This window comes from Staurois parvus, unplaced genomic scaffold, assembly GCF_062004578.1.
Source record: "Staurois parvus isolate SC_StPar_1 unplaced genomic scaffold, SC_StPar_1.0 ptg000582l, whole genome shotgun sequence".
NCBI lineage: Eukaryota > Metazoa > Chordata > Amphibia > Anura > Ranidae > Staurois > Staurois parvus.
This window is the reverse complement of record NW_028318378.1, coordinates 63,886-208,064: the sequence shown is the minus strand read 5'-3', so window position 1 is coordinate 208,064 and position 144,179 is coordinate 63,886. Positions and strand designations below refer to the sequence as shown.

Here is a 144,179-nt window from a genome sequence, read left to right as displayed (position 1 = left end):
GGATTCTAGCTTGGGAGGTAGTCTGAGGAATATCAGAAGTCTGTGGTGATTGCTAGACTTCCCCCAACCCTGCGAATACACCAGATTGTATGTGAGATTTGTATCTGTCTATGTGTGGCCAGCCAGATTGATCTGGGTGACATCTCCCTATAGTGGTGGCCAGAGGTACTGCAGGCTGTGAATACTATATCACAGCTGGGTTGTCCTACCGAAACCAAGTTCTGCCTTCATTTCCTACTACACCAAACAAGGTCCGTGCCTTGGGTAGCTAGGCTTGTGTCCTTGACACCTGGTGGTAGCCATGGGATATTAGAGTGTGCATGCTATTGTACTGCTGTTACCCGTGTTCTGACCAGGGAACATGGGGTTCTAGCAACAATCTACTGATTGCCAAGGACACATAATGGAGGACAACACCTTGGGTAGCTAGGCTTGTGTCCTTGACACCTGGTGGTAGCCATAGGATATTAGAGTGTGCATGCTGTTGTACTGCTGTTACCCGTGTTCTGACCGGGGAACATGGGGTTCTAGCAACAATCTACTGATTGCCAAGGACACATAATGGAGGACAACACCTTGGGTAGCTGGGCTTGTGTCCTTGACACCTGGTGGTAGCCATGGGATATTAGAGTGTGCATGCTGTTGTACTGCTGTTACCCATGTTCTGACCGGGGAACATGGGGGGGTTCTAGCAACAATCTACTGATTGCCAAGGACACATAATAGAGGACAAGACCTTGGGTGTCAGCTGGCCTCCTTCTTACCCGAATCTTTGGCACCCCCATTCATGACACACTCATAATAAGGATTCTTCCATTTCTCTTGGATAATCTCACCAAATCTCAGGGAACTATACCAGGTCACAAAGGGAACCCCTACATTCCTTCTAACACTCTGTCCTTTATTTCTGATTTGTGTCTATAGTTTACAGAGTGAGGTTCAATCATTCTGATGGAAATCCTCTCCATTGGAAGGTGTTCTTCATCACATCCAATCTCTCCTGTTTTCTCCTGTGATCTGTGACCAGACCATCTACAAGAAGATGAAGAGTCCCACTCCGGAATCAGCCCATTCTTCATATTTGATTCTGCATTTCACCCCATTCGGATTGCTCACAAGGATAGAGTAGCCCAAACACAACTCAATGTGCTATACAGACGAGGAAAACGAGGGCGACCAGCCTAGTACAATACCAAAAATCACAGCTTTATTGTATCCAAGGAAATATATACTCACAGACCACTGCCATAGCCGGATCATCTCCACATCACCAGAGGACCCTCAAATGGCTGACCTGTTTGGAGGAGCGGTCTCCTCTTCCTCAGACTACTCTATGTGTAGAAGCCCATTATGGTGGAACGTGTTCAGGGAGGGAGGTTTGGGTGGAGACTATATGTATGCAGTTACTTCATCATCAACAGAATAAAATATGAAGAATGAGTTGATTGCAGAGTGTGACTCTCCATCTTCCTATATTTTCATGCTGGAGAGGAGACGGACTACAGGTGCTGTCATCTGATTGGTCCATGGTCATTAGGAGGTGCAGGTTGGAGCGGTGCCATGGATTTGGGTTCTTACTATACAGTCTACACTCTTCATCTGTGATCTAGGGATCCCTCATACAATGTCTTCAGATGGAAACTTTGATATCTACAAATGGAGTATATCTGCAATATTCTCACAACTAAATCCCTCTTCACGATATCATCGTCTTGTATTTATCTCACATAGATATATATTTCTGTATCACTACAGTGTGAACTAAGCTTTGTAGATGAGGATCTCTCATGTCACCTCCAGGTCCAGCCATGGCCCCAGGCAGACAATAATATCAATAGTTTGTTATACTGTGTGAGATGTAATCCTCGGGACATTGCTGCTGAGTTATGGAGGATTTTATATGCTGATTGACATCCTATGGATTAGCTTGGATAACCCAGGTCTGTAACTTCCCCACAAAGGATATATAAAGGGCAAATATGACAAGAGAACAGTCAGAATGCTGAACACATAGAACAAGGCCGGGGTCACACTACCAGATGATTCTCAGGGCTGCAGTTCCTCTGAGCTCCACAAGGGGAGGATCTCACTTCTACCCAGACAGGAAGTCTCTATGGAAGACAGACAGGAAGTGATGTCAGGTACAGACAGGAAGTAGAGAGGAGATGTTGGTGGAAGTGGCAGCAGAGGAGGTAATAAGATTTTATTTCCTATTTACACCCAGTAACCCCCCGTCATGTCCATCCTCTTCCTCCATAGTCATGTCCGTCCTCTTCCTCCATAGTCATGTCCGTCCTCTTCCTCCATAGTCACTGTGACGTCTTTTATCTCCAGCAGATGATACACACATATATAATGTGGGAACCCAGATTAACCCCTTCAGGGGCAGAACATTCCCCCACTTCCGGGGCCGGAACATTTTTTTGACTATGGGGGGGGACTCCTCCGCTCTCAGAATACACAGATCAGCACTGAAGCTATTGGCTGCAGCCGCTGGGGGAGTGGCTTTTATCCGGCAGTGGCCACACATGGATGGAAATGTGAGCGATCCCTGCTGAACCAGCTGAATTTCCATGGATCTATGGTCACCTTCAGTGACTTCCTCCCCTCCCCCTCATCTCCTTCATGATGGAAGTCATGCTGAGATCATCTCCCATTGGCTGAGCAATATTCTCATTTGTCTCTCAGCTCCTTCTTGCTATTCCTCGTCCTGCCTGTTGTTTCCTTGGATTGATTTTCTGTGTAGTGACCCTGGCTTGGTCTCTTGGATGCGCTCGTCTGTTGCTTGCCCTGACCTTTCTCCTGATTCCTGGATCTCCTCCTCATCTCTCCTCCATATCCTCTTACACAGCTTTTCTCCACACCTGCAGTGACCCTGGGGGGAGGAAACTTGGCACCAGCACGCCGCCAAATCCATCCCCACCACCCAATGTCCCTCCATCCAGAGTCAGAGAATCCTATGACATCACACTGACCTCACAGCTCCTCCCAATGTCCCTCCATCCAGAGTCAGAGAATCCTATGACATCACACTGACCTCACAGCTCCTCCCAATGTCCCTCCATCCAGAGTCAGAGAATCCTATGACATCACACTGACCTCACAGCTCCTCCCAATGTCCCTCCCTCTGCCTTTCTTTCTGATTCTCTTAGGATGTGGGGGCCCCTTGGTATCCTCACTAGCAGAGTTGGACAGTTGGTCCCGTGTTGTATGTAATGACATCAGAATTGCTTGCTTTGACATGTAATCTATGGAGTGGGAGGCCCTGTGTGGGTAAATGATACCTCAGCCTGAAGTGCAGTTTTAATAACTTCCTGTCCATCCATTGCCTATAAATGGCGATCGGGAAGCCGTGCCAATGTGGGATCATGTACCTGTATGTCAGCCTACATTAGTGGTTCCTGTGCAGCTCACAGAGCGTGCTCCCGAGAGCCTTCTGATCGCTATGTTACCTGGACACAGAGGATCACAAGGTGTTTTACCATGTGATTGTTGTATCCAATCACCGCAATCACATAGTAAACAATAGAAACTGAAAGTAAGTATCGGTTCTTTCTGCTGTCACTGTGAGAACACAGAGAATCGATGCTGCAGCCTGTGAATGTACAGAAGCCTGTCAGGATACAAGCACACTCACAGACTGCAGTGCCAGCCACCCCAGTGTCCATGATCACTGGCCCATTGTCCATGATCACTGCCATAGTGTAGTCCTAGTATAACTGCAGCCACCACCTGTCACCTTTCCCAGAGCGCACAAAAACAACACCATACCAGAATCCTGATCACCACCATACACCATACCAATGTCCTGATCACCATTATACACCATACCAATGTCCTGATCACCACCATACACCATACCAATGTCCTTATCACCACCATACACCATACCAATGTCCTGATCACCACCATACCAGAGTCCTAATCCCTGCCATATGCCATACTAGCATCCTGATCACCACCATACACCATACTAATGTCCTGATCACCGTCATAACAGCGTCCTGATCACCACCATGCCCCATACCAGCATCCTGATCACCACCATACCAATGTCCTTATCACCGCCATACCAGAGTCCAGATCACTGCCATACACCATACCAGCATCCTCTATACCCCATACCAGCAATCTGATCACCGCCATACACCATACCAGCATCCTGATCACCATACCCCATACCAGCATCCTGATCACCGCCATACCCCATACCAGCATCTTGATTGCCGCCATACACCATACCGGCGTCCTGATCACCCCCATACACCATACCAGCATCCTGAACATTGTCATACCTCATACCAACGTCCTCATCACTGCTATACGTCATACCAGCATCTGGCATTTTAGGGTCTCAACTGATCAATTTTCAGACATATATCCCATAGTTTGTAGACTCTATAACTTTCTCACAGACTAAATAATATAGACTGTTTTGGATTATTTTTACCCCCAGAATGTACCAGCAAACATTTTGGCCTAAATGTATGAAGAAAGATTATTTCATTGCAAAATTTTATAACAAAAACAAAGAGAGCAAATGTTTTTTTTCCCAATTTTTTTTTTGTATTTTTTTATTTATATAGCAAACAAAAAACAAAAACAGTGATAATCAAATACCTTAAAAAAAATCTCTATCTATCTCAAAAAATATAAAAAACATTCATACGTGTAGTATTGCATGACCGCACAATTGTCATTCAAAGTGCAACAGTGCTGAAAGATGAAAATTTGCCTTAACTGGGAGGGGGTGAAAGTGCCCGATATTGAAGTGGATAATAGATAGACATGACTGGAGAGGTGAGGAGGATTCTGGGAATATCATTTGATGTGACTATTTGTGTTCAGATGTAGAGTTTTCCTCCTGTGAAGTCTGGAGATCATATGACATCACATTGCCTCCACCTCCCTCCCTGATAGAAGAGAGAAAGAAGAAGAAGATTCTAGAAGTCACCAGAGAGATCACTGAGCTGCTGACAGGAGAGGTGAGCGGTGCCGGGAATTCTGGGACATTCTCCAGTAACAGACAAGGGATGTGTCTGGATGGTGACTGTATCATTGTGTGTGTCAGGTTCCTATAAGGTGTCAGGGTGTCACTGTCTATTTCTCCATGGAGGAGTGGGAGTATTTAGAAGGACACAAGGATCTCTACAAGGACGTCATGATGGACAATCAGCCGCCCCTCACATCACCGGGTAAGAGGAGACTTTATTGTAAAGGAGAGAGCAGTACGGAGGATCCACTTAGATCCCCCATCATCTGATAAACACATAGAAACAATGGATTCAGTCAGTGTGTGTGTTTCCTACAGATGGATCCAGTCATGGGAACCCACCAGAGAGATGTCCCCGTCCTCTGTATTCCCGGGATTCCACACAGGAAGGTCACACCATCCCTCACCATCATCAGGTAGATGAGGAACAATCACTGATAGTATCATTAGGATCTGTACATTATCTGCATTGTTACCATTGATGGCATTTTATTATATATTCAGAGTGGAAACCTGAGAGATCCTAAAGTTGAGGTTAAAGAAGAGATAAAAGAGGATGAGGATGGGGGGATGGAGGAGTCAGAGCTTCTAAAAGAACACAAAGATCTGTACCAGGACACCATGGTGGAGTCATCCAGCTACAGGAACCCACCAGAGAGATGTCCCCGCCCTCTGTATTCCCAGGATTCCACACAGGAAGGTCACACCATCCCTCACCATCATCAGGTAGATGATGACAATTATTGGTAGTTGTGATTTATACACAGCATGTTTGTTACAATGAATGTTTTATTATATCTTTCAGAGTGGAATCCTCGGGGATGATAATATTGATGTTAAAGAAGAGTATAAAGAGGAGGATGAGGAGTATGGAGTGATGGAGGAGTTTTCAGAAGGACACAAGGATATGATGGAGCCACCTAATACCAGGAACCCACCAGAGAGATGTCCCCGTCCTCTGTATTCCCGGGATTCCACACAGGAAGGTCACACCATCCCTCACCATTACAAGGTTGGTTGGATAGAGCATCTAGAACATGGACTCATGGAGACAATGTGTGGATATTTTTATGTGACCTTACATTTTACAGATGACATTCTTTATCATTTTCTTGATTTAGAGTGGAGATCCAATCGATATAGAATTTGAGGTGAAAGCAGAAGAAGAAGAGGCGTATGTGAGGGATGATCAGCAGTCTATGGAGGAGGATGGAATAACGGGGACATTTATAGAGGAGGACACTCCTACAGAGATCAGCACAGGTGGGTCATGAACACTAAATCCATTCCTCCACCCATACTGCTCACTGATTGGTCCAGAGTAGGGCGGGGACTGGGTGATATCAGCCTGTAATCCCCTGGTCACTTTCCTGAGCTGTGTTCCCCGTCCTGTATTCCTGGATTTCTCTCGGATAATCTTCCTTCTCTGTGCTGCAGACACAATTTATGTCTCTAGACTGGATTTATGGAGGTTCTGGGGTTCGGCTGGCAGCAAAATGTTGATTTTTACTCTAAGCATTGCATAATGTAGCACCCAGGACATGTGACTGGGGTCTCCTGCCTTGTGCCTGACTCCTCCAGGGGACCTTCTCTTTTATCTGCTGGCTGTGCCGGGTGGAGGGATATGTCTGTAGTGTCTCAGACCCAAGTCACTGAGTGCAGTCTCAGGAGATGGGAGGCAGCGGTGTGGGATCTACATAGTTACATAGTTAGTCTGGCTGAAAAAAGACATTCCATCTAGTTGTACCAATAAAAATAAAAGTTATAATCCGACACCCACAGCTGATCCACCAGAAGGCAAAAACCCAGCAAAGCACGATCCAATCTGCTCCTGCAGGGGAAAAAAATTCCTTCCTGATCCCCCGAGAGGCAATCGGATATTCCCTGGATCAACTTTCCCTATAAATGTTATATCCAGTTATATTCTGTGTATCCAAGAAAGAATCCAGGACTTTCCTACAGCAATCCCCCCTTATGTATTATACATGGAGATCATATCCCCCCCTTATGTATTATACATGGAGATCATATCCCCCCTTATGTATTATACATGGAGATCATATCCCCCTTATGTATTATACATGGAGATCATACCCCCCCTTATGTATTATACATGGAGATCATATCCCCCTTATGTATTATACATGGAGATCATACCCCCCCTTATGTATTATACATGGTGATCATATCCCCCCCTTATGTATTATACATGGAGATCATATCCCCCCTTATGTATTATACATGGAGATCATATCCCCCTTATGTATTATACATGGAGATCATATCCCCCTTATGTATTATACATGGAGATCATATCCCCCCTTATGTATTATACATGGAGATCATATCCCCCTTATGTATTATACATGGAGATCATATCCCCCCCTTATGTATTATACATGGAGATCATATCCCCCTTATGTATTATACATGGAGATCATATCCCCCCTTATGTATTATACATGGAGATCATATCCCCCCTTATGTATTATACATGGAGATCATATCCCCCCCCTTATGTATTTTACGTGGAGATCATATCCCCCCTTATGTATTATACATGGAAATCATATCCCCCTTATGTATTATACATGGAGATCATATCCCCCCTTATGTATTATACATGGAGGTCATATCCCCCCCTTATGTATTATACATGGAGATCATATCCCCCCTTATGTATTATACATGGAGATCATATCCCCCCCTTATGTATTATACATGGAGATCATATCCCCCCCTTATGTATTATACATGGAGATCATATCCCCCTTATGTATTATACATGGAGATCATATCCCCCTTATGTATTATACATGGAGATCATATCCACCCTTATGTATTATACATGGTGATCATATCCCCCCTTATGTATTATACATGAAGATCATATCCCCCTTATGTATTATACATAAAGATCATATCCCCCCTTATGTATTATACATGGAGATCATATCCCCCCTTATGTATTATACATGGAGATCATATCCCCCCTTATGTATTATACATGGAGATCATATCCCCCTTATGTATTATACATGGAGATCATATCCCCCTTATGTATTATACATGGAGATCATATCCCCCCTTATGTATTATACATGGAGATCATATCCCCCCTTATGTATTATACATGGAGATCATATCCCCCTTATGTATTATACATGGAGATCATATCCCCCCTTATGTATTATACATGGAGATCATATCCCCCCTTATGTATTATACATGGAGATCATATCTTCCTTATGTATTATTAAGGAGATCATATCCCTCCTCATGTATTATACATGGAGATCATATCCCCCCTTATGTATTATACATGGAGATCATATCCCCCCTTATGTATTATACATTGTGATCATATCCCCCCCTTATGTATTATACATGGAGATCATATCCCCCCTTATGTATTATACATGGAGATCATATCCCCCCTTATGTATTATACATGGAGATCATACCCCCTCTTATGTATTATACATGGAGATCATATCCTCCCTTATGTATTATACATGGAGATCATATCCCCCCTTATGTATTATACATGGAGTTCATATCCCCCTTATGTATTATACATGGAGATCATATCCCCTCTTATGTATTATACATGGAGATCATATCCCCCTTATGTATTATACATGGAGATCATATCCCCCCTTATGTATTATACATGGAGATCATATCCCCCCCTTATGTATTATACATGGAGATCATATCCCCCCTTATGTATTATACATGGAGATCATATCCCCCCTTATGTATTATACATGGAGATCATATCCCCCTTATGTAGTATACATGGTGATCATATCCCCCTTATGTATTATACATGGAGATCATATCCCCCTTATGTATTATACATGGAGATCATATCCCCCTTATGTATTATACATGGAGATCATATCCCCCCTTATGTATTATACATGGAGATCATATCCCCCCTTATGTATTATACATGGTGATCACATCCTCCCTTATGTATTATACATGGAGATCATATCCCCCCCCCTTTATGTATTATACATGGAGATCATACCCCCCCTTATGTATTATACATGGAGATCATATCCCCCCTTATGTATTATACATGGAGATCGTATCCCCCCCTTATGTATTATACATGGAGATCATATCCCCCCTCATGTATTATACATGGAGATCATTTCCCCCCTTATGTATTATACATGGAGATCATATCACCCCTTATGTATTATACATGGAGTTCATATCCCCCTTATGTATTATACATGGAGATCATACCCCCCCTTATGTATTATACATGGAGATCATATCCCCCTTATGTATTATACATGGAGATCATATCCCCCCTTATGTATTATACATGGAGATCATATCCCCCCTTATGTATTATACATGGAGATCATATCCTCCCCCTTATGTATTATACATGGAGATCATATCCTCCCTTATGTATTATACATGGTGATCATATCCCCCCTTATGTATTATACATGGAGATCATATCCCCCCCTTATGTATTATACATGGAGATCATATCCCCCCTTATGTATTATACATGGAGATCATATCCCCCCTTATGTATTATACATGGAGATCATATCCCCCTTATGTATTATACATGGAGATCATATCCCCCCTTATGTATTATACATGGAGATCATATCCCCCTTATGTATTATACATGGAGATCATATCCCCCCTTATGTATTATACATGGAGATCATATCCCCCCTTATGTATTATACATGGTGATCATATCCCCCCTTATGTATTATACTTGGAGATCATATCCCCCTTATGCATTATACATGGAGATCATATCCCCCCTTATGTATTATACATGGTGATCATATCCCCCTTATGTATTATACATGGAGATCATATCCCCCCCTTATGTATTATACATAGAGATCATATCCCCCCTTATGTATTATACATGGAGATCATATCCCCCCTTATGTATTATACATGGAGATCATATCCCCCCTTATGTATTATACATGGAGATCATATCCCCCTTATGTATTATACATGGAGATCATATCCCCCCTTATGTATTATACATGGAGATCATATCCCCCTTATGTATTATACATGGAGATCATATCCCCCCTTATGTATTATACATGGTGATCATATCCCCCCTTATGTATTATACATGGAGATCATATCCCCCCTTATGTATTATACATGGAGATCATATCCCCCCCTTATGTATTATACATGGAGATCATATCCCCCCTTATGTATTATACATGGAGATCATATCCCCCCTTATGTATTATACATGGAGATCATATCCCCCCTTATGTATTATACATGGAGATCATATCCCCCTTATGTATTATACATGGAGATCATATCCCCCCTTATGTATTATTCATGGAGATCATATCCCCCTTATGTATTATACATGGAGATCATATCCCCCCTTATGTATTATACATGGAGATCATATCCCCCCTTATGTATTATACATGGAGATCATATCCCCCTTATGTATTATACATGGAGATCATATCCCCCTTATGTATTATACATGGAGATCATATCCCCCCCTCTTATGTATTATACATGGTGATCATATCCCCCTTATGTATTATACATGGAGATCATATCCCCCCTTATGTATTATACATGGAGATCATATCCCCCCTTATGTATTATACATGGTGATCATATCCCCCCTTATGTATTATACATGGAGATCATATCCCCCCTTATGTATTATACATGGAGTTCATATCCCCCCTTATGTATTATACATGGAGATCATATCCCCCTTATGTATTATACATGGTGATCATATCCCCCTTATGTATTATACATGGAGATCATATCCCCCCTTATGTATTATACATGGAGGTCATATCCCCCTTATGTATTATACATGGAGATCATATCCCCCCTTATGTATTACACATGGAGATCATACCTCCCCCTTATGTATTATACATGGAGATCATATCCCCCCTTATGTATTATACATGGAGATCATATCCCCCTTATGTATTATACATGGAGATCATATCCCCCCTTATGTATTATACATGGAGATCATATCCCCCCTTATGTATTATACATGGAGATCATATCCCCCTTATGTATTATACATGGAGATCATATCCCCCCTTATGTATTATACATGGAGATCATATCCCCCCTTATGTATTATACATGGAGATCATATCCCCCCTTATGTATTATACATGGAGATCATATCCCCCTTATGTATTATACATGGAGATCATATCCCCCCTTATGTATTATACATGGAGATCATATCCCCCCTTATGTATTATACATGGAGATCATATCCCCCTTATGTATTATACATGGAGATCATATCCCCCCTTATGTATTATACATGGAGATCTTATCCCCCTTATGTATTATACATGGAGATCATATCCCCCCTTATGTATTATACATGGAGATCATATCCCCCCTTATGTATTATACATGGAGATCATATCCCCCCCCCCTTATGTATTATACATGGAGATCATATCCCCCCTTATGTATTATACATGGAGATCATATCCCCCCCCCCTTATGTATTATACATGGAGATCATATCCCCCTTATGTATTATACATGGAGATCATATCCCCCCTTATGTATTATACATGGAGATCATATCCCCCCTTATGTATTATACATGGAGATCATATCCCCCCCTTATGTATTATACATGGAGATCATATCCCCCCTTATGTATTATACATGGAGATCATATCCCCCCCTTATGTATTATACATGGAGATCATATCCCCCCTTATGTATTATACATAGAGATCATATCCCCCCTTATGTATTTTACATGGAGATCATATCCCCCCTTATGTATTATACATGGAGATCATATCCCCCTTAATCTCCTCTTCTCAGTAGAGAATACATTCAGTTCCTCTAATCTCTCCTCATAGCTGATCTCCTCCATGCCTCGTTTCAGTTTGGTTGCCCTTCTCTGTACTTTCTCCAGTTCCCCAATGTTCTTTTTGTGAATTGGTGTCCAAAACTGAACTGCATATTCCAGATGAGGTATTACTAATGATTTGTACCCGGGGGAGGGGGGGTGATATCTCTCTCTGGAGTCTATAACTCTCCTAATACAAGAGAGGATTTTGCTCGCTTTAGAACCCGCAGCTTTGCATTGCATGCCATTATTAAGCTTGTGATCTACAAGAACCCCAGATCCTTGTCCACCATTGACCCCCCTAGATACTTCTCCACCATTGACCCCCTTCAGATCCATCTTCACCACTGACCTCTACCCCTCCAGATCTTTTTCCACAGTTTCCCTCCAGATCCTTCTCCACCATTGACCCCCTGATCTTTCTCCACCATTGACCCCTCTGATCTTTCTTCACCATTCTCCCCCTGATCTTTCTCCACCTTTGACCCCTACAGATCCTTCTCCACCATTGGCCCCCCAGATCCTTCACCATTGACCCCCCCAGATCCTTCTCCACAATTGCCCTCCAGATCCTTCTCCACCAATGTCCCTCAGATCCTTTTCCACCATTGACCTCCCCTGATCTTTCTCCACCATTGTCCCCCTGACCTTTCTCCACCATTGTCCCCCACAGATCCTTCTCCACCATTGTCCGCCACAGATCCTTCTCCACCATTGTCCCCCACAGATCCTTCTCCACCATTGACTCCTCCAGATCCTTCTCCACAATTGACCCCCTCAGATCCTTCTCCACCTTTGACCCCCCCAGTTGTCCCTCCCTAGTATGTATGATGCATATTCTTAGCCCCCAAGTGCAGAGCCTTACATTTATCAACATTAAACCTCATTGGCCCCATAATACCCCAATTACACAGAGCATTGAGGTCGGTTTGTAAGTTGGAGACATCCTGTAAGGACGTTATTCCCCAGCACATCTTGGTGTCATCTGCAAAGACTGGAATGGGATTTATAATCTCACACCCCATATTGTTTATATATATATTAAAAATAAGGGTCCCAACACTGAACCTTGGGGTATCCCACTAATAATACTGAACCCTGGGGTACCCAATTAATCACATAGAACCTTGGGGTACCCCACTAATAACACTGAACCTTGATGTACCCCACTAATAACACTGAATCTCGGGGTACACCACTAATAACATTGAACCTTGAGGTACACCACTGATGACACTGAGCCTTATTATTATACAGGATTTATGGCGCCAACAGTTTGCTCAGCGCTTTACAATATAACGGGAGACAATACAGCAACAATACAGTTCAATACAAGAGGGTTAGGAGGGCCCTGCTCCTTGGAGCTTACAATCTAGGAAGGAGGGGCTAGTGGTACAAAAGGTAGTAACTGTGGGGGATGGATTGGTTGGAAGAGTTGAAGATTCCAGTATTAGCTGAGGGCAGGATAGGCTTCCCTGAAGAGATTAGTTTTCAGAGATCGACTAAAAGTGAGCAGAGTAGGTGATAGTCTGAAAAATTGGGGTAGAGAGTTCCAGAGGATGGGGGAAGTACTGGAGATGAGCATGTTAAGAGGAGACAAATGAGCTATAGTGTAGGAGGTCTTTTGAGGAGCGGAGAGTATGGTTTGGGTGATATTTAGAGACAAGATCGGTGATGTAATTTGGGGCGGAGTTATAAATGGCTTTATATGTTATTGTTAGTGTTTTGAATTTTATCCATTGGATCCGTTGGATGGGAAGCCAGTGGAAGGATTGGCATAGAGGGGTGGAGGACACTGAATGGAGGCCAGTGGAAGGATTGGCATAGAGGGGTGGAGGACACTGAATGGAGGCCAGTGGAAGGATTGGCATAGAGGGGTGGAGGACACTGAATGGAGGCCAGTAGAGGGATTGTCAGAGAGGGGTGGAGGACACTGAATGGAGGCCAGTGGAAGGATTGGCAGAGAGGGGTGGAGGACACTGAATGGAGGCCAGTGGAGGGATTGTCAGAGAGGGGTTGTGACATAAATGTACAGAATTGAGTAGATAAGATGTGACCTGTAGCAATATGTAATTGTAAATGTAGTTAATTTCTTGTCATTAAAGAAATATTCAGCCATTGGTACTCAGAGGCAGATGGTCAGCCATTAGCATTTGAAAAGAGACAGAGCTTCCTCAGGCTAGAAGTGGCACCTGGGTGCTAATAAGATTTGTCACCTTCTGGGGAAACATGGAAGGAAACGGCTGGAGACGGGTTGGCTTCATGACAGCGGAAGACCAGAGCTTTGAAGTATATCAGGAGATCAAAGGAGTATGTAAAAGCTAAAATTGCAGTTGCAGAGAGATGAAAATACTTCCTTCTGATGGGGAATTCTGTAGGCTACATAAGCATATAAAACTATATTTGTGACCTATGTAGAACCCCAGAAAAATGCAGGAAATGGTTATGTGGCGTGCGATAGCGGAACAGTGATTGGTACTGTCGCAATCGGACTGATGCGCTGGTGTTGGAAATTCAATACCTGATTTGGTGATTCAAGCCGTTCCTGGTCCAGTTGACTTTGGGCAGGTCAGCACCCAGAACATCCTGTGGGCGGGTACAGGAACACCCCCCAGAGTCAATTGGCCAAGAACTAATGTCCAGCCTACGTCCATATTCCCATAAATTGAGGACCCAGAGATATAGACAGGGTGATTCGTATGGAGCCAGTTCTATTTGACTAACAGATTGCTGACTTTCTCTGACTTGCTCCAGTAGCAGGATAGATCTCGGTAAAAGTTTTATTTCTGTTATTTATTCCCTTTTATTTTATAGTGAATAGTCATTTGAGTGTCTTCTTGTATGTTTTGTATTTTCTGTAACTTTGTATACTTTGTACATATTTTATGCACTCCCCACTTTCAGGATATTAAATCTTAAAATTAATAAGTGACTTCTGTGTATTTTAGCACGGGCTCATATCTCCGGAGAGATTTGATTGGAGAGATTAGATTGTATTGTATTTTAGTGCCTTTATATGCTCGGTCAAGCTCATTGCCAATCTATATGCAATTCCACTGCATGTTGGCAGATTGTGTGCAGATTGTAAAGTCAACGGATCTGCCAGACGGAGATCTGTGTGTGTGGGGTGTCCCAACAGACCGTTCTGCGGATAAACTGTTGTGTGGTGGCAAGCTACCGTTTGTGGTGTGTCTGGTGTGGGGGTGTGTGGACAGTGGAAAAGTGATTCACACCGGGTTCCTAGCTGTAGGATAGCTAGAGGGATCCTAAAAGGGTGTGTGATTGCTGGGCTGCTCCTCAACTCTAATCAGTGCACCAGATTGTATATAGGATTTGTATCTGCCAGTGTGTGGTCGGCTAGCTGGATTGGAGTGGAGTCTCCCTTCTGGTGGTGGCCAAGAGGTAGTGCGTGTTGTGAAAGTGTATCACGGCTGGTCTTATATACGTAGATATATTATAAGTTAAGTCCTCCTTCTTCCCTCTTACCCCAAGTCATGTCCGCACGTGCGTGCCTCGGTTAGCTAGTCGCTGTGGGCGTGGCATTTGGGTGAACGGTGACAGGGGTGGAGGACACTGAGTGGAGGCCAGTGGAGGGATTGGCAGAGAGGGGTGGAGGACACTGAGTGGAGGCCAGTGGAGAGATTGGCAGAAAGGGGTGGAGGACACTGAATGGAGACCAGTGGAGGGATTGGCAGAGAGGGGTGGAGGACACTGAGTGGAGGCCAGTGGAGGGATTGGCATAGAGGGGTGGAGGACACTGAATGGAGGCCAGTGGAGGGATTGGCAGAGAGGGGTGGAGGACACTGAGTGGAGGCCAGTGGAGGGATTGGCAGAGAGGGGTGGAGGACACTGAATGGAGGCCAGTGGAGGGATTGGCAGAGAGGGGTGGAGGACACTGAGTGGAGGCCAGTGGAGGGATTGGCAGAGAGGGGTGGAGGACACTGAGTGGAGGCCAGTGGAGGGATTGGCAGAGAGGGGTGGAGGACACTGAGTGGAGGCCAGTGGAGGGATTGGCAGAGAGGGGTGGAGGACACTGAGTGGAGGCCAGTGGAGGGATTGGCAGAGAGGGGTGGCAGATACAGAATGGTTAGTAAGGTGGATGAGTCTGGCAGCAGCATTCATGATAAACTGAAGAGGGGATAGCCTGCGATGAGGTCGGACAATGAGGAGAGAGTTACAATAGTCAAGGCAAGATATAACAAGGGAGTGAATAAGTTGCTTAGTGGTTTCCGAGGTTAGAAACAAGATTTGGGGTATCCCACTAATAACACTGAACCTTGGGGTACCCCACTAATAACACTGAACCTTGGGGTACACCACTAAGACTGAACCTTGGGGTACCCCACTAATAACACTGAACCTTGGAGTACCCCACTGATAACACTGAACCTTGGTGTACCCCACTGATAACACTGAACCTTGGGGTACCTCACTGATAACACTGAACCTTGGGGTACCCCACTAATCACACTGAACCTTGGGGTACCCCACTAATCACACTGAACCTTGGTGTACCCCACTAATCACACTGAACCTTGGGGTACCCCTCTAATAACATTGAACCTTGGCATCCCCCACTAATAACATTGAACCTTGGGGTATCCTGTGATGATTGTGACGTCAGATCCCCAGCCCTTCTCACCAAACTCGTGACCGAAGGACTAGCCAATCTAAAACCGCAATGTAACAGTGCCACTCCCAGCTGCACCCTGCACAAAGGTTTTCCAGCTAATGGACCACAATCTGTGTACCTGCAGCCTGAGAGTGATTGTTACTGGGTCAGGTTAATTGCGCAATTAACCCTTCACACTGCCACCACCTCCTTTTTGTACAGAGAAGGAGAAAACTCGCCAATATCAGCAATAACACTATGATGTTGAATAATCGTCTGTATACCACTGTCACTGCAGGCAGAGATATATAGAGGTTTAAAAACACACAGTAGCGCTCTTCATAGACAGGGATTCTTAGTTTGCATTAAAGAGCTTTAGAAACAGTTCAACACTTTCAGAAAGTAAGATTTATTACTAAAACATCAAAAGGGTGCAATAAAAATATTTACAGAAAAAGATGTAGAAAAATTATATAAATACAGAGCACAATAACACAGCAAAGAGATAACAGAAGTTTAGAGAGGTAGAGTACTTGTCAAAAGTCCTGGGTTATGCAGATTCAAGGGTCCTGAGCCAAAAGGGTGCCTTATCTCCCAAAGTTATTTCTGATGTTAAAAGGGAGGATTCTTCAACTTCAACACGACCTACTCAACTTAACTTTCTGCTCCAAGCATAAAAGTATTTTCCTGGAACTCAGCAGGGTGTCTCCTTGAAGCAGAGAACCAATCGCCTCATTTGGGGAGGGTGTTGCAGGCGGAGACCCAAGCTAGAACCAAAATCCCTCGCAGTTTATATCATGATTCATAATTTACCCTCGGTGCATGTAGCAGCCTAGCCACTAGTAGATTAATATACAGAATGATCTGCCGAACGTCTAGATATTAAATATGACATACCTGCTTGGGACGGTTAAGGAGATATAATTTTCTGCTCTCCTGTAGAGTTCAGCTAGGTGGGTGTAAGGTATCAGACGACTTGTATTAAAATGACCGATCTGAATATATTCCTGGTTTTATGTAAGTCTTTCATCTCTCCAGATATCAAATTATATGGAAAAGGGGATTTTTAAATGTGAGTCTGTTTTATACCTAGCTGGAATGTCTTTAAAGCTCAGTGAAGGACTGGTTTATGGTTTTACGATATCTCAGATTGAGAAGCTAACAGACATCCAGGCACAAGCTAGGTTGGGATTTATAACCATGAGCTGTCCCACTGTGCCTGTGATCTCTGGTATCATACAGACCACATTCCTGAGGGAGGGGGGAAATTGGAGGGAAGCTGATTGGGAATAGAAGTGATACAAGATGGAGGATCTTTAGCAAGATGGATGACCGCGTCCATCTCTTTATGCTCACTTGCTACATACCCCACTAACAACACTGAACCTTGGGGTACCCCACTAATAACACTGAATCCTGGGGTACCTCACTAATAACACTGAACCTTGGGGTACCCCACTAATAACACTGAACCTTGGGGTACCCCACTGACACCCCTAGACCATGCAGAGTATGAATTAGTTACCCCTACTCTCTGAATATGATCTTTTAGCCAGTTTTCTATCCATTTACATTCAGATTTTTCCAGCCTATATACTTTACCTTACACATTAGCCGTGTGTGGGGAACTGTGTCCAAGTATACCACGCCCACCGCCACCCCTCTGTCCAAGTATACCACGTCCACCACCACCCCTCTGTCCAAGTATACCTTGTCCATTGCCACCCCTCTGTCTAAGTATACCACGTCCACCGCCACCCCTCTGTCCAAGCATACCATGTCCACTGTCACCCCTCTGTCCAAGTATACCACATCCACTGCCACCCCTCTGTCCAAGTATACCACGTCCACCGCCACCCCTCTGTCCAAGTATACCACGTCCACCACCACCCCTCTGTCCAAGTATACCACATCTACCGCCACCCCTCTGTCCAAGTATACCACGTCCACTGACGCCCCTCCAAGTATTATTATTATTCAGGATTTATATAGTGCCAACAGTTTGCTCAGTTCTTTACAATATAACGGGAGACAATTGTCAAGGTCCTACCTTTCCTCAGAGCTTGCTGCTCCATGTGCTGGCATCCATCTTAGGTTTCTGCAAAGCAAGGTGGGAGCCTTTATGCTTTCAGGCCTCTGTGTCTCCTCCTCCAGGAGGGTGTGGCTGATCACATTTAAGCCTGCTGTCTGCAGCTGCTCTTTGCATTTGTGTCCTGTATGTTTCATTGCCGCAAGCTCTTGTTCAGCTCTCGTTGCTCTACTGGATACCGACCCGTGACCTGAGTATTCTTGCCTACTGTCTTGTACTGTCTGTCCCGCCGTTATTGACCCGGCCTGTCCGACCACGCTATATGTCTTCCCATCTGGCTCCCACCAGCTATACGCCATTGGCGGCAGCCGTTACCGCAGCTGAGGTTACTTGGGGGTCGCTACCTGGTCTCAGGCTGCGTCAAGTCCATCCCCACCATCAGGGGCCCTGGTGAAAGGCAGCCTGGGGCCTAGACTCCGTGCCCTGAGGGACTCCAGCCTGTGGGTGGTTGCTGTCGTCAGTCGGTGCGTGACCTTACCATAAGGCCTGCCTGTTTATTCCCCCACTCCAGCCCTGACAACAATACAGCAACAATAAAGTTCAATACAAGAGGAAAAGGAGGGCCCTGCTCCTTGGAGCTTTTAATCTAGGAGGGAGGGGCTAGTGGTACAAAAGGTAGTAACTGTGGGGGGTTGTACTGGTTGGAAGAGCAGAAGATTCCAGTATTAGCTGAGGGCATGCTAGGCTTCCCTGAAGAAAGAGGATGAGGGGAATTCCTGGAGACGAGCATGGGAGGAGGAAACAAGGGAGTTAGAGAGCAGGAGGAGTCCTTGCAAGGAGTGGAGAGTACGGTTGGGTGATATTTAGAGACAAGATCGGAGATGTAATTTGGGGCGGAGTTATAAATGGCTTTATACGTTATTGTTAGTGTTTTGAATTTTATCTGTTGGGCAATGGGAAGCCAGTGGAGGGATTGGCAGAGAGGGGTGGAGGATAGTGAATGGAAGCCAATGGAGGGATTGGCAGAGAGGGGTGGAGGATAGTGAATGGAGGCCAAGGGAGGGATTGGCAGAGAGGGGTGGAGGCCAATGGAGGGATTGGCAGAGAGGGGTGGAGGATAGTGAATGGAGGCCAATGGAGGGATTGGCAGAGAGGGGTAGAGGCCAGTGGAGGGATTGGCAGAGAGGGGTGGAGGATACTGAATGAAGGCCAGCGGAGGGATTGGCAGAGAGGGGTGGAGGCCAGTGGAGGGATTGGCAGAGAGGGGTGGAGGATACTAAATGGAGGCCAGTGGAGGGATTGGCAGAGAGGGGTGAAGGACACTGAATGGAGGCCAGTGGAGGGATTGGCAGAGAGGGGTGGCAGATATAGAACTGTTAGTAAGATGGATGAATCTGGCAGCAGCATTCATGATAGACTGAAGAGGGGATGGCCTGCGATGAGGACGGCCAACGAGGAGGGAGTTACAATAGTCAAGGCGAGATATAACAAGGGACTGAATAAGTTGCTTAGTGGTTTCCGAGGTTAGGAACGGGCGTATCTTGGAGATGTTGTGGAGGTGAAGTCTACAATATTAGAACAGCCATTGGATTTGGGGGTGAAAGGACAGATGGGAGTCTAGGAATACACCTAGTACCCTGACATGGGGGAGGGACTGATGATTGTGTTATTGATCTTGATGGAGAAGTCAGGGGAGGGGGCACGGGCTGGGGGGAATACTAAGAGCCCAGTTTTGGAAAGATTGAGCTTGAGGAAGTGGAGTGACATCCATGCCGATATGTTGCTTAGTAGGTTAGAAATGTGAGAGGAGACTGAAGGGGTGAGGTGAGGGGTAGAAAGATAGATTTGTGTGTCATCAGCATAGAGATGGTACTTAAAGCCATGGGAGTTTATCAAGTGACCAAGGGAGGAGGTGTAGATAGAATAGTGAAGGGTCCAAGAACAGAACCTTGAGGGATCCCTACAGAAAGAGGGAGTGAAGAGGAGGAGGTAGCATTATAGGTAATGCTGAAGGAGTGCTGCAAAAGGTAGGAGGAGAACCAGGAGAGAGCAGAGTCTCTGAGGCCAAGAGAGTGGGGTTTTTTGAGGAGGAGGAGATGGTCAACTGTATCAAAAGCCACAGAGAGGTCAAGCAGTAAGAGTACAGAGTAATGACCATTAGTTGGGATGAGTAGAGAGTAGTGGCCATTGGTTGGGATGAGTACGGCGTAGTGGCCATTGGTTGGGATGAGTACGGTGTAGTGGCCATTGGTTGGGATGAGTACGGAGTAGTGACCATTGGTTGGGATGAGTACGGAGTAGTGACCATTGGTTGGGATGAGTACGGAGTAGTGACCATTGGTTGGGATGAGTACGGAGTAGTGGTCATTGGTTGGGATGAGTACGGAGTAATGGCCATTGGTTGGGATGAGTACGAAGTAGTGACCATTGGTTGGGATGAGTATGAAGTAGTAACCATTGGTTGGGATGAGTACAGAGTACTGGCCATTGGTTGGGATGAGTACGGAGTAGTCGCCATTGGTTGGGATGAGTACGGAGTAGTGGCCATTGGTTGGGATGAGTACGGAGTAGTGGCCATTGGTTGGGATGAGTACGGAGTAGTGACCCATTGGTTGGGATGAGTACGGAGTAGTGGCCATTGGTTGGGATGAGTACGGAGTAGTGGCCATTGGTTGGGATGAGTACAGAGTAGTGGCCATTGGTTTTAGCAGTTAGTAGATCATTAGTGAGTTTTAGTAGGGCAGTTTCAGTGGAGTGTAGTGAGTGAAAGCCAGACTGTAAAGGGTGAAGAAGGTTGTTGTCGGTGAGGTGGGAGCTCAGGGGATTGTAGACTAAGCGTTCTAGGAGTTTAGAGGTAAATGGCAGCAGGGAGATGGGTCTTAAGTTGTTCAGGTTGGTGGGGTCCAGGGAGGGCTTTTTAAGTATGGGAGTGATGTGTGCATGCTTTAGAGGAGTGGGGAAGGCACCGTTAGAGAGGGATAGGTTGAAGATGTGAGTGAGGGAGCATAGGATGGAAGAAGAGGGTGACCATAGTAGTTGTGAGGGGACAGGATCCAGGGTACACGTGGTGAGATGGGCTTCTGAGAAAACCTTAGTGACCTCTTCAGTAGTAGCGAGGTCAAAAGAGGAAAGTGTTGAGGGAGGTTTAGTATAAGGTATGGTAAGTGGGATGGATGTCTGTGCAGTGGCGATGCCCCTACGAATTGCATCAATCTTGTTTTTGAAGTGATTTGCAATCTTGTGAGCAGTGAGTGAGGTACTGGGTGGAGGTGGAGAAAGTAGAGAGTTAAAAGTAGAGAAGAGATGATGAGGACTGGATGACAAGCTATTGATGAGAGTGACAAAGTAGGCTTGTTTGGCAGCATGAAGAGAGGAATTGTATGTGAAGAAAGCAGATTTATATCTGATGAACGCCTGGTGGCATTTGGTTTTACACCACAATCACTCCAGCGCACGACCATGTCATTTAAGATGTCTGGTGTGGTCAGTCTGCCACGGATGTAATGGTCGGGGCCTGATGCTTCGTGTGGTTAGAGGAGCAAGTGAGTCTAATGTGGATGAAAGTGAACTGTTGTAGACAGCAGTGGCCAGGTCAGGGCAGGACAGGGGAGAGATTCTGTCTTAGAGTTGGTCAGTTGCAGAGTGGAAAGGAGCCGGGTTCAAGTTGTGAAGGTTTCTGCAGGTAATTGTTTGCTGCTTGGAGGGATAGGTGTTTGAAGACGAGGAGACTGTGAAGGTGATGAGATTGTGATCAGAGAGAGGAAAGGGGGTGTTTGTGAGGTTGTAGGGAGTGCAAAGACGGGAGAAAACAAGGTCCAATGTATTCCCATCAGAGTGAGCGGAGGACTGTATACATTGTGCTAATGTATACCACGTCCACTGCAAACCCTCTGTCCAAGTATACCACGTCCACAGCCACCCCTCTGTCCATATATACCACATCCACCGCCACCCCTCTGTCCAAGTATACCATGTCCACAGCCACCCCCCTGTCCAAGTATACCATGTCCACAGCCACTCCTCTGTCCAAGTATACCACTTCCACAGCCACCCCCCTGTCCAAGTATACCACGTCCACCGTCGCCCCTCTGTCCAAGTATACCACGTTCAACACCACCCCTCTACAGTAAACATTTAAGCTTCCACTGATTACAGAATACTAATTCTGTGAGTACTGACCCTTATACTATATAACTTGTACATTACATACTCCTGGCCCCTGCACTATATACTCTGTTGTACATTACATACTCCTGACCCCTGCACTATATACTCTATGTTGTACATTACATACTCCTGACCCCTGCACTATATACTCTATGTTGTACATTACATACTCCTGACCCCTGCACTATATACTCTGTGTTGTACATTGCATACTCTTGACCCTTGCACTATATACTCTATGTTGTACATTACATCCTCCTAACCCCTGCACTATATACTCTATGTTGTACATTACATACTCCTGATCTCTGCACTAGAAACTCTTTTGTGCATTACATACTCCTGATCCCTGCACTATATACTCTATGTTGTACATTACATAGTCCTGACCCCTGCACTATATACTCTGTTGTACATTACATCCTCCTGACCCCTGCACTATATACTCTGTGTTGTACATTACATACTCCTGACCCCTGCACTATATACTCTTTTGTACATTACATCATGAATTGTATAGTCCTAACATTTGTATAATATATAATAAATTGTAAATTATATAATCCTTCTTTTGCACCCATTTCCTCCCAGCTGGACATTTTATATCGGATGATGTGATTGGAGCACAGACTTTTACATGGTGATAATAATGTGATAACATCCTCCAACTTTGGACCCTTAAACAGAAAGTGATAATGAGGGAGGAGTCAATACCCCAATGATGGTGGTCTTCAGGATCAGTCCAGTCTTCATCTTGGTTGTTCTCCCCCCATCCTCACTCTCTGACCTCTGGTGGGGCTCAGCCCCGCTGTTCTTCATGACTAAATCATGGACTAAATAAGGAAGTGCAGTACTTCTTGTGTAGGGAAGATGGCGATGAGTGATAGAGGGGGTGGGGACCCTCATCCTATAATCCCCTCATCACTGTCCCTCCTATAAAAGACAGTTCTGTTTGTTTCCTCACTCTCTGACTAAGGTCCATGAATAAAGAAATGACCTGGTAGGAGATCAGAGGAGCCATTTCCTAGTTCCCTTGAGGGTGGAATTGTAAGCTCCTCAGAGACCAAGCTGCCTAATGTGGGCGGAGTCTTGGTTTGGGGGAACCAATCAGCTCCTGTCTAGTAATCCTCTTTGTCTTTGTATTTTAGTCCATGGCCGGGAGATGAGGAAAACCTCCGAGGATTGTCTCACTTTGTCTCCAGACTGGAAAGTAGAAGATGAGGACATCACACAGTATAGTCCAGGAGAAAACCCGGCTCCCTCCAATGTCCATCCGGCACCACCCAGTGTAGATGGACCATCAGATTCCTCATATCGTGAGGAACCTCAGACTGTGCGGGACCGGGCCGGCCTTCCAACAGGGAAGAAGTTCTCCTGTACTGAGTGCGGGAAGGGTTTCCATTATAGATCCCGTCTTAATGAGCATAAAAGATCTCACACTGGGGAGAAGCCATATTCCTGTCCAGAGTGTGGGAAATGTTTTTCAGTGAAGTTTCATCTTTACAGACATGAAAGATTTCACATGGGGGAGAAGCCATATTCCTGTACTGAGTGCGGGAAATGTTTCCCCTATAAATCAAATCTTAATGTGCATAAAAGTACTCACACAGGGGAGAAGCTGTATTCCTGTCCTGAGTGTGGGAAATGTTTTGCACAAAAATCAGACCTCGTCAAACATGAAAGGTCTCACACAGGTGAGAAGCCACATTCCTGTCCTGAGTGCGGGAAAAGTTTTTCACAGAAGTCCAATCTTTATAAACATCAGAGATCTCACACAGGGGAGAAACCATATTCCTGTTCTGAGTGTGGAAAATGTTTTTCAGTGAAGTCCAGTCTTTACACACATCAAAGATCTCACGGGGGAGAAGCCATATTCCTGTCTTGAGTGCAGGAAATTATTTCAATGAAGTCCAGTCTTTACCAATATCTGAGATCTCATACAGGTGAGAAGCCGTATTCCTGTCCTGAGTGTGGGAAAAAATTTTCACAGAAGTCCAGTCCTTTCACACATCAGAGATCTCACACAGTGGAGAAGCCATATTCCTATCCTGAGTGCGGGAAATGTTTTTTAGCTAAATTCTGAGGACCCTCTGCACACTGGTATATACCCTTTCAAGCAAACTATGCAACAAATAGGGATATTTGGTTCACACATATTGCAATACATGCTTAAGCTGCCAACTGCGTCAAAGTAATCCCTCTATGGCCAGTCCTATCTCTTGTTTGTTGTATTGTTGGGTCAGTAGCCAGACCTGAACCTTGTAGCTCTCCCCCATGTGTCTTTTCTCCTATGTTAGCATTGTGTCCACAGTAGCACTTGCGTAGGCAGAGCAGAGTAGGACTGGCCATAGAGGGATTACTTTGACGCAGTTGGCAGCTTAAGCATGTATTGCAATATGTGTGAACTAAATATCCCTATTTGTTGCATAGTTTGCTTGAAGGGTATATAGCAGTGTGCAGAGGGGCCTCAGAATTTCTAGAGTTAATGTGGTTACACCCCTTTAGCACCTGATGGATAAATGCATGCACTAGATGTATGGATTTGAGCACATGGATCTCTTGTTTGATGTTTTTTAGTGAAGTCCGATCTTTACAGACATCAGAGATCTCACACAGGGGAGAAGCCGTATTCCTGTCCTGAGTGCAGAAAATGTTTTTCAGTGAAGTCCGATCTTTACAAACATCAGAGATCTCACACGGGGGAGAAGCCGTATTCCTATCCTGAGTGCGAGAAATGTTTTTTTAGAGAAGTCCGATCTTTACAGACATCAGAGATCTCACACGGGAGCGAAGCCGGTTTCCTGTCCTGAGTGTGGGAAAAGTTTTTCAGTGAAGTCCGATCTTTACAGACATCAGAGATCTCACACAGGGGCGAAGCCGGTTTCCTGTCCTGAGTGTGGGAAAAGTTTTTCACAGAAATGCCATCTTATCGCACATCAGAGATGCCACACAGAAGAGAAGCCGTATTCCTGTCCTGAGTGAGGGAAATGTTCCTCACTGAAGTCCTGTCTTCCTGTACATCAGGGGTCCCACACAACCCTGGAGGTGTATTAGTGCCTTGAGTGTGGGAAATGTCTTCTAGATGAATGTTGCTGGACATCCCAGCTCTCATGTGGGGAAGAAGCACACCCTGATATACACCTCAGATATACTCCATGGCTGATCTTCATCATGGAAGAAACAGTTCATAAGGAGATGAGAGGCCCCCAAAGACATGGATGAAGTGCAGTAAATGTCGGGGTGCAGAGTGGTCAGTAGATCCTGGAAATGAAGGACACAACTTCAGCCCTTCTTGGGTGTCGGAGTTGCGTTTCCTGATAATGATATAGCGGGTTACAGAGCTAGAAGCCGGGAGAGCCCAGATCTCGTTATCGGGGAACTTTACACAGACAACAAGAACTTCTGAAGTTGATGTCCTTCATTTCAAGGCTCTACAGAACAGTGGTGACCCCGAAGCGTCTCTCTGTCTTCAGTCCATCCTTCTCCCATCCTCCCCCAACAGGAGGGAAGGAGAACTCCGCCCCAAACTAGGGGGGAACTTTCCTCTCATTATTTCCCTTTGCTTCTGTGTGGGTTTGGGTGGTTGGAGGAGTGCGGCACGAGAGGGAACACAGCTTGTTGTTCTATATCTACATATGGGGTCTGGGTAGAGGGGATCCACCAGAAAATATTTCTACTCTTTGATTTTGTGCAAATCGTTTCTGTTTTCACTTTGAAGGGTGATATTATGTGTGGTTTGTAAAAGGGATTGGCCCAATAGATACCGCCCCACTTAGAGAATAGATGAACTAATATGACCAGCATTCATTCAGCCAAGTCACATGTTGGGATCTTTTCTACAATACTTTGTTATAATAATGGAACACGTTGTGTATTGTATTGTACACCAATAATAATGACTCCGCCCCCACATTCCAGACAAGGGATCTTCCTGACCAATCAGATTCCTTCCTTTGTTATTTCCTGATTCTATGATTACAATCTTGTTAGAAGTAAAACTATAATAAAGAATTTATTGAGTGAAAAGAATTGTGTGTGTCGGGGCCATGATGGGGATCTTTGGGGCCCAAACATTTCTCACAGGGGACACTTTACAAGGGACACTTTACAACTCAGTACAGTACATGTACATGCTTAAATTTACTAAAATAATTGTATTTCCATGTTCTGTGGACTGTGGGAGACCAGATATAGTGAATGCAGGGTCCGGGGAGAGCGGATATAGTGAATGCGGGGTCCGGGGAGAGCGGATATAGTGAATGCGGGGTCCGGGGAGAGCGGATATAGCGAATGTGGGGTCTGGGTGAGCGGATATAGCAAATGCAGGGTCCAGGGAGAGTGGATACAGTGAATGCGGGGTCCGGGGAGAGTGGATATAGTGAATGCGGGTTCCGGGGAGAGCGGATATAGTGAATTCAGGGTACCGGGAGAGCTATATAGTGAATGCAGGGTCTGGGGAGAGCGGATATAGTGAATGCGGGGTCCGGGGAGAGGGGATATAGTGAATGCAGGATAAGGAGAGAGTGGATATAGTGAGTGCGGGGTCCGGGGAGAGCGGATATAGTGAATGCGGGGTCTGGGGAGAGCGGATATAGTGAATGCAGGGTCTGGGGAGAGCGGATATAGTGAATGCGGGGTCTGGGGAGAGCGGATATAGTGAATGCGGGGTCCGGGGAGAGCGGATATAGTGAATGCAGGATAAGGAGAGAGTGGATATAGTGAATGCGGGGTCTGGGGAGAGCGGATATAGTGAATGCGGGGTCTGGGGAGAGCGGATATAGTGAATGCAGGGTCTGGGGAGAGCGGATATAGTGAATGCAGGATAAGGAGAGAGTGGATATAGTGAGTGCGAGGTCCGGGGAGAGCGGATATAGGGAGTGAGGGGTCCAGAGAGAGCAGATAGAGTGAATGCGGGGTCTGGGGAGAGCGGATATAGTGAATGCGGGGTCCGGGGAGACCAGATATAGTGAATGTTGGGTCCGGGGAGAGGGGATATAGTAAATGCAGGGTAAGGAAAGCACAGATATAGGGAGTGAGGGGTCCGGGGAGAGCGGATATAGTGAATGCGGGGTCCGGGAAGAGCGGATATAGGGAGTGAGGGGTCCGGGGAGAGCGGATATAGTGAATGCGGGGTCTGGGGAGAGCGGATATAGTGAATGCAGGGTCCGGGGAGAGCGGATATAGTGAATGCGGAATCCAGGGAGAGGGGATATTGTGAATGCGGGGTCCGGGGAGAGCATTCACTATATCCCCTCACTATATCTGCTCTCCCCGGACCCCGCATTCACTATATCCTCTCTCCCCGGACCCCGCATTCACTATAACTGGTCTCCCCGGACCCTGCATTCACTATATCCGCTCTCCCTGGACCCTGCATTCTCCCTGGACCCCGCATTCACTATATCTGTTCTCCTGGGACCCCGAATTTACTATATCCGCTCTGCCTGGACCCTGCATATACTATATCTGCTCTCCCCAGACCCCTCACTCCCTATATCCACGCTCTCCTTACCCCGCATTCACTATATCCGCTCTCTCCTTACCCCGCATTCACTATATCCCCTCTCCCTGGACCCCACATTCACTATATTCACTATATCCATTCTCCTGGGACCCCGCATTCACTATATCTGTTCTCCTGGGACCCCGCATTCACTATATCCACTCTGCCTGGACCCCACATTCACTATATCCTCTCTCCCCGGACCCCTCACTCCGTATATCCGCTCTCCTTACCCCGCATTCACTATATCCGCTCTCCCTGGATCCCACATTCACTATATCCCCTCTCCCTGGACCCCACATTCACTATATCCGCTCTCCCCGGACCTCGCATTCACTATACCCGCTCTCCCCGGACCCTGCATTCACTATATCCTCTCCCTCCATACCCCTCACTCCGTATATCCATGCTCTCCTTACCCCGCATTCACTATATCCGCTCTCCCTGGATCCCACATTCACTATATCCCCTCTCCCTGGACCCCACATTCACTATATCCGCTCTCCCCGGACCCCACATTCACTATACCCGCTCTCCCCGGACCCCTCACTCCCTATATCCACGCTCTATAATAGAAAGACTTTAAAATGTCCATCATTGTAAATCCGTCAGCCATGTTGTCCAGCAATGCAGATCAGCATCAATCATGATGACAACTCCAGAGAATACATATGATCCATTATTGCACTGACCATGAATGACGACTTCTGGTCCCTATACGCTAAATGTAAAAGAGGGGCGCGGTCTCCAGGGTGATGTCATTATCCAAATATGAGCGTGTGACTCTTTTTGGTTAGTGATGTCATGCTATCTGCGCCCCTTTACTTACATGGTTGGGGACTCCTGACTGGGGCCGGGTGACATCACTGGTAGCCATCCGCTGGTTTCTTACCACCAATGACAGGAAGGAAGGTGCTCTGTCTAGAAGTGGTAGACATACAGCTACTATATATCAGCAAATAGTCCGCCATTTGGACAAAGAACAGAACAGGAAAAGTTCAGTCCGTACTTCGATGCCGGCTGTAGAAGCTGCAGATTGACATTGAATGAAGTCTTGTAGGATGATTGGGAATGGTCTCTCCTCCTGGGAGGATGTTATTCATCATCCCTCTACTCATACACACCATTCGGGTTATGATGACCATACACTGATTGAATGTGGCTGATTGACCAGGAACCAACCCAACTCCTCTCTGCTAATCCCTTCATTGACTGCCACTCTGCCAACAAATTCAATTCAAAATACTAACTTACAAAGCCATCCACAGCTTAGCCCCCACCTACATCACTAACCCAGTCTCAAAATACCAACCAAATTGTTCTCTTTGTTCCTCCCAAGACCTCCTACTCTCTAGCTTCTTTGTCACCTCCTCCCATGCTCATCTCCAGGACTTTTCCCAAGGCTCTCCCATACTATGGAACTCCCTACCCCAATCTGTCTATCTCCTACTCTGTCCACTTTTAGATGATCCCTGAGAACCCTTCTGTGACGGAGGAAAGGCAGGAAAGAACACACAGAGTGGATGGCAGACGCACAAAGCTTTATTGAGACAAACAGACGGCAGTCCTTTAATACGTTGGGTGGCAGAGAGGGTGGATTTGCCACTAAAGGGTAATGAGGGGGCCCCACCCACTTATAGTCCACTAGGAGAGCCAAGGGGGTGTCCCTGTAACAGGGGCAGTCCGACACAGGAAAGGGGTGCGAGGAGTCACCACCGCAAGAGTTCAGGTAACACAGGGGGGAAGCAGGTATTCACGGATCCAACAGGGTGCCTGGTCTCCCAGGGGTAGAAGCAGAACGCAGGTACCTGTGGAGTCCGGATCAGGCGGGTGGCCTCTGGCTCTGGCAGATGGGCTGTGTTAGTCTCTCCCCCTTCTGTGGGGCCTCTGGCAAAAAGCAGGCAGGCTGGGATAGTCTCTCCCCCTTCTGTGGGGTCTCTCACAATCGCAGGTAGGCTTTCTCTGGTTGTCTCTTCCCTCCTGTGGGGTCTCCGTGAAGCTGGGATAGGCTTGCAGAGTCTATTCACAAGGGTCTCGCCGAAGCTTGAGATCCCTTGCAGACTACACACCAGAATGAATAGGAGCTCCCAGCATCCACCTCTTAAACTGCTGCAGGACGCTCCCCGGTCGCCTTGGCAACCGGGAGGGGGAAGGGAACACTAGACCCCAGGGAGAATCAAGCTGGTAACAGGGACATCCTGGGGCCAGGGATGATGTCTGCATAGATGAAAAGCAGGTTGGGAGGTGTGCAGAGAGCTCCCAGCCAGCTGGCCAGGAGGGAGGGGGCCCAGAGTAATTTGATTTGGCCATTTGGCCTAGTGACACAGGGGACAATTGGAACAATACAGAGCAGGACACTGAGGGCATGAGATACAAGGCATTAATAAGGGGATTAATAATTGGCACGCTCCCATACCGTGACACTCCTCCCCCCTCCTTTTCACAAGTGCCGATAAGGGGGACCCACCCGGGTTCCCTGGAAGGCACTTGTGGGGCCTAGCTACTGTGGGTCTGTGCTGGCTTCCCCGCCTGTAACGAATGGTAAAGTTGGAGGGCCAGGCTCCACCTAAGGAGGCGCCCATTGTCCCCAGACACCCGGTTCACCAATGTGAGGGGGTTGTGGTCGGTGACGATGGTGAACTCCCGGCCGTACAGGTAAGGCTGTAGCTTCTTCAGGGCCCAGACTATGGCCAGACACTCCTTCTCCACTGTAGCATAGGCAACTTCCCGGTCCAGTAGTTTGCGGCTGAGGAAGGTAACGGGGTGTTCTTCCCCAGCCTCGTTGACTTGGCTGAGGACAGCCCCTAGGCCATAGGTGGAGGCGTCTGTCTGCACGAGATAGCGTCTGTTGTGGTCAGGGGCTGCCAGGATGGAGTTGCTCGCCAGGACGGATTTGAGGGCATGGAAGGCGGATTCACAGGATGGGTCCATATCACCATCCGGGGACTGTTCTTCCGGGTCAGGTCGGTCAGGGGCTGGGCCATGGAGCTGAAATTAGGTACAAATTTACGATAATAGCCGGCAGTGCCGAGGAATGCCATCACTTGCTTCTTGGTCTGGGGAGTGGGCCAGTCATAAATGGCCTGAACCTTGGCTGGCTCAGGTTTCAGTGTCCCCCCCCCTACTCGGTGCCCGAGGTACTGTACCTCTGCCATTCCCAGCTGGCACTTGTCTGGTCTCACTGTCAGCCCGGCCCTGCAGATGCGGTCTAGGATGGCCCCCACGTGGGCCAGGTGCTCCTCCCACGTGTCGCTAAAGATCGCTATGTCATCTAGGTAAGCGCACGCAAACTCTTGGCATCCCTCCAGTAGCTGGTCCACGACCCGTTGAAAGGTGGCAGGGGCGTTTTTCATGCCGAAGGGCATGACGAGGAATTCATACAGGCTGAACGGGGTAATGAAGGCAGAGCGCTCAACGCCCTCTTTTGTAAGAGTGATTTGCCAGTAGCCCTTGCTGAGGTCTAGGGTGCTAACGTAGCGGGCTCCGGCCAGACGGTTCAGCAGGTTGTCTATGCGGGGCATGGGGTAGGCATCACTGACAGTGTAGTCATTCAACCTCCGGTAATCCACGCAAATGCGGGTGGTCCCATTCTTCTTTGGCACGAGCACCACCGGGGAGGCCCAAGGACTGCGGGAGGGTCGGATGATACCCAGCTGGAGCATCTCGGAGAGTTCTGCCCGAATGGCTGCCTTCACGGATTCGGGGACTCGGTATGGAGCCTGCTGGATGGGTTTCTGACTGTGGGTCTCCACGTGGTGGAGGGCTAACCCAGTGCGGCCTGGGGTGGCTGAGAAGGTGACGGCCCGGTCCGCTATCACGGCCCGCATCTGGGCCATCTGGCGGGGGTTCAGCCGAGCCCCCGTGGGAATCTGATCTAGGGGAGTGGTGACATTGGTGGCTTGCAGGAGATCGGGCAGGGCTCCCTCATCTGCTCCGCCCGTGGAGGCGGGGCAGACAGCGAGCACTGGCAGAGCCCGGTCATGGTACTCTTTCAACATGTTGATGTGGACCGTGCGCTGTTGGCAGTTGCGGGAGTCGAGACCAATGACGTAACTAGTCTCATCTATCTTGCGGAGGACCTTGTAGGGTCCTTCCCAGATGTGCTGGAGTTTGTTCTGAGGGTTGGGGACGATCTTGAGCACCTGCTGCCCTTCAGTGAACTCGCGGCCGCGTGCCTTGCGGTCGTACCAGACCTTCTGACGTGTCTGGGCTGCCTGGAGGTGGCTGTGGGCCATGGTGGCCAGGCGGGTCAGCCTTTCCCGTAGCTCGAGAACATAGGGAATGACGGGGGTACCTGTGTCCTTTATCTGCCCTTCCCAATGTTCCCGGAGCAAGGATAGGGGACCGCGGACCTTCCGCCCGTACAGGAGGTCGAAGGGGGAGAACCCCGTTGACTCTTGCGGTACCTCCCGATATGCAAACAGCAGGTGTGGAAGGAGCTTCTCCCAGTCCACCTCCCCATCAACGAAGGACCTCAGCATGCTCTTCAGTGTGCCATTGAAGCGCTCGCAGAGGCCATTGGTTTGGGGGTGATAGGGAGTGGTCCGGATCGCCCGTACCCCGCACGTGCGCCAGAGGGATTGGACCACCTCGGACATGAACTGGGTACCCTGGTCTGTTAGGATCTCGCTGGGGAAACCCACCCGGGAGAAAACGGTGACTAGGGACTCGGCTACTTTGGGGGCGGAGATGCTGGACAGGGGGACAGCCTCGGGGTAGCGGATGGCATAATCCACTACCGTGAGGATGTACCGCTTGCGGCCTTACTGGGCTGGGCCAGGGGCCCCAGGATGTCTACAGCTACCCGCTGAAAGGGCTCGTCAATGATGGGTAAGGGGCCTTGGGGTGGTCCCCTGGGCGTCCCCTCCTGACAGATGTCACAGGTCTGACAGAAGTGGGCTACGTCCTGGGTAATACCTGGCCAGTAGAAGGCTTGGGTCAGCCGCAGCCCCGTTTTCCTCTTACCCAGGTGGCCAGCTACTGGAATGTCGTGTGCTATCTGGAGTAGCGAGAACCGGAACCGTCTGGGCACTATCAGTTGTGTGGGGCTAGCAGAGGGTTGACCCAGGCGGCTTGGGCCTACTGTGCGGTACAACAACCCCTGCTCCCACCAAAGCTGGCCCCCATCCCCCTCCTGCCGCCTTCCGGCAGCCCGGGTCCTAAACTTAGCCAAGGTTGGGTCTGTGGCTACCTCCCGCTTAAAGGTCTCCCGATCCCAGGTCAGGGGAAGGTCTGCGTCAGGTAGGGGTTCGCTCACCGAGTGCATGCTGGGGAAAGGTCCCATGGTGGCTTCATCTGGAGGAGGACCTCGACCTGCTTGGCACCGGGTCACCGCCCCGACGTACTGGCATCGTAGCTCCCCTAGGTCATTGCCGAGTAGGATATCCCCCGGGAGGCCACCCATGACGCCGATCTGGCACTGTTGCTCCCCGAACCCATAGTCGAGGCGCACGGATGCCCTGGGGATGTGATGTCTGGCTCCTCCCGCCAGCTCGATGGCGAATCCAGGGCCAGGTTGGATGGCTTCCGGCCGGATCACTCGGGGATCAGCGATGGTCAGGAAGGCCCCTGTATCCCGAAAACCGGTTGCCCGTCTACCCGCACGGCCTGCAGGTGGCGTTGTTTCTGGGTGGAGTATGAAGCCCCCGGGGGGGTGGACACTGTAAACCCCCCAGGGTTGGTTGGCGTCTGGGGGGCTCATCCATTCGCTGGGAGGCGGGGGCAGTGGTTCTTCTGCTGGATGGAGTTCCAGGTAGTGAACCGGACGGGTAAAGCGCCGGCTTCGAGAGGTGGGGCAGTTGGCTTGGAGGTGCCCTGGCTGGTTGCATCCGTAGCAGCGGTGCTTCATGGGGGGCCCTGCGAACTGGGCTCTGGGGGATGGCCCTGCGGGATTGGCAGTGGTAGGTGGGGGGCCCATTTTGGCAGAGGTGGTGGGGGGCAGGGCCCTTGACGGCTCAGGGGACTGCCGTTTCCAGTGTGGCTTGATGGCCAGAATCTCATCAGCCAGGGCAGCCGCCTTTGCAAGGGTGGTAGGGGCTTTCTCTCTTACCCATCCGTGCACCTCCGCCGGGCATTGGTTGTAGAATTGCTCCTTCAGAAATGCTTGAATGATTTCTTCTGCGGTGCCACCTCCAACAGGACTGTGACATCTTGTGCGCATACATCCTATAGGACGGTTCCACATGGCAGGGAAGGTCACGGAAGCGCGCCCGGTGCACTTCTGGGGTCACCGCATAATATTCCAACACAGTCTGTTTGACCCGGGCATAATCCCGGCCATCCACATAGTCCAGAGTGCGGTAGGCCGCAGCTGCACCCCCTTCAAGCAGACCCACGAGGTGCCGTATCCAATCCGTGCTTGGCACCTCCATGAGCTGGCACTGCTGCTCAAAGTCCTGAAAGAACCTCTACATCCTCGGCGGCTTTTGTGAAGGGTTTAAAGTCCTTGCGGCTGACCCGGGGAGGGGGGTATCCCGCGGCCCTGGGGCTGGACGGGCAGCTTAGGTCACGGTGGCTCCCTTGGCTCTCTCTTTCATGCGCCCTCCGGATAGCCTCTCGCTTGTCCTCTGCTGTGGCGTCTGACCCCAGGAGGGCCATCTCTTCCTCCACCCGAGTAAGCCAGGGGCTCTTGGGCCCAGGATCCTTGCGTGCTGGGGAGGCTGGGGTTGATCTGCTTTTTCCTGGGGCGTCTTTGGGGTCTGCCTCCTCAATGGCGGTGATCAGATCATCTTTGGCTAGGCCCCTCCAGGAAAGGGCCAGCTCCTCAGCCCTCTCCTGCAGACATGCCACAGTCCACTTCCTGTATTCGCTGGGCCGGGCCTGTTCCTGCATCCGCTGGCTTTCGCTGTCTGCCATCTCCTCAGTGTCCTGATCCCACCGCTGCCAACCAGTATGTAACGGAGGGAAGGCAGGACAGAACACACAGAGTGGATGGCAGACGCACAAAGCTTTATTGAGACAAACAGACGGCAGTCCTTCAATACGTTGGGTGGCAGAGAGGGTGGATTTGCCACTAAAGGGTAACGAGGGGGCCCCACCCACTTTAGTCCACTAGGAGAGCCAAGGGGGTGTCCCTGTAACAGGGGTAGTCCGACACAGGAGAGGGGTGCCTGGAGTCACCACCGCAACAGTTCAGGTAACACAGGGGGAAAGCAGGTACTCACGGATCCAACAGGGTGCCTGGTCTCCCAGGGGTAGAAGCAGAACGCAGGTACCTGTGGAGTCCGGATCAGGCGGGTGGCCTCTGGCTCTGGCAGATGAGCTGTGTTAGTCTCTCCCCCTTCTGTGGGGCCTCTGGCAAAAAGCAGGCAGGCTGGGATAGTATCTCCCCCTTCTGTGGGGTCTCTCACAATCGCAGGTATGCTTTCTCTGGTTGTCTCTTCCCTCCTGTGGAGTCTCCGTGAAGCTGGGGTAGGCTTGCAGAGTCTATTCACAAGGGTCTCGCCGAAGCTTGAGATCCCTTGCAGACTCCACACCAGAATGAATAGGAGCTCCCAGCATCCACCTCTTAAACTGCTGCAGGACGCTCCCCGGTCGCCTTGGCAACCGGGAGGGGGAAGGGAACACTAGACCCCAGGGAGAATCAGGCTGGTGACAGGGACATCCTGGGGCCAGGGATGATGTCTGCATAGATGAAAAGCAGGTTGGGAGGTGTGCAGAGAGCTCCCAGCCAGCTGGCCAGGAGGGAGGGGACCCAGAGTAATTTGATTTGGCCATTTGGCCTAGTGACACAGGGAACAATTGGAACAATACAGAGCAGGACACTGAGGGCATGTGATACAAGGCACTAATAAGGGGATTAATAATTGGCACGCTCCCATACCGTGACACCTTCTCTTCAGAGAAGCCTAGCCTGCACCCACCTAATATCTGTACTTTTATTTTCTCCATCAGCCCATCCCCCCAAACTATTACCTTTTGTATCAGTTGACCCTCCATTTTAGATTGTAAGCTCTAACAAGCCGGCCCCCTGATTCCTCCTGTAATGAATTGTATTGGAATTGTCCTGTCTGCCCTCATATTGTATGTAAAGTGATGAGCAAACTGTTGGCTCTATATACATCCTGTATAATAATAATACATTCCGCTCCATGTGTGGCTGTTCTCCATCAACAAAAGTTGGCTGTTTCTGTCTCAGGGATATGATGGAAAACATTTGTCAATCAGCATCTGCAGCCACCAGTGTATTCCCAGTGGGAGGGATTCCTCCATTCACATTGTTTGTGTGGAAGGAGAAATCTGAACAAAAGAACTAACAGTGTATGGTCAGCTATAGATTGTTCTGTTCTCTGGATCCAATCAACTGTGGAAGGTTTCCCCCATTCATGACCAGGCCATTTTTACTATTCAGCACTGCACTATTTCACCTGGTAATTGCTCGGTCATGCAACGCTTTACCCAAACAACATTTATATCCTTCTTCACACAAATAAAGCTTTATTTTAGTGGTATTTGATCAGCACTGGGTGTGTTCCATATAAATGAAAAAAGACCAACATTACAAAAAAAAATATTTTCTAACTTCTATGTTAGATATGTCTATCTTGTATTCTGCTCCATGTCTCCGGTAAGAAAAAATCCCAGTAAGTGTATATTGATTGCTGTGTGTGAGTGTTGTAGCGTCTACAAACTATGGGATAGATACTGAAATTTACACAGCTTTTACTTTCTGACTACTCATCACATTTCTTGAGGTGCTACAATACCAAAATAGTACAAACACCCCAAATGACCCCTTTTTGGAAAGTAGAAACCAAAAGGAATATTCTGTTGAGTCCATGGAAGATTTTATTTTTTTGTCACAAGTTTTTAAAAATGGCAAAAAAAGTTTTCTTTTTTAAACATAGTTGCCATTGTAATGATTTACTGCTCACACATGCCATGGGTATATGTGGAATTACACCCCAAAATACATTCTGCTACTTCTCCCGAGTATGGGGGCACCACATGTGAGAGATGTTTTGGCAGTCTAGCTACACACAGGACTCCAAAATCCAATAAGCACCTCCAGGCTTTCAGGGTGTATTTTATTATGCTGCTAATGATGTCCCGGTGGCCCCACCCCTTATATATTTAAAAACTGTCAAGCCACCTCAGAAGCAGATGGCTGGAAGCCATCGGTGGGAGCAGAGCCTGTTTTTAAATGATTTTTTCAGATAGCGGCAGCAGCGGCGGTGATGGCGGGCATCATGATTGACGTTGGATCCACTGTGGGGGACATTCTTTTAGTGTTTTAAATAAAGGACTTTTCAGAGACAGACTTCTGTCTTTTTTCACACTACACTTTTTGTTTTTATGTCAATGTGTAGGGGTACCATGTATCCCATACTCATTCAACTGGGGGGCGGGATTTGGGGGCCCCCTTTATAAAGGGGGTTTCCAGATTCTAATAAGCCCCCACGGTTGTGAGGAAGAGGCCCTTGTCCCCATCAACATGGGGACAAGGTACTTTGGGAGGCCCCCCTGCCCCAAAGCACCCCCCCATGTTGAGGGCATGTGGCCAGGTATGGTACAGGGGGGCACTCGCTCATCCCTCCTTCTTTCCTGACCTGCCGGGCTGCATGCTCAGATAAAGGTCTGGTAGGGATTTTGGGAGAGATCCCATGCCATTTTTTTTTTACATTTTGGTGTGGGGCTTCCCCTCTAAATCCATACCAGACCCAAAGGGCTTGGTGTGAATGGGAGGGGGGACCCCACACCATTTTTCTTTTATTACTGACCTTTATTTTTAGATTCAGCTGTCAATAATATATATTATCTAGACCTTCAAAATATGTAAAATCATTACAGAAATAATTATAAAGGATAACAAACAAAATCAGAATAAATAGAACTAAGGAAATCAAATTAGAATACATAAAGATCCGCCTGGCTACAAATGGTGCTGGTTGTCACACACAGGAGACACGACCGAGTGCCGCCTGTCAGAGGAATCCACACACAGGAGACGTGACCGAGTGCCGGCTGTCAGAGGAATCCACACACAGGAGACGCGACCGAGTGCCGCCTGTCAGAGGACTCCACACACAGGAGACGTGACCGAGTGCCGGCTGTCAGAGGAATCCACACACAGGAGACACGACCGAGTGCCAGCTGTCAGAGGACTCCACACACAGGAGACGTGACCGAGTGCCGGCTGTCAGAGGACTCCACACACAGGAGACGTGACCGAGTGCCGCCTGTCAGAGGACTCCACACACAGGAGACGTGACCGAGTGCCGGCTGTCAGAGGAATCCACACACAGGAGACGTGACCGAGTGCCGGCTGTCAGAGGACTCCACACACAGGAGACGTGACCGAGTGCCGGCTGTCAGAGGACTCCACACACAGGAGACACAATCTTTGCCATCTGTCAGAGGACTCCACACACAGGAGACGTGACCGAGTGCCGGCTGTCAGAGGGATCCACACACAGGAGACGCGACCGAGTGCCGGCTGTCAGAGGACTCCACACACAGGAGACGTGACCGAGTGCCAGCTGTCAGAGGAATCCATACAGAGATTTACTATTGAGCAGTGGCTAAAAAGCAAGTGCCCACAGAGGACGTCTAACGTGTTCTGCACATGCGCATTTATATCGGACATAGACGTTGGAAAAGCGTCTAGTTCTTCACTGTCATGACTTGCTTTAAAAAACTACTTTTTACCCATTTAAACTTTTTTTTGGAAATGTCAGATATTGTTTAAAGTGAAGTCCTGATATTTGACAAAGCAAATTTCAATGTGAACATGTCTGCAGTGATTGGTCAGAGTGTTAGACATGCCTTTTACCAAGTCTGCTTTTTTAGACTGATTCCTGGATTGTTAGCCCACGGAAATGCACCTAGACACATTAGTAAATCAGGGCCTTAATGTCATCACTGGATGAATACAATACCACCAATATTCATCACAGCTGGGCCAGCACCGATCACATCTGTCCAATATTGTTGTTTACAAATCACACCTCCAAGTGTTTGTGAAATCTCCTGCCACAAACTGTGTGCAGCCAATGACAGATCAGGACCCCATTTTTATTCTCCTGCTATCAATGGCCAACCCAGTCCCACACTTCATTCATGTCTTTGGCGGCCTCTGATCTCTTTATGAACTGTTTCTTCCATGAGGAAGATCAGCCATGGAGTATGTCTGAGGTGTATATCAGGGTGTGCTTCTTCCCCACATGAGAGCTGGGATGTCCAGCAACATTCATCTAGAAGACATTTCCCGCACTCAAGGCACTAATACACCTCCAGGGCTGTGTGGGACCCCTGATGTACAGGAAGACAGGACTTCAGTGAAGAACATTTCCCTCACTCAGGACAGGAAAGTGGCTTCTCCTCCATGTGAGATCTCTGATGTCTGTAAAGATGGGAGTTCTGTGAAAAACATTTCCCGCACTCAAGGCACTAATACACCTCCAGGGTTGTGTGGAACCCCTGATGTACAGGAAGACAGGACTTCAGTGAGGAACATTTCCCTCACTCAGGACAGGAAAGTGGCTTCTCCCTCGCATGAGATCTCTGATGTTTGGAAAGATGGGACTTCTGCGAAAAACATTTCCCGCACTCAGGACAGGAATATGGTTTCTCCCCCGTATGAGATCTCTGATGTGTGTAAAGACTGGACTTCTGTGAAAAACATTTCCCGCACTCAGGACAGGAATACGGCTTCTCCCCCGTGTGAGATCTCTGATGTGTGTGAAGATGGGACTTACTTGAAAAACATTTCCCGCACTCAGAACAGGAAAGTGGCTTCTCCCCGCTGTGAGATCTCTGATGTCTGTAAAGACTGGCATGCTGTGAAAAACATTTCCCGCACTCAGGACAGGAATACGGCTTCTCCCCCGTGTGAGATCTCTGATGTGCGTGAAGATGGGACTTCCTTGAAAAACATTTCCTGCACTTAGGACAGGAATATGGCTTCTCCCCCGTGTGAGATCTCTGATGTGTGTGAAGATGGGACTTACTTGAAAAACATTTCCCGCATTTAGGACAGGAGTATGGCTTCTCCCCCGTGTGACATCTCTGATGTGTGGAAAGATTGTACTTCTGTGAAAAACATTTTCCGCACTCAGAACAGGAATACGGCTTCTTCCCCGTGTGAGATTTCTGATGTCTGCAAAGACCTGACTTATCTGAAAAACATTTCCCGCACTCAAAACAGGAGTACGGTTTTTCTCCTGTGTGAAGCCTTAGATGTGTAATAAGATGTGATTTCTGTAAACAACATTTCCCGCACTCAGGACAGGAATATTTCTTCTCGTCCATGTGATATGTTCTATGATGTATTTGTAGATGGGATTTTTGTGCAAAACATTTTTTGCACTGAGGGCAGGAAAATGGCTTCTCTCCCGTGTGAGATCTTTTGTGCACATTAAGATTATATTTAAAACTGAAACACTTCCCGCACTCAGGACAGGAATGTGGCTTTTCCTGCATATGGGATTTTTTATGAACATTAAGAAGTGATTTGGAATGGAAACATTTCCTGCACTCATGACAGGAATACGGCTTCTCCCCTGTGTGTGTTCTTTTATGCACATTAAGTTTGGATTTAGAATGGAACCTCTTCCCGCACTCAGTACAGAAGAAGCTCTTCCCTGTTAGAAGGCCGGCCCGGTCCCGCACAGTCTGAGGTTCCTCAGGATACGAGGAATCCGATGGTCCATCTACACTGGGTGGTGCCGGATGGACATTGGAGGGAGCCGGGTTTTCTCCTGGACTATACTGTATGATGTCCTCATCTTCTACTTTCCAGTCTGGAGACAAAGTGAGACAATCCTCGGAGGTTTTCCTCATCTCCCGGCCATGGACTAAAATACAAAGACAAAGAGGATTACTAGACAGGAGCTGATTGGTTCCCCCAAACCAGGACTGGCTGAGTCCCACCAGAGGTCAGAGAGTGAGGATGGGGGGAGAACAACCAAGATGAAGACTGGACTGATCCTGAAGACCACCATCATTGGGGTATTGACTCCTCCCTCATTATCACTTTCTGTTTAAGGGTCCAAAGTTGGAGGATGTTATCACATTATTATCACCATGTAAAATCTGTGCTCCAATCACATCATCCGATATAAAATGTCCAGCTGGGAGGAAATGGGGGGAACAAAAGAGAATCCATATTATGTGTATATATAGCAGTGGGGGGAGGGGGAGAGCAGAAGTCAGGAGTATGTAATGTACAACACAGAATATATAGTGCAGGGGTCAGGAGTATGTAATGTACAACATGGAGTATATAGTGCAGGGGTCAGGAGTATGTAATGTACAACATAGAGTATATAGTGCAGGGGTCAGGAGTATGGAATGTACAATATAGAGTATATAGTGCAGGGGTCAGGAGTATGTAATGTACAACAGAGTATATAGTGCAGGGGTCAGGAGTATGTAATGTACAACATGGAGTATATAGTGCAGGGGTCAGGAGTATGTAATGTACAACATAGAGTATATAGTGCAGGGGTCAGGAGTATGGAATGTACAATATAGAGTATATAGTGCAGGGGTCAGGAGTATGTAATGTACAACAGAGTATATAGTGCAGGGGTCAGGAGTATGTAATGTACAACATGGAGTATATAGTGCAGGGGTCAGGAGTATGTAATGTACAACATAGAGTATATAGTGCAGGGGTCAGGAGTATGTAATGTACAACATAGAGTATATAGTGCAGGGGTCAGGGGGATGTGTACAATATAAATTATACAATGAAATGGTCAGGACTCATAATATTGGTATTCAGCACTCAGTGGTGGCCTAGATGTCCACATGAGACAAGCTGTAGAGGTCCCACACTTCTGCCTCCCATCTCCTGAGACTGAATCCATTGTTTCTATGTGTTTATCAGATGATGGGGGATCTAGGTGGATCCTCCGTACTGCTCTCTCCTTTACAATAAAGTCTCCTCTTACCCGGTGATGTGAGGGGCGGCTGATTGTCCATCATGACGTCCTTGTAGAGATCCTTGTGTCCTTCTAAATACTCCCACTCCTCCATGGAGAAATAGACAGTGACACCCTGACACCTTATAGGAACCTGACACACACAATGATACAGTCACCATCCAGACACATCCCTTGTCTGTTACTGGAGAATGTCCCAGAATTCCCGGCACCGCTCACCTCTCCTGTCAGCAGCTCCATCATCTTCTTGGTGACTTCTAGAATCTTCTGTGTCTTCTGTCTTGTAGGGATCAGGGATGGAGGTGGGGGGATGGTGATGGGATTCTGGATTCTCGAGGATCTTGTGGTCATACGATGAGATCTCCTTCTGGTGTCATTGTCGGTAGATTTCTTCATGACTCCTTTACAGTTCTGTGTGATACAAAGATAAATCTCACTCTCCCATAATCCCTCACTTCTATGGTCAGCTCTAGATTTATTCTCCAGGGATTGGCCACAATGTGCCGACTCAGCAAAGGACAGACATCTCCATCCAATGATATGATGACAATGGGGTCAGATTTATAGCTCCTTCTAGAAGTCATATAATAGAGTCACTAATGGTTTACTAGTAAGGCTCACTGACCCACCAGGAAATGTCACCCATGGATTTAGTGGTCAGTGGGCGTGGCATGCTGGTAATCATGGGTCTCTCTGATTGGACTAAAGCTGAGATTGTTCTCTTCTATAACCGATGCCGCCATCTTGTGCTATAACCAAATCTCATAGAGTCCGGACACTTTATGTATTCATAGTACTTGTGTGGATGTCGTTATTGATTACAGAACATCAGAAGACTTCAAGTGACTCTGAATACCTCCCAGTGTACAGCCGAGTCAGATTTAACCCCTTCATTACACTCACCTCTCCAGTCAGCAGGCTGAGGATCTCCAGGGTGAGGTTCAATATCGTCTCATTCCGGGGAAATTCCTTCCTTACAATCTTCACAAAACCCAAAGTCTGCTGATTGTCCATCATGACGTCCTTGTAGAGGTCCTTGTGTCCTTCTAAATACTCCCACTCCTCCATGGAGAAATAGACAGTGACACCCTGACACCTTATAGGAACCTGACACACACAATGATACAGTCACCATCCAGACACATCCCTTGTCTGTTACTGGAGAATGTCCCAGAATTCCCGGCACCGCTCACCTCTCCTGTCAGCTGATGGACCATCCTGGTGGTCAGTTCCAGAATCTTCTGCTCTTTCTCCCTCTCAGGTATCAGAGAATGAGATGGAGGCACCATGGTGAGGCTCCGGGTTCTGCTCCATCCTCCTGAGATTGGCTCCCCACTAGACTTCTTCTTTACAACATAATCCTACAGATCAGGAGAAAAATAAAACAATATCAACCACCTGACATCATCTAAATGTGTGCAAAAATAAAATGGTCTATTGACCAGAATAGACAAGAGTGATGTCATGTGACCTCCCAGAATCCTCCTCACCTCTCCGGTCAGGTCTGTGTTTATTAATAGAGATGAGAGTGATGTCATGTGACCTCCCAGAATCCTCCTCGCCTCTCCGGTGAGGTCTGTGTTTTATTAATAGAGATGAGAGTGATGTCATGTGACCTCCCAGAATCCTCCTCACCTCTCCGGTCAGGTCTGTGTTTTATTAATAGAGATCAGAGTGATGTCATGTGACCTCCCAGAATCCTCCTCACCTCTCCGGTCAGCAGGTAGATGATCTCCAGGGTGAGGTTTAGTATCTTCTCAGTCATGTGACTCCGGTCCTCCTCCATCCTCATTGGTGCCATCATGTGATCTATACAGGTCTCCTTGTAGACGGATAACTTTGGGAAATGAAAGTAAGAATGATTTGGATGGTATTGGTCACACAATAATAGGATGTGGATGTGAGGGGGGAATAGGAGGGTTGCTGGACATTGAAGAACTACTCCCCCCATGGGAAGACATTTTGTTTGGACTGTTTAGTGTTTACTACAATTTTGGGGTCCGGGGCCCCTTTTCTCTGTTGGGTTTGTTTGGTCTCTGAACTGGTTTTGATGAGTATTAGATCTGCAGACAAGGAATGATAAATCTGATCCTTCCTATGACTAGTTTGCTCTGAGGCAGTGCTGTGAGGTCAATGTCGGCTCATCATGCAGGGATGGTCACTTTACATCACCCGACGCCCGGGATATGTAGTTCTGGGGGCCGGGCAAGTATTGTGTTTAATCTTTATCCCTGCTGAGGGCAAGCCGCAGGGCTCTCCTTTCAGGTGCCAGCCTCTGCCACCCCGTGTGTGTGAACCTCCCCTGTACCTACTATGCTTCCCCGGCTCTGCTTGCCCATCTGTGGGCCCGGGTCAGCGGGTGTCGGAGGGTAGAGGGGATGGAGGAGAGCGGACACATTCACTCCCTTCTTGTCCTGAGCCAGAAGTGACGTTATGACAGATTTCCCGACCATCGAGGCCGGCAAAGAATGTAATGCGGTGCGATGTGCACTACATTACATCCAATGGAGTACAGGGGAGACATTGGGGGTCTTTTAGACCCTGGATGTCTCAATAAAGAGAACCTGTCATCAAAAGTCATCACATAGAGGACTTTGTCCCCTTAAGTAAAAATGTTTTTTTTAAATGCAAAGAATTAAAGTTACACCCAAGTACATAACTCCTCCCCTTAAAACATTTTGAGGCTCCCCCACCCCCACATATATGCACACCCAAACGTAAGAGCACACGCTGGAGGGCCTACACGTGATAACATTGATTGTGATACACGTTACATATCGCCGGTCACACCAGAATGAGAGGATAATTCTAGGAGCAGACCTCCTCCGTACTCTATACTGATGACCTAGAAGGGGCTATAAATGTGTCACCTATAGATAATACCGGGGACTAAAGGTTGTCACCATTTCAGCACACACAACTTAAGGTTTGACATGTTGGATATCTATTTACTCGCTGCAACCTCGGCTTTTATATTTTTACAGATAAATGGGTCATTTATTGCTTTTTGTGCCCTGAAATTAACTTAAGTATATTTTTTAGTGAAATTTGGCATTTCCTAGACTTTGTGATAATATTTTGTGACATAAAAAAATAGAACTGCCGCTATTTTATTCTCTAAAGTCTCTACTTTCAGAAAATCGATATTTTGGGGGTTTTGTGTCATCTTCAGGATAAAATGATTTTTTAAATGTGCAAAAAATGCAAAAATGGCTCTGGGAGTGAAAGGGAAAAAGGATAAGCAGGACACTCCCCTTTCCTGAGGAGCAGCCAATCGGTTCTCATTACACTACAAGGTCTCTCCCCTCCCTGCTAGTCCCCGGGTGCGATGCTGGAGACAGGCGGGGGAGGGGAGGAGGAGATAAACAGCGCAATGTTACACATATTAAATGTTTTAGTCACTAAAAAGCCCCTTTCATTTTTGAAACCCCAGGACATTCCTTAAAGCGCTTTAGATTTATATACATTTTCTGTTACAAAGGAATGTTTCCTTCCTCCTGAGCAGCAATGTAAGGGGCTCTATGCTCCATACTCCTGACCCCGGCACTCCATCATTGTGTTGGCTGCATAGTGTAATGATTGCCCATTGGCTGCCTGTGTAGTGTCATCATTGCCCTTTGTAGGCCATGTATGGTCAGGATGGTCCTTGTCTTGTCTATTTATTGTCAGTGCTGTTTGTTTAGAGGACCATATTACTAGAATTTATCTCCACAATGAGGAGAATGTTCCGGCCCCGGAAGTGGGGGAATGTTCTGCCCCTGAAGGGGGTAATCTGGGTTCCCACACTATATATGTGTGTATCATCATCTGCTGGAGATAAAAGACGTCACAGTGACTATGGAGGAAGAGGACGGACATGACTATGGAGGAAGAGGACGGACGTGACCATGGAGGAAGAGGACAGACGTGACTATGGAGGAAGAGGACGGACGTGACTATGGAGGAAGAGGACGGACGTGACTATGGAGGAAGAGGACGGACGTGACTATGGAGGAAGAGGACGGACACGACTATGGAGGAAGAGGACGGACGTGACTATAAAGGAAGAGGACGGACGTGACCATGGAGGAAGAGGACGGACGTGACCATGGAGGAAGAGGACGGACGTGACCATGGAGGAAGAGGACGGACGTGACCATGGAGGAAGAGGACGGACGTGACCATGGAGGAAGAGGACGGACGTGACTATGGAGGAAGAGGACGGACGTGACTATGGAGGAAGAGGACAGACATGACGGGGGGTTACTAGGTGTAAATAGGAAATAACAACTTATTACCTCCTCTGCTGCCACGTCCACAAATGTCTCCGATTTGCTTTCTCCCAACTCACCTCTCGGAATGTCCTGCCTGTTCCTGACATCACTTCCTGTCTGTATTCCATGGAGACTTCCTGTCTGGGGAGAAATGAGGTCACCATCTTGTGGATTTCATAGGAACTGCAGCCCCAAGAAACATCCCCTAATAACATTCCTGCATTGTATCTACCTTACAGAGATTCCAGGAAAGTTCAAAAAGAACTAAAAAAAGTAAGAAACAATAAACCTAACTCTTATGCAACCAACTGTTTATATAATATATTTCACTACAGATAGAAAAGTCTTAAAGACACAGAACACAAGATAAAAACAAAATACATAATAAAACAGAGACCTCCAAAACAGATCTTTTTGGGTAAAATATGCAAAAATACATCCTAAAGTATAAAGATATCTATCAATCCACTCATAATAAAGATGTCAGACATAAATGACAAGGATGTAATGGTCACAGAGGAATGGTGGTGGAGATCTCTCACAGTAAGAACACTTCCTTGAATGGTTCTATAAATAAAGAATGAATCCTGGAGGGAATAAAGCTGTAAAGCAATAAATAATATATAAACTGGGCCATCCACTTCATCCATAAAGACATTGTGATTGAAGATCTTCTAGATCACATAGAAGGAGGACTCATCCATGATTTCATACATTTGTTTGGAAGGATAGAACAATCCTCAGAAGGGAACATGTAGGATGACAGGAAAGGCTCCTGACTGGTGAGATCCTCCAAACATAATGATGACATCCATGAACTGGAGCGAGCTCGTTGGGGTGATAAAGCCAATCTGGAAACACTGTGTAGACGTTCTCCAAGAACTCAGCACACTCCAGGTGTGGAGAAAGTCTCCAGGTGGGTTTAGCCTGTCATTTATCATAGGTAGAAATGTCCACACATGGACTTCCACAGGGACCCCCAGACTACATATAGAACTTGTACATTGTCCCCAGGTCTCCAGGTGGGTTTAGCCTGTCATTTATCATAGGTAGGAATGTCCTCACATGGACTTCCACAGGGACCCCGAGACTACATATAGAACCTGTACAGTGTCCCCTGTAATGAACTGCTTCCCACCAGGCCTATAGCAGAATGACAGCTGAGCGGGATCTCTCCCATCCTGGGTGGACATCATATGAAGTCCTCCAAGTCTAGTGGCTCTGCTGTATCCTGATATGTCACCTGCTGTGTCCACCAGATGATAGATCATTGTACCAGGCCAGCCCAGTACCATGTGATTGCTATGACCAATCACAGTGATCATATGACAGTTGTATACAATGAATGGCTTTCATTCATAGCCATCCATTGTGTACTATTGTGATGATCTCTGTGATTTGTCTCTGGCTCACTACCTCTACTGGAAATGTATTCCAAGCATCAACTACTCTTTCAGTAAAATAATACTTTCTGAGATTAGTTGTGAACTTTCCTCCAGTTAGTTGGAGGTCATGTCCCGTGTTCTTCATTTTGGTTTCATATTGAAAATCCTGCCCTCCTGAACCTTATTCACTCCCTTGTTGTATGTAAAGGTTTCAGTCATGTCTCCCCTTTCCCTTCTCTCCTCCAGACTGGACATGTTACGTTCCTGAAGTCTCTCCTGATATCACTATTTGTATTCCCCGTCTCTGGACTCGTTCTATCTTATCAATACCTTTATGTAAGTGAGGTCTCCAGAACTGGACACAGTATTCTACATGAGATTGCTGGTGACCCCTCTAGTGATAGATCTATATAGAGGAATCAGGACCTCCTTCATCCTGCCGGTGACCCCTCTAGTGATATAAAGATCTATATAGAGGAATCAGGACCTCCTTCCTCCTGCCGGTGACCCCTCTAGTGATAGGATCTATATAGAGGAATCAGGACCTCCTTCCTCCTGCCGGTGACCCCTCTAGTGATAGAAAGATCTATATAGAGGAATCAGGACCTCCTTCCTCCTGCCGGTGACCCCTCTAGTGATATAAAGATATATATAGAGGAATCAGGACCTCCTTCCTTCCACCGGGGACCCCTCTAGTGATAGGATCTATATAGAGGAATCGGGACCTCCTTCCTCCCACCGGGGACCCCTCTAGTGATAGGATCTATATAGAGGAATCGGGACCTCCTTCCTCCTGCCGGTGACCCCTCTAGTGATATAAAGATCTATATAGAGGAATCGGGACCTCCTTCCTCCTGCCGGGGATCCCTCCAGTGATATATAAATCTATATAGAGGAATCAGGACCTCCTGCCGGTGACCCCTCTAGTGATATGAAGACCTAGATAGGGGAATCGGGACCTCCTTCCTCCTGCCGGTGACCCCTCTAGTGATATAAATATCTAAATAACTACCCCAAATCCTTTTCTTCTGAAGTGCTGTCAAGCAACATAACCCCCATGTTGTATTCTCTCAATGGATTATTTTTCCCTAGGTGCATTATGTTACATTTAGAAACATTGAACTGCAATTTCCACTTCTCTGACCAATCATCCAGCAATGCCAAATCCTGTCCATGTTACAGACACCTCCAGGGATATCCTCCTTATTACACACCTTGTGTGTCATCAGCAAAGAGACATCCCCTTACCCAACAACCACTTACATATAGATTACATAGAACAGCTCCCAGTACAGAACCTTGGGGTACACCACTAGTGACTGCTCTCTGTTCCGAGTGAACCCCATTTACAACCACACTCTGGTATCTCTCCTTTATCCAACTGCACATCCACTGAACCACCCAAGGGCTAAGTCCTAGCTTGTCCAACTTCTGTATTAGATCATTATGTGGACTGTATCACATGCCTTGCTGAAATCAAGATATTCTATGTCCACAGCACCACCCTGGTCCAAATCATTGGTGATATAGTCAAAAAGTCCAATCAGATGAGTCTGCCATGGTCTGCCCTCAGTAAAGCCATGCTGCTTTGGATCCAGCAAGTTGTGTGTTTCTAGATGATCAATGATCCTTCCTTTCAGGAGTGATTCCATTAACTTGACTACCACCGATGTTAGACTCACTGGCCTGTAATTGCCGGCTTCTACCTTGCTGCCCTTCTTGGATGGAACACACTGTGCACTCCATTACATGAACAACATTGGGAGCGCTGCAATCATCATCTGATCAGGATACAAAGGGGTATGAGCCAATCATAGATCAGCAGGTGCCTACAGGTTACCACCCCACAGGGTTATAAGCCATTGTAGATCAGCAGGTGCCTACAGGTTACCACCCCACAGGGTTATGAGCCAATCGTAGATCAGCAGGTGCCTACAGGTTACCACCCCACAGGGTTATAAGCCAATCGTAGATCAGCAGGTGCCTACAGGTTATCACCCCACAGGGTTATGAGCCAATCGTAGATCAGCAGGTGCCTACAGGTTATCACCCCACAGGGTTATGAGCCAATCGTAGATCAGCAGGTGCCTACAGGTTACCACCCCACAGGGATATGAGCCAATCGTAGATTACCAGGTTGGCAGAACTGTTCTGGGCTCACAGAATGAAACAGGAAGGCCTGAACTTATCATCTCTACATGGACATGCTGGAAGCCATTTTGTTCTGTATATTCTATTTCATGGTTTCTGAACACAGATTCTAAGAGCATTCCAAGGTGGTTACAGCTTATGTTCCCAGGTTATAAATCTGGGGGGGGGGGTATGGTGGTATCAGACGGCTACAAGATGAAGACTAGACATGACACCAAGTGGTAAGATAAATGGATGAGTCCATGTCTAGATGGAACAAAGGACACAAGAACTGGTCACAATGATTATTTCCCATGATCCTCTGGAAAGAGTGCATATTATACCTTACATTGTATATGGTGTTATTATTATGTGACAGGAATATCTGATCCAAAAATGTCACTTGTATTATTATTAGTATTACATGAAGTGAATGCTTGCTTACTTATGTCATCCAGGTTTATATTACTAGATTCCATTTCCACATATATATATTTATATGAAATGGTTTAACAATGAATACATATTGATATATTGGGGATATTCTGTTTGTAACATTATAAAGTATCAGTTTGAGTTCATTGTATGACAACGTTGTTATGTTACAGAAGACGTGAGATAAGAAGTCTCAGTATAATGACCTCATCTTTTTGTAGGATATTTAGGTAGATTTATTTTCTCCAGAATCACTTAAGGTGGTTGTAAACCCCAAATATTTAAAAATTGTACTTTTTTTCCATAAATGAATACATTTTAATGTAAACATACATACAGCTGTGAGTGTACCTCAGAAAAATGCTCCTTTAGCTTGTCTCCGCCCTCCAAAATCTGCTGGTCTGTGGGCGTGGCTTAGGACCAGAGAATAGTAGGCGGAGATGTGATGTCACACAATCCCCCAGTTATACCCCCCTCCATCCTCGGCTCAAGAACAATCACTGGTGCTGATGAGTGCTGAGTTGTGGATCTTGTGAAGGCAGAGACCAGCATGGAGAGGACACCCCCTCCCCCACCCCTTGCAGTGTATTACATGGAGGCTCATACTGGTCTCCTCCTCAGCACAGCCTGTCACTCACAGGAGAAGGGGAGTGGTGACACCATATTTCTGCTGGTGTCAGATTTATTCTGCTCAGAAGATCAGGCGGGATTTCTGGAGAAAGGGATTGCTTCAAGATACCAGACTAAGCTGAATGGCTCAGTAAAGGTAAAATCTACCCAACTGCAGGATGAGACTGATTTGTGTTTTTTAGGTTTACAACCACTTTCAGTAATACATTATTAGCAGTGACATGGGTACCAGTCTGTGTGACACCAAACCTGGCAGAAAAGCAGTTCTCTCTAATGTAGTCATGTCCTTACCAGCCGAGGTTAAAGGTCAACCCTTGTCATGTTCCAGAAGACATGTCAGAGAATTCCTCATCCTATACTGCCCCCTTCAGGTCACTGAAATCAATTAGTAGAGAAAATAGCACCTAGTCTGACGTCATTGTGAGGAGAGAGAAGCTTTGCCCGCCTAGGTTTTATTTGGAGGGATAAAAGTAAGAGACGGACAGAGAAGAGGACACACATCACAAAACAAGACCTCACAAGACAGGAGACAAGGGACAACAGACGGACACAGACACCCCCTGAAGTGAGCGCACTGAAAGCTGACATCACTGACACCATACAGTCCATATTGGGAACTAGAACTTTCATTTTCCTCAGATAACTTGTACTCCCCTTATATCTCCAGATACATTGTTTAGTCCGATAACGGTTCTGGTGAGCACAGGAGGGGATGTGACGTCATTTTACCTGCAGTATAAATTATTATCATTTCCCTCCTCTGGGGAAGATTGATTTTACATATCCCTGAAGCTGATTCTGGCTTCTAGTCAATGGTTTATCCGGATGTATACAGTATATATATGACAAGGTAGACTACTTCATGTAACATTACATCTTCATCTCAGATTGTAAGCGGATTGGATTGGCCTGTGTATGGGATTCCAGATCAAGTCATGGCAAGGTACACGTTGAGCGTTGAATATCTGGGTGTAGAGAGATCACGGGGGGGATTTGTATATCTGTTGTCACATGTTGCTGAGTTACTGATTTCTTACACGACATTTCCAGACAGTTGGATGTAATTCATTAATATTTGGAAGTAATTGCTGGCTTGTATTTCTCCCCATTATTGTGGATTAGATCATTGTACTGTTATCTTGTATTGTTTATTATTTATCATCACCTATTATATTTCATCCCCATTTTGTACTGATTTATATTATTAATAAATATATATTTTTGCACATTATTGTGTTTTATTTCGTCTTCCAATTATCACAAATACAGAACTGGGATGTCGGTTACTTTGTGAGAATTAGTAGGGAATCTCCTTCATTCCAGATCCCGCCTGTTTCCATGAATTGTATACGGATTATTTCCTCACAGATAAAGTTCTGACAATTTGTACCGTTCTGGTGTTTTTGATCCTCAGAAATGAGATCTGCCGTCATCAGACATGATGGATTTTCAGACATCTATCCCATAGTTTGTAGACTCTATAACTCTCCTACACACTGAATCATAGACACTGATTGGGGTTATTGTACCCAAGAAATGGCGCAGAATACACCTTTGTCTACATTTATAAGGAAAGACCATTTATTTGTAAAAACAAGAAACAAGCAAAAATGGTAAAAAGTGGTGTTTAAATACCACCAAAATAAATATCTATTTGTGTGAAAAAATTACAAAAATATAATTTGGGTACAATGTTGCATGACTGTGTAATTGTCATTCAAAGTGTGAGAGCGCTGATAGTTACCAGTCAGCCTGGGCAGGAAGGGGGGTGGAAGTGTCCGGTATACAGGAGGTAGAAATATTTATTTTTAAACAGACCTCCAAGTGTTTGTGGAATCTCCCACCACAAAATGTACTCAGCCAATCACAGGGCAGGACGCCATTTTTATTCTTCTCCTGCCATCAATGGTCAATCCCACACTTCATCCATGTCTTTGGGGACCTCTGATCTCCTTATGAACTGTTTCTTCCATGATGAAGATCAGCCATGGAGTATATCTGAGGTGTATATCAGGGTGTGCTTCTTCCCCACATCAGAGCTGGGATGTCCAGCAACATTCATCTAGAAGACATTTCCCGCACTCAAGGAACTAATACACCTCCAGGGTTGTGTGGGATCCCTGATGTACAGGAAGACTGGACTTCAGTGAGGAACATTTCCCTCACTCAGGACAGGAAAGTGGCTTCTCGCCATGTGAGATCTCTGATGTCTGTAAAGATTGGACTTATCTGAAAAACATTTTCCACACTCAGGACAGGAATATGGCTTCTCCCCTGTGTGAGATCTTTGATGTGTGTAAAGACTGCACTTCTCTGAAAAACATTTCCCGCACTCAGGACAGGAATATGGCTTCTCCCCCGTGTGAGATCTCTGGTGTGTGTAAAGATGGGACTTAACTGAAAAACATTTCCCGCACTCAGGACAGGAATAAGGCTTCTCCCCTGTGTGAGATCTCTGATGTGTACAAAGATGGGACTTCTGTAAAAAACATTTCCCGCACTCGGAACAGGAATACGTCTTCTCCCCTGTGTGAGATCTCTGATGTGTGTAAAGATTGGACTTGTCTGAAAAACATTTTCCACACTCAGGACAGGAATACGGCTTCTCCCCTGTGTGAGATCTCTGGTGTGTGTAAAGATGGGACTTCACTGAAAAACATTTCCCGCACTCAGGACAGGAATACAGCTTCTCCCCCGTGTGAGATCTCTGATGTGTGCAAAGATGGGACTTCTGTAAAAAACATTTTCCACACTCAGGACAGGAAAATGGCTTCTCCCCCGTGTGAGATCTCTGATGTCTGTAAAGATTGTACATCTGTGAAAAACATTTCCCACACTCAGGACAGGAATACGGCTTCTCTCCTGTGTGAGTTACTTTATGCTTATTAAGATGCCGTTTCAAACGGAAACATTTCCCACACTCAGGACAGGAATACGGCTTTTCCCCCGTGTGAGTTCTATTATGCACATTAAGATGGTATGTAGAATGGAACCTCTTCCCGCACTCAGAACAGGAGAAGCTCTTCCCTGTTGGAAGGCCAGCCCGATCCCGCACAGTCTGAGGTTCCTCAGGATACGAGGAATACGATGGTCCATCTACACTGGGTGGTGCCGGATGGACATTGGAAGGAGTCGGGTTTTCTCCTGGACTATACTGTGTGATGTCCTCATCTTCTACTTTCCAGTCTGGAGACAAAGTGAGACAATCCTCTGAGGTTTTCCTCATCTCCCGGCCATGGACTAAAATACAAAGACAAAGAGGATTACTAGACAGGAGCTGATTGGTTTCCCCAAACCAGGACTCCGCCCACATCAGGTAGCTTGGTCTCTGAGGAGCTTACAATTCCACCCTCAAGGGAACTAGGAAATGGCTCCTCTGATCTCCTACCAGGTCATTTCTTTATTCATGGACCTTAGTCAGAGAGTGAGGAAACAACCAGAACTGTCTTTTATAGGAGGGACAGTGATGAGGGGATTATAGGACAAGGGTCCCCACCCCCTCTATCACTCATCGCCATCTTCCCAACACAAGAAGTACTGCACTTCCTTATTTAGTCCATGATTTAGTCATGAAGAACAGCGGGGCTGAGCCCCACCAGAGGTCAGAGAGTGAGGATGGGGGGAGAACCACCAAGATGAAGACTGGACTGATCCTGAAGACCACCATCATTGGGGTATTGACTCCTCCCTCATTATCACTTTCTGTTTAGGGTCCAAAGTTGGAGGATGTTATCACATTATTATCACCATGTAAAAGTCTGTGCTCCAATCATATCATCCGATATAAAATGTCCAGCTGGGAGGAAATGGGGGGAATAAAAGAGAATCCATATTATGTGTATATATAGCAGTTGGGGGAGGGGGGAGAGCAGAAGTCAGGACTATGGAATGTACAACATAGAGTATATAGTGCAGGGGTCAGGAGTATGTAATGTACAACATAGAGTATATAGTGCAGGGGTCAGGAGTATGTAATGTACAACATAGAGTATATAGTGCAGGGGTCAGGAGTATGTAATGTACAGCATAGAGTATATAGCGCAGGGGTCAGGAGAATGGAATGTACAACATAGAGTATATAGTGCAGGGGTCAGGAGTATGTAATGTACAACAAAGAGTATATAGTGCAGGGGTCAGGAGTATGTAATGTACAACATAGAGTATATAGTGCAGGGGTCAGGAGTATGTAATGTACAACACAGAGTATATAGTGCAGGGGTCAGGAGGATGTAATGTACAACATAGAGTATATAGTGCAGGGGTCAGGAGTATGTAATGTACAACAAAGAGTATATAGTGCAGGGGTCAGGAGGATGTAATGTACAATATTGATTATATAGTGTAATGGTCAGGACTCATAATATTGGTATTCAGTAATTAAAGGTTCTTAAAGGGTTGCTTGTCTCCCATCTCCTGAGACTGCACTCAGTGACTTGGGTCTGAGACACTACAGACATATCCCTCCACCCGGCACAGCCAGCAGATAACAGAGAAGGTCCCCTGGAAGAGTCAGGCACAAGGCAGGAGACCCCAGTCACATGTCCTGGGTGCCTACATTATGTAATGCTTAGAGTAAAAATCAACATTTTTCTGCCAGCTGAACCCCAGAACCTCCATAAATCCAGTCTAGATACATAAATTGTGTCTGCAGCACAGAGAAGGAAGATTATCCGAGAGAAATCCAGGAATACAGGACGGGGAACACAGCTCAGGAAAGTGACCAGGGGATTACAGGCTGATATCACCCAGTCCCCGCCCTACTCTGGACCAATCAGTGAGCAGTATGGGTGGAGGAATGGATTTAGTGTTCATGACCCACCTGTGCTGATCTCTGTAGGAGTGTCCTCCTCTATAAATGTCCCCGTTATTCCATCCTCCTCCATAGACTGCTGATCATCCCTCACATACGCCTCTTCTTCTTCTGCTTTCACCTCAAATTCTATATCGATTGGATCTCCACTCTAAATCAAGGAAATGAGAGAAAATATCATCTGTAAAATGTAAGGTCACATAAAAGAACTCCACACATTGTCTCCACAGTCCATGTTCTAGATGCTCCGTCCCACCAACCTTGTAATAGTGAGGGATGGTGTGACCTTCCTGTGTGGAATCCCGGGAATACAGAGGACGGGGACATCTCTCTGGTGGGTTCCCATGACTGGATCCATCTGTAGGAAACACACACACTGACTGAATCCATTGTTTCTATGTGTTTATCAGATGATGGGGGATCTAGGTGGATCCTCCGTACTGCTCTCTCCTTTACAATAAAGTCTCCTCTTACCCGGTGATGTGAGGGGCGGCTGATTGTCCATCATGACGTCCTTGTAGAGATCCTTGTGTCCTTCTAAATACTCCCACTCCTCCATGGAGAAATAGACAGTGACACCCTGACACCTTATAGGAACCTGACACACACAATGATACAGTCACCATCCAGACACATCCCTTGTCTGTTACTGGAGAATGTCCCAGAATTCCCGGCACCGCTCACCTCTCCTGTCAGCAGCTCCATCATCTTCTTGGTGACTTCTAGAATCTTCTGCATGTTGTGTCTCTCAGGGTTTAGGGAGTCACATGGAGGCACTGTGATGGTCATATGATCACCTGACTTCAGAAGAGGAAATCTCTGTATTGAGGAACCAATAGGAATATCATGTTAGACTCCCAGAATCCTCCTCACCTCTCCGGTCAGGTCTGTGTGTTACTAACAGAGATAAGAGCGATGTCATGTGACCTCCCAGAATCCTCCTCACCTCTCCGGTCAGGTCTGTGTTTTATTAATAGAGATAAGAGTGATGTCATGTGACCTCCCAGAATCCTCCTCACCTCTCCGGTCAGCAGGTAGATGATCTCCAGGGTGAGGTTTAGTATCTTCTCAGTCATGTGACTCCGGTCCTCCTCCATCCTCATTGGTGCCATCATGTGATCTATACAGGTCTCCTTGTAGACGGATAACTTTGGGAAATGAAAGTAAGAATGATTTGGATGGTATTGGTCACACAATAATAGGATGTGGATGTGAGGGGGGAATAGGAGGGTTGCTGGACATTGAAGAACTACTCCCCCCATGGGAAGACATTTAGTTTGGACTCAGGGATTTACAAATCCTATCTCCTGACTCTCGGGACATGTAGTTCTGGGCGCCGTGCAGGTTGTTTTCTTACATTTCTACCTGTTGCAGGCAAGCAGCAGGGCTTACTGAAGAAAGTGATTGGTAGACTCCGGGGGGGGGGGGGCGGGCTGCAGCTGGGCATGCTCAGTGTCTGTGACACTTGTTCAGACAGCACATTTCCCCCCTCCCTCCCCGCATAGACGGGGAAGGAGTAAGATTCTGTCTTGCTCCGCCTCTTCCCGCCCCTCTGCTCTGTGACTGCCCCGTAGGCGGGAAATTTGAAGATCCATCTGGTTGTACAATTGGTGATGTCTGAGCCTGCAGAGAGCAGCCTGGGGGTGAGCGATCTCTGCTCTACCATGGAGCTTTCCCCACCTCCTCCCCTTCTCTCCTTATCTACCTCCCCCCTCCCTGTTCTTCCAGCATCTTCACACTTCACTATTTCATGTCCAGTTAACAGCTGAGCTCTGACATAAGGGGGGACTCCGCTGAGCTCTGATGTAAGGGGGGTGGACTCCGCTGAGCTCTGACGTAAGGGGGGTGGACTCCGCTGAGCTCTGACGTAAGGGGGGTGGACTCCGCTGAGCTCTGATGTAAGGGGGGCACTCTGCTGAGCTCTGATGTAAGGGGGGGGGCACTCCGCTGAGCTCTGATGTAAGGGGGGGGCACTCCGCTGAGCTCTGACGTAAGGGGGGGCACTCCGCTGAGCTCTGACGTAAGGGGGGGACTCCGCTGAGCTCTGATGTAAGGGGGGGGCACTCCGCTGAGCTCTGATGTAAGGGGGGGCACTCCGCTGAGCTCTGACGTAAGGGGGGGGGGACTCCGCTGAGCTCTGATGTAAGGGGGGGGGACTCCGCTGAGCTCTGATGTAAGGGGGGGGGACTCCGCTGAGCTCTGATGTAAGGGGGGGGGGGACTCCACTGAGCTCTAATGTAAGGGGGTAAAGATGGGGACTTTGATGCAAGGGGGGACTCCGCTGGACACTGACATAAGGGGGACTCCGCTGGACACTGACATTAGGTGGGGCACTCTGCTGGACACTGATGTAAGGGGTAAAGATGGGGACTTTGATGGAAGGGGGGACTCTTATGTGAACATGGTGCTCAGCCTGACTGCTGCACTCTCTATGTTGTGTTTGTACTTACTCCTGGCCCCTGCACTCTCTATGTTGTGTTTTTGTACTTACTCCTGGCCCCTGCACTGTATATGTTGTGTTTGTACTTACTCCTGGCCCCTGCACTCTCTATGTTGTGTTTGTACTTACTCCTGGCCCCTGCACTCTCTATGTTGTGTTTGTACTTACTCCTGGCCCCTGCACTCTATATGTTGTGTTTTGTACTTACTCCTGGCCCCTGCACTCTATATGTTGTGTTTTGTACTTACTCCTGGCCCCTGCACTCTATATGTTGTGTTTTGTACTTACTCCTGGCCCCTGCACTCTCTATGTTGTGTGTTTGTACTTACTCCTGGCCCCTGCACTCTATATGTTGTGTTTTGTACTTACTCCTAGCCCCTGCACTCTATATGTTGTGTTTTGTACTTACTCCTGGCCCCTGCACTCTATATGTTGTGTTTTGTACTTACTCCTGGCCCCTGCACTCTATATGTTGTGTTTTGTACTTACTCCTGGCCCCTGCACTCTATATGTTGTGTTTGTACTTACTCCTGGCCCCTGCACTCTATATGTTGTGTTTTGTACTTACTCCTGGCCCCTGCACTCTCTATGTTGTGTGTTTGTACTTACTCCTGGCCCCTGCACTCTGTATGTTGTGTTTTGTACTTACTCCTGGCCCCTGCACTCTATATGTTGTGTTTTGTACTTACTCCTGGCCCCTGCACTCTATATGTTGTGTTTGTACTTACTCCTGGCCCCTGCACTCTATATGTTGTGTTTGTACTTACTCCTGGCCCCTGCACTCTGTATGTTGTGTTTTGTACTTACTCCTGGCCCCTGCACTCTATATGTTGTGTTTTGTACTTACTCCTGGCCCCTGCACTCTATATGTTGTGTTTGTACTTACTCCTGGCCCCTGCACTCTATATGTTGTGTTTTGTACTTACTCCTGGCCCCTGCACTCTATATGTTGTGTGTTTGTACTTACTCCTGGCCCCTGCACTCTATATGTTGTTTTTGTACTTACTCCTGGCCCCTGCACTCTATACATTATGTTATATGTAGACCTGACTAAGATGTTCATTGTCCCAACAGTTGCTGGTTGGAATGAAATCCTTCTTTAAGGTCGGCTCATTAAGGCAGTCCATACATTACTCATATTGTTCATCCAATCAGTGGGCTGAACAGAAAACAAAATGATCCAATCCTGGAGGACACTGGAGGTTGATTTGTCTGCTCAGCATGTGCTTGTACTGAGCACCCAAGTGCTCCCATGTGCATCAACCTTCATATTCTCCACCCTGGCAAAGTCATTTCATGCTTTAACCACTTCCTGTCCGGACGCTTTCCCCCCCTTCCAGTCCGGACGCTTTCCCCCCCTTCCAGTCCGGACGCTTTCCCCCCCTTCCAGTCCGGACACTTTTACCCCCTTCCTGTCCAGGGCAATTTTCAGCGCTATCACACTTGGAATGACAATTGCGCGGTCATGCAACACTGTACCCATATTAATTTTTTACCATTTTTTTGAGACAGATAAAACTTTATTTTGGTGGTATTTATTCACAGCTGGGATTTTAATTTTTTTGCTATGTAAATTAAAAAGTCCAAAAATTTTGAAAAAAGTGTTTTTCTTATAAGATTTTGCAAATAAATATTTCATCATACATCTTTTTAATAAAAAAAAAAAGACAAATTAGTTTATAACCAAAAATTATAATTTTTAAACTTTTTTTTACATTTTTATTTTATTTTTTTATATTATTATTTATGTTTTTTTTTTTTTTTTTTTAACATACTGTCACCCTAGCAGTACAGTGTCACCATGGTGACACTGTACTACTTGTAGGGGGTGATGAAGATTTTATTTTTTTTACAGTGATTGCTTTTACACCCATATAGGATGCAAAAACAATTTCTCTTTCTCTCTGTCTGCATTCTTGCAGCCATTGAGAACTACTGAGTGAGCTGTGATTGGTCACAGCTTGTCACATGGTACAAGGCTGTTGTGAATGGCCCTGTACCATGTGACCTTGGTGATCATTCACAGATTTCACACTTAGTAAGCAATGATGTCACAAGTGACATCTTGCTTATTACTTTGCATGTGATCACTGATTGGCCAATCAGTGATCACATGATCGGGACCTCGTACAGAGGTCCCATCCGACGATCGGTGTTTCACTGTGTCCAGAGGACACAGCGGGCACAGGATTGCGGTGCTGCGCACTCCCAGGGAGCTAGAAATGGCGGATGCCGTTTATGAACAGCAACCCACCCCTGGAGTGCCACCATCCTGCCATTTTTAAACAGCAGGCAGACAGCAAGTGGTTAAAGGGACATCCATCCATTGACAGTCCTTCGTGATAAAACGTCTCATTCAGTAATAGTAGAACAATAAACACCGGATATAAATATGGTTTGGGTTCAATTATTATTTTTATCAGGACAAGTAGATTGTCATGAGGGACAAGTAGTTTGGGACCCCGATTTAGTCCCTTGGACAAATAGTTTTTTGATAAATTTCCACATCGCTGGGACTGCTTAACGTTTAGTACATTTTCAAGGTCCTGGGTCCTCGGCTTGCTGGATCAGAAATCCCCTTTTCTCTGTTGGGTTTGTTTGGTCTCTGAACTGGTTTTGATGAGTATTAGATCTGCAGACAAGGAATGATAAATCTGATCCTTCCTATGACTAGTTTGCTCTGAGGCAGTGCTGTGAGGTCAATGTCGCCTCATCATGAGGTCCAGGAAGGGGAACTTGATGACTTTTGATTGGAGTTGCTGGATAATCAGGATAATTGCCCGATATCCGGCTGCAAGGCCCCAATCTCCGGCAGCCTGCTGACTGACAGGAGTGATGTCACTGTCACTCTCTTCAGTAAGAGAAGGGATTGGATAGCAGGAGGATGCTGCTGGTGGAGCAGAGAGAGCTTTGGGGGAGGACTGTTCTCCTCCCTCCAATGGCAGCTCAGTGTGGGTAGGAGGGGGACACCAGGGGAAGACCTTTGGTTGCCAAATATACTGTAATATCCAGGACATTGTACATAGTGGTGGTGGGTTCCTGGGGGCTCTGAATTCCAGCACCGGGCACTGCCAGAGCCTGTGTCATGGGAACGTATGGGACTGTCTCCGGAAGATGTATAGCACTGACCCCTGACTACCTGTTAGTCTATGCTGAGCATACAGACCTCCTTTAGAAACAAGTGCCCACCAAGGGGTGAAGAACTGTCCTTCATTCCACTTGGACAATATTATTTGACCAGTGAGATGGTAAGAAGGTGAAGGTTGCCTTCATTTCATGGCTGGAGTTCTGTAAGGAGGTCTGAAAGTAAGTTCAGGTAAGAGGACCATCATAGACCAACAGCCCCCTCCCTAACTCAGCGACTCCCTGAGCCATAGTACCTCCTCTTCTCTCAGAGATCTCCTATCAAGGACCCAAAATCCTTCAGCTACTCTACCCCCTCAGAGAACATGAACTCCACTACCCTCCAAGGAGCCCCAAAGTCCTCCATCCTCTGTACCCCAAAAGAGACCCCTCAGCTCCCCTTCATCCATCAGAACCCTTAGAGGACCATATTACTAGAATGTATCTCCACAATGAGGAGAATGTTCCGGCCTGGAAGTGGGGGATGTTCTGCCCCTGAAGGGGTTCATCTGGGTTCCCACACTATATATGTGTGTATCATCATCTGTTGGAGATAAAAGATGTCACAGTGACTATGGAGGAAGAGGACGGACATGACTATGGAGGAAGAGGACAGACATGACTATGGAGGAAGAGGACGGACATGACTATGGAGGAAAAGGACGGACATGACTATGGAGGAAGAGGACGGACATGACTACAGAGGAAGAGGACGGACATAAAGGGGGTTAATGGGTGTAAATAGGAAATAACATCTTATTACCTCCTCTGCTGCCACTTCCACCGTCTCCTTGCTGTTTCGCATGGTATGGAACTTCCTCTTTGTTTCAGATGACTTCCTGTCTGTACCTGACATCACTTCCTGTCAGTACCTGACATCACTTCCTGTCTGTACCTAACATCACTTCCTGTCTGTACCTTCCTTTGTGTATAAGTGAGATCACCACCTTGTGGATTTCAGAGGAACTGCAGAAACATCTCAGAATATCCATTCCTGTATAATATCTACCTTACAGGGCTACCAGGGAAGTTCAAAAATAATAATTATAATATATATAATAATAAATAGCTCTTATGTTTAATAAAGATATTTTATTACATATAGAAAAGTCTTAAAAACACAGAACACAAAAACCAAATGTATAGTTAATAAAACAGATACCACCAAAACTGATCATTTTGGTGAAGAAAATGCAAAAATACATCCTAAAGTATAATAATATCTATCAATCCACTCATAATGAAGATGTCAGACATAAATGACAAGGATGTAATGGTCACAGAGGAATGGTGGTGGAGATCTCTCAAAGTAAGAACACTTCCTTGAATGGTTCTATAAATAAAGAATGAATCCTGGAGGGAATAAAGCTGTAAAGCAATAAATAATATATAAACTGGGCCATCCACTTCATCCATAAAGACATTGTGATTGAAGATCTTCTAGATCACATAGAAGGAGGACTCATCCATGATTTCATACATTTGTTTGGAAGGATAGAACAATCCTCAGAAGGGAACATGTAGGATGACAGGAAAGGCTCCTGACTGGTGAGATCCTCCAAACATAATGATGACATCCATGAACTGGAGCGAGCTCGTTGGGGTGATAAAGCCAATCTGGAAACACTGTGTAGACGTTCTCCAAGAACTCAGCACACTCCAGGTGTGGAGAAAGTCTCCAGGTGGGTTTAGCCTGTCATTTATCATAGGTAGAAATGTCCACACATGGACTTCCACAGGGACCCCCGAGACTACATATAGAACTTGGAGGTACCTGTAACATGGAACAGGATTTGGTGTTGCTGGAAGACTGGTCAGAGCAGTGGAGTCGATTGTAGATTTAGTCCTGTAGAACATCTGGTATATGGATACAAAGCCCCCCAGCTGGGAGTAAAGGGTGGAAATGGCTGGTGACCCCCAGATTTGGGCAATGATGTCATCACTATAAATGGATAAAACCTGCGCTATGTGTAACAACTCCAAACCTACAAAAACCTTCTAGCGGACTGCTGCTGTAACAAAGGGAAGGATTCCCTGTCATCTAGAAGAGCATTATGTGTCACAGCGCTGTCCTATTGTGTGTGCACAGAAATCATCACAAATACACTACAAATATGTGGAGACATTCAGAGATAAAGAGCTCGGGGCTCCAAATCCTATTCTCTGCACATCCACTGCTTCCACTTTACACCCACTTCATTGGTCTTATGGGGTTTATCAATAAATGAAGGAAACTGAACCGTGTGCAAATCCATCCACAACATAAAGGGCTTTGTGCTCAAGATGCTGCTCCCTGCAGATCCACTGCTTCCACTTTACACCCACTTCATTCATCTCATCAGATTTGCTGCTGTAGGAAATCATTTATAATGATGTCCCATCTTGCTGCTTGTAAGCACAATTCTGCAGCTAATTGGCCACTAGGATTACTTTTACATGAAAGCTGACCTCCAGCTAATAAACCATCACTAGAATGATGCCTGTAGCTGCAAGCATCCTCCCGGTATAACCACTCCAAGTCCAGCGACGTTCCAGTACATTGCTGGTCCATGTTGGACATATATGTACCAGCAGAGAACACGGACATACGATGAATCGGGTCTGCGGACCAATATGACTGCAATTCATTCTTTTCTGTAATGCCGATGTTGGGGGTTCGGCCCAAAAATGTTTTAATTTCATAAACGGTGATAGAGTTCCATGTGAATTGTGTGACAAGAGCTGAATTTGGGGGGCGGCCATGTATTGTGGTGTATAAATTGCCTTGGCCCACAATTGGTACAAATCTTCTGTGAAGAACAGTGGAGGGGCTGAACACTAGTGCTGGCAGTGACCGGGCCGATCCGGCTAACACTGAGTATTGGGGACACTATACAAAGCCGGCACTAGTATAGTTCTGTTCATGATCAATATATTGATCCGTACAAACACTATACTAGTAATGGCGGTGATCAGCGACCTATAGCGTGAGTGCGACAGTGTGCGGCCAATCTAACGCCAGCTGACCCTGGCTGGGAGGGGCTTACTGACCCTGACACTATGTGATGTCACTACTGGCAGGAATACAGAGATCAGTGAAACATTCTATATACTGACACTGTGCTAATGGCACTGGCTGGGTGACGGGGCCATCAAAGGGTTAAATGTGCTAATCTAACGTGTGTGTACAATGTAGTGGTGCTTTTACTCGGTGCCGTGTTCTCTCTTCTCTCCCTGGACTGACCAGGGGGGCAGTGGGGGGCGCAGGCGCATTGACACCCCAAAACAGGAAGTGATGCAGATTATGCCACTTTGCCAAGAGCTGCTGCTCGCCCAAAAATTTTAAAACAAAATTCTCAATCTGGTATTTAACTTTTTTTTTTAAATACTTGTATCAGAATAGTAGGATGTTACCATAGTAACCATTGTACTACTGTGGGGGGAGGGGGGTGATCAGGGATTTTTTTTTACACTTTTCTTTGCTGTAGAAATAATGATCATTTCTCCTGCAATGCAAAGCTTGCTGTCAGAACCGAACTCATTCATCAACTGTCATCAGTGAGTTTGCTATTTGACAGCTCAAGATAATGATCTGTGATTGGTTGGAGCTGCTCACATAGTACAGGATGCTGTGATTGGCCCCATGTATCATGTGACAGCTGTGGGCCAATCACAGCTCACTAGGAGGAGAAGCAGAGCTGTTATGAATGAGATTGATTCATAATAACTGCTTACATTGGGATCACCTAGAGATCACATGATCACCGGGTCACAATCACTGGGATCTTCATTCCGCTGTATCCACCAGACACAGCAGTCGGGGGTGGGGGAGCGCTGTGTGCCGGCTCGGGTGTGTGATGTGCCCCCCTATTTTAGTACAGCCAGAGTGACGTACAAGTACATTGCTTTGCCTGTAGCTGCCGCCTGGCCACAGTACATTGCGGGTGGGAAGCGGGTAATCTAGGACTAAGGATTCCAAGCTCACTCCTTGGGCCATGATATCATCCAGGCAAGAAATGTAAGTTCTGTGTTCCAATTATGAGGTGACAACAGCATAGAGTGCTTTCAGGATAATGGACAAAGGTAGACAAGCATTGCATGCTGTTGTTGTGTGAAGCAAGTCTGTCTCCTTTTTTATTACAGATAATATATTTTGTTTGGCATTTTCTACATTGTTCCCCGATCCTGACATTCGTGGCCTCCTGGGCTGGATGTGCCGCTGGATCCAGGTCCTGGAGCAAGCCCTGGAGGTGGAACCAGACGAGGACCAGCCCAGCCTTGGAGCCTATTTCAGGCAGCAATTTTAGTTTAGTTACAATTTTTTATGATGTTTTATAGTTTTCTATTGATTGTTGGTAATAAATGTCCTATTTCTCTTGGACAGTGCCCTGTGTTGTGTCCTTCTTCAGCCTTTGCAGGTCGGCAATCTTCTTCATTGCAGTTGGAGCTGATCTGCATGTCCCTAAAGCATTGCAGGACTCTGCTAGCTCCAGCTGCACTGGACAATCTTGCTTACCTGGAATTTCTGGTAATGTCCAAACGAAGTGTTTTCTGGCAAGTCCAGCTTTAGGACTGTAGCAGATAGGATTGCATGTTTCCGAGAGGTAAACCAGCTCCTTCAATCCTAAGCTGGGATACATAAAGATTGAAGTTGTCTGCTTGCTGTCTGCAGCTACTCCCAATCTTGGTTTGCTTCCTCTTGTGAAATGCTGCAACAGTTTACACAGAACACTCCATTCACGTTACATTGTTCACGTTTGGAGTAGCTCTTCATTCCATCCAGGGACTTCTACATAGCTTGGTGGAGTGGAGTTGTGTAGACTGCCAAAAGGGGGGTGCAGCCAAGTAGACAATGTGGGGGGATCCTGTGGCCCAACTCTGTCAAGATGTCTCCCATCACCTCATCTCTAGTTGGGATTGGCATTACACAGAAGTCACATGACTTGAAAGCTGCTCTTGGAAGGACTATCAGTTATGGATGAGACCAGTTACATGCAATGTCCCCCAGAGAAGAAGGGGCCCTAATGGGCAAATTGTCTATCTGCTCCACACATACCACTTGGATCCAACTTGTTGCTCATTCACATGTCAGTGTTTTGGCAACAAGAGGTGGGGAGGGAATGAAGTGAGGAACAAGTGTCCACTGGGCACATAAATTCCATAGGCACACACGTCTAGAATCAGGCAGCTAAAGATCCTATGCTCCCCAACCAATCTCGGGGCAAGATGTTACACGGGGTGTAAAGCAAACTTAGTCTGGGTCCAGTTAATCCAGCATAATGATAGTCCAAACAGAAGGCCTTCTTCTTATTCTCCCAACTTTTCTGTGTCTCTAGCATTCCTTGGCAGGCTTACTGTGTGTAAGTTGTGTCCTGGTGTCACGCCTGGTGTCCTGGATATTACACACTTCTTGTATAGTGTGTGTCAATGAAGTAGCACAGGGAACATATTTGGACAGCAGTGTCAGTCTCTGGGGGGGTGAGTGTTCCATGCAGGAGTCTTGGCCAAAATCAACACCTCAAAAAGACAAAAGCTAGCCGACACTTAGAAAACAAGCTGCAATATTGTGTGTTCCCATATTGGGGAACGTTAGCCTTGCCCACAGAGTCCACTGATAATTCTAAGCTCCCTTGGGACAGCCAAATGGTTGTTATTATTATTATTATTATACAGTATTTATAAAGCGCCAATAGTTCGCTCAGCGCTGTACATTACAGAGGGGGACAGAACATGTGACAGAACAATAACAATACAATGCAAAATATGAGGGGATCGAGGGCCCTGCTCTTTCGAGCTTACAATCTAGGAGGGAAGGGATGGTGGTACAGGAGGAGATAGCTGTGGGGGATGGAGTGGTAGGAAGAGTGGAGGAGGTCGGCAAGTTAGAAGGGGGTGGGGTAGGCTTCCCTGAAGAGATGGGTTTTCAGGATGCGCCTAAAGGAGAGGAGAGTAGGTGATAATCTGATGGGTTGGGGCAGGGAGTTCCAGAGGATGGGTGACACCCTGGAGAAGTCCTGGAGGCGGGCATGGGAGAAGGAGACCAGGGAACTAGAGAGAATGGGATTGAGAGGAGGGACGTGTAGAAACAAGGGGAAGGGGTGTGAAAGTGGGGGTGTGGTCAAGGGGCAAAGTGGAGTGTGAAGAAGGTGCAGAAGAGGGATCCATGGGGAAGGAGGCATACTGGTCTTCAGGTGGGGTTTCTTGAGGGGGCTGCTCCAGAGTGGGTAGTTCCAGAATCGGCACCTCCAAGGCTTGTTCCCCTGCTGATTCCCCAGCACTTTCTAGAGGGAAACTCTGTGGCAACCTTGGCATTGGCCCCAAACTACTGCACAGGGGTTGGGATCCTCTGGCCGAAGGTGCATTTTGTTCAGCCCCTGCTTGACATAAGGCCCTGATATCATGACTAAGGTCCTGCAATGCTGTAGTCTGCTCCCTGACCGAGGTGACAAGTCCAAGCAGGGCTTCATGTTGGAGCCCCAGTAACCTTTTTTATATTACTGGATGCATTAGAAAGCCTCCTTTGCTCCCATAATCACTCCATGTTGAACACCAGCCTTTCCCCAAGCTTGAGAAGGGGGCCGGGTCCAGGTGGACGGGGTGCTGATCCAGCTGCATCCAATGTTGGCTGCAAGGAGAAACAAACAAAAAATGAAAGTGTGTTTAACACACAGCACAAGGGTACGGTAGGACAGGGGGCTCGTCTGACACCAAACACTAGATCATGTTCTTGTCCCACCCCTAGGACCAGATATTGGTGAATGCCTTTCCCTGACACATTACACTGGATGAACATTTGACCGAAATGAATGATTTTGCATCTTTACCCAGACTGATACCTTCCTGCTCTGAAATGTGATCTGATTTGGATTTTGACAAAGGGAAATGCTAAAATGCTCATTAGGGATAACATCTGTACCATCTCTTAATGGATGTTCAGGCAACTCAGGTGGAGGTGACGGCATTTCACACAAGTCTGGAGTGCCTGAACTTCCCTGCACCAGAAAACAAAAAAAATGCATGACATTTCCCAAATACACATGCAACATGCATTTGTACATCCCCACCCCATTACAGCAGTTCCCGTACCCCAACATCAGATGCAGATTCCTCTCCCACTCCAACAGCTGGGGCCTCCAGGGGCAAAAGATGATCTGCAAATAGAGTTCAAGATGATGATTAGTAACAGATACTAGTTAGGCTGTATCTATGATGTGACATTTGTGACCAAGGTTTGAGGGATTGCTCATTGGTATGTTCTTCACTCCAGTTTATCCAGACAAATAGGACACTGGCTGCCACAGTCCATGAGACTGTTTGGGAGTAGAAAGAGCCATGGTAAGGCTCAGGAGCAGGGGCCACAAGAATGAGGGGCCACCTTTCCTGCCCAAAAAGGAGGCAGATGTGTTAGGATGGCTCCATTATGCCCATAAGCTACTGCAGCCATTTTGACTATAGACTTCAAACATTAAAGCAAAATATATAACATTTGTCTTTAAGGGTTAAGGCTGAGGAATCGAGTGCTGATGGCATTCACTGGGTGGAGCTCTGACTTCTCTTTCTCTCTATTCAGCTTGGAGGAAGCATCATTCTGCCGTTGCTCTTGAAGCATCATGTGGATCTCCCTTCCTACACTGACTTGGTCACCCTCGGCCACCTGAAACCCTCAGCCCGAGCTGTCTGGGTTTATGAGACTTAAAACATTGCCTCACATTGGGCCTAGTTGAATTACCATTGTACAAACACAACATGTCTTCACTAAAACAGCCAGGACTGTCCCACTGCCAAGGATGAACTCGGCGTATAGTCCTAGAGTGCTTCTGTGTGTGTTTACCTTAGTTTTCCCAGAAGGAATTGACACCTGTAATTCAGAACCTTGGACCCCTATTGTTACTGGATCATCTTTATTGAAGTTTACCAAAGCTCTCTCGTGTGTGGCCAAGGTATCCCCCATGTCCACAGGGACCTCAGTCTCCATTTTGGACTTTCTGGCTGTTTTTGCTCAGATATCGGGGCACTCTACCCACAAAGGCTCCACATGGTCCCTTGCAGATTGTCTGTGATTGGCCTAAAACGTCTATTCATGCTGGCCATGTTGACCTTGTCACTGTCTCTGAGAATTCCAACAGTCAACCTCTGGTTGGGGTCAGTGCAGGTCTCCTGAAGTGGACACAGATTTACCGGGGTTGTTTCAAACCTTATAGATGTACTACCCGTCATCTGGAGAATCAGCCTCGTGTTCCAGGCCTTGGGCTTTTTAAAGGTCACTGTTGGGCAAGGTTGCTCATTTCCTTTAGGGCAGGAGCGTCAAACTGGCGGCCCTCCAGCTGTTGCAAAACTACAAGTCCCATCATGCTTCTGCCTTTGGGAGTCATGCTTGTAACTGTCAATCTTGCAATGCCTCATGGGACTTGATGTTTGGCAACAGTTGGAGGGTCACCAGTTTGACACCTGTGCTTTAGGGTTTTAATTCCTCCCTTTATAAGTCAGAATCATTCTCCCTTTCTCATCTTTCAGGGTGTGTAGGGTGCCAATGGATTACACTCATAATTTAGACTCCCTTTTTCAATTGTAACTCAGTCCTTGTCATCAACCCCTCATGCCTGGGAGCCTGAACATGGGGTGAAACATCCAAATGGTCTCTCCTGACCAAGTACTTCCAGATATTACCTGTCTGCCTATTTGTCTGAAAGGGGCAGTTTATTCCCTTCACCATGAAAGTCTTCACTTGCAGGGGTGTCCCCATGTCTGGGCCTCCAATTTGTTTTCTGAGAACAGTTCCTGTCTCATCAAGCATCCCCTCCATGACTTGGTACTCTGGCCTGAGCTCCACTGGAAATACCTCACGTGTTGAAGAGTCTTCCCCTATGGAATGGTCTGGGAGTTTTCCCTGTGGCAGGTCTAGTGGCCTAGTCCCTATGCTGTACTACACTGAGAGTGTTACGTTTCACTATGCTGTCCTCCTTGGAGATAAGAATTTACCATCAGGTTCTCTTCTGATTCAGTACCTGAAAGCTGTTGATTTCCCACCTGGCAGGAAGATTTAATTGCTGGATGGCCCTGTGCTCTCCACATTGTCAGCATTATTGCTGCTAGTTCCCCCAGCAGGTAGGGAGTCTGCCTGGAGACCTTTGTGGGACCTGGTCACTGGAGGTTAAGTTCTCATTTGATGACCGATCTGCACTTCCTCCAGACTCCTTCCCTTGCTCCTGTTCCTAATCAGGTAGACAATCTAGGATCCCTTCCCTCTTTCCCTCTCCTCAGCTGAGGATGCTTTGTTGGACCATGCTCCATGATTAGATGTAGGCAGTTTTGCTTAGAGGCAGCGGTGGGTGTTTAGGTATATGGGTCCCTGTGCATCCTTATGACCTGCTGGTGTTTTGTGCACCATATGAGTTGCTCTCTATTTCTTCTCTTTGCTTACCCCGAGGAGGTGTCTTGGCACTTTCTCTTCTTCCAATCAAGCCCTTAGGTACCCTTATGGTTCTTTCCAACCAGCCTTCAAGAGCTGACTGGCTGTCTAATATGAAGGATGGGACATTCTGGATAGTCTGTCTCTCTCTCTTTGATATGAAGGACCGGACATTCTGGGTAGTCTGTCTCTCTCTGACAGGAAGGATGGGAGATTCTGGGTAGTCTGTCTCGGTTTCTAATATGAAGGACGGGACATTCTGGATAGTCTGTCTCTCTCTGATATGAAGGACGGAACATTCTGGGTAGTCTGACTCTCTCTAATAGGAACGATGGGAGATTCTGGATAGTCTGTCTCGGTCTCTGATATGAAGGATTGGACATTCTGGGATGTCTCTCTCTCTCTCTGATAGGAAAGACGGGACATTCTGGGTAGTCTGTCTCTCTCTGATAGGAAGTATGGGACATTCTGGGTAGTCTGTCTCTCTCTGATAGGAAGGACGGGACATTCTGGGTAGTCTGTCTCTCTCTGGTAGGAAGGATGGGAGATTCTGTGTAGTCTATCTCGGTCTCTGATATGAAGGATGGGACATTCTGGGTAGTCTGTATCGGTCTCTGATATGAAGGACGGGACATTCTGGGTAGTCTGTCTCTTTCTGATATGAAGGATGGGACATTCTGGGTAGTCTGTCTCTCTCTGATATGAAGGTCGGGACATTCTGGGTAGTCTGTCTCTCTCTGATATGAAGGATGGGACATTCTGGGGAGTCTGTCTCTCTCTGATATGAAGGATGGGACATTCTGGGTAGTCTGTCTCGGTCTCTGATATGAAGGATGGGACATTCCGGGTAGTCTGTCCCCTCTGATATGAAGGATGGGACATTCTGGGTTGTCTGTCCTCCTCTGATATGAAGGATAGGACATTCTGGGTAGTCTGTCTCTCTCTGATATGAAGGACGGGACATTCTGGGTAGTCTGTCTCTCTCTGATATGAAGGACGGGACATTCTGGGTAGTCTGTCTCTCTCTGATATAAGAGGTAGTCTGTCTGATTTTGGAGGTTTCTGTTTTATTATGTATACCTTTGTTGTTATCTCTGTTTCTTTAAGACTTTTCTATCTGTAGTAAAAAAACTTTTTTAAACAGTTGGTTGCATAAGAGTTAGGTTTATTGTTTCTTACTTTTTTTTTGTTATTTTTGATCTTCCCTGATATCTCTGTAAGGTAATACAATGCAGGAATGGTTATTAGGGGACATTTCTCGGGGCTGCAGTTCCTCTGAACTCCACAAGATGGTGATCTCATTTTTACCCAGACAGGACTTCTCTATGGAATACAGACAGGAAGTGATGTCAGGTACAGACAGGAAGTGATGTCAGGAACACACAGGAAGTCATCTGGAAAAAAGACAGGCTGTGCCATGCGGTGTGAAGGATATCGGAGACATTGGTGGACATGGCAGCAGAGGGGGTATTAAGATGTTATGTTCTATTTATACCCAGTAACCCCCCTTCGTGTCCGTCCTCTTCCTCCATAGTCACTGTGACGTCTTTTATCTCCAGCAGATAATAATACACACGTTGATGATACAAATCAATATTTAGATGGACACAAGGATCTCTACAAGGACATCATGAAGGACAATCAGCCGCCCCTCACATCACCGGGTAAGAGGAGACTTTATTGTAAAGGAGAGAGCAGTACGGAGGATCCACCTAGATCCCCCATCATCTGATAAACACATAGAAACAATGGATTCAGTCAGTGTGTGTGTTTCCTACAGATGGATCCAGTCATGGGAACCCACCAGAGAGATGTCCCCGTCCTCTGTATTCCCGGGATTCCACACAGGAAGGTCACACCATCCCTCACCATCATCAGGTAGATGATGACAATTATTGGTAGTTGTGATTTATACACAGCATGTTTGTTACAATGAATGTTTTATTATATCTTTCAGAGTGGAATCCTCGGGGATGATAATATTGATGTTAAAGAAGAGTATAAAGAGGAGGATGAGGAGTATGGAGTGATGGAGGAGTTTTCAGAAGGACACAAGGATATGATGGAGCCACCTAATACCAGGAACCTACCAGAGAGATGTCCCCGTCCTCTGTATTCCCGGGATTCCACACAGGAAGGTCACACCATCCCTCACCATCATCAGGTAGATGATGACAATTATTGGTAGTTGTGATTTATACACAGCATGTTTGTTACAATGAATGTTTTATTATATCTTTCAGAGTGGAATCCTCGGGGATGATAATATTGATGTTAAAGAAGAGTATAAAGAGGAGGATGAGGAGTATGGAGTGATGGAGGAGTTTTCAGAAGGACACAAGGATATGATGGAGCCACCTAATACCAGGAACCCACCAGAGAGATGTCCCCGTCCTCTGTATTCCCGGGATTCCACAAAGAAAGATCACCATTACAAGGTTGGTGGGATGGAGAATCTAGAACATGGACTCATAGAGACAATGTGTGGATATTTTTATGTGACCTTACATTTTACAGATGATATTTTCTCCCGTTTTCTTGATTTAGAGTGGAGATCCAATCGATATAGAATTTGAGGTGAAAGCAGAAGAAGAAGAAGAGGCGTATGTGAGGGATGATCAGCAGTCTATGGAGGAGGATGGAATAACGGGGACATTTATAGAGGAGGACACTCCTACAGAGATCAGCACAGGTGGGTCATGAACACTAAATCCATTCCTCCACCCATACTGCTCACTGATTGGTCCAGAGTAGGGCGGGGACTGGGTGATATCAGCCTGTAATCCCCTGGTCACTTTCCTGAGCTGTGTTCCCCGTCCTGTATTCCTGGATTTCTCTCGGATAATCTTCCTTCTCTGTGCTGCAGACACAATTTATGTATCTAGACAGGATTTATGGAGGTTCTGGGGTTCAGCTGGCAGCAAAATGTTCATTTTCACCATAAGTGTTTCTAGACCTAGACACCTGGGGTGTGTGCTTTTGATATTCTGCCCCATGTCTGGGTCTAGTAAGATCTCTGACAGAACAATTCTCCCAGGGTTCCTTGCTCTGTTATCTGCTGGCTGTGCCGGGTGGAGGGATATGTCTGTAGTGTCTCAGACCCAAGTCACTGAGTGCAGTCTCAGGAGATGGGAGGCAGCGGTGTGGGACCTACATAGTTACATAGTTAGTCTGGCTGAAAAAAGACATTCCATCTAGTTGAAACATTAAAAATAAAAGTTATAATCCTACACTCACAGTGGATCCACCAGAAGGCAAAATCCAAGCAAAGCACGATCCAATCTGCTCCTGCTGGGATAAAATTCCTTCCTGATCCCCGAGAGGCAATCGGATATTCCCTGGATCAACTTTCCCTATAAATGTTATATCCAGTTATATTCTGTGGATCCAAGAAAGAATCCAGGACTTTCCTACAGCAACCCCCCCCCTTATGTATTATACATGGAGATCACATCCCTCCCTTATGTATTATACATGGAGATCATATCCCCCTTATGTATTATACATGGAGATAATATCCCCCCCTTATGTATTATACATAGAGATCATATCCCCCCTTATGTATTATACATGGTGATCATATCCCCCCTTATGTATTATACATGGAGATCATATCCCCCCTTATGTATTATACATGGAGATCATATCCCCCCTTATGTATTATACATGGAGATCATATCCACCCTTATGTATTATACATGGAGATCATATCCCCCCTTATACATGGAGATCATATCCCCCTTATGTATTATACATGGAGATCATATCCCCCTTATGTATTATACATGGAGATCATATCCCCCCCTTATGTATTATACATGGTGATCATATCCCCCCTTATGTATTATACATGGAGATCATATCCCCCTTATGTATTATACATGGAGATCATATCCCCCCCTTATGTATTATACATGGAGATCATATCCCCCCTTATGTATTATACATGGTGATCATATCCCCCCTTAGGTATTATACATGGAGATCATATCCCCCCTTATGTATTATACATGGTGATCATATCCCCCTTATGTGTTATACATGGAGATCATATCCCCCCTTATGTATTATACATGGAGATCATATCCCCCTTATGTATTATACATGGAGATCATATCCCCCCTTATGTATTATACATGGAGATCATATCCCCCCTTATGTATTATACATGGAGATCATATCCCCCCTTATGTATTATACATGGAGATCATATCCCCCCTTATGTATTATACATGGAGATCATATCCCCCCTTATGTATTATACATGATGATCATATCCCCCCTTATGTATTATACATGGAGATCATATCCCCCTTATGTATTATACATGGAGATCATATCCCCCCTTATGGATTATACACGGAGATCATATCCCCCCTTATGTATTATACATGGAGATCATATCCCCCCCTTATGTATTATACATGGAGATCATATCCCCCCTTATGTATTATACATGGAGATCATATCCCCCTTATGTATTATACATGGAGATCATATCCCCCCTTATGTATTATACATGGAGATCATATCCCCCCTCATGTATTATACATGGTGATCATATCCCCCCTTATGTATTATACATGGAGATCATATCCCCCCTTATGTATTATACATGGAGATCATATCCCCCTTATGTATTATACATGGTGATCATATCCCCCTTATGTATTATACATGGAGATCATATCTCCCCTTATGTATTATACATGGAGATCATATCCCCCCTTATGTATTATACATGGAGATCATATCTCCCTTATGTATTATACATGGAGATCATATCCCCCCCTTATGTATTATACATGGAGATCATATCCCCCCCTTATGTATTATACATGGAGATCATATCCCCCTTATGTATTATACATGGTGATCATATCCCCCCTTATGTATTATACATGGAGATCATATCCCCCCCTTATGTATTATACATGGAGATCATATCCCTCCCTTATGTATTATACATGGAGATCATATCCCCCTTATGTATTATACATGGAGATCATATCTCCCCTTATGTATTATACATGGAGATCATATCTCCCCTTATGTATTATACATGGAGATCATATCCCCCTTATGTATTATACATGGTGATCATATCCCCCCTTATGTATTATACATGGAGATCATATCCCCCTTATGTATTATACATGGAGATCATATCCCCCTTATGTATTATACATGGAGATCATATCCCCCCCTTATGTATTATACATGGAGATCATATCCCCCCCTTATGTATTATACATGGAGATCATATCCCCCCCTTATGTATTATACATGGAGATCATATCCCTCCCTTATGTATTATACATGGAGATCATATCCCCCCTTATGTATTATACATGGAGATCATATCCCCCTTATGTATTATACATGGAGATCATATCCCCCTTATGTATTATACATGGAGATCATATCCCCCCCTTATGTATTATACATGGAGATCATATCCCCCCCTTATGTATTATACATGGAGATCATATCCCCCCCTTATGTATTATACATGGAGATCATATCCCTCCCTTATGTATTATACATGGAGATCATATCCCTCCCTTATGTATTATACATGGAGATCATATCTCCCCTTATGTATTATACATGGAGATCATATCCCCCTTATGTATTATACATGGTGATCATATCCCCCCTTATGTATTATACATGGTGATCATATCCCCCCCTTATGTATTATACATGGAGATCATATCCCCCTTATGTATTATACATGGTGATCATATCCCCCCTTATGTATTATACATGGATATCATATCCCCCCCTTATGTATTATACATGGAGATCATATCCCCCCCTTATGTATTATACATGGAGATCATATCCCCCCCTTATGTATTATACATGGAGATCATATCCCCCTTATGTATTATACATGGAGATCATATCCCCCTTATGTATTATACATGGTGATCATATCCCCCCTTATGTATTATACATGGAGATCATATCCCCCTTATGTATTATACATGGAGATCATATCCCCCTTATGTATTATACATGGAGATCATATCCCCCCCTTATGTATTATACATGGAGATCATATCCCCCCCTTATGTATTATACATGGAGATCATATCCCCCTTATGTATTATACATGGTGATCATATCCCCCCTTATGTATTATACATGGAGATCATATCCCCCTTATGTATTATACATGGAGATCATATCCCCCTTATGTATTATACATGGAGATCATATCCCCCCCTTATGTATTATACATGGAGATCATATCCCCCCCTTATGTATTATACATGGAGATCATATCCCCCCTTATGTATTATACATGGTGATCATATCCCCCCTTATGTATTATACATGGAGATCATATCCCCCCCTTATGTATTATACATGGAGATCATATCCCCCCTTATGTATTATACATGGAGATCCTATCCCCCCCTTATGTATTATACATGGAGATCATATCCCTCCCTTATGTATTATACATGGAGATCATATCCCCCTTATGTATTATACATGGTGATCATATCCCCCTTATGTATTATACATGGAGATCATATCTCCCCTTATGTATTATACATGGAGATCATATCTCCCCTTATGTATTATACATGGAGATCATATCCCCCTTATGTATTATACATGGTGATCATATCCCCCCTTATGTATTATACATGGAGATCATATCCTCCTTATGTATTATACATGGTGATCATATCCCCCTTATGTATTACACATGGAGATCATATCCCCCCTTATGTATTACACATGGAGATCACATACCACCCTTATGTATTACACATGGAGATCATACCCCCCTTATGTATTATACATGGAGATCATATCCCCCCTTATGTATTATACATGGTGATCATATCCCCCCTTATGTATTATACATGGAGATCATATCCCCCCTTATGTATTATACATGGAGATCATATCCCCCTTATGTATTATACATGGTGATCATATCCCCCTTATGTATTATACATGGAGATCATATCCCCCTTATGTATTATACATGGTGATCATATCCCCCCTTCTGTATTATACATGGAGATCATATCCCCCCTTATGTATTATACATGGTGATCATATCCCCCCTTATGTATTATACATGGAGATCCTATCCCCCCCTTATGTATTATACATGGAGATCATATCCCTCCCTTATGTATTATACATGGAGATCATATCCCCCCTTATGTATTATACATGGAGATCATATCCCCCCTTATGTATTATACATGGAGATCATATCCCCCCTATGTATTATACATGGTGATCATATCCCCCTTATGTATTATACATGGAGATCATATCTCCCCTTATGTATTATACATGGAGATCATATCTCCCCTTATGTATTATACATGGAGATCATATCCCCCTTATGTATTATACATGGAGATCATATCCCCCTTATGTATTATACATGGTGATCATATCCCCCCCTTATGTATTATACATGGAGATCATATCCCCCTTATGTATTATACATGGAGATCATATCCCCCCTTATGTATTATACATGGTGATCATATCCCCCCTTATGTATTATACATGGAGATCATATCCCCCCTTATGTATTATACATGGAGATCATATCCCCCCTTATGTATTATACATGGAGATCATATCCCCCTTATGTATTATACATGGAGATCATATCCCCCTTATGTATTATACATGGAGATCATATCCCCCCTTATGTATTATACATGGAGATCATATCCCCCCTTATGTATTATACATGGAGATCATATCCCCCCTTATGTATTATACATGGAGATCATATCCCCCTTATGTATTATACATGGAGATCATATCCCCCTTATGTATTATACATGGAGATCATATCCCCCTTATGTATTATACATGGTGATCATACCCCCCCTTATGTATTATACATGGAGATCATATCCCTCTTATGTATTATACATGGAGATCATATCCCCCCTTATGTATTATACATGGTGATCATATCCCCCTTATGTATTATACATGGAGATCATATCCCCCTTATGTATTATACATGGAGATCATATCCCCCCTTATGTATTATACATGGAGATCATATCCCCCTTATGTATTATACATGGAGATCATATCCCCCTTATGTATTATACATGGAGATCATATCCCCCTTATGTATTATACATGGTGATCATATCCCCCTTATGTATTATACATGGAGATCACATCTCCCCTTATGTATTATACATGGTGATCACATCCCCCCTTATGTATTATACATGGAGATCATATCCCCCTTATGTATTATACATGGAGATCATATCCCCCTTATGTATTATACATGGTGATCATACCCCCCCTTATGTATTATACATGGAGATCATATCCCTCTTATGTATTATACATGGAGATCATATCCCCCCTTATGTATTATACATGGTGATCATATCCCCCTTATGTATTATACATGGAGATCATATCCCCCTTATGTATTATACATGGAGATCATATCCCCCTTATGTATTATACATGGAGATCATATCCCCCTTATGTATTATACATGGAGATCATATCCCCCCTTATGTATTATACATGGAGATCATATCCCCCCCTTATGTATTATACATGGAGATCATATCCCCCTTATGTATTATACATGGAGATCATATCCCCCCCTTATGTATTATACATGGAGATCATATCCCCCCTTATGTATTATACATGGAGATCATATCCCCCCTTATGTATTATACATGGTGATCATATCCCCCCTTATGTATTATACATGGAGATCCTATCCCCCCCTTATGTATTATACATGGAGATCATATCCCTCCCTTATGTATTATACATGGAGATCATATCCCCCCTATGTATTATACATGGTGATCATATCCCCCTTATGTATTATACATGGAGATCATATCTCCCCTTATGTATTATACATGGTGATCACATCCCCCCTTATGTATTATACATGGAGATCATATCCCCCTTATGTATTATACATGGAGATCATATCCCCCTTATGTATTATACATGGTGATCATACCCCCCCTTATGTATTATACATGGAGATCATATCCCTCTTATGTATTATACATGGAGATCATATCCCCCCTTATGTATTATACATGGAGATCATATCCCCCTTATGTATTATACATGGAGATCATATCCCCCTTATGTATTATACATGGAGATCATATCCCCCCTTATGTATTATACATGGAGATCATATCCCCCTTATGTATTATACATGGAGATCATATCCCCCCTTATGTATTATACATGGAGATCATATCCCCCCTTATGTATTATACATGGTGATCATATCCCCCCTTATGTATTATACATGGAGATCATATCCCCCCTTATGTATTATACATGGAGATCATATCCCCCCTTATGTATTATACATGGAGATCATATCCCCCCTTATGTATTATACATGGTGATCATATCCCCCCTTATGTATTATACATGGAGATCATATCCCCCCTTATGTATTATACATGGAGATCATATCCCCCCTTATGTATTATACATGGAGATCATATCCCCCCTTATGTATTATACATGGAGATCATATCCCCCCCTTATGTATTATACATGGAGATCATATCCCCCCTTATGTATTATACATGGAGATCATATCCCCCCTTATGTATTATACATGGAGATTATAATCCCCCTTATGTATTATAGATGGAGATCATATCCCCCCCTTATGTATTATACATGGAGATCATATCCCCCCTTATGTATTATACATGGAGATCATATCCCCCCTTATGTATTATACATGGAGATCATATCCTCCTTATGTATTATACATGGAGATCATATCCCCCCTTATGTATTATACATGGTGATCATATCCCCCCTTATGTATTATACATGGAGATCATATCCCCCTTATGTATTATACATGGAGATCATATCCCCCCTTATGTATTATACATGGAGATCATATCCCCCCTTATGTATTATACATGGAGATCATATCCCCCCTTATGTATTATAGATGGAGATCATATCCCCCCTTATGTATTATACATGGAGATCATATCCCCCCTTATGTATTATACATGGAGATCATATCCCCCCTTATGTATTATACATGGAGATCATATCCCCCTTATGTATTATACATGGAGATCATATCCCCCCTTATGTATTATACATGGTGATCATATCCCCCCTTATGTATTATACATGGAGATCATATCCCCCTTATGTATTATACATGGAGGTCATATCCCCCCTTATGTATTATATTATGTGTTCTTTTTGTGATTTGGAGCCCAAAACTGAACTGCATATTCCACATGAGGTGTTACCTGATGATTTGTACCCGGGGGGGAGGGGGGGGGTGATATCTCTCTCTGCAGTCTATACCTCTCCTAATACGAGAGGATTTTGCTCACTTTAGAACACATAGTTTTGCATTGCTGCCATTATTGAGCTTGTGATCTACTAGAAACCCCAGATTCTTTTCCTTCATTGACCACCCCAGATTCTTTACCACTGACCCCTACCCCTCCAGACCCTTCTGCACAATTGCCCCCCAGATCCTTCTCCACCATTGACCCTCCCAGATCCTTCTCCACCATTGTCCCCCAGATCCTTCTCCACCATTGTCCCCCAGATCCTTCACCATTGACCCCCACAGATCCTTCTCCACCATTGACTCCTCCAGATCATTCTCCACCATTGACCCCCTCCAGTTGTACCCCCCTAGTATGTATGATGCATATTCTTAGCCCCACCCAAGTGCAGAACCTTACATTTATCACCATTAGCCCTCATTGGCCCCATAGTCCCCCAATTACACAGAGCATTGAGGTCGGCTTGTAAGTTGGAGACATCCTGTAAGGACGTTATTCCCCGGCACAGCTTGGTGTCATCTGCAAAGACTGGAATGGGATTTATAATCTCACACCCCATTTTGTTTATATATATATTAATAAGTAAGGGTCCCAACACTGAACCCTGGGGTACCCCACTAATAACACTGAACCTTGGGGTACCCCACTAATGACACTGAACCTTGGGGTACCCCACTAACAACATTGAACCTTGGGGTACCCCACTAACAACATTGACCCTTGGGATACCCCACTAATAACACTGAGCCTTGGGGTACACCACTAATAACACTGAGCCTTGGGGTACACCACTGACACCCCCAGACCATTCAGATTATGAATCATTAACCACTACTCTCTGAATACCATCTTTTAGCCAGTTTTCTATCCATTTACATTCAGATTTTCCAGCCCATAGACTTTACCTTACACATTAGCCATGTGTGGGGAACTGTGTCCATGTATACCACGTCCACGTCCACCCCTCTGTCCAAGTATACCACGTCCACGTCCACCCCTCTGTCCAAGTATACCACGTCCACGTCCACCCCTCTGTCCAAGTATTCCACGTCCACCCCTCTGTCCAAGTATACCACGTCCACCGCCACCACTCTGTCCAAGTATACCACGTCCACCGCCACCCCTCTGTCCAAGTATACCACGTCCACGTCCACCCCTCTGTCCAAGTATACCATGTCCACCGCCACCCCTCTGTCCAAGTGTACCACGTCCACCGCCACCCCTCTGTCCAAGTGTACCACGTCCACCACCACCCCTCTGTCCAAGTGTACCACGTCCACCGCCACCCCTCTGTCCAAGTGTACCACGTCCACCGCCACCCCTCTGTCCAAGTGTACCACGTCCACCGCCACCCCTCTGTCCAAGTATACCACGTCCACCGCCACCCCTCTGTGCAAGTATACCACGTCCACCGCCACCCCTCTGTGCAAGTATACCACGTCCACCGCCACCCCTCTGTGCAAGTATACCACGTCCACCGCCACCCCTCTGTCCAAGTATACCACGTCCACCACCACCCCCCCTCTGTCCAAGTATACCACGTCCAAGTTTGGGGGAATCAATCAGCTCCTGTCTAGTAATCCTCTTTGTCTTTGTATTTTAGTCCATGGCCGGGAGATGAGGAAAACCTCCGAGGATTGTCTCACTTTGTCTCCAGACTGGAAAGTAGAAGATGAGGACATCACACAGTATAGTCCAGGAGAAAACCCGGCTCCCTCCAATGTCCATCCGGCACCACCCAGTGTAAATGGACCATCGGATTCCTCGTATCCTGAGGAACCTCAGACTGTGCGGGACCGGACCGGCCTTCCAACAGGAAAGAGCTTTTCCTGTACTGAGTGCGGGAAGGGTTTCCAGTGTAAATCCAATCTTAATAGGCATAAAAGATCTCACACGAGGGAGAAGCCGTATTCCTGTCCTGAGTGCGGGAAATGTTTTTCAGTCAAGTCCAATCTTTACACACATCAAAGATCTCACACAGGGGAGAAGCCACATTCTTGCCCTGAGTGTGGGAAATGTTTTTTGCAGAAGTCCGATCTTTACACACATCAGAGAACTCACACAGGAGAGAAGCCGTATTCCTGTCCTGATTGTGGGAAATGTTTTTCAAAGAAGTCCAGTCTTCACAGACATCAGAGATCTCACACGGGGGAGAAGCCGTATTCCTGTTCTGTGTGCGGGAAATGTTTTTTGCAGAAGTCTGATCTTTCCACACATGAGAGATCTCACACAGGGGAGAAGCCGTATTCCTGTCCTGAGTGCGGGAAATGTTTTTCACAGAAGTTTGATCTTTACACACATCAGAGATGTCACACAGGGGAGAAGCCGTATTCCTGCCCTGAGTGCGGGAAACGTTTTTCAGTGAAGTCCAATCTTTTCAAACATCAGAGATCTCACACAGGGGAGAAGCCACTTTCCTGTCCTGAGTGTGGAAAATGTTTTTCAAATATGTCCTGTCTTCACAGACATGAGAGATCACACACGAGGGAGAAGCCATATTCCTGTCCTGAGTGCGGGACATGTTTTTCACAGAAGTCCAATCTTCACAGACATCAGAGATCTCACATGGTGGAGAAGCCATATTCCTGCCCTGAGTGTGGGAAATGTTTTTCAGAGAAGTCCTATCTTTCCAGTCATCAGAGATCTCACACAGGGGAGAAGCCGTATTCCTGTTCTGAGTGCGGAAAATGTTTTTCAGATAACTCTAATCTTCACAAACATAAGAGATCTCACACGGGGGAGAAGCCTTATTGCTGTCCTGAGTGTGGGAAATGTTATTCACTGAAGTCCCATCTTTATACACACCAGAGATCCCACACAGGGGAGCAGACATATTCCTGTTCTGAGTGCGGGAAATGTTTTGTATACAAATCAGAACTTGTTATACATCAGAGATATCACACGGGGGAGAAGCCATATTCTTGTCCTGAGTGCGGGAAATGTTATTCACAGAAGTCCCATCTTTCCAGACATCAGAGATCTCACACGGGGGAGAAGCCACTTTCCTGTCCTGAGTGAGGGAAATGTTCCTCTCTGAAGTCCTGTCTTCCTGTACATCAGGGATCCCACACAACCCTGGAGGTGTATTAGTGCCTAGAGTGCGGGAAATGTCTTCTAGATGAATGTTGCTGGACATCCCAGCTCTCATGTGGGGAAGAAGCACACCCTGATATACACCTCAGATATACTCCATGGCTGATCTTCATCATGGAAGAAACAGTTTGAAAGGAGATCAGAGGCCCCCAAAGACATGGATGAAGTGTGGGACCGGGTCGGCCATTGATGGCAGGAGAAGAATAAAAATGGAGTCAATGTTCTAGCAGAAGCTCTCACAAACACTTGGAGGTCTGATGGAGGTGTGGAAGTGTGAGATCCTGCCACTGTGACAATGACACAGGGTCTTCCTGGCTGCTGTTTGAGAAGCTCCAACATGTATTTTGTGAGCAGAGAAAACTGTGTTCTAGGTTGTCAATGGATTTGGTAGTTCCGGGTCGGGACCTGGAGCTTGAAGGTTCCAGAGATTCTTGGTTGGGACAAGACCGTCTGTCCCATGTCCAGGCTTTGCTAGATGCCTGCAGCCTGTGTGAGTACATAGGTGGGCAGATCGTTATAGGCCAGGTCTTCTGCCATTTGGAGACAGGACCCTGTCAGGAGAGCTGGGGGTTCCTGCTGGAGACTGCATCCCTTGTGAGGTGGGATTCCTTGTCCAAGGACTGGGAAAGTCAGGACAGCTCCAAGAGTCTGGGGGACCTGAAGTGGCTTGTGGGTCCAGGGGGCTGGAGAGAGTCCAGAAGTCAATGGGGGAGTGATCAAGCTTGAGGGGGGCTGGGGAACCCTATTCAGAGGCCAGGAGTGGACCTGTGTAGTGAGGTGCTGTGAACAAGGCTGAGTAATCGTGAAGAAGTCCTAGTCTCGGGGACCTGAAGTGGCTTGTGAGTCCAGGGGGCTGGAGGGAGTCCAGAAGTCAATGGAGGAGTGATCAAGCTTGAGGGGGGCTGGGGAACCCGATGTAGAGGCCAGGAGTGGACCTGTGTAGTGAGGTGCTGTAACCAAGGCTGAGTAATCCTGAAAAAGTCCTAGTCTGGGGGACCAGTGTAAAGATCAGTGGTGCTGCTGAAGTGTAGCCAGGTGAGCTAGCATTTTCAGTTATCTGATGTGTTGACAAAGCTGGACAATCCCCTGCTTGGGAAACCTTATGGTGTAAAGACTTTCATTTTCCTTCTTAATAAAAGTGGGCTGCCGTGCCGATAAACCGCAAGTCTTGACTGACGTGGACTCACTTACAAATATCTACCACAGGAGCTAACAAACCCCCATATCACAGAGGGATTTCAGGAAAATACTGCATTGAGGCCACTAGATGGAGCTGACCGTCATAGGAAATCATTGTGTAAAATAAATGATGGCCACAATGTATCTCGGCGGGGGAAATGCTCCTCACATTTGTCCAACTAACTTTCACTTGCAGTAAGTTTTTATTATTAACGTTTTGTAGGATACATTGTGCAACTCGTACAAATGTTCAGAAGTAACCAACCCATGTAAACAATTCCAGCGTGCATCCGTAAATCATACAAGAGAATACAAGTGATGGATATAAAGATCAATGAGCGCGGCGTGTTACAAGATCGGGTTTACAGTAACCATACACATTGTAAGAATGACAACAAGAGGATAATTAGGGAAGGAGAAGAGAATAAAATGAGGGGGAGGGGAAATCTTGAGTTAGCCATAATTTGGGAGACACTCTTGGACTGGGTGTGAGAGTCGGGTCCTGCACAGAGGATAGGCAAGATACCCAGTAACCAAGGCCTCCCAGGTCAGGGGGCCGAGAGAAAAGGAAGAGGGAAGGAAATAGAACAAGATGGTAAGATGAAGAACAGATGGAGGACATTGGGGACCCCCTTACCAGAAACCTGGGGCCTCAATGCCTATAGCAGTGTGTAGGTGTCAGGGGACATGGGGGGGTGAGTGTAATGTATACACGGGGCCCAGGTTTCTAAGAATTTTTTATTAGGCATCTTTCTTAGACAACATCTTTGCTAAGATGGACTTCCACGAGGGGGCCAAGCTCTTGTTTCCAAGTCTTTGTTTTGCCGCTAGTAGAACATTTATAGCCAATTTTAAATTGGGAACTTGTGAGGTCTGGGGGGCTTCAAATGCCATAAGATGTACCAAGGGTTCCTGGGAAGGTGGCAGGTTAGGAATGTTTGTAACCGTTTTAGGACCTTTTTAGGATTGCCCAAAAAAGGAAAGGGAGGCAAGTGAGGGGATATGAAGTTGCTGGAATATTTATCAGAGTTCCAGGTGCAGAGTGTGTGACCCATCAAGAGGCTGATAGACGTAGGTCTGGATTTAGGAGGACTCCATGGGAGTGAATGGTGAGAAGTTTGAGAACAGAGCAATGCTTCTAAGTCAGCCCATAAGGAGCCATGTATTGTGGTGTAAAGGGGGGTTAGTGGGGTAATCTGGGCACCAAGAAATATTTAGTAACATTTGGAACACCCAAACCTCCTTGTTCCTTATGTATATACATAGCATGTCTTGGGATTCGTGGTCCTTTGTCTGCTCAGTTGAATCACAAGACCTGATTTTAAAAAGATTTCAGAGTATAGGAGGAGATGGGGATCGGTGGGGGTGGGGATGGGGAAGAGTACAGGACAAGTAAAGGAGTTTTGGTAAAAAGGCCATTTTTCCATCACTGATCCTCCCTATCCAGGAGAGGTGAAGATGAGTCCAGGACAGAAGTAGGACTCTCAAGTATTTGAAAGTGGGGATGTAGTTGGCCTCATGGAGTGTGTTGTACGAGCGAGGGAGATGAATGCCCAAATAATCCAGGTAGGAGGTGGGCCAAGGAAACTATCATTCTGTTTTACAGAGGAAAGGGAAATGTATGGAGTACAGAGAATAGGACTGGCAGGGAGGTGTTGGGTTGGACCAAAGTAAGTAAAAGATCATCGGCAAACAATCTGACTGTAACCAGTTCAGGACCGACCACCACACTTATACTGCGGCAGGGCCGTCCCGCTTCTCCAGATCACATACAGTACATGTACACGTGTGAGCCCACCGCCCTGACTGTGCTGTCACTCAGTACAGCACAAGCCGATTATCAGGTCCAGGCCCATGATTTCTGGCCTGGACCTGCTGATCACCTGTACCGAATCAGAGATCATCCTGTGTCCACATTTATAAACACAAAAAAAGGTGATCAACAATCAATAAACCAACTTAACAGTGAATTCAACTAAAACAATGCTGGCCACACCTAAACATACTCATATAAATGTGCAAAAATGTCAATAAATAAAAATACAGCGTGCGCTTTCCTTAACCACTTTAAGTTCACCCTATTGCAGAAATACTGCTACAGGGTGGACTCCCTGTGCAAAATCATGTATATATATATATGGTTCATGCTCCCTCGGTGACCAGAGGCATGCCTGCACGCACCAACCTGCCATTGCTGTGATTCAGTTCCTGACCGATCAATCATCATGTTCAGGCCAGTGATGATCAGCCTGGATCTAATGATCGATCTCTGCTCTATCAGAGATCTTCCTGTACCTGTGTTTACATTACACAGGTACAGGAAATGATGAAATCTCTCTCTGGGCGCATTCCGTCCCAGAGAGAGAAGAAAGCAGATCCACGCATTACACACACACAGTAAAATCACATTAAGGACTCATTTAAGCCCTTGATCGTCATTAGTACAGTGTACAGGTTGTTTGCTGATCACTGTATTAGTGTCACCAGCGACTTCAGATAGCGTTAGTGTCAGTTAGCGTCCCTCCCAGATAGCGTCAGATTGCCCGCCACTACATCAGTCATCACATTTAACCCCTTGATTGCCAGGAACACACGCACATACACAATAAACCTCCATTGCTAGTATAGTGTCTAAACCAGGGGTCTGCAACCTTTAAGACATAAAGAGCCACTTGGACCCGTTTCCGAGAGGGAAAAAAAGACTGGGAGCCGCAAAACCATTGCAACATTTAAAACAAATCCGACACTGCATATATTGCAAAAAGCGCTCTGGTCATGAAGGGGGTTTAAGGGCCCAGTAAGCAAAGGGTTAATCAGGGCCACAGTGTATCGTCATAATCACAATCATAGCCTTAGGTCAGTGGTGAACAACCTTTTTTTTCAACTGAGCCAAATCTCGCCAAAACCACGATTGAAATTTATTTTGAGAGCCACATTTTTAAAACTGAAAATTCATCCCCCATATAGTAATTCATCCCCCATAGTAATTCATCCCCCATAGTAATTCATCCCCCATATAGTAATTCATCCCCCATATAGTAATTCATCCCCCATAGTAATTCATCCCCCATATAGTAATTCATCCCCCATAGTAATTCATCACCCATAGTAATTCATCCCCCATATAGTAATTCATCCCCCATAGTAATTCATCCCCCATATAGTAATTCATCCCCCATAGTAATTCATCCCCCCTATAGTAATTCATCCCTCCTATAGTAATTAATCCCCCCTATAGTAATTCATCCCCCATAGTAATTCATCCCCCATATAGTAATTCATCCCCCCCATAGTAATTCATCCCCCATAGTAATTCATCCCCCATATAGTAATTCATCCCCCCTATAGTAATTAATCCCCCCTATAGTAATTCATCCCCCATAGTAATTCATCCCCCATATAGTAATTCATCCCCCCGATAGTAATTCATCCCCCATATAGTAATTCATCCCCCCTATAGTAATTCATCCCCCATAGTAATTAATCCCCCATATAGTAATTCATCCCCCATATAGTAATTCATCCCCCCCATAGTAATTCATCCCCCATAGTAATTAATCCCCCATATAGTAATTCATCCCCCATATAGTAATTCATTCCCCATAGTAATTCATCCCCCATATAGTAATTCATCCCCCATAGTAATTCATTCCCCATATAGTAATTCATCCCCCATATAGTAATACATCCCCCATAGTAATTCATCCCCCATATAGTAATTCATCCCCCATATAGTAATTCATCCCCCATAGTAATTCATCCACCATAGTAATTCATCCCCCATATAGTAATTCATCCCCCATATAGTAATTCATTCCCCATAGTAATTCATCCCCCATATAGTAATTCATCCCCCATATAGTAATTCATCCCCATATAGTAATTCATCCCCCATATACTATTTCATCCCCCATAGTAATTCATCCCCCATATAGTATTTCATCCCCCATAGTAATTCATCCCCCCATATAGTAATTCATTCCCCATATAGTAATTCATCCCCCATATAGTATTTCATCCCCCATAGTAATTCATCCCCCATATAGTAATTCATCCCCCCTATAGTAATTCATCCCCCATATTAGTTCATCCCCCATATTAAGTCCCCTGTGTCAATTCACTTACCTTTGCTCCGCGCGTTCCTCTCGCCGTGTTCCCGCGCCGTTCCGGTGTAGCAAGAAAATCTGTCTCCTATGAGGATCTGTCCCCCTCGACGTATCTGCGCATGTGCCAGTTTCAGGCATTAGCAGCCGATCGGCGATCTCCGGCACATGCGCAGATACGTCGAGGGGGACAGATCCTCATAGGAGACATATTTTCATGCTACACCGGTCTTCAGGGCGGACTGTGAGAGGAGCCTAGCGGGAGCCTAGCTCCGCGGGCCGGATTAAAAGGTCCGCCGGGCCGTAGTTTGCCCATTGCTGCCCTATTGCCTGTCACCTGGTGGGCAGTGTGCTCCGGAGCCGCAGCCAAGGTGAAAAAGAGCCGCATGCGGCTCTGGAGCCGCGGGTTGCCGACACCCGGTCTAAACGGATCAAAATCTTTGATCAGATCAGCACTATACCAGCATTCACATTAGTATAGTGTCCCCACAAATGCAGCGTTAGTGGGATCAGCCCCGGCACCTGCCAGCTCCTGCGTTTATCCCCTACGCTTAACCCCCCTTTCTCCCCCAGCAAGTGCAGTGTCAGTAACTGTCACTTCATACATTGCACACAAAACCGTAGTGTTTGCAGAATCAGGCCTGATCTCTGCTTGCACTTGCAAATAAATTTTTTTGTAGCGGTTCAAGCAGTCCCTGACAGCCAGGTGCTCTATTTCCCGTGAGTCGCACTAGGTATCTATAAATTTAGTGGCCAAAATGTCCAACGAAAGGTACTCTAGTGAAGAGGCCTACAGGATTCTGAGCATGTCAGGTGAGAGTGAAGGGTAAGCCTCCCTGACACAATCCACATCAGAATATGAACCTGTAGACAGCAGCGGCACCCTGACAGATCGCTCAGACGATGGAGAAGAGGTCCCTGCTAAGGTCAGGTGTACCCGACCCCATTCCCAGGGTGCTGAGGTGGTACAATTGCATGATGACTCTCATGCAGCAGAGTGCCAGTACTAGTGCCGCACTACCTTTTGGTGAACTGGCGAGCACCAGCAGCCTAGTACATCCTGGTCTTTCACATACCAGCACTGCAGTATGACTTGGTGACATGGTGAGTCCCACAAGTGCAGTACAAGCTGGTGCAGTGGTGAGCACAAGTAGTGTCCCGCAGCCACCAAGAATTCACACACAGGCCCATAGAGCCCATGGTGTCCTTCCAGATGTGCTTGCAAATCCCGATTGGCAGCCCACACATTCTGCAGCACTGTACTTTCCTCATTCACCACCCAACCCGGAATTCAGGTGGACACAGCAAATTTAACTCCTCCCCTTGATTTTTTGGAGCTGTTTTTCACAGAAGATCTGTATCAAAGCAATTTACATGCACAACAGTTTATCGCCACCAACCCAAATTTAAACCTTGCCAGACTATTTGCATGGAAACCTATCACGGTTTCCCAATTTAAGGTTTTTTTGGACCTAACCCTCAACATGGGCATTACTAAGAAAAATGAATTGCGGTTGTATTGGTCCACAGACCTGATTCATCATATTCTCGTGTTCTCTGCTGCCATGGCCAAGCATAGATATGAGAATATAATTCGATTTATGCCCCTCGTAAATCACCTTAACCAAAAATGTGCAGATGTCTATACTCCCCAGCAAAAAAATCAACGTTGATGAGTCCCTCATTCATTTTTCTGGCCACCTTGCATTCAAACAATTTCTACTCAGCAAGCTGGCCAGATATGGGTTTAGACCTATCTATCAGATCTGTGATGGGGGGGTTGGTGCTGTCATGGTATTTCAGGGCCTCCGAAACTGTGATAAGTAGTGAGAAAGTGAAATGAGGAAGTTACGCACCTTCAGGCTTTCAAAGTGGTCATTGGATTTCAGACTCCTGTATGTGGCTAGGCTCCCAAAAAGTCTCTCACATGTGGTATCCCCATACTCAGGAGAAGTAGCAGAATGTATTTTGGGGTGTAATTCCACATATACCCATGGCTTGTCTGAGCAATATGTCACTTAAGTGACAATTTTGTGTAAGAGAAAAAAAAAATGAAAAAAAAAAAAATCTTCCATGGACTCCACATGCCTCTCAGCAGATAGCTTAGGGTGTCTTCTTTCCGAAAAGGGCTCATTTGAGGGTGTTTGTACTATCCTGGTATTTTAGCACCTCAAGAAATGTGAAGGCAGTCAGAAAGTAAAAGCTGTGTAAATTCCAGTATCTATCCCATAGTTTGTAGATGATATAACTTTCACACAAACCAATAAAATGCAGTTATTGAGATTTTTTTTTACCAAAGACATATAGCAAAATACATTTTGACCTAAATTTATGATGAAATTTGACTTAATTGGATATTTTTTATAACAGAAATGAGAAAATATTGTTTTTTTTTTCAAAAGATAGAGAATTAGAGTTCCAGAATTCCATCGTTGGGAGTTTGGTTGTATGAGTTTGTTTTTGGAGTAGGTGGTAGAAGGTAGAGAGATGGGAGCTGGAAGGTGTAGAGCTGTTGAAGAGTGTTATGAGGCCCATGGGCTGAGTGTTCTCACACCAGTGCAGGTGAGGTAGCATATGTCTAATTCTGAGGAATTTGTAGAAGTCTTTCTGGGTCAGAAAATAAGTGAGGCTGGGATCCTGAAACGTTCTTATGTAAGTGTTGTTCAGCAGATCTTTGACAGAGTAAATGCCCTTTGTGTACAAGTTTACAGGTGGATATCTTCAGATAGGAGTTCCAAGGTGAGAAGAGAAGACATTGCAGAACTTTTTGCAGTATGTCCCAAGAGGATTACGCCAAAGAGTTCCACATTCATATGATTGGTGTTATGGTGTCCAGGAATTCTGGTCAGTTTCTATCATTGCACCATGGAGAGTATTCTTCCCATCCACACTGCAGTGTAGTATGATGGCTGTAGGATGGAGGATAGGAAGTGTCGGTCTCGGGAGGAGAAATAAAGCACAGCGGATCATAGGTACAGATCTATCGAATTTGGACACAGCTATGCCAGCAGACTAAAAAAGAAAGCAAATGGCAGAGTGATCCATCCCGGTTACAGTGTGTTTGTATCTATGATAAATGACAGGCTAAACCCACCTGGAGACTTTCTCCACACCTGGAGTGTGCTGAGTTCTTGGAGAACGTCTACACAGTGTTTCCAGATTGGCTTTATCACCCCAACGAGCTCGCTCCAGTTCATGGATGTCATCATTATGTTTGGAGGATCTCACCAGTCAGGAGCCTTTCCTGTCATCCTGAATGTTCCCTTCTGAGGATTGTTCTATCCCTGTACTTTATGTTTACCATTTTCATTATGAGAGGATTGATGTATATCTTTATACTTTAAAGCAGGGCTTCCAAATTTCGAGTCTAGACCTACTAGCCAGGAAAAAACCTTACTCTCCACCAGTTGCCCCACCCAACCTTGGCCAGGTCCGCCTCCAACCACACCCCTGGCCTGTCCCCAAACCCCGCCCCTAGCCCTGCCCCCAACCACACCCCCTTAAAGCTTATGAAATTACATTTTTCTTTAGAATAAAGAGTCCAAAATATAAAAAACTGCAATTATAACAAAGCTTTATTATGTCAATTTAAATATCACAGCAATAGATTAATAGCAATAGGGTGCAATCAAAATATCAAGTTTTACAGCTTTAAACCTGCAGTGAACATTTTGTATTTTTTTGTTTATCTCCTGCATCTTTAGTAACTAAAGTCTCTTTTAAAAGATGTAAATTTAGTTAATGTAATTTACCTTAAGCTGGTGGGTGTAGTGATGTGCAGTGTTGGTGGGTCTCTCCTTCACGTGTCCCCCACGCCGGTGTAGAGCGGGCCTCTCCTCGTGTCCCCCAAGGCAGTGTAGAGTGGGCCTCTCCTCGTGTCCCCCAAGGCGGTGGAGAGCGGGCCTCGTGTCCCCCAAGGTGGTGGAGAGCGGGCCTCGTGTCTCTTAAGGCGGTGGAGAGTGGGCCTCATGGCCCCCAAGGCAGTGGAGAGCGGGCCTCATGTCCCCAAACGTGGTGGAGAGTGGGCCTCGTGTCCCCCAAGGCAGTGCAGAGCGGGGCCTCTCCTCGTGTCCCCCATGGCGGGGGAGAGCGGACCTCTCCTCAAGTCCCCTGTGGTGGTGGAGAGCAGGTGTCTCCTCTCAGTGGAGGAGAGCAGACCTCTCCTGCACCTGTCCCCTCAGCGGCGCTGCCAGTGTAATGGCGGTGCTGAAGAAGAAGTCGGAAACCGGAACTCGGCTTCACAATGAGGCTTGGAGCTCCATCTGTGCTCGCCACACAAGGATTTCCCTTCGTATTTGGCGAGCGGGCGAGCGGCTTTTTCAAGCCCTGCTTTAAAGAATAATTTTACATTTTCTTTACCAAAAAGATTGATTTCAGAGGGAATCTGTTTTAATGTATTTTCTATATGTAATAAAATATCTTTGTTAAATCATTGGCTACATAAGAGCTAGAATTATATTTTCTTCCTTATCTTGTGTAATATTTGAGTTTCCCTGGTAGCCGTGTAAGGCAGATATTTTACAGGAGTGATTATTCAGGCTGTTCACACCAATGCATTTTTTAGTACTTTTTGTTTTCAGAAACGCACTCCAGTCCATTAAATATGGTTTCCTATGGGACACATTCACATCTAAGCTTTTTTGAGCTGCTGTGTTTTTGGAAAGGGTCAGGGACTTTTTAAAAAGCAAAATGAAGCATTTTTGCTACAACAGAGTTCAATGGAGAATTTGCTGAAATGCATGGTTGTGCATTTTTATTCTGCCCAGCAAATAAAAAAATTTGACTTTGGAAAAAAAAAACTGAACAAAACACAAAATGCACCACAAAGGTATCACAAACGTATCAACATGCAAGTGTACAATCCAAACGCACATGTTCCTGCATTAAAAATGGTTCGGTTGGAACCAAACAGAATCAGCGAGGGAGAATGTCACCAGCACACCGAGGATCACCAATATGGGGCCAAAAGTTTTAATGAACGATCACATAGTTACAGCAAGGCAATATTTTGGAGACTCGCAGGACTCCTCTGTCACATGCCTGATGAAGGGGTCCTGCGAGACTCCAAAACGCTGCCTTGCTGTAACTATGTGATCATTTATTAAAACGTTTGGACCCATATTGGTGATCCTCGGTGTGCTGGTGAAATTCTCCCTTACAAACATATCAAAAACACATAAAAAATGCAAAATGACCTGCGAAAAGCAAACTGCAAAGATGTGAACAGAGCCTTACAGATGTTTCTCGGGGCTGCAGTTCCTCTGAGCTCCTCAAGGTGGTGATCTCACTTCTACCCAGACAGGAAGTCTCTATGGAAGACAGACAGGAAGTGATGTCAGGTACAGACAGGAAGTGATGTCAGGCAGGAAGTTCCAAGTGGTTTTGAAGTAGAGAAGAGACGTTACCAGAAGTGGTAGCAGAGGAGGTAATAAGACATTATTTTCTATTTACACCCAGTAACCCCCATCATGTCCGTCCTCTTCCTCCATAGTCACATCCGTCCTCTTCCTCCATAGTCACGTCTGTCCTCTTCCTCCATAGTCACATCCGTCCTCTTCCTCCATAGTCACGTCTGTTCTCTTCCTCCATAGTCATGTCTGTCCTCTTCCTCCATAGTCATGTCTGTCCTCTTCCTCCATAGTCATGTCTGTCCTCTTCCTCCATAGTCACGTCCGTCCTCTTCCCCCATAGTCACGTCCGTCCTCTTCCCCCATAGTCACATCCGTTCTCTTCCTCCATAGTCACGTCCGTCCTCTTCCTCCATAGTCACGTCCGTCCTCTTCCTCCATAGTCATGTCCGTCCTCTTCCTCCATAGTCACTGTGACGTCTTTTATCTCCAGCAGATGATGATACACATATATATAGTGTGGGAACCCAGATGAACCCCTTCAGGGGCAGAACATTCCCCCACTTCCGGGGCCGGAACATTCTCCTCATTGTGGAGATAAATTCTAGTAATATGGTCCTCTAAACAAACAGCACTGACAATAAATAGACAAGACAAGGACCATCCTGACCATACATGGCCTACAAAGGGCAATGATGACACTACACAGGCAGCCAATGGGCAATCATTACACTATGCAGCCAACACAATGATGGAGTGCCGGGGTCAGGAGGATGGAGCATAGAGCCCCTTACATTGCTGCTCAGGAGGAAGGAAACATTCCCCAGCCGGCCATGAAGAACATGTTCCATCATTGGTGTCAGGGGGAGGATAATACTGAGGGAAGAAGAGGAGCTGAGGGGTCTCTGAGGAGGTAGTGGGACTAAAGAACTCTGGATCCTCTGAGGGTTTCCTGCATCTGAAGGACTCTGGGACCTCTGAGGAGGAGGAGTAGCTGAAGAACTTTGGGAGCCTGTTAGGAAGTAATAGGGCTGAACAACTCTGAGAGGTTAGTGGGGCTGAAGGACTGTGGGGGCCTCTGAGGGGGTATTCAGGCTGCAAGGCTCTGAGGTAAGAGAAGACTCATAGGAACTCTTGGTCTCTGATGGTCCTCCCACTCCACCTTCACTTACTTTTCTGACCTCCTTAAAGATCTCCTGCCAGCATGTGTAGGAAGTCTTCACCTCTCCATCTCACTGGTCAAGAATTGCAAGACACAGAATAGAACAAAGAAGGACACTTGGTCCTTGGGGAGGTCTGTATTCATAGCATTAATGCTTAATGGGCAGACAGTCCAATACCTTCCCATACCACAGAATCTGGCAGTGCCCGGTACTAGAATTCAGAACCTCAAAAATCCACTGCCCCTCTGTACAATGTCCTGGAAATTTCAGAATACTTGGCAACTAAGAGATCAAACCCTTCCCCCCTGCTGTCCTCCTCCTACCCACACATAGAAGAGATGAGAACAGACTCCTCCCCCACAGCTCTCTACTCCACCAGTAGCATCCTCCTGCTACCCAATCCCTTCTCTTACTGAAGAGAGTGACAGTGACATCACTCCTGTCAGCAGGGTGCCGGAGATTGGAGCCTTGCAGCCGGAGTTCTGCCAATTATCCTGATTATCAAGCAACTCCAGCCAAAAATCAGCAAGTTCCCCTTCCTGGACATCTTGATGATCCGACATTGACCTCACAGCACTGCCTCAGAGGAAACAGGTCATAGGAAGGATCATATTTATCATTCCTTGTCTGCAGATCTAAAACTCATCAAAACCAGTTCAGAGACCAAACAAACCCAACAGAGAAAAGGGGATTTCTGATGCAGCAAGTCAAGAGGGTCCCGGGACCTTGAAGATTTAGTAAACCCTAAACAGTCCTGACTAAATGTCTTCCCATGGGGGGAGTAGTCCTTCAATGTCCAGCAACCCTCCTATTCCCCCCTCACATCCACATCCTATTATTGTGTGACCAATACCATCCAAATCATTCTTACTTTCATTTCCCAAAGTTATCCGTCTACAAGGAGACCTGTATAGATCACATGATGGCACCAATGAGGATGGAGGAGGACCGGAGTCACATGACTGAGAAGATACTAAACCTCACCCTGGAGATCATCTACCTGCTGACCGGAGAGGTGAGGAGGATTCTGGGAGGTCACATGACATCACTCATCTCTATTAATAAAACACAGACCTGACCAGAGAGGTGAGGAGGATTCTGGGAGGTCACATGACAACACTCTCATCTCTATTAATAAAACACAGACCTGACTGGAGAGGTGAGGAGGATTCTGGGAGGTCACATGACATCACACAGACCTGACCGGAGAGGTGAGGAGGATTCTGGGAGTCTAACATGATATTCCTATTGGTTCCTCAATACAGAGATTTCCTCTTCTGAAGTCAGGTGATCATATGACCATCACAGTGCCTCCATGTGACTCCCTAAACCCTGAGAGACACAACATGCAGAAGATTCTAGAAGTCACCAAGAAGATGATGGAGCTGCTGACAGGAGAGGTGAGCGGTGCCGGGAATTCTGGGACATTCTCCAGTAACAGACAAGGGATGTGTCTGGATGGTGACTGTATCATTGTGTGCGTCAGGTTCCTATAAGGTGTCAGGGTGTCACTGTCTATTTCTCCATGGAGGAGTGGGAGTATTTAGAAGGACACAAGGATCTCTACAAGGACGTCATGATGGACAATCAGCCGCCCCTCACATCACCGGGTAAGAGGAGACTTTATTGTAAAGGAGAGAGCAGTACGGAGGATCCACCTAGATCCCCCATCATCTGATAAACACATAGAAACAATGGATTCAGTCAGTGTGTGTGTTTCCTACAGATGGATCCAGTCATGGGAACCCACCAGAGAGATGTCCCCGTCCTCTGTATTCCCGGGATTCCACACAGGAAGGTCACACCATCCCTCACCATCATCAGGTAGATGAGGAACAATCACTGATAGTATCATTAGGATCTGTACATTATCTGCATTGTTACCATTGATGTCATTTGTATTATATCTTTCAGAGTGGAATCCTCGGGGATGATAATATTGATGTTAAAGAAGAGTATAAAGAGGAGGATGAGGAGTATGGAGTGATGGAGGAGTTTTCAAAAGGACACAAGGATATGATGGAGCCACCTAATACCAGGAACCCACCAGAGAGATGTCCCCGTCCTCTGTATTCCTGGGATTCCCCACAGGATGATTCTACCATCCCTCACTGTTACATGGTTGGTTGGACTGAGCATCTAGAATATGGACTTGTAAAGATGATGTGGGGATTTTTCATGTAATCTTATATTTATATATATTTGGTGAAATTTCTCATTCTCTTGATTTAGAGTGAAGATCTGATAGATATAAAAGTTGAGGTGAAAGCAGAAGAAGAAGAGGCGTATGTGAGGGATGATCAGCAGTCTATGGAGGAGGATGGAATAACGGGGACATTTATAGAGGAGGACACTCCTACAGAGATCAGCACAGGTGGGTCATGAACACTAAATCCATTCCTCCACCCATACTGCTCACTGATTGGTCCAGAGTAGGGCGGGGACTGGGTGATATCAGCCTGTAATCCCCTGGTCACTTTCCTGAGCTGTGTTCCCCGTCCTGTATTCCTGGATTTCTCTCGGATAATCTTCCTTCTCTGTGCTGCAGACACAATTTATGTATCTAGACTGGATTTATGGAGGTTCTGGGGTTCAGCTGGAAGCTAAATATTAATTCATTGCCTCTGCTCAACGTAGACACCTGTCAGAGCCTAGACTTGAACCCAGGACCTCTACTGTGTGTGGTAGTAACTCTTCTCACTGAGCTACCTGATATAATGGACGGCACTTTGCTTAATCCATTGCTGTGTTTTCTGCTGAACCTTGAACTCTTTGCTCCTCCCATGAACTTCCTGATTTAAGCCATTTCTCTGCACTTCCTGGTTGGCAGATTATTGTGCCTCCTCCATCCAATATCTTGCCCTTGTCTCTCCTGCTACCTTCTGTACCTTCACTACTGACCTGGAACCACTTGTTACTGACCCTTGGCTTGTTTATTGACTACTACTACTGTGACCTGGTACTAACATGCAGCAAAACCCATACCCACCATCTGGAGCTCTGGTGATAATGGTTAGTGCTTAGACCCCGCACCTCAGGTGAGCCTACGTCATCTGTCAGGGTGACCTGCCTGTATACCTATCCTGTTGGTTGGTCTTCTGCTATAAATACTGGTCTCTGAGCCTGAGCTCTGACCAGCACAGAAAAATCTGACCCAAACATGGAGGCCGCTATAGCCTACCAAGAAAAATGTTCCAAACTGGAAAGTGTAGTAAAGGGGCAACAGGAGAAAATCCATGACTGCAAAGACGATTGCTGGGCTTATGTTCCCGTGATGTTGCTAACACAGGCATGCCTCTGTCATGATGAGTGATAGAGGGGGTGGGGACCCTCGTCCTATAATCCCCTCATCACTGTCCCTCCTATAAAAGACAGTTCTGGTTGTTTCCTCACTCTCTGACTAAGGTCCATGAATAAAGAAATGACCTGGTAGGAGATCAGAGGAGCCATTTCCTAGTTCCCTTGAGGGTGGAATTGTAAGCTCCTCAGAGACCAAGCTGCCTGATGTGGGCGGAGTCCTGGTTTGGGGGAACCAATCAGCTCCTGTCTAGTAATCCTCTTTGTCTTTGTATTTTAGTCCATGGCCGGGAGATGAGGAAAACCTCCGAGGATTGTCTCACTTTGTCTCCAGACTGGAAAGTAGAAGATGAGGACATCACACAGTATAGTCCAGGAGAAAACCCGGCTCCCTCCAATGTCCATCCAGCACCACCCAGTGTAGATGGACCATCGGATTCCTCGTATCCTGGGGAACCTCAAACTGTGCGGGACCGGGCCGGCCTTCCAACAGAGAAGAGGTTCTCCTGTACTGAGTGTGGGAAGGGTTTCTGTTCTAAATCCAAACTTAATGTGCATAAAAGATCTCACACGGGGGAGAAGCCGTATTCCTGTCCTGAGTGCGGGAAATGTTTTTCAAGGAAGTCCCATCTTTACAGACATCAGAGATCTCACACGGGGGAGAAGCCGTATTCCTGTCCTGAGTGTGGGAAATGTTTTTCAAGGAAGTCCCTTCTTTACACACATCAGAGATCTCACACGGGAGAGAAGCCGTATTCCTGTCCTGAGTGCGGGAAATGTTTTTCACAGAAGTCCAGTTTTTACACACATCAGAGAACTCACACGGGGAAGAAGCCGTATTCCTGTCCTGAGTGCAGGAAATGTTTTTCAAGGAAGTCCCATCTTTACACACATCAGAGATCTCACACAGGAGAAAAGCTGCATTCCTGTCCTGAGTGTGGGAAAAGTTTTTCACAGAAGTCCAGTCTTTACACACATCAGAGATCTCACACGGGAGATAAGCCGTATTCCTGTCCTGAGTGTGGGAAAAGTTTTTCACAGAAGTCCAGTCTTTACACACATCAGAGATCTCACACGGGGGAGAAGCCACATTCCTGTCATGTGTGTGGGAAATGTTTTTCAGAGAAGCCCAGTCTTTACACACATCAAAGATCTCACACTGGGGAGAAGCCATATTCCTGTCCTGAGTGTGGAAAGTGTTTTTCAGATAAGTCCAGTCTTTACACACATCAGAGATCTCACACGGGGGAGAAGCCATATTCCTGTCCTGAGTGTGGAAAATGTTTTTCACATAAGTCTAATCTTTACAGACATCAGAGATCTCACACAGGAGAGAAGCCGTATTCTTGTCCTGAGTGCGGGAAATGTTTTTCAGTGAAGTCCCATCTTTACACACATCAGAGATCTCACACAGGAGAGAAGCCTTATTCCTGTCCTGAGTGTGGGAAATGTTTTACAAAGACTTCCAATCTTTACACACACCAGCGATCTCACACAGGGGAGAAGCCGTATTGCTGTCCTGAGTGCGGGAAATGTTTTTCACAGAAGTCCAGTCTTCATAAACATCAAAGATCTCACATGGGAGAGAAGCAAGTTTCCTGTCCTGAGTGAGGGAAATGTTCCTCACTGAAGTCCTTTCTTCCTGTACATCAGGGATCCCACACAACCCTGGAGGTGTATTAGTGCCTTGAGTGCGGGAAATGTCTTCTAGATGAATGTTGCTGGACATCCCAGCTCTCGTGGGGAAGAAGCACACCCTGATATACACCTCAGATATACTCCATGTCTGATCTTCATCTTGGAAGAAACAGTTCATAAGGAGATCAGAGGTCACCAAAGACATGGATGAAGTGTGGGACCGGGTTGGCCATTGATGGCAGGAGAAGAATAAAAATGGAGTCCTGACCTGTGATTGGCTGAGTACATTTTGTGGTGGGAGATTTCACAAACACTTAGAGGTTTGTTTTAAAAATAAATATTTCTACCTCCTGTATACCGGACACTTCCCCCCCTTCCTGCCCAGGCCGACTGGTAACTATCAGCGCTCTCACACTTTGAATGACAATTACACAGTCATGCAACATTGTACCCAAATTATATTTTTGTAATTTTTTCACACAAATAGATACTTATTTTGGTGGTATTAAACACCACTTTTTACCATTTTTGCTTGTTTCTTGTTTTTACAAATAAATTGTCTTTCCTTATAAATGTAGACAAAGGTGTATTCTGCGCCATTTCTTGGGTACAATAACCCCAATCAGTGTCTATGATTCAGTGTGTAGGAGAGTTATAGAGTCTACAAACTATGGGAGAGATGTCTGAAAATCCATCATGTCTGATGATGGCAGATCTCATTTCTGAGGACCAAAAACACCAGAACGGTACAAATTGTCAGAACTTTATCTGTCAGGAAATAATCCGTATACAATTCATGGAAACAGGCGGGATCTGGAATGAAGGAGATTCCCTACTAATTCTCACAAAGTAACCGACATCCCAGTTCTGGATTTGTGATAATTGGAAGACAAAATAAAACGCAACAATGTGCAAAAATATATATTTATTAATAATATAAATCAGTACAAAATGGGGATGAAATCTAATAGGTGATGATAAATAATAAACAATACAAGATAACAGTACAATGATCTAATCCACAATAATGGGGAGAAATACAAGCCAGCAATTACTTCCAAATATTAATGAATTACATCCAACTGTCTGGAAATGTCGTGTAAGAAATCAGTAACTCAGCAACATGTGACAACAGATATACAAATCCCCCCGTGATCTCTCTACACCCAGATATTCAACGCTCAACGTGTACCTTGCCATGACTTGATCTGGAATCCCATACACAGGCCAATCCAATCCGCTTACAATCTGAGATGAAGATGTAATGTTACATGAAGTAGTCTACCTTGTCATATATATACTGTATACATCCGGATAAACCATTTTGAGTCTAGACCTACTAGCCAGGCACAAACCTTACTCTCCACCAGTTGCCCCACCCAACCTTGCCCAGGTCCACCTCCAACCCCACCCCCAGCCCATCCCCCAACCCTGTCCCTAGCCCTGCCCCCAACCACACCCCCTTAAAGCTTATAAAATTACATTTTTCTTTAGAATAAAGAGTCCAAAATATAAAAAAACTGCAATTATAACTTTATTATGTCAATTTAAACATCACAGCAATAGCTTAATATCAATCGGCTGCAATCAAAATATCAAGTTTTACAGCTTTAAACTTGGAGTGAACATTTTGTATTTCTTTTGTTTATCTCCGGCATCTTTAGTAACTGCAGTAAAGTCTCTTTTAAAGGATGTAAGTTTAGTTTACAGAAGTATAACATAAGAAAAAGTGCTTATTTTGATGCCAAAAAACATGGAATAATAATTACTGTAAACATGTTGTATATTTTATCTCCAGCAGAGACCTTAGAGAAGTGCGGCATTAAGAAAAAAGAAAAAGTGCCTCTTTTGATGGCCAAAAAACATTGAATAAAATAAATAACAATAGTAAACATTTTGCATTTTTTATCTCCAGCATCTTATTAAAAGAGAGCTTAGAGACGTAGTGCATTAAGAAAAAACAAAGAAGTGCTTATTTAGATGCCAAAAAACATTGATGTTCAGTTATATTATTATTTCCTCACCCTGAATGTAACTTTTACAGTTGTGAAGGGCCCAGACTGGGGCTAGTAATGCTTTCTCACAGTCATTGGATGTGATGTGTACAGGTGACAGGGAATTACTGGCATAGGCAATGATTTGTTCAGATTGTCTTGTATTTGATCCAGTACAGCATTGATACTGAGGTTTGTGAATCCAGTTCCCAGATAGAAGGGTTTTCCTCCTTCTGGATAAGCCAGGCACGGGGCTTGGGTGAGTTTCCTTGTCATCTCATTCATGGCTCGCTCCTGAGCCCCCCCCATGTCCATGGTATATTCTTCTTTAGTAATGTCAATAAAGGTTTCCTGATTTCTGCCTAGTCATCAATAAACGTACGTGAGTAATTCATCACACCCACAAATGATCTCACGTCACTGATGTTGGGAGGTGTTTTACACTTCATCACATCTGTCACGGAGTGCCTGCTCCTCTTCTGCCACCCCCCCCCCCGGTGCCTGTGTCTCCCCTGTGTCCCCTCACTCTCTGCATAGGATGAGAAGTGGCACCTCTCCCCCCACCTCTTGTCATCTCTTCACATCCTGATGTACCCTTTAAAGAAAGGCTGCGCAGGATGGGGGGAAAGTGACCACCCGCCGGGTGTTACAGCGCAGTACTGCCGACCTGTCTCCACATGCCCCCCGGCGGGCGCAGCATGGGCACGAGGCTTCCCGAGCTCTCCACCCACCGGAGACAAATGTTGCACTCCTGAAAGTGCGGCCAGAGTAAGGGGCATGCCTCGTTGCCCCAGCAACCCAACGCTGGACCGGCCGTTGCCAGAGCAACCAGGAAGTGTCTTGCACTCGCTTAAGAAGGCCGGCGCAGGACCCAGGTGGGTGTGTGTTCATCCCCCACTCGGGACAGCGTGCTGTGAGGGGTCTGAGCTGTGGCCAGACCCCCACAGCTGGTACCCACTGCAACTCTGCCTAATACTCTGGGGCCAGGATCACCCACTGCTGCCATGCACCAGAAATATCTGCTGTGGGCCCCACAATACGCTGCCTAATACTCTGGGGCCAGGACTACCCACTGCTGCCATGCACCAGAAATATCTGCTGTGGGCCCCACAATACGCTGCCTAATACTCTGGGGCCAGGATTACCCATTGCTGCTGTGTGTTTTGTGGATTACCTGCCATGTACTGAGGGTTGCTGTTGCCTGTTGATGACCGCTGGGAGCCAGAAAGAACCCCTGCCAGAACTGTGAGTGTCCATACCCCCGTTTCCCCTGCCTGGACTGTCCGTGAACTCCCCCCCTTATTTCTCCCTACCGGGACTGTCTGAGAGCCCCTCCATTACCCTCCCTAGATGCTGAGTTTCCGCTGATCGCTGTTGTCCCTAGAGGGCTGTGTGAGGGCTGAGCTGAGGTCAAACCCAACAGCCAAGACCCCTCTGAATCCCTGTGAGCCTGCTGTTGTCCCTAGAGAGCTGTGTGGGAGCTGTGCTGAGGTCAGACTCCACAGCCAAGACACCATTGAGTCCCCATAAGCCTGCTACCATGAGTGTCCCTAGAAGCCACCTGCTTCTGAATGTCTGCAAGCTGCTTACTGTGAGTGTCCCTAGAAGCCACCTGCTGCTGAGTGTCTGCAAACCACTTACTGTGAGTGTCCGTAGAAGCTGCATGTTGCGGAGTGCCATGAACTGCCCCTATTGTGTGCCCAACTTACCCTTGCCCAAACTGTCCTTATTGTGTGCTCGTATTACCCTTGCCTGAACTGCCCCATTGCATGCCCAGATTATAGCTACCTGGACTGCCCTCCTGAGTGTTTGGGCTATCGCTACCCGAAGTGCCCTATCGTGGGCTGTATTACAATTATTTTGGGCTCCTCCCCTCTCTTCCCCTTTTTGGGTACCTGGACGCTACCTTCCTGCCCTGATTGAGTGCCTTCCTTAGTTCAATAAAGCTTTGTGTGTTTACCATCCTCCGTGTCTGTCCTGTCCTGCCTACGCTTCCGTCACAACATCCTCCACTTTCTTCTTTTGTGGATTTCGGCCTTCAGAGGTCACTTCATGTCCAAGGAAGGTGACTTTGGTACGGCACCATTGGGCTTTCTGTAATGACATTGTAACACCTGCCTCTCTCAGCTGATTTAGCCCGTCTCATGTTTTGGATATGCTTTTCAACAGAAGTACTTTTCAATAAAATATCATCCACATATGTTACATTTCCTCTCTCTGCAGCATCAGGCATGGCCTTATGTAAGAACCAGCAAATTCATGGCCTGAGTTTATGTAACCTAAAGGCATACGGGTCCAGGTATATTGTTCTTTATCCAAGGTGAAGGCCAGTCTGCATTGGTCTCCAGGACTTATCCTGACTGTCCAATAACCTTGGGCACAATCCAGCGCTAAATCTAAAGCCAAACCAATTATAGTGTTTTGGGGCAAAGAGATTTCATTTGGGGCTCCATTATTAATAATTATTTGGGTTTTCAATGGCTGGATATTCACCATTGGTGTAGGATTTACCAAAATTCTTGAATGTTGCATCTTATTTGAGAGACTATAAATGCATCAGGATTCTATTTGTCCTTTCTGTACCTGTATAGGTACATCATGTGGTACTAATATGTTTCCTGCATATGGCACTATCTGGGATGATTTAAGGGCTTCATGTTCATCTATAAATTTACATAGATCCCCTTTAATCTGGTCCACAATGTGGAATTTATCAGATCCGTGTGTATGGCAAAGCAATGCACTAGATCATTGCCAATGTAAATCTGATACCGGGGCTCAGTGATTACCAGGAATAAATGATTGGCCGTTTTACCCCCAACTGAAATGGATAACATGCATTTGGCAATAATATTATGACTTTTGGAGTCATTATCCAGATCATGGATCCAGTTATCCTGAGGGTTGGGATACCTGACTACTTTAGGATTAGACATTTGTGTTAGTAGATCTCTACTAATGTAACTATTTCCCGGTGTAAAGCCAGTTTAGCCTTTTTAGTTCTTCCCAGGTCATTGACTTTGAAGGGAAAGAACACATCCTCATTCACCTTTCCAATCCTTGCTAGGAATTGTGTATGATTACTGAACCCAGTAGAGTCAGTATCTTCTCTATGGAGGTGAATAGAACGTCCCCTTCCAGGCAGACATCTCTGACTCTTTCAGGGGACACACATCTGGTGTTCTCCTCCTGTCCACATAAGGTGGAGGTAGGTGTTGCCTGTAAGAAGGAAACATGTGGAATTTGGCTGTTCCTGAAATGGACCTCAATAGAGTCCGGTCTTTCCTCCATCACGTGGCAGTTACACAGATTGTGATAGGATTGGGAGTGCTCATAATTAATTGGCACATTGACCTGTGACCATATAACCTCACTGATAAAATCAATGACAGGGTTTCATCTCTGAAGGAGATCTATAGCAATAATTAGGGGTCATAGGGCAAACCAACTAGCAGTGTGGGATGGCAGATTCTTTTATTTCCCACTATGAAATGTAGCCAAGCCGTACCTGATACCTTCATGGCTGTACCGGATACACTCACAGGTTTTGCTGGGAAACTTTTCACCTTTATATTTCCCTGAAGAGAAGTCTTGGATTTGTTGGAAATCTTTCTGAGTTCTAATAGTTGCTTGGCTCCCCGTGTCTAATAAAGCCATGATCTTTGGTAAATGATGATGTCATTCCACTTCAATGGAATACCTTTTGTCAATGTCCTGTAATGGGCAGAGGTACCTTGGGTGAGAAGTGAAGGTGTCTTTATGCTTTGTCTCATCCGCTGACCCCCCCTTCTTCTTCACATGGAAGCTCCTTGGACGGCTTGTCACGTTTTCATTGTGGAGGATTCTGTGGGCTGTAATACAGAAACACAAACATTCTGCCCCCCCCTTACCTTTTGGCATAGGACAGGTTCAATCCTTCTCAGACATACAGACACTTGGCTTCATTTGTGCTCTCTTGTTTATCGGGACATTACAGGCATTATCATTGTTTGATGCTTTAACCTGTTCATTCCTGCTTCCTACTGAGGACGATTTTCTGCAGGATTGGGATTCCCGAAAAAAGGATTCTTAGTGTTAGCAGTGAAGAAATTGGTTATTTCCCCCATTTGTTCTGCTAATACACTGAACTGACCTGCATCTGCTCCAGGCTTCATATAGATTACTTCTACTTTTCCAATGGACTTTTGGGTTTGGAGTTTTGGAAGTGGATGTCTGGGATCTGACAGAACTTTCTGTTTCAGAACCAGATTGGACCTTTTTCTGGTTGGACCTGTAGTTCCGGTAATAACCTCCCTGATTTCTCCTGTCGCTTAGTAAATTGATGCTTTTTGTCTGAGTTGTCAGTGACGGGGACCTTCTTGAAATCCAGATTGGGTTTAGACTTCTTCTGACTGAGAGGTCTGGATCTTCAACAACTTCAGCATAACTCCTTTTTGGGGATTCAAACTTTCTGGGATCCTTTTTAATCTGAGTCTCAGCTATGTTTTCTGTGGGCTTTGTAAATCTCCTGCCCTGAGACTCTTCCCCATGCTGTAATCCAGCGTAGAGGGCGGTCCTCTCTGTCAGTAGCCAATCCAGAGTTTTTCTGGGATTGTAATCTCGGGCCAAAATCATTTCTTTTTTATTTGGGAAAGCATCATAAAACAATTGGACACATTCAGGGCTGTCATAATCAGGATCTTTTCCAGCCAGGCTGTAGGCATTCTTGAGAACTGACAAAACCTCTCGGGGACTTTGATTTGGCCGACATTTTAAAGTCAAAATGTCTCTTTTATCAGCAGTAGCTGAGCGGTAGGGACCAAATTCTGCTTTTATTTCTGATACCACTTCAGACCATCTTATTACACCCGTGTCTCTGAGGCAAGTCAAGAAATTCCTGTGCTTTGGCTGAGACACCCATGGGACAAATTCAGTTTTCTGTTTGTCAGAATTCAAACTTCGGGTCATCATCACCTCCTCGTAGGTTTCTGTGTGATCAATTATAGAAGGAGATCCTTTCTTAGTAAAGAGACCCACAGTTTCTGTTAGGAATGGTATCACTTTGGTGGTATCATACACAGGCCTCTGGGATTTTCTCTCACTTTTGGGGTGTTTATGAAGTGAGATGGGTCTTAATTTAGGAAGATAATGTTCCCTACTGGAAGGCATTTCATCCTCATCTGGGGGGTCACTGTAGTTACTCTCAGATTCTGAAGCCTCTGATTTTAATGGGATTACAATTTTAGGCCTCATAGAATGGTCTGGGTGTGAGCTGCTAAAGGGTTCAATGACATTTGTAGTCTGCCAAGTAGAAGGTGTAACCCTTGTACTGCTGGCTTTTAGCTCCTGTGTCTCCGGTACCAATTGCTGATATGTGCGGTTCTGGACATCTACCTCATGCTGGAGATGGGTATTCGCAATGCTCAGCTTTTCACATTCTCATTTCTAAAGTTGAATTTATCCCTTTACAGTCAGACAAATCCTCAGAGATCTGATCTAGATTCTTTCTTAACCACCTCCCATCCAGCCGTTGTATATAAACAGCTGGATGGTGGCAGTGTCATGTTTCACATGACTGTCATATGCCTTTAAGTGTTTTCTGTATCTTGTCTCTGCTCCTCCCTTTCCTTTGGTTTAGTTAATGTTGTATAGATAGCCCTCCCCCTTTCCCAGGAATGCATTGCAGCTCTAGCCTCATGTCATGGAGCAGGAAACATTATGATCTTTTGACCTATCGAATGTTCATTCTTGTAAGAGTCTCTCAGTTTATGAAATAAACTTCACAAGATCTACAAGATGTCATCGATTGAGTCACTGACTGTGGTATCCAATTGAGGTTGAAGTTATCACTATCTCATCACAACTGTAAAATACATAGAGCACATTATAAATACCTAGATGGAGAGACAGAACAGGCAGTGTAGGGGCAGGTGGCTGTTTATAAATGGCCTCCCCGCCCCCTGCTTGTGCACGCTCCCTGGGAGCGTGCAGCAATGCGATCCGGTGCCCGCTGTGTCCTCCAGATATGGTGGAATACCGGTCGTTGTACTGGACCTCTGTGCGAGGTCCCAATCATGTGATCAGTGATTGGCCAATCAGTGATCACATGCAGAGTAGTAAGCAAGATGTCACTTCTGACATCATTGCTTACTATGTGTGAAATCTGTGAATGATAACAGAGATCACATGGTACAATGCTATTCACAACAGCCTTGTACCATGTGACAACCTGTGACCAATCACAGCTCACACAGTATTTCTCAGCCAGAGAGAAGGAGAAATGATTGCTTTTACAGCCTTTATGGGTGTAAAAGCAATCAGTGTAAAAAAAATCTTCATCACCCCCCACAAGTAGTACAGTGTCACCATTAGTGACACTGTACTGCTAGGGTGACCGTATGTAAAAAAACCCATAAATAATAATATAAAAAATAAAATAAAAATGTAAAAAACATTTTTTTGAAAATTATAATTTTTGGTTATACACTAATTTGAGTTATTTTTTTTTACTAAAAAGATAACTGAATAAATTTTGGCCAAGATTTATGATTAAATATTATTTATTTGCAAAATTTTATCAGAAAAACACTTTTTTTCAAAATTTTTGGACTTTTTCATTTATATAGCAAAAAATAAAAATCCCAATTGTGAATAAATGCCACCAAAATAAAGCTTTATCTGCCTAAAAAAATGCTAACAAATTCATGTGGGTACAGCGTTGCATGACCGCGCAATCATCATTCAAAGTGTAATAGTGCTGAAAGCTGAAAATTGGCCTGAACAGGAAGGGGGTGAAAGTGTCCAGACTGGAAGTGGTTAAAGAAGCGATCAATTCTTTATTTTTTTTTAATAATTTTTCTTGAAATTGAACATTTTATCTGACAATTGCTCCATCTCAGCAGAAATGTTTGTAGATTGAGTTTCTATCTCATGGAGTTTTCTCTGTAAGTGTTTAACGTTCTCAGCCTCTGGCCTGATATCCAATTTTGCTTTATTTAATTGTTCTGCCAATTCAAAAATGACATCAAGAAATTCTGGCCGAGATTTATGCAGCCGTGTTTCTTTTTCTTTCTTTGTTTTATCCTCAGCTATTATATACAGATAGCCAGCAACACGTGAATCATCAGAGCAGATATCATTTGTATACCCTGGAATCCTACTCCACATTTCAGTTACCCAATCATTCATATCCTGCTTAATGTCCAACTTATCTTTCACAAAAGACATCCCCTGAAATGTCACCAATTCTCTGACATCTCTCTGACTCAGAATAGCTTCAGATTCAGCACCAGAATGGCTCCATCTACTAGGAACACTTCTCACATCACACATTTTCTGTATTTGTAACTGACAACAGCGCTTTCAGAACCAAGAAAATGACAATAACATATCTGTACTTGCACCATTATATTTTTCCGTCTGTTTTAAATGTAGGCAAATCTTGGTGGGATCTCCCTCGGCCTCAGAGATTCTGCTCTCTCCTGGCTCTCATCCTACCTATCACAACGCTCTTTCAGCGTTACCTATAATGCTACCACCTCCCTCTCACTCCCCCTCTCTGTTGGGGTCCCTCAAGGCTCCGTCCTCGGGCCCCTTCTCTTCTCCATCTACACCTCCTCCCTTGGCCAACTCATACACTCTCACGGCTTCAACTACCACCTCTATGCCGACGACACACAAATCTATCTCTCAACCCCCCACTTCACCCCCTCGGTCTCCGCCCGAATCACACACCTGTTGAGCGACATATCAGACTGGATGTCGCTCCACTTCCTTAAACTGAACCTCTCCAAAACCGAGTTTCTTGTCTTCCCTCCAGCCCGGACACCACCCCCCCCCATTGACTTCTCCATCACGTCCAACAACGCCACCATCAAACCTGCCCCGCAGGCCAGAGTACTTGGTGTCATTCTGGACTCCAACCTATCCTTCCGGCCCCAAGTCCAATCATTAACAAACTCGTGCAGACTCCACCTCCGCAACATGCAGACTCCACCTCCGCAACATGCAGACTCCACCTCCGCAACATCTCCAAAATCCGCACGTTCCTAACCCCAGAAACCACTAAACAGCTCATCCACTCCCTCATCATATCACGACTCGACTACTGCAACTCCCTCCTCACTGGCCTGCCTCGCCGCTGGCTATCCCCGTTTTAGTCGATCCTGAATACGACAGCAAGACTCATTCACCAACCACTCCGTTTCTGCCACCCCCCTCTGCCAATCCCTCCACTGGCTTCCGATTGCCCAACGGATCAAATTCCAAATCCTAACACTGACGTACAAAGCTGTCCACCATACTGCCCCGAACTACATCACTGACCTAATATCCAAGTACCACCCAACACGCACACTCCGCTCCTCACAAGACCTCCTTCTCTCTAGTTCCCTGGTCTCCTCCTCCCATGCCCGCCTCCAGGATTTCTCCAGGGTGTCACCCATCCTCTGGAACTCCCTGCCCCAACCCATCAGATTATCACCTACTCTCCTCTCCTTTAGGCGCACCCTGAAAACCCATCTCTTCAGGGAAGCCTACCCCACCCCCTGCTAACTTGCCGACCTCCTCCACTCTTCCTACCACTCCATCCCCCACAGATATCTCCTCCTGTGCCACCATCCCCTCCCTCCTAGATTGTAAGCTCGAAAGAGCAGGGCCCTCAATCCCCTCATGTTTTGCATTGTATTGGTATTGTTCTGTCACATGTTCTGTCCCCCTTTGTAATGTACAGCGCTGAGCGAACTATTGGCGCTTTATAAATACTGTATAATAATAATAAAAAATAATAATCTCCGAAATATGTCAGAACTTTATCTGTGAGGAAATAATCCGTATACAATTCATGGAAACAGGCGGGATCTGGAATGAAGGAGATTCCCTACTAATTCTCACAAAGTAACCGACATCCCAGTTCTGTATTTGTGATAATTGGAAGACTAAATAAAACACAATAATGTGCAAAAATATATATTTATTAGTAATATAAATCAGTACAAAATGGTGATGAAATCTAATAGGTGATGATAAATAATAAACAATACAAGATAACAGTACAATGATCTAATCCACAATAATGGGGAGAAATACAAGCCAGCAATTACTTCCAAATATTAATGAATTAGATCCAACTGTCTGGAAATGTCGTGTAAGAAATCAGTAACTCAGCAACATGTGACAACAGATATACAAATCCCCCCCGTGATCTCTCTACAGCCAGATATTCAACGCTCAACGTGTACCTTGCCATGACTTGATCTGGAATCCCATACACAGGCCAATCCAATCCGCTTACAATCTGAGATGAAGATGTAATGTTACATGAAGTAGTCTGCCTTGTCATATATATACTGTATACATCCGGATAAACCATTGACTAGAAGCCAGAATCAGCTTCAGGGATATGTAAAATCAATCTTCCCCAGAGGAGGGAAATGATAATAATTTATACTGCAGGTAAAATGACGTCACATCCCCTCCTGTGCTCACCAGAACCGTTATCGGACTAAACAATGTATCTGGAGATATAAGGGGAGTACAAGTTATCTGAGGAAAATGAAAGTTCTAGTTCCCAATATGGACTGTATGGTGTCAGTGATGTCAGCTTTCAGTGCGCTCACTTCAGGGGGTGTCTGTGTCCGTCTGTTGCCCCTTGTCTCCTGTCTTGTGAGGTCTCTTTGGTGATGTGGTCTCCTCTCTGTCCGTCTCTTACTTTTATCCCCACATAAACCTAGGTGGGCAAAGCTTATCTTCACCTAAAAGTGACCTCAGACTAGGTGTCATTTCTCTATATAAAGATTTCAATGACCTGAAGGGGGCAGTATAGGATTGGGAAGGATTTGGGTCTTCTGGAACATGACAAGAGTTGACCTTTAACCTTGGCTAGTAAGGACATCACTACATTACCAGATAACGGCTTTCCTGACGGGTTGGTTTCAGACAAACTTGTACCAACGTCACTGCAAATAATGTATTAAGTGATTCTGGAGAAGGAAAATCTACCTATACATCCTACAAAAAGATGAGGTCATTATACTGAGACTTCTTATCTCACGTCTTCTGTAACATAACAACGTTGTCATACAATGAACTCAAACTGATACTTTATAATGTTACAAACAGAATATTATTATTATTATACAGGATTTATATTGCGCCAACAGCACTTTACAATATAACGGGAGACAATACAGCAACAATACAGTTCAATACAAGAGGGAAAGGAGGGCCCTGATCCTGGGAGCTTACAATCTAGGAGGAAGAGGCTAGTAGTACAAAAGGTAGTAACTGTGGGGAATGGACTGGTAGGAGGAGTAGATGATTCCAGTATTAGCTGAGGGCAGGATAGGCTTCCCCGAAGAGAGAGGTTTTCAGAGATTGCCTAAAAGTGAGCAGAGTAGGCGATAGTCTAATAAATTGGGTTGGAGAGTTCCAGAAGATGGGGTAAGCTCTGGAGAAGTCCTGGAGATGAGAATGGGAGGAGGAGACAAGGGAGCTAGAGAGCAGGAGGTCATTCGAGGAGCGGAGATGATGGTTTAGGTGATATTTAGAGACAAGATCGGTGATGTAATTTGGGGCAGAGTTATAAATGGCTTTATATGCTATTGTTAATGTTTTTAATTTTATCCATTGGGCAACGGGAAGCCAGTGGAGGGACTGGCAGAGAGGGGTGGAGGACACTGAGTGAGGGCCAGTGGAGGGATTGGCAGAGAGGGGTGGAGGACACTTAGTGGGGGCCACTGGAGGGATTGGCAGAGAGGGGTGGAGGACACTGAATGGAGGTCAGTGGAGGGATTAGCAGAGAGGAGTGGAGGACACTTAGTGGGGGCCACTGGAGGGATTGGCAGAGAGGGGTGGAGGACACTGAATGGAGGTCAGTGGAGGGATTAGCAGAGAGGGGTGGAGGACACTTAGTGGGGGCCACTGGAGGGATTGGCAGAGAGGGGTGGAGGACATTGAGTGAGGGCCAGTGGAGGGATTGGCAGAGAGGGGTGGAGGACACTTAGTGGAGGCCAGTGGAGGGATTGGCAGAGAGGGATAGCAGACTCTGAACAGTTGGTAAGGTGGATGAGCCTGGCAGCAGCATTCATGATGGACTGGAGGGGGGATAGCCTATGTAAAGGTAAGCCAATGAGGAGGGAGTTGCAGTAATCGAGTTGAGAGATTACCAGGGAGTGAATAAGGAGCTTTGTTGTATCATTGGTTAAGAAGGGGCATTTTCTGGAGATGTGGCGGAGGTTGAGGTGGCATGATTTGGACAGGGATTAGATGTGGGCCTGAAAGGATAGTTCAAAATCCAGGGTTACCCCTAGCACCTTGGCATGCAGCGATGGGTTGATAGTGGTGCTATTGATCCTGACTGAGAAATCAGGGGAAGAGGCACATGGGGGAGGAAATATTATGAGTTCAGTTTTGGATAGATTGAGTTTTAGGAAGTGGAGTGACATCCAGTCTGATATGTCTGTTAGTAAATTGATGATACGTGTGTAAACTGATGGGGTGAGCTGAGGAGTAGAGTGATAGATTTGTGTGTCATCAGCATAGAAATGGTATTGGAAACCATGGGAAGCTATCTGCTGACCCAAGGAAGAAGTGTAGATTGAGAATAGGAGAGGTCCAAGGACAGAACCTTGGGGGACCCTGACAGTAAGAGGAGTAGGAGAGGAGGAAGTAGAGTTGTAAGTGACACCGAAGGTGCGGTGAGATAGGTAAGATTCAAACCAATGGAGAGTATAGTCACAGAGACCAAGTAAATAGAGTTTTTTGAGGAAGAGGGGGTGGTCAACTGTGTTAAAGGCAGTGGAGAGGTACGAGTATGGAATAGTGACCATTGGTTTTAGTGGTTAGTAAGTCGTTTGTGAGTTTTAGGAGAGCAGATTCTGTGGAGTGTTATGGGCAAAATCCAGACTGAAGGGGATCGAGAAGGTTATTTTCAATAAGGTGGCAGCTCAGCCGGTTGTAGACTAGATGTTCAAGGAGTTTGGAGGCAAAAGGGAGTAAGGAGATGGGTCTTAGGTTGCCAAGATTGGTGAGGTCCAGTGAGGCTTTTTTAAGTATGGGGGTGACTAGCGCATGTTTTAGAGAGTTGGGGAAGATGCCAGTAGAAAGGGAGAGATTGAAGATATGAGTTAAAGAATGAAGGATAGAGCCAGAGGGTGACCTTAGTATTCACGAGGAAACAGGGTCCAGGGGGCAGGTGGTTAGGTGGGCTTTAGAAAACAGTTTACCAACCTCCTCTATAGTAGCTGGGTTGAACAAGGGAAGTATAGATTGTGCAGGTAGACCAGGAGTGTAGGGTGAGGGAGATGGCTGGTGGACAAGGAGTGTCAGGGTGAGGGGGATATCTGTACAGTGCAGATCTCGTCACAAATTGTATCAATCTTATTTTTGAAGTGATTAGCGATCTCCTGGGCAGTGAGTGATTTAGTGGGTGGAGGTAGAGAAGGATGAAGTAGAGAGTTAAAGGTAGAAAAGAGTTGATGGGGATTGCGTGAGAGGCTGTTAATGAGAGTGATAAACTAGGTCTGTTTGGCAGTGTGGAGACAAGAATTGTATTTTTGAAGGTCAGATTTATATTGGTCAAAGTCTTGCTGGATCCTAGTCTTACGCCATAAAAGCTCAGGAGCACAGCCATGTTTTTTGAGGCATCTGGTATTGTCTGTTTGCCAGGGCTGTAGCAGTCGGGGCCTAATTCTGTGTGTAGTGAGGGGGGCCAATGTGTCCACGGTGGATAACAGTGAACTATTGTAGACAGAAGTGGCCAGGTTGGGGAAGGACAGGACTGAGATTTTGTCATAGAGACAATCTGTTGCCAAAAAAAGAAGTGAAGGGTTAAGATAACGAAGGTTTCTACGGGTAACTGGTAGTTGGAAGACGAGGAGGAGGAAGCCAAGGAGAGAGTGAAGCTAATAAGGGATCAGAGAGAGGAAGAGGAAAGTTGGTGAGGTTGCAAGGAGTGCATAGGTATGAGAATACAAGGTGGAGGCAGTTACCATTGGAGTGAGTAGAAGCATGTGTCCATTGTTTTAGGTCAAAAGAAGTGGTTGGGCTCAGAAGTTTAGAGGTAGCAGGAGTGTTACGATTAACAGGGATGTTGATGTCACCAAGAATGATTGTGGGAATTTCAGAAGAGAGAAAGTAAGGCAGCCTGGCAGGGAAGTCATCAAGGAAGCTGGATATCAGTCCAGGAGGACGATAGATCACAGAAATTCTTAAAGAAACTGGAGAGAACAGACAAATACAGTGAACTTGAAATGAGGAGAGGGACAGAGAGGGAGGTGAATGGAGGACCTGAAAAGTGCTTTGAGGAGATAGGAGGATTCCAACTCCACCTCCTTTCTGTCCACTTGACCTGGGAGAGCCCAGAGGAGACCACCATGGGAGAGGGCAGCAGGAGAGGGAGAGTCAGATTCATGAAGTCAGGTTTCTGTAACTGCAAGCAAGTTAAAGGAGTTTGTGATAAAAAGGTCATGGACAGAGCTGAGTTTGTTACAGATAGAGCGGGCATTCCAGAGGACACAGAAAATAATCATCATCATCAGGTCACCTGATCTCCCTTGGAATGACTGGTGACTGCATTGGTTTGTGGTGTGAATGGATCTGAACCTCCTTTTGTCACCTCTTCCTTTATATCTCGGTTGAATATACAGATGTTGTTACGTTCAGCACTTTGTTGGCTGTCTTGGTTGTACATTGCTATAATATGTCTGCTGTTCAAGTAAGATGAGTGCACATTGCAGGCCGGAGTCTTCTCTTCATCACCCTGCTGGTCATTGATCATCAACACAATGGAGGAGTTTATTTTTTTAATTACTTTTATTTTTCCTTCATGGTCTTTTTTTTAAGTTTGATGAACAATTACATTTTGTAAAATGCAATAAAAAAAATAAAAAGAATCTCCTTACATTTAGGGGTCCATTCATAAAAGATGTCATAACAATTTATCCAGCAAGAGTGCGTGTCCATTCCTTCTGTGTGACTGGGGGAATGATGGCTGTTATTAGGATATTTGCTGGTCGAATGATCTCCATTGATTTAAAATGGAAAATACCACATGTGCCACTAGATGGAGATTATTGCTAAAAAACGTAGCGCCGTCTAAAGGCCAAATGTGGTATTTTCCATATTAAATCAATGACTGGTTGAATATTGTTGGTTTATTGGACTTTTGTCCTTCTATGTCTGATGTACTCATACCTGCAGGAGTATGATCTCAGGGATTAGTATGACACCGTGCCTGAAGAAAGAATCTAACTACCTAAAGAAAATGTGTTGGACAAACGTGATGATCATTCATCCGCCATGACAAATTCTGGCCGTACTTTAACACAGTGATTTCTTATGATCATCAGCTCCATCTAGTGACCAAAATGGGGGATTTTTCCTGAAATTAACTCAGAGTAAAAATAAAATACTACATTCTGGCCACTAGATGGAATAAATCAGAGTATGAAATTATTATTATTATCCAGGATTTATGGCACCAACAGTTTGCTCAGCACTTTACAATATAATGGGAGACAATACAGCAACAATACAGATCAATACAAGAGGGATAGGAGGGCCTGATCCTCAGAGCTTACAATCTAAAAGATAAAATACATCCAATATTCATCACAGCTGGGCGAATGCCGGTCACATCTGTACAATTAAATATTTTTTAAAAATAGAATGCAAAATCTCCCACCACAAAATATACTCAGCCAATGACAGGTCAGGACTCCATTTTTATTCTTCTCCTGCTATCAATGGCCGACCCGGTCCCACACTTCATCCATGTCTTTGGGGACCTCTGATCTCCTTATGAACTGTTTCTTCCATGATGAAGATCAGCCATGGAGTATATCTGAGGTGTATATCAGGGTGTGCTTCTTCCCCACATGAGAGCTGGGATGTCCAGCAACATTCATCTAGAAGACATTTCCCGCACTCAAGGCACTAATACACCTCCAGGGTTGTGTGGGACCCCTGATGTACAGGAAGACAGGACTTCAGTGAGGAACATTTCCCTCACTCATGTCCGGAACGCGGCTTCTTCCCCGTGTGAGATCTCTGATGTCCAGAAAGATAGGACTTCTGTGAAAAACATTTCCCGCACTCAGGACAGGAATACGGTTTCTCCCCTGTGTGCAATTTCCGATGTTTGTAAAGATCAGACTTCTGTAAAAAACTTTTCCCGCACTCAGAACAGGAATATGGCTTTTCCCCTGTGTGAGACCTCTGATGTCTGTAAAGATTGGACTTGTCTGAAAAACATTTCCCACACTCAGGACAGGAATACGGCTTCTCTCCCGAGTGAGATCTCTGATGTGTGTCAAGATGGGACTTAAATGAAAAACATTTCCCACACTCAGAACAGGAAAGTGGCTTCTCCCCTTTGTGAGATCGCTGATGTGTGTAAAAATCTGAAGTGTCTAAAAAACATTTCTTGCACTTAGGACAGGAATACGGCTTCTCAACCGTGTGATATCTCTGATGTCTGTTCAGACTGGACTTCCATGAAAAACATTTCCCGCACTCAGGACAGGAATATGGCTTTTCTCCTGTGTGAGATCTCTGATGTTTGTGATAAAAGGACTTGTCTGAAAAACATTTCCCGCACTCGGGACAGGAGTATGGTTTTTCCCCCTTGTGAATCCTTTCATGTGTGACAAGATCTGATTTTACTACAAAACATTTCCCGCACACAGAACAGGAATACGGCTTCTCCCCCTTGTGAAACCTCTGATGTCTGTAAAGTTGGAACTTCCTTAAAAAACATTTCCCACAGTCAGGACAGGAGTGCGGTTTTTCCCCCATGTGACGTCTTTGATGGGTGACAACATCTGATTTTAGTACAAAACATTTCCCACACTCAGAACAGGAATATGGCTTCTCACCTGTGTGAAACCTCTGATGTCTGTAAAGTTGGGACTTCCTTAAAAAACATTTCCCGCACTCAGGACAGGAATACGGCTTCTCACCTGTGTGAGATCTTATATGGACATTAAGACCATATTTAGAACGGAAACCTTTCCCACACTCAGTACAGGAGAAGCTCTTCCCTGTTGGAAGGCCGGCCCGGTCCCACACAGTCTGAGGTTCCTCAGGATACGAGGAATCTGATGGTCCATCTACACTGGGTGGGGCCGGATGGACATTGGAGGGAGCCGGGTTTTCTCCTAGAATATACTGTATGATGTCCTCATCTTCTACTTTCCAGTCTGGAGACAAAGTGAGACAATCCTCGGAGGTTTTCCTCATCTCCCGGCCATGGACTAAAATACAAAGACAAAGAGGATTACTAGACAGAAGCTGATTGGTTTCCCCAAACAGGACTCCGCCCACATCAGGCAGCTTGGTCTAGATGGGTGACTTCCATCATGACTTTGTACACGACTTTCCAGAAACATGATGCTACTTCAAAGCAAACATCGAAGGGATTATAAAGTCCCAAGCACATTCCATTCACACCCGAGCATAGCCGAAATGTAAGTTCCCACCGTGACAGACCCAACCGGGACATGGGCTTTTGGAGGGGACTACAGGCTAGCCTCTTGCCTACTGACCATGGCCCTGGTGTCTGAGGGGGCTTTATTCTTTGGTGCATGCCTGGGGGGACCTTTGGAGTAGCTTACTTGGGACTCAAGTCCATATCTCCCCAAAACACACAGACTCTGAGAACTGGAGGACCAAGATACAGATTTGGGGTCCCTGTCCCCAAACTAGCATTGACTGTTTTCAATCTCCCTCCTTCCTAGACTCAGAGACTCTAAGAAGATGTTGATATAATCAGTAAAACAACCTAATGCTGAGGACTCTTGCTGGAATCTGTTTATTAAGGTGTGATGTGTCTTTCTCCCATTGTGTGCCTCCTAGGTGTGCATTGTTAATGGAGTCACCTATTGTTTGTCTGTTGGGAAGTCCTTCTGGAGGTGCCTACGTGATAGGATTAGACCGATGTCAGCTTCACCTCGTTATCTAACCAGTGTGGGATGTTTATCCTGATGGAGGTCCTTCTGGAGGTGCCTACATGATAGGATTAGACCGATGTCAGCTCCACCTCGTTATCTAACCAGTGTGGGATGTTTATCCTGATGGAGGTCCTTCTGGAGGTGCCCACATGATAGGATTAGACCGATGTCAGCTCCACCTCATTATCTAACCAGTGTGGGATGTTTATCCTGATGGAGGTCCTTCTGGAGGTGCCCACGTGATAGGGTTAGACCGATGTCAGCTTCACCTCGTTATCTAACCAGTGTGGGATGTTTATCCTGATGGAGGTCCTTCTGGAGGTGCTTATGTGATAGGATAAGACCGATGTCAGCTTCACCTCGTTATCTAACCAGTGTGGGATGTTTATCCTGATGGAGGTCCTTCTGGAGGTGCCCACATGATAGGATTAGACCGATGTCAGCTTCACCTCATTATCTAACCAGTGTGGGATGTTTATCCTGATGGAGGTCCTTCTGGAGGTGCCTACATGATAGGGTTAGACCGATGTCAGCTTCACCTCGTTATCTAACCAGTGTGGGATGTTTATCCTGATGGAGGTCCTTCTGGAGGTGCCTACGTGATAGGATTAGACCGATGTCAGCTCCACCTCGTTATCTAACCAGTGTGGGATGTTTATCCTGATGGAGGTCCTTCTGGAGGTGCCTACATGATAGGATTAGACCGATGTCAGCTTCACCTCGTTATCTAACCAGTGTGGGATGTTTATCCTGATGGAGGTCCTTCTGGAGGTGCCTACGTGATAGGATAAGACCGATGTCAGCTTCACCTCGTTATCTAACCAGTGTGGGATGTTTATCCTGATGGAGGTCCTTCTGGAGGTGCCCACATGATAGGATTAGACCGATGTCAGCTTCACCTCATTATCTAACCAGTGTGGGATGTTTATCCTGATGGAGGTCCTTCTGGAGGTGCCTACGTGATAGGATTAGACCGATATCAGCCTCACCTCGTTATCTAACCAGTGTGGGATGTTTATCCTGATGGAGGTCCTTCTGGAGGTGCCTACATGATAGGGTTAGACCGATGTCAGCTTCACCTCGTTATCTAACCAGTGTGGGATGTTTATCCTGATGGAGGTCCTTCTGGAGGTGCCTACATGATAGGATTAGACCGATGTCAGCTTCACCTCGTTATCTAACCAGTGTGGGATGTTTATCCTGATGGAAGTCCTTCTGGAGGTGCCCACGTGATAGGATTAGACCGATGTCAGCTCCACCTCGTTATCTAACCAGTGTGGGATGTTTATCCTGATGGAGGTCCTTCTGGAGGTGCCTACATGATAGGATTAGACCGATGTCAGCTTCACCTCGTTATCTAACCAGTGTGGGATGTTTATCCTGATGGAGGTCCTTCTGGAGGTGCCCACGTGATAGGATTAGACCGATGTCAGCTTCACCTCGTTATCTAACCAGTGTGGGATGTTTATCCTGATGGAGGTCCTTCTGGAGGTGCCCACGTGATAGGATTAGACCGATGTCAGCTTCACCTCGTTATCTAACCAGTGTGGGATGTTTATCCTGATGGAGGTCCTTCTGGAGGTGCCCACGTGATAGGATTAGACCGATGTCAGCCTCACCTCGTTATCTAACCAGTGTGGGATGTTTATCCTGATGGAGGTCCTTCTGGAGGTGCCTACGTGATAGGATTAGACCGATGTCAGCTTCACCTGGTTATCTAACCAGTGTGGGATGTTTATCCTGATGGAGGTCCTTCTGGAGGTGCCTACGTGATAGGATTAGACCGATGTCAGCTTCACCTGGTTATCTAACCAGTGTGGGATGTTTATCCTGATGGAGGTCCTTCTGGAGGTGCCTACATGATAGGATTAGACCGATGTCAGCTTCACCTCGTTATCTAACCAGTGTGGGATGTTTATCCTGATGGAGGTCCTTCTGGAGGTGCCCACGTGATAGGATTAGACCGATGTCAGCTTCACCTCGTTATCTAACCAGTGTGGGATGTTTATCCTGATGGAGGTCCTTCTGGAGGTGCCTACATGATAGGATTAGACCGATGTCAGCTTCACCTCGTTATCTAACCAGTGTGGGATGTTTATCCTGATGGAGGTCCTTCTGGAGGTGCCTACATGATAGGATTAGACCGATGTCAGCTTCACCTCGTTATCTAACCAGTGTGGGATGTTTATCCTGATGGAGGTCCTTCTGGAGGTGCCTACATGATAAGATTAGATCAATGTCAGCTTCACCTCGTTATCTAACCAGTGTGGGATGTTTATCCTGATGGAGGTCCTTCTGGAGGTGCCTACATGATAAGATTAGATCGATGTCAGCTTCACCTCGTTATCTAACCAGTGTGGGATGTTTATCCTGATGGAGGTCCTTCTGAAGGTGCCTACATGATAGGATTAGACCGATGTTAGCCTCACCTCGTTATCTAACCAGTGTGGGATGTTTATCCTGATGGAGGTCCTTCTGGAGGTGCCCACGTGATAGGATTAGACCGATGTCAGCCTCACCTCGTTATCTAACCAGTGTGGGATGTTTATCCTGATGGAAGTCCTTCTGGAGGTGCCTACGTGATAGGATTAGACCGATGTCAGCTTCACCTGGTTATCTAACCAGTGTGGGATGTTTATCCTGATGGAGGTCCTTCTGGAGGTGCCTACGTGATAGGATTAGACCGATGTCAGCTTCACCTGGTTATCTAACCAGTGTGGGATGTTTATCCTGATGGAGGTCCTTCTGGAGGTGCCTACGTGATAGGATTAGACCGATGTCAGCTCCACCTCGTTATCTAACCAGTGTGGGATGTTTATCCTGATGGAGGTCCTTCTGGAGGTGCCTACGTGATAGGATTAGACCGATGTCAGCTTCACCTCGTTATCTAACCAGTGTGGGATGTTTATCCTGATGGAGGTCCTTCTGGAGGTGCCCACGTGATAGGATTAGACCGATGTCAGCTTCACCTCGTTATCTAACCAGTGTGGGATGTTTATCCTGATGGAGGTCCTTCTGGAGGTGCCTACGTGATAGGATTAGACCGATGTCAGCTTCACCTCGTTATCTAACCAGTGTGGGGTGTTTATCCTGATGGAGGTCCTTCTGGAGGTGCCTACGTGATAGGATTAGACCGATGTCAGCTTCACCTTATTATCTAACCAGTGTGGGATGTTTATCCTGATGGAGGTCCTTCTGGAGGTGCCTACGTGATAGGATTAGACCGATGTCAGCTTCACCTCGTTATCTAACCAGTGTGGGATGTTTATCCTGATGGAGGTCCTTCTGGAGGTGCCCACGTGATAGGATTAGACCGATGTCAGCTTCACCTCGTTATCTAACCAGTGTGGGATGTTTATCCTGATGGAGGTCCTTCTGGAGGTGCCTACGTGATAGGATTAGACCGATGTCAGCTTCACCTCGTTATCTAACCAGTGTGGGGTGTTTATCCTGATGGAGGTCCTTCTGGAGGTGCCTACGTGATAGGATTAGACCGATGTCAGCTTCACCTTATTATCTAACCAGTGTGGGATGTTTATCCTGATGCAGGTCCTTCTGGAGGTGCCTACATGATAGGATTAGACCGATGTCAGCTTCACCTTATTATCTAACCAGTGTGGGATGTTTATCCTGATGGAGGTCCTTCTGGAGGTGCCTACATGATAGGATTAGACCGATGTCAGCTTCACCTCGTTATCTAACCAGTGTGGGATGTTTATCCTGATAGATAATATTTGTGGGGACTGCCCCTATTTCTGGAGTGTATAAAAACTGTATTTCTGTTCAGTAAAGTCGTTCTTGTTTGACATCTAAGCTAGTCTCGTCTAGTCTTGGGTGCAATGCCCGGCTACAACACCTTGGGCCTGTGTCCTGGAGGTGAGGAAGCAGTTCTATAATGGAATCACCTATTCGGGGTGATAGGCATTCCGTCACATTTAGTGACAAGCAGTGGGATGTTTCCTGCAGTCTGGGACATCCAAACCACCACTGGGATCTGAGGTCCGGTTAGCAGAAGAGGAGAGGTATGGACACCAGCCGCCATGGAAGAGGAATACGTAAGGAGGGTGCAAGAGATGTGGATGCAGCACAGAGGACCAGTGCCAGTGCAGGTCCTGCAGGGATGGGATGACTCTGTCCGCTGGCAGCTGTGGAAGGAAGAGCTAGACTGAGAGCAGCGCTGCCAAGGAAAGTCTCCTCTCCATCCAGCACAGGTACTGGTCGCAGTATGAAGTGCGGGTGCTGTTATTGGGGGAATAGCTGCACAAGGAGTGGACAGTTGGGTTAAGAAGGCTGGTCCAAGCAGAAATGCTGCTGATTGAGAGCTTCAGAGCCTTCCGCTGGCATGTAGCCCAGGGGTGCTCTCGGACAGAAGACAACAGCCTGATGGAAGGCTTTGGCTATGATGGCTTGAGGCTGTTGTACTGGAGGCTGTCACAGGATCCTGACTTCAGGAATGATCTGGAATAGCATTTGGAGGAAATCATGGATTACAGGGACCAGATGCTGAACATCTCAGAAGTGCGCTGGGCACAGGAAGATATGGAGTTTCTAGGCCTTCAGGAATGGGAGGTGGAACAAGCATATAAAAGACTGCTCAACAAAGCTCATCAGTATGGCCAACACCCATGGATGGGATGGATTATGAGTTGCCCACCGAAGTGCTGCAAGCCGGTGCCCTGGATTTTCAGCAATTCCAGAGACTGAGGATTTATTAGACTTTTCTGCTAAGGAGGAACAACCCAGTTTACGCATGAAAAACACACACAAAAAATAAGTGGGAATATGTGTTTATGCTACATTCAGGTGAGAATGGGATATACTAGGGAGAAAGTTTTTATAAAACAAGGATGACCAGGGAGAAGAGGTCAGGGTTAAAAAAAAACAAAACACATCATGCTTCAGAAGTAGCAGAAAATGTGCAGCAATTAAGAAAAACACAATGTACTGGTGACTTTACATTGAAGTCTATGGGAGTTGTGCTGCATAAGAATTAGGGCAGCACAGTGGCTCGGTGGTTAGCACTTCTGCCTGGCAGTACTAGGGTCACCGATTCAAATCCCAACCACGGCACCACCTGCCTGGAGTTTACATGTTCTCCCTGTGCCTGCGTGGGTTTCCTCCGGGTACTCCGGTTTCCTCCCACACTCCAAAGACATGCTGGTAGGTTAATTGGCTCCTGTCTAAATTGTTCCTTAGTATGTGTATGTATGAATGTAAGTTAGGGACCATAGATTGTACGCCCCTTGAGGGTTTTGGACCGATGTGAATGTAAAGCGCTGAGTAAATTGATTGCGCTATATAAAGTACCTGAAATAAATAAAATAATATAAAATTGCAGTGACTCATGGCACAGCCCAGACAACTAGGAAATGGCTCCTCTGATCTCCTACCAGGTCATTTCTTTATTCATGGACCTTAGTCAGAGAGTGAGGAAACAACCAGAACTGTCTTTTATAGGAGGGACAGTGATGAGGGGATTATAGGACGAGGGTCCCCACCCCCTCTATCAGGGGTCAGGAGTATGTAATGTGCAATATAAATTATACAGTGTAAGGGTCAGACTGCACTCTGGGGTCTTGACTTGGGTCTGAGACTATACAGTCATATCCCTCCACACAGCACAGCCAGCAGATAACAGAGCAAGGAACCCTGGGACATTGCTCTCTCAGTAAACTTGCTAGACCCACTAATGGGGAAGCAGATACAAGACTCACACCCCAGGTGCCTAGGTCTAGTAACAATTATGGTGAAAATCAACATTTTGCTGCCAGCTGAGCCCCAGAACCTCCATAAATCCAGTCTAGAGACATAAATTGTGTCTGCAGCACAGAGAAGGAAGATTATCCGAGAGAAATCCAGGAATACAGGACGGGGAACACAGCTCAGGAAAGTGACCAGGGGATTACAGGCTGATATCACCCAGTCCCCGCCCTACTCTGGACCAATCAGTGAGCAGTATGGGTGGAGGAATGGATTTAGTGTTCATGACCCACCTGTGCTGATCTCTGTAGGAGTGTCCTCCTCTATAAATGTCCCCGTTATTCCATCCTCCTCCATAGACTGCTGATCATCCCTCACATACGCCTCTTCTTCTTCTGCTTTCACCTCAAATTCTATATTTATCGGATCTTCACTCTAAAACAAGACACAGATCAGCAATAACATCTGTAAAATATAAGCTTTAATATTGTGACATCACTTAAAACGTTCATATCATCTATAAAATATATTAATTCACAGAAAATATCAACACATCACCTTTACAAGTCCATGTTCTAGATTCTCCATCCCACCAACCTTGTAATAGTGAGGGATGGTGTGACCTTCCTGTGTGGAATCCCGGGAATACAGAGGACGGGGACATCTCTCTGGTGGGTTCCTGGTATTAGGTGGCTCCATCATATCCTTGTGTCCTTCTGAAAACTCCTCCATCACTCCATACTCCTCATCCTCCTCTTTATACTCTTCTTTAACAACAATAATATAATCATCGAGGTTTCCACTCTGAAAGATATAATAAAACATTCATTGTAACAAACATGCTGTGTATAAATCACAACTACCAATAATTGTCATCATCTACCTGATGATGGTGAGGGATGGTGTGACCTTCCTGTGTGGAATCCCGGGAATCCAGAGGACGGGGACATCTCTCTGGTGGGTTCCCATGACTGGATCCATCTGTAGGAAACACACACACTGACTGAATCCATTGTTTCTATGTGTTTATCAGATGATGGGGGATCTAGGTGGATCCTCCGTACTGCTCTCTCCTTTACAATAAAGTCTCCTCTTACCCGGTGATGTGAGGGGCGGCTGATTGTCCATCATGACGTCCTTGTAGAGATCCTTGTGTCCTTCTAAATACTCCCACTCCTCCATGGAGAAATAGACAGTGACACCCTGACACCTTATAGGAACCTGACACACACAATGATACAGTCACCATCCAGACACATCCCTTGTCTGTTACTGGAGAATGTCCCAGAATTCCCGGCACCGCTCACCTCTCCTGTCAGCAGCTCAGTGATCTCTCTGGTGACTTCTAGAATCTTCTTCTTCTTTCTCTCTTCTATCAGGGAGGGAGGTGGAGGCAATGTGATGTCATATGATCTCCAGACGTTCTGGTGCCAAGTTTCCTCCCCCCAGGGTCACTGCAGGTGTGGAGAAAAGCTGTGTAAGAGGATATGGAGGAGAGATGAGGAGGAGATCCAGGAATCAGGAGAAAGGTCAGGGCAAGCAACAGACAAGTATGAAGACAAGGCGGTTGGCCGCACAAGCAGTGATGTAGTGTATAAAATCCTTTATTGGAATCCTTCACACACAATGTAGTAACACATGACAGCTCCAGGACAGAGCAGAGGAACAGAAGACGCGTCACACCAATACAGGCTTAGTCATTACTGATTTATATTTGTCCAGAACAGCTTTAAATAACATGTAACAGCTGATAAGGATTTGTCTGGAATCCGGGATAACAAAGTATACAACAACATGACATCATTAATATCATGACACATAAAGTGACAACAATCCCTGTAATATATGTGGTTCCTCAGACAGGTCACAGATATATGAAATGGAAACCAGCATGATAAGGAAGGATGAGTGACACCTTTTATTTGTTCAGTCCAAGCAGGGAGGTGGAGTCACCCACAATATAATGAGACAATAAATGAAACAATCCTACATAAACATGATAACATCCCACCCGGCACTCAGCCCTGGAGGGAGGTGTCTGCAAATGACAAATCCAAAGAACCTTCTGTTTACATAGAACATGAAAGCCTGTATTGGTGTGACGCGTCTTCTGTTCCTCTGTCCTGTCCTGGAGCTGTCATGTTATTACTACATTGTGTGTAAAGGATTCCAATAAAGGATTTTATCTCCTACATCACTGCTTGTGCAGCCAACCGCCTTGTCTTCATACTGCCCGTGACCACAGATCAGGCCGGCACCTACGTGTCTGTGGAGGGGTCATACACATTCCGCACTCACTTACAGACGTCTTTTTGTTTTTCCTGTAAGTCAGCTTTGGGAGCAAAATATATTATCATCAACTCCTCCCCCTGAAGGGGTTCATCTACGTATTACCTCCTCTGCCGCCAGATCCAGGAACATCTCCTCTCTGCTTCCTCATTCATAGAACTTCCTGTCTGTACCTGACATAACTTCCTGTCTATACCTGACATCACTTCCTGTCTTTACCTGACATCACTTCCTGTCTTCCATAGAGACTTCCTGTCTGGGTAGAAGTGAGATCCCCACCTTGTGGAGCTCAGAGAGGTCCAAAACCCCTCCCCCGAGCAGTCATATATTTCTGTCCCCCTTGGTGGGAGTGAAGGTGACCCCTCTATAAGGATCTACAGTCCATACACACCCAGCACAAGGCCGGGGTCACACTACCAGACGCTTCTCGGGGCTGCAGTTCCTCTGAACTCCACAAGGTGGGGATCTCACTTCTACCCAGACAGGAAGTCTCTATGGAAGACAGGAAGTGATGTCAGGTACAGACAAGAAGCAGCTAGGAGACGTTTGTGGAAGTGGCAGCAGAGGAGGTAATAAGATGTTATCTTCTATTTACACCCAGTAACCCCCCATTATGTCCGTCCTCTTCCTCCATAGTCACGTCCGTCCTCTTCCTCCATAGTCATCTCCGTCCTTCTCCTCCATAGTCACGTCCGTCCTCTTCCTCCATAGTCACGTCCGTCCTCTTCCTCCATAGTCACGTCCGTCCTCTTCCTCCATAGCCACGTCCGTCCTCTTCCTCCATAGTCACGTCCGTCCTCTTCCTCCATAGTCACGTCTGTCCTCTTCTTCCATAGTCACGTCTGTCCTCTTCTTCCATAGTCATGTCTGTCCTCTTCCTCCATAGTCATGTCTGTCCTCCTCCATGGTCACGTCCGTCCTCTTCCTCCATAGTCATGTCCGTCCTCTTCCTCCATAGTCACGTCCGTCCTCTTCCTCCATAGTCATGTCTGTCCTCTTCCTCCATAGTCATGTCTGTCCTCCTCCTCCATGGTCACGTCCGTCCTCTTCCTCCATAGTCATGTCCGTCCTCTTCCTCCATAGTCACTGTGACGTCTTTTATCTCCAGCAGATGATGATACACACATATATAGTGTGGGAACCCAGATTAACCCCTTCAGGGGCACAACATTCCCCCACTTCCGGGGCCGGAACATTCTCCTCATTGTGGTGAGGTGGTCTTCTCATAGGAGTGAGCTGAGCTCTCCTGGGTTCGGTTCCAGTGTTGCTCAGTGAACTGGCTGAACTCAATCCTTCCTGAAGTCAATGGCAGCCAATGCACAATAGTTGGGCTAATAGACAAGGGGGTGTCAGACAATCACCCTGAGGGACATGTACAATGCAGGAATCCAGTTGGCCGGGAGCAGGGAGGTTTTAAATAGTTAAAGTGAAACATTATAAATGTCCAACACCTTTAAATGGCATTTCTGGGGAGTGTCCTAATCTTGGGGGGTTTCCTAATAATGGGTGTTTCCTTATCCTGGGGGGTGTTCTTAATCTGGGGGAGTATCCTAACCCTGGTGGATGTCTTAATCCTGGGGGTTTCCTACTCCTGGGGGGGTTGTCCTAATCATGGGAGGTGTCCTAATCCTAGGAGGTGCCCTAATCCTGGGAGGTGTCCTAATCCTGGGAGGTGTCCTAATCCTGGGGGGTTTCCTACTCCTGGGGGGGTTGTCCTAATCATGGGAGTGTCCTAATCCTGGGAGGTGTCCTAATCCCCCCTGTGAAGGGTATCTCTGTGATGTACAGAAAGTGCTGCAGCAGCTCTGACACTTACAAAGGAAATAGTTAGAGATGAGCGAAGAAATGAAAAATTCGATTCGACTGATTCGGCGAATTCGTGGACAATATTCGATTCGAGTCGAATAAATTTGCTGTGAATTTAACTTAAAAAAGGGTGTTTCTAGGCTTCAGAGAGACTTAATATTAGTGCAGAACACTGTACCTTTAATTTAAATGCCCTTGGAGTCTGCTGGGGAAGAGAAATAATACTGTCAGTCAGTATGACATGCAGATGAGTGCCGTCGATCTTAGAATCACCGCACACTTCACTCATTTGGGCAGTCACGGGGCCAAAACCAGAGTGTGGAGCCACAGTGTGGCGGTGGAGGCAGCAGCAATGGGAGGCCATACAGCACCCTATGACAAAAATGGAAACCACCAGCAGTGTGAGGAGACCTGAAAGTGGCACATGGCAGAGTGTGGCGATAGAGACAGCAGCAATGGGAGGCCGTACAGGGACCCATGACACACTCTGGACCTGGCAGCAGCATGAGGAGGCGGTACAGGGGCCCATGACAGATTACGGGCCTGGCAGCAGCATGAGGAGTCGGTACAGGGGCCCATGGCAGATTACGGGCCTGGCAGCAGCAATGGGAGGCCGTACAGGGACCCATGACACACTCTGGACCTGGCAGCAGCATGGGGAGGCGGTACAGGGGCCCATGACAGATTACGGGCCTGGCAGCAGCATGAGGAGTCGGTACGGGGGCCCATGACACACTCTGGACCTGGCAGCAGCATGAGGAGGCGGTACAGGGGCGCATGGCAGATTACGAGCCTGGCAGCAGCAACTTGGACAGGAGGACGTTCAGCTTCTGCACCGTCGGGTGCGTGCTCGCAAACTGTTGTCTCTTGGAAACGGATTCCAAGAAAGACTGCTGACGGAATCCGTGAAGAGGAGTAGCAGGAGAAGGAGCATCTGAACGAGCGGAATATGCCAACAAGCGACAACAGTGGCCCATGACAGATTACGGGCCTGGCAGCAGCATGAGGAGTCGGTACGGGGGCCCATGGCAGATTACGGGCCTGGCAGCAGCTATGGGAGGCCCGTAATCTGCCAGCACCCTATGACAAAAAATGGAACCCACCAGCAGTGTGAGGAGACCTGAAAGTGGCACATGGCAGAGTGTGGCGATGGAGACAGCAGCAATGGGAGGCCGTACAGGGACCCATGAGAGACTCTGGACCTGGCAGCAGCATGAGGAGGCGGTATAGGGGCCCATGGCAGATTAGGGGCCTGGCAGCAGCTATGGGAGGCCCGTAATCTGCCAGCACCCTATGACAAAAAATGGAACACACCAGCAGTGTGAGGAGACCTGAAAGTGGCACATGGCAGAGTGTGGCGATGGAGGCAGCAGCAATGGGAGGCCGTACAGGGACCCATGAGAGACTCTGGACTTGGCAGCAGCATGAGGAGGCGGTATAGGGGCCCATGGCAGATTAGGGGCCTGGCAGCAGCTATGGGAGGCCCGTAATCTGCCAGCACCCTATGACAAAAAATGGAACACACCAGCAGTGTGAGGAGACCTGAAAGTGGCACATGTTTGGGGCATGATTCATGGCGGATTTAGTCAGTTGTGTCAGGAACTGGTGGTTTGAAATCCAGACTAATCCACGCCTGATTCATTTTCACAAACGTGAGTCTCTCCACACTTTGGGTGGACAGTCGTGTCCTCCGCGGAGTTGCAATACCTCCTGCCGCACTAAACACGCGCTCCGATGCCACGCTACTGGCCGGGCATGACAGCCTTTCAAGGGCAAATTCAGCTAGTTGGGGCCAAAGGTCAAGTTTCGTTGCCCAGTAGTCAAGGGGATTGTCTACCTCGGTTGGCAGGGTGCTGTCCAAGTAGGCCTAAGCCTGTTGTTTGAGGTCCTGCTCCAGGTCCACCTGATGCTGCTGCTGCTGCTGCGGCTGGTTAGTAGTTTCCTCACTGCGCTGGTGAAGAAAGCTACTCATCATCGACTGCAGACTGAGGCAGCCGCTGCTGGTGGAGCTGCCACTGCTCCTACCACCCCACCCCTCCCCTGCTGCCATGGCAGCGGAACACGAGCGCACAGGGCCCACAGTGTCTGAGGATGGACGTTGGCGCAGACAGGCAGAGACCAGCTGACTACATAGGTGTTTTTTATAGTACGTTATTTTGGCCTCCCTCTCAGCAGGTGTGAAAAAGGCCACCATTTTTGAACGGTAGCGAGGGTCCAACAAGGTGGACAGCCAAAAGTCATCCCTCTGTCTGATGGTTATTATTCGGCTGTCGCTACGCAAGCAACCGAGCATGCTATGGGCCATTTGTGCCAAGGAATGCGAGGGACTCCCTGCCTCCATCTCCACAGCATACTGCCACGGTGCGTCTAGGTCCTCTGTCTCCTCTTCCTCCTCCTCTACCAGATGCTCCTGCTCCTCCACTCCTGTCCGCTGAGTGGAAAAACCACCCATTTCACTCAATAATTCCTGAGCACCAATGTCCTCCTCTACCTCCTCCTCTTCTTCCAGTCCTGCCCCCACAGGGGCCATGTGGCGTTGAGATCTGTGCGCCACGTCTACCGCACCCTGACCAGCCATTGTTAACAGCATTTGTTCCAGGACGTGCAACAGAGGAATGACGTCGTTCATCCCATAGTCCTGCCGACTCACGAATAGCGTGGCCTCCTCAAAGGGCCTGAGCAAGCGCAGGTGTCACGCATGAGCTGCCAATGGCTGACATCTAAGTTACACAGGGAGTACCTTTATCTGCTTTTAACATCAGGAAATCTGTGATGGCCTTTTGCTGTTCGTAAAGGCGGTCTAACATATGTAGGGTTGAATTCCACCTTGTTGCAACGTCACAGCATGAGGAGTCGGTATAGGGGCCCATGGCAGATTAGGGGCCTGGCAGCAGTTATGGGAGGCCCATAATCTGCCAGCACCCTATGACAAAAAATGGAACACACCAGCAGTGTGAGGAGACCTGAAAGTGGCACATGGCAGAGTGTGGCGATGGAGACAGCAGCAATGGGAGGCCGTACAGGGACCCATGAGAGACTCTGGACCTGGCAGCAGCATGAGGAGGCGGTATATAGGGGCCTACGGCAGATTAGGGGCCTGGCAGCAGCTATAGGAGGCCCGTAATCTGCCAGCACCCTATGTCAAAAAATTCAACACACCAGCAGTGTGTGAGGAGACCTGAAAGTGGCACATGGCAGAGTGTGGCGATGGAGACAGCAGCAATGGGAGGCCGTACAGGGACCCATGACAGACTCTGGACTTGGCAGCAGCATGAGGAGGCGGTATATAGGGGCTTATGGCAGATTAGGGGCCTGGCAGCAGCTATAGGAGGCCCGTAATCTGCCAGCACCCTATGTCAAAAAATTCAACACACCAGCAGTGTGAGGAGACCTGAAAGTGGCACATGGCAGAGTGTGGCGATGGAGACAGCAGCAATGGGAGGCCGTACAGGGACCCATGACAGACTCTGAACTTGGCAGCAGCATGAGGAGGCGGTATATAGGGGCCCATGGCAGATTAGGGGCCTGGCAGCAGCTATAGGAGGCCCGTAATCTGCCAGCACCCTATGTCAAAAAATTCAACACACCAGCAGTGTGAGGAGACCTGAAAGTGGCACATGGCAGAGTGTGGCGATGGAGACAGCAGCAATGGGAGGCCGTACAGGGACCCATGACAGACTCTGGACTTGGCAGCAGCATGAGGAGGCGGTATATAGGGGCCCATGGCAGATTAGGGGCCTGGCAGCAGCTATGGGAGGCCCGTAATCTGCCTGCACCCTATGTCAAAAAATTTAACACACCAGCAGTGTGAAGAGACCTGAAAGTGGCACATGGCAGCAGAGTGTGGCGATGGAGACAGCAGCAATGGGAGGCCGTACAGGGACCATGACAGACTCTGGACTTGGCAGCAGCATGAGGAGGCGGTATATAGGGGCCCATGGCAGATTAGGGGCCTGGCAGCAGCTATGTGAGGCCCGTAATCTGCCTGCACCCTATGTCAAAAAATTTAACACACCAGCAGTGTGAAGAGACCTGAAAGTGGCACATGGCAGCAGAGTGTGGCGATGGAGACAGCAGCAATGGGAGGCCGTACAGGGACCATGACAGACTCTGGACTTGGCAGCAGCATGAGGAGGCGGTATATAGGGGCCCATGGCAGATTAGGGGCCTGGCAGCAGCTATGTGAGGCCCGTAATCTGCCTGCACCCTATGTCAAAAAATTTAACACACCAGCAGTGTGAAGAGACCTGAAAGTGGCACATGGCAGCAGAGTGTGGCGATGGAGACAGCAGCAATGGGAGGCCGTACAGGGACCCATGAGAGACTCTAGACTTGGCAGCAGCATGAGGAGGCGGTATATAGGGGCCCATGGCAGATTAGGGGCCTGGCAGCAGCTATGTGAGGCCCGTAATCTGCCTGCACCCTATGTCAAAAAATTAAACACACCAGCAGTGTGAAGAGACCTGAAAGTGGCACATGGCAGCAGAGTGTGGCGATGGAGACAGCAGCAATGGGAGGCCGTACAGGGACCCATGAGAGACTCTAGACTTGGCAGCAGCATGAGGAGGCGGTATATAGGGGCCCATGGCAGATTAGGGGCCTGGCAGCAGCTATGTGAGGCCCGTAATCTGCCTGCACCCTATGTCAAAAAATTAAACACACCAGCAGTGTGAAGAGACCTGAAAGTGGCACATGGCAGCAGAGTGTGGCGATGGAGACAGCAGCAATGGGAGGCCGTACAGGGACCATGACAGACTCTGGACTTGGCAGCAGCATGAGGAGGCGGTATATAGGGGCCCATGGCAGATTAGGGGCCTGGCAGCAGCTATGTGAGGCCCGTAATCTGCCTGCACCCTATGTCAAAAAATTAAACACACCAGCAGTGTGAAGAGACCTGAAAGTGGCACATGGCAGCAGAGTGTGGCGATGGAGACAGCAGCAATGGGAGGCCGTACAGGGACCCATGAGAGACTCTAGACTTGGCAGCAGCATGAGGAGGCGGTATATAGGGGCCCATGGCAGATTAGGGGCCTGGCAGCAGCTATGTGAGGCCCGTAATCTGCCTGCACCCTATGTCAAAAAATTAAACACACCAGCAGTGTGAAGAGACCTGAAAGTGGCACATGGCAGCAGAGTGTGGCGATGGAGACAGCAGCAATGGGAGGCCGTACAGGGACCATGACAGACTCTGGACTTGGCAGCAGCATGAGGAGGCGGTATATAGGGGCCCATGGCAGATTAGGGGCCTGGCAGCAGCTATGTGAGGCCCGTAATCTGCCTGCACCCTATGTCAAAAAATTTAACACACCAGCAGTGTGAAGAGACCTGAAAGTGGCACATGGCAGCAGAGTGTGGCGATGGAGACAGCAGCAATGGGAGGCCGTACAGGGACCATGACAGACTCTGGACTTGGCAGCAGCATGAGGAGGCGGTATATAGGGGCCCATGGCAGATTAGGGGCCTGGCAGCAGCTATGTGAGGCCCGTAATCTGCCTGCACCCTATGTCCAAAAATTTAACACACCAGCAGTGTGAAGAGACCTGAAAGTGGCACATGGCAGCAGAGTGTGGCGATGGAGACAGCAGCAATGGGAGGCCGTACAGGGACCCATGAGAGACTCTAGACTTGGCAGCAGCATGAGGAGGCGGTATATAGGGGCCCATGGCAGATTAGGGGCCTGGCAGCAGCTATGTGAGGCCCGTAATCTGCCTGCACCCTATGTCAAAAAATTAAACACACCAGCAGTGTGAAGAGACCTGAAAGTGGCACATGGCAGCAGAGTGTGGCGATGGAGACAGCAGCAATGGGAGGCCGTACAGGGACCCATGAGAGACTCTAGACTTGGCAGCAGCATGAGGAGGCGGTATATAGGGGCCCATGGCAGATTAGGGGCCTGGCAGCAGCTATGTGAGGCCCGTAATCTGCCTGCACCCTATGTCAAAAAATTAAACACACCAGCAGTGTGAAGAGACCTGAAAGTGGCACATGGCAGCAGAGTGTGGCGATGGAGACAGCAGCAATGGGAGGCCGTACAGGGACCATGACAGACTCTGGACTTGGCAGCAGCATGAGGAGGCGGTATATAGGGGCCCATGGCAGATTAGGGGCCTGGCAGCAGCTATGTGAGGCCCGTAATCTGCCTGCACCCTATGTCAAAAAATTAAACACACCAGCAGTGTGAAGAGACCTGAAAGTGGCACATGGCAGCAGAGTGTGGCGATGGAGACAGCAGCAATGGGAGGCCGTACAGGGACCCATGAGAGACTCTAGACTTGGCAGCAGCATGAGGAGGCGGTATATAGGGGCCCATGGCAGATTAGGGGCCTGGCAGCAGCTATGTGAGGCCCGTAATCTGCCTGCACCCTATGTCAAAAAATTAAACACACCAGCAGTGTGAAGAGACCTGAAAGTGGCACATGGCAGCAGAGTGTGGCGATGGAGACAGCAGCAATGGGAGGCCGTACAGGGACCATGACAGACTCTGGACTTGGCAGCAGCATGAGGAGGCGGTATATAGGGGCCCATGGCAGATTAGGGGCCTGGCAGCAGCTATGTGAGGCCCGTAATCTGCCTGCACCCTATGTCAAAAAATTTAACACACCAGCAGTGTGAAGAGACCTGAAAGTGGCACATGGCAGCAGAGTGTGGCGATGGAGACAGCAGCAATGGGAGGCCGTACAGGGACCATGACAGACTCTGGACTTGGCAGCAGCATGAGGAGGCGGTATATAGGGGCCCATGGCAGATTAGGGGCCTGGCAGCAGCTATGTGAGGCCCGTAATCTGCCTGCACCCTATGTCCAAAAATTTAACACACCAGCAGTGTGAAGAGACCTGAAAGTGGCACATGGCAGCAGAGTGTGGCGATGGAGACAGCAGCAATGGGAGGCCGTACAGGGACCCATGAGAGACTCTAGACTTGGCAGCAGCATGAGGAGGCGGTATATAGGGGCCCATGGCAGATTAGGGGCCTGGCAGCAGCTATGTGAGGCCCGTAATCTGCCTGCACCCTATGTCAAAAAATTAAACACACCAGCAGTGTGAAGAGACCTGAAAGTGGCACATGGCAGCAGAGTGTGGCGATGGAGACAGCAGCAATGGGAGGCCGTACAGGGACCATGACAGACTCTGGACTTGGCAGCAGCATGAGGAGGCGGTATATAGGGGCCCATGGCAGATTAGGGGCCTGGCAGCAGCTATGTGAGGCCCGTAATCTGCCTGCACCCTATGTCAAAAAATTTAACACACCAGCAGTGTGAAGAGACCTGAAAGTGGCACATGGCAGCAGAGTGTGGCGATGGAGACAGCAGCAATGGGAGGCCGTACAGGGACCATGACAGACTCTGGACTTGGCAGCAGCATGAGGAGGCGGTATATAGGGGCCCATGGCAGATTAGGGGCCTGGCAGCAGCTATGTGAGGCCCGTAATCTGCCTGCACCCTATGTCCAAAAATTTAACACACCAGCAGTGTGAAGAGACCTGAAAGTGGCACATGGCAGCAGAGTGTGGCGATGGAGACAGCAGCAATGGGAGGCCGTACAGGGACCCATGAGAGACTCTAGACTTGGCAGCAGCATGAGGAGGCGGTATATAGGGGCCCATGGCAGATTAGGGGCCTGGCAGCAGCTATGTGAGGCCCGTAATCTGCCTGCACCCTATGTCAAAAAATTAAACACACCAGCAGTGTGAAGAGACCTGAAAGTGGCACATGGCAGCAGAGTGTGGCGATGGAGACAGCAGCAATGGGAGGCCGTACAGGGACCCATGAGAGACTCTAGACTTGGCAGCAGCATGAGGAGGCGGTATATAGGGGCCCATGGCAGATTAGGGGCCTGGCAGCAGCTATGTGAGGCCCGTAATCTGCCTGCACCCTATGTCAAAAAATTAAACACACCAGCAGTGTGAAGAGACCTGAAAGTGGCACATGGCAGCAGAGTGTGGCGATGGAGACAGCAGCAATGGGAGGCCGTACAGGGACCATGACAGACTCTGGACTTGGCAGCAGCATGAGGAGGCGGTATATAGGGGCCCATGGCAGATTAGGGGCCTGGCAGCAGCTATGGGAGGCCCGTAATCTGCCAGCACCCTATGTCAAAAAATTCAACACACCAGCAGTGTGTGAGGAGACCTGAAAGTGGCACATGGCAGAGTGTGGCGATGGAGAAAGCAGCAATGGGAGGCCGTACAGGGACCCATGAGAGACTCTGGACCTGGCAGCAGCATGAGGAGGCGGTATATAGGGGCCTATGGCAGATTAGGGGCCTGGCAGCAGCTATGTGAGGCCCGTAATCTGCCTGCACCCTATGTCAAAAAATTAAACACACCAGCAGTGTGAAGAGACCTGAAAGTGGCACATGGCAGCAGAGTGTGGCGATGGAGACAGCAGCAATGGGAGGCCGTACAGGGACCCATGAGAGACTCTAGACTTGGCAGCAGCATGAGGAGGCGGTATATAGGGGCCCATGGCAGATTAGGGGCCTGGCAGCAGCTATGTGAGGCCCGTAATCTGCCTGCACCCTATGTCAAAAAATTAAACACACCAGCAGTGTGAAGAGACCTGAAAGTGGCACATGGCAGCAGAGTGTGGCGATGGAGACAGCAGCAATGGGAGGCCGTACAGGGACCATGACAGACTCTGGACTTGGCAGCAGCATGAGGAGGCGGTATATAGGGGCCCATGGCAGATTAGGGGCCTGGCAGCAGCTATGTGAGGCCCGTAATCTGCCTGCACCCTATGTCAAAAAATTTAACACACCAGCAGTGTGAAGAGACCTGAAAGTGGCACATGGCAGCAGAGTGTGGCGATGGAGACAGCAGCAATGGGAGGCCGTACAGGGACCATGAGAGACTCTGGACTTGGCAGCAGCATGAGGAGGCGGTATATAGGGGCCCATGGCAGATTAGGGGCCTGGCAGCAGCTATGTGAGGCCCGTAATCTGCCTGCACCCTATGTCAAAAAATTTAACACACCAGCAGTGTGAAGAGACCTGAAAGTGGCACATGGCAGCAGAGTGTGGCGATGGAGACAGCAGCAATGGGAGGCCGTACAGGGACCCATGAGAGACTCTGGACCTGGCAGCAGCAGGAGGAGGTGGTATATAGGGGCCTATGGCAGATTAGGGGCCTGGCAGCAGCTATAGGAGGCCCGTAATCTGCCAGCACCCTATGTCAAAAAATTCAACACACCAGCAGTGTGAGGAGACCTGAAAGTGGCACATGTTTGAGGCATGATTCATGGCGGATTTAGTCAGTTGTGTCAGGAACTGGTGGTTTGAAATCCAGACTAATCCACGCCTGATTCATTTTCACAAACGTGAGTCTCTCCACACTTTGGGTGGACAGTCGTGTCCTCCGCGGAGTTACAATACCTCCTGCCGCACTAAACACGCGCTCCGATGCCACGCTACTGGCCGGGCATGACAGCCTTTCAAGGGCAAATTCAGCTAGTTGGGGCCAAAGGTCAAGTTTCGTTGCCCAGTAGTCAAGGGGATTGTCTACCTCGGTTGGCAGGGTGCTGTCCAAGTAGGCCCAAGCCTGTTGTTTGAGCTCCTGCTCCAGGTCCACCTGATGCTGCTGCTGCTGCTGCGGCTGGTTAGTAGTTTCCTCACTGCGCTGGTGAAGAAAGCTACTCATCATCGACTGCAGACTGAGGCAGCCGCTGCTGGTGGAGCTGCCACTGCTCCTACCACCCCACCCCTCCCCTGCTGCCATGCCAGCGGAACGCGAGCGCACAGGGCCCACAGTGTCTGAGGATGGACGATGGCGCACAAAGGCAGAGACCAACTGACTACATAGGTGGTTTTTATAGTACGTAATTTTGGCCTCCCTCTCAGCAGGTGTGAAAAAGGCCACCATTTTGGACCGGTAGCGAGGGTCCAACAAGGTGGACAGCCAAAAGTCATCCCTCTGTCTGATGGTTATTATTCGGCTGTCGCTACGCAAGCAACCGAGCATGCTATGGGCCATTTGTGCCAAGGAATGCGAGGGACTCCCTGCCTCCATCTCCACAGCATACTGCCACGGTGCGTCTGGGTCCTCTGTCTCCTCCTCCTCCTCCTCTACCAGATGCTCCTGCTCCTCCACTCCTGTCCGCTGAGTGGAAAAACCACCCATTTCACTCAATAATTCCTGAGCACAAATGTCCTCCTCTACCTCCTCCTCTTCTTCCTGTCCTGCCCCCACAGGGGTCATGTGGCGTTGAGATCTGTGCGCCACGTCTACCGCACCCTGACCAGCCATTGTTAACAGCATTTGTTCCAGGACGTGCAACAGAGGAATGACGTCGTTCATCCCATAGTCCTGCCGACTCACGAATAGCGTGGCCTCCTCAAAGGGCCTGAGCAAGCGGCAGGTGTCACGCATGAGCTGCCAATGGCTGACATCTAAGTTACACAGGGGAGTACCTTTATCCGCTTGTAACATCAGGAAATCGGTGATGGCCTTTCGCTGCTCGTAAAGGCGGTCTAACATGTGTAGGGTTGAATTCCACCTTGTTGCAACGTCGCAGATCAGGCGATGCTGTGGAATTCCGTTCTGCCGCTGCAGCTCAATGAGGGTGTTCTTTGCGGTGTAGGAATGGCTGAAATGCATGCACAGTTTACGTGACATTTTAAGGATGTCTTGCAGTGGGATGGTGGATTTTAGGAACCGCTTGACAACCAGATTGAACACGTGAGCCATGCATGGCGCATGGCACAACCTTCCTTGACGCAGAGCAGACACCATGTTCTTTCCGTTGTCAGTCAACATGGTTCCGATTTTTAGTTTGCGCGGAGACAGCCATCTGTCGATTTCTCTGTTCATTACACTCAGCAGTTCCTCCCCTGTGTGACTACGTTCGCCAAGGCATACCAGGTGCAGCACAGCGTGACACCGTTGCGCCCTGCACATGTGATATGCCGGTCGGGTAATGGGACTTGGCACGGGGGTGGCGGCTGAGGACACGGCGGAAAAAGAGGTGGTAGAGGCGGACATGCTTGCTGGACCAAGGACGTGCAAACGTGGAGGCAAAAGCGTCGTGACCTGTCCAAGTTGCTGGTGCGGCTGTGCCGGCACCACGTTCACCCAGTGGGCCGTAAATGACATGTACTGTCCCTGACCGTAGTTACAGCTCCACACGTCGGCGCTGCCGTGCACTTTGGCAGAGACCGACATGCTCAAAGACTGGCCCACCATCTCTTCTACATGTGAATGCAGGGCTGGCACTGCCTTTTGGGCAAAGAAATGACGGCTTGGCACTCTCCACCGCGGCGCGGCACAAGCCATCATTTCTCGGAAAGGTGCTGAGTCCACCAGTTGGAAAGGGAGGGACTGCAGCACCAGCAACTTGGACAGGAGGACGTTCAGCTTTTGCACCGTCGGGTGCGTGCTCGCAAACTGTTGTCTCTTGGATACGGATTCCAAGAAAGACTGTTGACGGAATCCGAGAAGAGGAGTAGCAGGAGAAGGAGCATCTGAACGAGCGGAAGATGCCAATGAGCGACAACTCCCCTCAGCAGAGGTGTTGGAGCCTTGACTGGCTGATAGAGGGCGATTGACGACGTCGGGTGACGGAGCAAGTAACGGAGCGGGTGATGGAGCGGGGGCTGGGGCAGGCAGAACCGCCGTATGTTTATCACGGTTTTCCCAGGCCACCGAATGGTGACGCTGCATATGCTGACGCAACGCTGTAGTCCCAACATGGGCCCCCTGGCCACGCTTGCATTTCTGGCCACATAGTCGACATACGGCTACGTTTACTTCCTCGGGCGGCTTGAGGAAAAATTGCCACACCACCGAGTAGGAAACTTTGCCCCCGCTACTCTTCACTGGCTGACTGCTACTTCCTCCGTGCGCACCGGCACCACTACTGGCCGTGGTGGTAGGCTGCAGTGGAGCTGGTGCTCTACTCCGTGGACGTTTGGCTCCACTGACACTGATGCGACCCTGCTGCTGTCTCCTGGGCAACCCACCGACTGTTTTGCTCGCTGCCAAGCTGCCACCCTCTTCTCCTGATGATGCGGAAGAAATTGCCTGATGACGACGAGGCTGCCAAGTGCGATCAACCTCCTCATCATCAAGTAGGGTCTCCGCCTCACTACTAGCCCCCTCGGCTGCGTCTGGGTCAGGAGACAGACCTGTCTCTAGACCGGCTACCGAGCCACTCTCCTCGCCAGTACTTGTTCGCTTGGCTGCTGAAAAGGCCGATGTCTCCCCCCGTTCCTGACCGCCCTCTGTTAGCTCTTCCTCACTGTACAGTGGGGCTGAGCCCACAGCATGCGATACTTCGCTTGGTGAGGGAACAGCAAAGGACAGGGGCAGGTAGAGGACACGTGATTTCAGTGGGCTTGGTCCCGGGCCATGCCAACTAACGGTTGTGTCTGACGTACCCACCGACCGTTGGCTGTAGGTGTCAGAGGTGACCTGGGAAGAGGAAGACGACCGAGCCAACCAATCAATGACGGCAGGGTTGTCGGTGGAGACACGACCGCTGGATGACACCGGGAGCACTGGCCTCTGGCTGCGAATACTGCTGCCTCGACCCCTTCCTCTGCTGCCACGTCTGCTCGCTCCTAAAACATTGCCTCCTCTGCCACTCCTCTGCATGTTGTCTGACATACTATTTAATTCAACGATTAGGTGTCCCTGAGTAACAATTCTCTGGCACTCAGTAACAATTCTGTCTGTCCCTGAGTATGAATTCTGTGGCCCTGAGTAACAATTCTGTGTCTGTGCGAGTAACAATTCTGTGTCTGTGCGAGTAACAATTCTGTGTCTGTGCAAGTAACAATTTTGTGTCTGTGCGAGTAACAATTCTCTGGCACTCAGTAACAATTCTGTCTGTCCCTGAGTAACAATTCTCTGGCACTCAGTAACAATTCTGTCTGTCCCTGAGTAACAATTCTCTGGCACTCAGTAACAATTCTGTCTGTCCCTGAGTAACAATTCTCTGGCACTCAGTAACAATTCTGTCTGTCCCTGAGTAACAATTCTCTGGCACTCAGTAACAATTCTGTCTGTCCCTGAGTAACAATTCTCTGGCACTCAGTAACAATTCTGTCTGTCCCTGAGTAACAATTCTCTGGCACTCAGTAACAATTCTGTCTGTCCCTGAGTATGAATTCTGTGGCCCTGAGTAACAATTCTGTGTCTGCGCGAGTAACAATTCTGTGTCTGTGCAAGTAACAATTTTGTGTCTGTGCGAGTAACAATTCTCTGGCACTCAGTAACAATTCTGTCTGTCCCTGAGTATGAATTCTGTGGCCCTGAGTAACAATTCTGTCTCTGTGCGAGTAACAATTCTGTGTCTGTGCAAGTAACAATTTTGTGTCTGTGAGAGTAACAATTCTCTGGCACTCAGTAACAATTCTGTCTGTCCCTGAGTAACAATTCTCTGGCACTCAGTAACAATTCTGTCTGTCCCTGAGTATGAATTCTGTGGCCCTGAGTAACAATTGTGTGTCTGTGCAAGTAACAATTCTGTGTCTGTGCAAGTAACAATTTTGTGTCTGTGAGAGTAACAATTCTCTGGCACTCAGTAACAATTCTGTCTGTCCCTGAGTAACAATTCTCTGGCACTCAGTAACAATTCTGTCTGTCCCTGAGTATGAATTCTGTGGCCCTGAGTAACAATTCTGTCTCTGTGCGAGTAACAATTCTGTGTCTGTGCAAGTAACAATTTTGTGTCTGTGAGAGTAACAATTCTCTGGCACTCAGTAACAATTCTGTCTGTCCCTGAGTAAGAATTCTCTGGCACTCAGTAACAATTCTGTCTGTCCCTGAGTAACAATTCTCTGGCACTCAGTAACAATTCTGTCTGTCCCTGAGTAACAATTCTGTCTGTCCCTGAGTATGAATTCTGTGGCCCTGAGTAAGAATTCTCTGGCACTCAGTAACAATTCTGTCTGTCCCTGAGTATGAATTCTGTGGCCCTGAGTAACAATTGTGTGTCTGTGCAAGTAACAATTCTGTGTCTGTGCAAGTAACAATTTTGTGTCTGTGAGAGTAACAATTCTCTGGCACTCAGTAACAATTCTGTCTGTCCCTGAGTAACAATTCTCTGGCACTCAGTAACAATTCTGTCTGTCCCTGAGTATGAATTCTGTGGCCCTGAGTAACAATTCTGTCTCTGTGCGAGTAACAATTCTGTGTCTGTGCAAGTAACAATTTTGTGTCTGTGAGAGTAACAATTCTCTGGCACTCAGTAACAATTCTGTCTGTCCCTGAGTAAGAATTCTCTGGCACTCAGTAACAATTCTGTCTGTCCCTGAGTAACAATTCTCTGGCACTCAGTAACAATTCTGTCTGTCCCTGAGTAACAATTCTGTCTGTCCCTGAGTATGAATTCTGTGGCCCTGAGTAAGAATTCTCTGGCACTCAGTAACAATTCTGTCTGTCCCTGAGTATGAATTCTGTGGCCCTGAGTAACAATTGTGTGTCTGTGCAAGTAACAATTCTGTGTCTGTGCAAGTAACAATTTTGTGTCTGTGAGAGTAACAATTCTCTGGCACTCAGTAACAATTCTGTCTGTCCCTGAGTAACAATTCTCTGGCACTCAGTAACAATTCTGTCTGTCCCTGAGTATGAATTCTGTGGCCCTGAGTAACAATTCTGTCT

The 144,179-nt window shown here is 46.7% G+C and overlaps 1 protein-coding gene across 1 annotated transcript; it reads right to left on the bottom strand.

Annotated features, from left to right (window-relative positions):
- Positions 1-36,624: 36,624 nt before the first annotated feature.
- LOC149450096 (uncharacterized) lies at positions 36,625-119,831 on the bottom strand. The gene is made up of 8 exons (XM_089692341.1): positions 117,851-119,831; positions 116,384-116,546; positions 112,744-112,839; positions 107,025-108,240; positions 68,352-68,430; positions 67,778-67,904; positions 53,086-54,162; positions 36,625-41,060 (listed from the first exon to the last, which is right to left on the bottom strand). Exons 1-8 carry the CDS (start codon positions 119,077-119,079, stop codon positions 39,669-39,671), a joined length of 5,379 nt encoding a protein of 1,792 aa, XP_089548467.1. The 5' UTR covers positions 119,080-119,831; the 3' UTR covers positions 36,625-39,668.
- Between the last annotated feature and the right edge of the window lie 24,348 nt (positions 119,832-144,179).

What these genes read in the sequence shown, in the direction of transcription:
- LOC149450096 (XM_089692341.1), bottom strand. Translation starts at nt 119,079, where the DNA reads ATGAGGAAAACCTCCGAGGATTGTCTCACTTTGTCTCCAGACTGGAAA. An exon ending in AAGCCGCGTTCCGGACATGA is followed by an intron (nt 116,547 to 117,850) that starts GTGAGGGAAATG and finishes TTACTTGAACAG; the next exon opens with CAGACATATTATAGCAATGT. An exon ending in GTTGGGGTACGGGAACTGCT is followed by an intron (nt 67,905 to 68,351) that starts GTAATGGGGTGG and finishes TTCTCCTTGCAG; the next exon opens with CCAACATTGGATGCAGCTGG.